We start from the raw sequence: 144179 nt of genomic DNA, 5'->3' as shown, positions 1-144179 counted from the left end.
TTCAGATGGTGTGGGTTTACTCTCCAACACAACCGGTGTGCCGAACTAGTAACGAATTGGCATGTTCTGTTTACGTGACAAACCTTACTAAATTTGCTGTGTCGGGTGGTGGCGGGTTTAATGACACATTTAAATTTACGCGATGCAACCCAAAAAAAACATCTACTATGGATATTAGTCGCAAAAGTCTACGTGTTCATAAAAATACGTGTTCAACGATCATGACGATGCTGATGAAGAGCCGTAGATATATCTGGCCTCTGGTCCACAGTGCGTGCCATTATTATTTGTGTTATAATTTTGTTCCATTATTTCTATTTCCACAGAGCTCTGTGTGCTGTGATGATTTTTGTTCCAGGTGCCAAATGGCTTGGGTGGGGAGGTGAGGGTGCAGGAGACGCGTCGCAGCTGGTGTGTCCCTCGCAGCACGGTGCCTTTCAATCCCCACGGCTCGCAGTTTGGGCTCTTTCCAATCCTCGCCACTCGCTCTGGCCCCATTTCTGCTGCGCGTGAATGTGACGTCTGTTCGAACGATGCCTCTGTACGTTTGTACATTCTTGCATCTCACTTTCTCTCTCTCTCTCGCTCTCTCTCTTCTTCAGCACACGCTGAAGGTTATTTATTGGATTTGGGCGATCCGTATGCCGTTTTACATTTTAAACTACCCGAAAAGGTAGGGTCGTCATTTTCGTTTTTAACAGCGTGGTTTTGCTTCAGAGAAATCATACCAGCCGCTAACGTATAAACTGCAATGGCACGCATTCTACAAGTCCTCCCAATAATAAATACAAATTACTGCGTTGAATCATTTGCCTCCACTCATGTACAGTATAATTAAAAGGCCATTTAGACCTCAGATGCGCTGCTCCATTGTTGAGTAATTAAAAACGCAGTAAATTATTTAGAGTTATTGCTTATTTACGTCACGCACCTACCTTGATTGTGTACCATCTATTTTAACACGCTCTATGGTTATTGGCTTGTGACCTGGAAAAGAATTCACGTTTTAGAAAATATGTAGCAGGAGGAAAATAGATCATCAATGACTACACACAAGCTTTCAAGTCACATAATGCCTCATGATGCCTCATATGGTCATTGGACACTGTTTTGTAGGGAAATATTGAGGTATAATATGCATACATTTCAATTCAAAAATCACTGTACTGTATTTAATCAAGTTAGTTGGCCCAAAATTTTTACTATTTTATCTTGCAAAGGGGACCTCAGGAAGTGTAGTTTTATATTTTTCTTGAGTTCATCCCATAATACATGTTGTTTATGTCGTTAATTGTGAAAATTCGGTCACAGTTCCTATGATCACTGTTTCATTGCTTTTATGGCTTTATTTTGGTGATTTTGAAAAGTTTTTCGGTTTGGCCATGTTTGTTTGTTGTAATACAGAGTTAGACTGATGGCCTTAATCTAAGTTGTCTTGTGGTTGTTGTTGTTTGACTTGCATCCCACTGGGATTTTGCACACAGTGTTGTTGTACGGTGCTTTTTCTGCAATATTTTGCTGTCTTTTCTTGGATTTTCTGTTCACACATAGTCACTTCAAGATGTTTTCTTGTTCATGTTATTTTTGTTTGTTGCGGTTGCACCCGATTCAAGAGCCGAATGGCTCACAGGACTATACCTAATAAATAAACTTGAAACTTGAAACTACAACAACAATGCCACGTGGCTTAGAAGGTGGCCTGCTCTTTCTCATGCTATTTACTCTCTTCAAAGTCCATTATGTAGGTAGATAGTTTTAGAAACTATTTGCAAGAATAATGACATGGTTTGAAGAACATACATAATTAAACTTTATGTAACTGCGACTCATAAATAGCCTATCCAGATACGTTGTTATGGTAACGAGCAGCAATCACTGTTATAATTTTTTCTACAGTAAATCAGCTTTGTTATTATTATGATTCTTACCCAAACCTGGTGTTTTAGGCAGGTGTCAACATGTTCCTCACAGTCTCGAAACACCATCCAATGCCAGGCTTGCAAAACTTGAAGAATGAAAAAAACCGTGCCTGAAGCAGCCATTCCAACTGCTGTCACACATTCTGGGGTCACGATGTCACCTCCTGTCACTTGACCCCGACCCAGAATTCTTTCAGTTGACGAGACTTTCAAAAATAACCAACTATTTAAACACAGAATTCCCACGACGCAATTCGCACCCGACTCTCCCGACGAGCCAATTCACCACCTTAAGCTCTCTGCGGGCTGTTTCGGGTTGTGAACATATATATACTGTATGTATAGTGTATGTATACTGTAAGTATACCGATGTTAACTTCTTCGCCTGGTATACAGGAGGTCGTCAGTTCGATCCAGACCCTGAGGCCTGCTGCTGTATATTTAGAGTTGTGTATGTCTCTCTCTCCCCGTGGTTGCGTGGATTTTTTTTGTTGAAATCTCGACCCTCCGGGGTCCCCCTCCACATTTAGAGTCAACATGCGTTTAGAGCAGTGGTCCTTCACCTTTACTGCTTGCACGAGTTTAGTTCTCAATCGTAAAACATATATAATGTCAATAAACACGTAGGTTTGATGAAACAAAATAGTTGTATTTTTGATTTAAAGCTTTCGTGACTGCAGGGATTCATATTCTTGGTTCTTTTGGTAAAGCCACGTGGATTTCACACCTGATGATGATTGCTTGTGTTGCAGTCGAAACGTCGTGAGAATTTTGTATCGTTTAATATTTTTATTATTTTATTATTTACCTTCTACGTGATTTTACCGAAAGAACCAATAATATAAAGTAGTTGTACTTACGTGGTAGTGCTTAATTAGTTTTTTTTTCTCCATTATTTACCTTCTAAAAAAAATCTGGCATGTCTCGAACCCCCAGAAAGGACATCTCGCACCCGCAGTAGGTGTGTGCACGCCAGGTTGAGAACCACTCGTTTAGAGTATTTATCTGCTACGAATGTCTACATGATAAGCCACTTCGTTGAGCTATCATTCTTGGCCAGGTAACTTCTGAAAAAGAGCTAAATGGCTCAGTGGGCCTTACCCTGGTAAGTACATTTTTTTTTAATCTTACACTTCTTTCCCACCCTATGTAGACAACCGTGAGAATCGTAGGTGCAGTGTAAGGGCAACCGTACAACTTGGTGTAGGATGGGAGTGGGAATGTGTAATACTGGCTACATTTCGCCACTTCAAGCCGTAGGGACTCCACCAGAGGGGGCCTCTATGAAACCCATGTGAACGCTATTTTATTCGCCTTCTCTTCCACGCTGGCACGTCGTCTTGCAAAGGTCAGAGAGCCCCGCAGTTTACTCCACCGCGCGCAACCCAACGATCGACGCCGTGATATCAGAATCTTTATTGTATCGGAATCTTTATTTAGACCGGAAGAATCCACAAGACGTCCAGTAGCCGATGAGGTAGATAACCAACGCAGTCGTTACCCACTACCTCTACTCCGCTTGATGTCTAGCGACCAATCTGACGTATTTTCTCTGTTCTTGGATTCGGTGAAGCAGGAGGGGAGGGAGCCAATGACCATTTCAGAAAACACGAAGCATTAACGAGTCTACTAACATCCCAAGGAATTTACACTTTCGAAAAACAACTTCGAACAAAAGAAAGTGACCCTGCACACAATGCAAAGTCTCGTGGTTGTAATGGATAACTTAGATTGGCCCATTGTCTAAGACCGTAGGAGTACATTGCACGGTGTTTGAGTAATGAAGAAAAAGACCTGTTCACTGACGATAATATATGTCACTGGCCAATTTAACTATGGAAGCGGAGTCATGACATTGCCCATCCGGCCTGTGAGCAATAACCAGTTGTCAATCTGGGCCACTTCAGTCCAGCGAAGCCGGCGGAGACGCGTCCAGCGTTTTGGAGAGGTAAAACCGCCCAAAAACAACCCTCAGATAACAATCAGGCGACAGCGGGCAGCAGCAGTCGCCAGATCACTGTGCACATGGCACGCAGACGGCCTCTGCACACGGCACGTCTATATATGCGCCTATCGGCCAGCGGCCTACGTTTGCCTAAGAAATGTAACGAAATCGTATGAAATAAGTTGGGGGTGGCTGAACGTGTTACTAGTGACATTGATTTAATGGTCTTCAATCCAACAATAGAGGTGATGTAGAGTCAGTTTAACACGTAGGCTTTTGCGACCAATAGTAACCATACTCGTTTTTTTGGGATTAGATGATGTAAATGTGTCGTTAAACCGACCACCGCCTGACACAGCCGATTGGTGAGGTTTGTCACGTAAACAAAACATGTCAATTCGTTTCTAGCTCCGCACAACGGTGTGTTGGAGAGTAAACCCCCAAACATTTACAATTCGAGTACGACGTTTCGCCAGTAATTACAACCAGCCTCATCAGGCGAGATCCACAACTGGGGAGAAATCCTCCCGTTTCGCCAGTCTTAAAGATGTGGATACAGTGCCATTAGAAAAATGACGTGACCTTCAGGAGAGGAGACATTGGCGTCATACTCCGAGACGTTTAAAAAATCAATTAGACGAGGAGCAAGATAATAATAATAATCGTGGCAATGACGATGACTATCCTGATTTCATTGGCATGAGACATTGCTTGGAATTTCAGTAGCTCACTTGAAAATTATTATATAAGGCTTATTAATAGCATGGCTTTGAAGATCTTGGAATTACACGTACTGCTCGCAAGTGTGTGTGTGTGTGCAGCGTGTGCACTTTTACTTGCACTGCCTGGGGGAATTATTTAATTTTAAATGTGGCTAATTTGTTCGAAGAAGACAAGTTTGGACGGTAAATCAAGTTACTGCAAAGGTGCTAAAGTGTTAATCCCTGAGGCCAATTCATTCGCAAACCATTTAATATTCTCTGGAACGTGAGCTTTAACAACACACTGTGGGGATATTTTTTAAATAATGTTTTAATTAACAATTGTAAGGCTTTCATGGAGTGTTCATTTGCAAATTATGAACCTCATTTTTTCTGATTTGCTTATTAATTTAATACAATGCTAAATGGCTCCCATATGCGTCATCCGACAAAGTAAATATTGTCCAATATTCCTCTGTTGAGATGCATAAATCTGTACGCACTTTATAGACGGCATTCCCTGCTGGTTGGCGCATTTGTCAAAAATGGGGTGGCAGATCGCTGGGGGTTGGAAGGTCAACTGCCACGTCTTCTCGGTAAAGCCACAGAATCTGTTCAAAGTCTGCTTTACGCCAATAAGCAAGCAATCATTTCCATATCACACTTTCCTCTGTCTAAATAAATCTATGCATGGTCTATGGGAAAATGTAATCAATTTGGCAATTATTCACAGTTAACTAAATTTATGATTGACAACCCCGCTTTGTATGCTTATCAAATTAAAGACGCTCTTATGCTAAACTACAAGGTCAACTTATTACAGGGCAACACTCAAAAATACGCATTCTATTGGATCATCATGAAGCAATTTAACACCAAATTTGTTACGTCAATAAAGACATTCCAAGTGGGGAACGCAACACAACCAAATTACGTCAATAAACGCAGCAACAGCAAACGTCGAAAGCATCGCCTTGATCGTGCACTTAAATGTCAATACTCACGCAACTAAACATCTTCAGCTGCATTCCCTGCAATCGATATTGAAACTCGGAAGAAATGACAGGCGTCATACTCGCTGTTAGGATGCTGCCCTGGTGTAATGCTCAGCGAACTGGACTTGCAATCCAGAGGTGGCCGGTTCGATCTCCCATTGAAACAATGGGACAGGTTTCTTAACCCCCCCCCCGCCCCTCTGCCTGCCACCCTCTGTCCAGTGAACAGTATAAATAAGTACACCTGGCAGTGTGTGGTGGGATAAAGGATGGGTAAGTGCAGGGCTGCACCGCCTTTACACCAACTATAGCCACAACAAGGACAATGATCCCCCGCATAGCCTTAACAGACTGTTGGGGCAAGTGGTGTTAGCGAGCACCTATCAAGGCCGGAACGGCACACGAGGGGGTTGGTGGCCAGCACTACGCCCGGCCGCCGTTGTATCCCCAGTGGCGATGTTTACACACCGCACCAGGTACTCATTTTAGGCTGGGCCGTCCTAGGGAAGGCCCAGGACCGATTAAAATAATCATCAGTGTGTTGCCCGTGAGCGGGAATCTAATCCGGATCGTAGGGTTCATAGGGCAGCGCGTTAACCGCTACGCTACCGCTCCCCCACCATAGCCGCACCATCGCTGTGAATGTTAAACAACTGTCGGTTCATCCAGACACTTGCAATTCTGTATTGAGAAACGCCTGCGGCTGTTCGCCCAGCAGCAGCAGGCGACAACGTGAGGTGTGCGATGCCATCGTGGTCGCTCGTAGCGTCAGCTCGTCCGTGTCGTGCTACCTGTGCCCGCACAGTGACAAGCGTGCCAGGTTAATTGTCGGGAGAAGAGAGAAAAACACCCCCACGTTATGCAGAAACAAGTTAATAATAGACAAAGTATTCATAGTTTTTTTTGAGCAGGTAAGGCCCACTGATAGGAATAGGAACTGTTCTTTAAAAAGTGTCGCTATACGTGTTTGGTGTTTTGGCAAGTGCCGAGATGGCGTACTGTCATATACTGGCCCATTTCCACCACGGCGTACTTGTATATACAAAGTCTCCCAGAGGGCCGTATTCATTTTACTGCACAGAAGTATGCTTAGTGAGCGCCTATTGAGAGGCTGGCATGGCACAGGGAGAGATGTCGTGACTCGTATCATGCCTGGTGATTGATTTATCTCCAGCACCGAAGGTAAAACGTGACAGAGTACAATGTACTGATTTAAGGCTAACTTAAGTGTACAATGTACAGGGCTTAAGTATGCGATGCACTTAACTGAGGCCAAAGCCAGGTAAAAAAAATCAAGTGGCCACTGGTGTCATGCAGCATGAGCAGAAATCGAACCCGGCTGAATGTGGCTTTAGTGTCGTGTGCTTGCCACAACACCACTTCCCCATGTGATGCACGCACACGCACACACGCTCACACATTCACACACAGTGGCACACACGCACTTATGTAAATCTCCCCCAGATATTGGAAGTGACCCAATATAAATGCAGCTGACCTGGCTTTCCTGCCACTCTACAGCTGCACAAAATTCATAAACTCTGCTGCCAGATGGAAGTTGGGCAATACGACCTTTCTGAACTTATCAAGGATGTTATGTACGGCATAATGAATATGTATTGCATCATTAAAATCCCTTGCCTCTGTCCACACAGCAGCGTAAATGGGAACACCAAAGTTAGTCGATCGGCAGGCCACGTCTCATGTGGTAAACCGTGGGTGCTCTTGCGTCTTCCAAGACGTCGTCTGGCCAGCATGCAAGAGTAGACCAGAAGAGGCCTTCAATTGCTTGCTCACGCTACTGCCGGGAAAAAGGGGCCTCTATGAGAGGGATCTTTTGAGAGCCGCTCTAGAGGGTATTTGGCCTACTCTTTCATGCTGACCAGACGTTGTAGCAAGTGGGAATGCACACACCTTACCCTCCTACCACGCACAACCTGTCCATTGGCTGCCCTGCACTTAGGAGCCTGGTTTATAATTTCCACCTGCCTAGATTAGCACTGACGTTTTACGTGATATGCCCCCTCAACATTCTTACAAAAGAGCTCATTTTAACCAATTGCCAAATTAGCAAGGGCACCTCTAGCGCGGATCCTATTATCCGCGGATAACACCGGGGATGATGGAATCTGGAGATATTTGTTGTCCATGTTATGACGGTTAGGAGGGGACTTCCTGCGTGTAAGTGCAAAACTAAGGGGCAGGGATGAAGCTTACCACCAAACATGGAACCTCTTAACCACCTCTCCTCCAGTGGGCATTGATTCTTAAGAGCATTCATTAGGCCATGTAAGCACTCCCCCCTTCCCTTTTTTCCCTTCTCCTACAGGGGAGCCAGAGCTTAGGGAGACACCAGGGTTGTTTGTAGAGGTTATGAAACATTGTATTGTAACATGCGGTTTAGACGGGTTTCCATTGCACTGTAATCCGTCATGTGTGTTGTGCTGGTGTCAACCCCCTTTCATGTCATCTGCGTGTACCTCAATCGTCTTGTGAATAAAAAAAAAGAGGAGTATTCCTGCACATGCGACGGTACTCACCCGCTGGACAACCGGCACCTTGTGTGCACGTTCATGGATTTCCGCAATTGCAAAACGGGAGTGCTGATGTCAAAAAAATTACGGTGAAGAAGCAAGCATGTGAAATTGCAGCTAATTTTAATATCGTGATATGAAACATATTTCCACGGCTCCTCGTATATATATGCACATGCATGCAATTAATTTAAACGCTGAACATTTAGACAGGTCGCCTTGCCCTATTTGCCACCTGTTCCTAACGCGGGCTTAGTTTGCTGAGTATGTACAGCTGCACACGACGTGAGCATTAATAGTAGGGTATGTGATACACCATGCGCCTTTGACAGTTTTAGAATTATCCTGGGGCTCTGAGCCTTCATTACTAAATGTGGTCTCGCTAATACCCAGAGCAACTGGACAAAGTGCACTCAAATGCAATTGACACATTAATACTGAAAGTTGTACCTCTCTGTCCCCACGGACAATACAAATCCACTAACCCCCTCTTGAATAGATCTGTGAAAATAGTGGAACTTATCGGAACAGAGTACGTAATTACAAAGTGAAGCTACAAATTTACTGTTCAATTTTCCTGATGACGACCGCTTGTGTTGTGATCGAAACGTCGTGGCTTTTTTTTCAGGCTACAGTCTACATTATAGATTGCCAGTACACTCACCGAGGTTAAGAACCAGGCTACAGTCTACATAAAAGACTGCCAGTACACTAACCCAGCTTAATAACCATTGCCACAGTCTACATTATAGACTGCCAGTACACTCACTCAGTTTAATAACCAGGCTACAGTCTACATTATAGACAGCCAGTACACTCACTCAGCTTAATAACCATTGCTACAGTTTACATTATAGACTGCCAGTACACTCACTCCAATTAAGAACCAGGTTACATTATTATTTTGTATTATTTTTATTCACTTTATTTTTATTTTTATATCTACGTGACTTTACCGAAAGAACCAAAGAATATATCCATTATTACTCTTACTCCGTTGTGATAAACGTCATGGAAAGCTACAGCCACAGCCATTGCTTGTCCACATGACTCTCTCGAGGGAGCTCCAGTTAGCCCCCTCTAGAGAGTAGTTTGCCTACTCTTCCACGCTGGCCGGACATCTTTGAAGTACCCACACTTTACCCCAGCATTCGCAACCTGCTGAGCAACCCAAGTATTACACACGTTGCTAATGCGCTATAATCGTTACACTGCTCTATTTTAAACATAGCTTTTACGCATCCATTACATAAAGGGACTTCGTGAAGTTCCTGTTGAACAAACATGCTGCAGCGTCCCCGTACTCATGTTTGTTGGCAGCCCTGAGAATCGTGGCGGAAAGTCCACATTACTACGGTACGGACAATCCTTACTATGCACAGAACAACTCTTCAAAGCCTCTGTGTATTTCAGATAAATCAAGAACTCCAAAAGCACACCGAAAATGTCCAACCCACCGAGGTACAACTTGCAACATTCACGCAATTTGTATTGCCAGCAGGCAGACCCAGTGGAATGACGTGGCCAGGCAATGGGGTCATCGACTTTGAACGCAGCGTCAGCACGCGTTTGAAGGTTATTACGGGTGCGAGGCAAATGCCTCCTCGACCCTTTCGCCCAACTCTGGCTCCACGGACAAGGGCCCACTTTGGAGGGCAGGCGCTCCAACGGGGTCCCTTTAAAAATAGCTGCGGGCTTCAAACCTGTTGGAGGGGGCGGTGGGGGGCGGGGGGGATCAAGGGATGTGAAATGAACAGAGCGCGCGCCTGTGATGCTCACGGCGCGACGGGCACAGTTCAGGCAAAGAGAGCAGTGGCCCGACTCCGCTGTTGAATTGCACGAACCGTGAGACGGTGCGTTGGTCCCCTTCTCCCTCCTGGCTCCAGACCCTCGCCACCCCCTCTCTGTGTTCCCAATGCAACGATGCCTCGTTACTTTTCAGCCCCCACCCCCCCCAACCAGCTTTCTGCCGCAGCCCAAATGACGATCGGGACCATCACCACCCCCTCCTTAACAATCCATCTTGTTTTTACTGCGTCAAAACAAGACCACCGCTTACAATAAACCCAATTTCTACATTTTAAATTGTTATCGTGCTATGTTGCAACCTTATAATTGCTGTAAAGCTCCTTGGTAAATGCGTTATATAAATCTCATTAAGATAAGATAAGAAGGCCAAATAACAAGAAGCTCACTAATACACACCTATCGGTGTATGCCGACTTGCAACTGTCCATTTTGCTCGTCTTGCGTGCGCCAGTGTGAAGCCAAGCACAAGACTCAAGATGCAATGCATTATTTTTGAGTACTTCATTAAAACACACACGCACGTGGATGTTGAAGATCCGGTGGAAAATTAAACCCTTTAATTTGCTGCCGTAAAATGTTACGTTTACGAACTGGTGATTTGATTTAAAAAAAAAGTTTTTCTAAATATCATCTTCATTTTGTTATCACATGCATGAGGCTGACAAAATCATCTGCTCTGTTTAACGGCATAATCAGCATATTAACTAACTGCGTGTTATTGCGATATTATTTCCTCGCACCTCCGATTAGCACAATTGGCTACGCACGGTTCGAAAGAAGTTCAGCATATATACACTTTATTTTAAACTTATTTTCAACATTGGAGCATTATCAGCCATTAATTGCTTCTCTAACCAAATTGTGCAGCTGCAATTCTGTCACATTCCCACACATGTTGTGAATTCTATTGCTTTCCATCATCATCATAGCCATGGTCTATCCACTGCCTGGATAAGGGCCTCACCACGCTGTCGACATCCCTCACGGTTCAGTGCAGCTACTGTCCATATCACGCCTGCAAATTATCTCATCGCTCCATCTCCACGGTAGTTGTCATCTCGAAGGAGTTCTTTCCTCTTGGCTGCCATTCCATCACCAGCCTCATCCATCAGCCATCATCCCGTCCAGAGATGTGTCCTGCCCATGCCCATTTACTTTGCTTAATTCTCAATAAGATGTCTCTCATTTAGCATTTGTTCCCTGTTTCACGTGTTACTTTTTCTGTCTCTCAGTGAAATTCTAAGCGTGCATCGTGCACAGCGGCATACGTTGCTCCCCTGTGCTTCTTTGTGCTCCTTTCAGCTTTTGTTCCCAATTCTCCCTTTCAGCGTCCGTGCTGGTGATCCATATGTCGACAACTGGTGGTACGCACCGATTGAAAACCTTAGTTTTCAGACACATTGATACGCTCCTTTTCATTGGCATGCTAAACTCTCCAGAGGCACCCAATCCTGCTATTGTTCTGCAACGCATTTCATCTTGATCCTGATCCTCATTCGATAACTACCCCAGGCACACAAGTTCTGTGCGCGACAGCACCCACGTGTCTTTTGTCAGTACGGAGTGATGTAGGGACAGTACGACTCCCCGTGGCCACGGTTACTAATTAACGTAACGGGAACAGACGTTAGGGTAATGTGAGACCTAAGTGATTGCTAACAATTATTGATACGACAAGCTTTGACAGGGTCGCGGGATGGGAAGCACTGGACCTAACGGTCGTAAATTGTAATAAGGGCAGAGACAGACAGGGCCAGGCGCGGTGAGAGAGGGTTCGGGAATAGGGGCGTGGCCCGGTCGGGAGGGGGATAAAAGCCGGAGCGAACCGGGGCTCTGGGCTGCTGTTGTGGGGGAACTGACGTCGCCGTTGTCACCTGGGAGCGGGTCGTCTTCATCATCCTGGAGTGGGCACCTTGTCGTCTTGGAAAGCTAGAGCTATGTTGTCTCAGAATAAAGTTATCTAAGTTACCCAAGTGGATATCGTCACTCACGGTTACTCGTTACGTTATCAGTGAGTCGGCGGACTTTATTCATGATACATATCCATATAACTGAACAAGACGGTGTCTCTGAGAGCTACATTACACAAACTACCGCAATCACAAATGGCAACGCAAATGATGCGCTGTATTTATGTTGAAGCACAAAATGAGGAGTTTATATATGTTTTATTATTTGTTATGTTGCGTCCCACTTGGCAATCGTCAGCTATAGAAGCAGCTGGGAAGTGGTGGCGTCATTTAGCATCTCATTGTGAATTCAAGCGCTCCGCGTGTGCCATGGAGTGTGCTCACATTAACTCATTATTGCTGTTCTCCTTTTGCGGCAAATTAATGGGGCACGCCAAACGTTGTGCTGCATTCAATTTGGCAGCCACTCGGGCTTGATAATGCGTCCATGTGAAACCAGTGAATGCAGGAGCATTGGCTTTCACTTGGCTATTGAGGGTCGTTTAATTAAGCAGACTTTTTATTTTGAAATTAAAATAATATTCCCTTTATATGGTGTGCACTAAACCATGTGCAAGAATGCGTGATCGCATGCAATTGTTTTCTCTTCAGTGATATGAATAGATTTTTTTACGTAAATAGGTTAACGGTAAATACTTATTTGTGAGGAGTGTGTGTGTGTGCTTTGATACATGTACAATACATTATGTAATGCACACTGCATACACCAAATGTTAATTAAACAAAAAAATCCTGGTCCTCTGAAAAATGCTGAAACGATTGTAGGAGCAATTGTTCCTTTGAAAGGTCTTTGCGTAATTGGGTCTTCATTTCATATGTTTTTACATTTTCACTTAGCATGTATGTCTTCAGCTCTTAAATTCATTTTTTTATAGAACAGTTTAATGGCCACCGCATTTACCAAAACTTACGCGGCATTTGACGACAATTGGCTTTAACCGATTCAACCGTATTATTCAAAAGTTCATCTACAGGCCAGGACATGAAAAAAAAATTCAAATGGCTTGATTTTTTTAAAATTCTATTTTGCACATTAATAGTAAAGTACTACAGTATGGTGCATTGCATTAACACCGTTACAATTACTAACTGAAGTTGTTTTGTTTGTTTCCATGTCGGCATGACGTGCTTGTCAAGGACATATGCAGCGTTAGTCTATCGCTTACTCAAATCACGTGCCCCACTGTGTGTTTATATACAGCAGGTATATATATAACTCAACGGCACAGATTTGGTTCTACTCATTAACACCAAAACAATTGGTAAATAGCTAAAGCAGTACAAGCCAATTACACATCCTTGTGCGCATTCGGGATGTGCCAGACGTTTGAATTTAAATAACGTAATTAAAACTATGTTTTCCAGCTCATTCCTCACCTCATAACCCTTGACGACAATGCATGCATAATGGATAGTTGACCTTACATCATACGGAAATTATATATTGCAGTGGTGGCTGGATGAGGAGTCTAGTAGGCGTGTTTCGAGCCAATGTTCACCACTTCTCCAGTTTCTTTCTTCGCATCAGAAATACTATGCAACGTACATTTGAGTACCTGTTAAAAGTGACATTTAACTTCAACATTTCCTATTGGCGTAGTCAACCAGGTGGCAGTCTTTTAAAATGAGCTGTCTTATTTCTGAAAAAAAAATCGATGACGGTAAATTATCCAATAGTTTAAGAGGAAGACAAACTTTTAATTTGAACACTTTGAGGCTCGTATCCTAATGATGTGACCCACGAAGTATCGCTTAAAATACATAGTGAAGATCTCCCAACTGTCCACTCACAGACAGAAGTAAAGCGTTTCAATGTAATCATTCGATCGGGGAATGTACACGCATTCATAACAAATCTGACGGCAATTTAAGCCTGTTGTGAAATATGGACGTTCTGTATTGAAGCATATTATTATTATTATTACTGCCAATAATCTTGCTTCAGGCTCTTTAAATTTGATATAAAAGCAACATACTGGACTTAAAGAACGCATCTATGTATATTCTTAGGTTTTTTTCGGTAAAGTCACGTAGGTAAAACATTAAAATTAATAAAAGTAAAATAAAATAAAAATCACGACGTTTCGGAGGCAACACATCTAATAATTCATAGGAACAAAATAATTTACAGCCCCTTGTCAATCCACTGCTGGATGGAAGCCCCCACTTGCCATGTAGATGTTGAAGGTTGTTTGACCATACATCACCACGCAGGCTGGTGAAGGGGGTGGCCCAAAACTGGGTCTGATATCACTCCCTACTGATGTTTCCCATGGTCGGGAATTGAACTGAGGTCGCCAGCTTCATCACATTGTGCGCTAACCACTGTGCCATTGCTCCACCCCCTATATGTTTTGTATCCTTAAAAAAATATATGTCTTGACATTTAACTTCAACATATTGACAATAGCGTGGCGTGAAATGCAATGCTGTTCAATTAAGTAAACCCATTTATAATGATACACAGTTTAAAAGATAGCAATAAAAAGAAAGAAAAAACCGGCTGCGTTGCTATAGCATTGTTATAGTGACAGCGTGCGTGGATAGATGATGTATGAAAGCTCGATTTAATGGACTAATGCATGAATGATTGTATAAATACGTTAATGGTTGAATTAATGTTTTTATACATTAATAGCTGCAATAATGGATTGATAAATATATGCATGAACGAATGCATGGATGCATAGATGAATGAACGCAGGTTCTGCTGTAGCGCGAGTGGATGGGTATGATAATCGGATGAATGGGGGAGTGGATAAGGGAAATATACCACTGACCAATTATCGCGTGGCGGATAAAAGGAGTTGTTGATAATAGGGCTGTGGATGAGCAGAGTTCGACTATATTTAGGTTAAGTAAGGAATGGAGTTCTGAGAATGCTTATGCACAAGCAAGGTCAATGCACTTGACACGTGCTTTGGAAATTAAATAGCAGTGTGTGGTTGTGCTCTTACGGGTTTTATTTAGTCATCTCCACGTAAGAACATCTCACTTTTTAACGCCCCATTACACGGAGTGTGTTTTCTCCCGAATGCTCAGCATTGACGGGCGCATTCGTTAAGCATACCTCAAAAGCTACCAACTCGTGTCGGTGTTGTACAAACGTTGACACGGCTACTGATGTCCTTCAGTACTGTCTGGTAATCAGCTGAGCAGTACTGAAGGACACATTTGTTTCTGTGCCCTTCAGTGCTGCATAGCAAATTGGCTGCCTTATTGGAAAACGTTTGAACGCATGAACGTGGCTACTCTTGCACAACACCTCTCGGTGTGTGCACTCATTCTCACCGTTGTCGCTTCTACTATCTAGGCACAGATTTCTCGCCCCCCCCCATCTCCCCACTGTCATATGAAACTTATGCAGCTTTCATAAAAATAATACAATCGTGTCCCCCGCCGCCCCAGGACCCCCAATTTCTATTGTCTCAGCTATCGGAAAATAACATCTAATGAATATGAGAACGATGATGTAATCTTGATGGTGAATCTCGACGTGGCTGCCAATGCGCGTGTTCAACAAACGGCGCTTTGTCGAGAGCCTGCAATGCGTGCGCCCCGGAGTGTGGCATTGCTAATTTATATCCAGCGTGCTGCATTTATTTAATATAGTAACAGATAGCAGTCGGGCAGAAATAGAAAGGGGCTTTGTGAGCGGGGCCATAAACTAAACTCACAAATTAAAAACTCCGCAGAGGATGCTGGATATAGCGATTACAACTCTCACGAATGCTTCGGTTGAAGGAAAAGGCCAGCTCACATTTATTTTTAGGGGGGGGGGAAGACATCATCTTTACATTGATTTTTGAAGTAAAAAAAAATCAAATCATGCCTGATAAAATAATGTAAACTACGTGCAGAAGCATTGAGAAACAATGATTCATGACAGCCATTGATGTGTACAACTCAAAGGGCTGTGTGAGAAGCTGTGTGTTGGAAGTCATTGGGCGTCAAATTGCCTTAAGCGACGTTAACACATGGGTCACACCGACCACAGAAGGAGCTTCTCAACGTCATGCAGTTTGTCCAGGGTTGCTATCTGTCATGGTTTCCCAGGATCATTCTTTATTTTAAGGTAGCTTGTAACGAGATGACCGTAATAATACACTAAACAAAGCAATTAACTTACATGTAGTTACCTCCTCTTCTGGTATTTTAAGATAGTCTTCTTCCTCCCATGGCATGTCACGGTTTTTGTATCTCAGTGGTGCCAACCTCATAAGTGTGTCACATGGTGTGTTACAGTTTTGGCCCACTTCCAGCATAAACTAAGCACAGACTACGAACATGTATACTGTACAGGCACAAATAGAACACAATTACTTTCTGATCAACGAGGTCAAATTGCCTTTTACAATTATAATAATCGCTGTTGGTATTTTTATTTTTAGCATTTTCACTCGTGTTTAAAACATGACGTTGATCATTTGGCGCTGTAGAGTCATCGAGCACCTCTTACATTCACCCCCAACAAACTTCCAACGAACTTTGAGTTTGACATCAATAACTTTCCAAGAATTGTCATCCCCCCCTCCTCCCCGCCTCCTCTGTGGCCTTGAAATGGAAATGCCCTCAATTCTCCTCTTAATCTCTCATCGCTTCCCACTAACACATTTTTTTTTATAAATGGTAACTTGTTGAAAAAATTCAAAGCCCGTGGCTGCGGCCCCTTTGTACTACCCCAAGCCTGATTGGCAGCCACGGAGTGATCCTTGAAGTTCATTCGTGCGAACTTCGGGATTCTTTTACATTGTAACCCCCCTGACACTCAAATGAGGTGAGGGTAGCATTATATTTCATTACGTGCAATGTGTGATCCTGTGTGAAGCCAACCCAAAACTGTTCCTCCTGCCAGATAGAAAACATTCATCCTCTTGGCATCGGAACGGTTTCATCGATGAAGAAAACCACACAGCAGGCCCCAATAATACCCGTGCTGTATCTACAATAACAAATGGACTCCATTCTTGCTAATCAAAAGCATGCATTCATCATTAAGCATTATGTACAGCGTGGTTTTACACACTCATTTAAGATATAATGCACACGGACAGTAGTTTTTATATTTTAAAAAAAGTCAAGAAAATGTGTCTGTTATAGTTACAAGTCAAAACTCAAAATTGCTCGCACATAACTACTTTAGCATCACTAGAGAGTTAGTACTGTATATATACACCATGCATGGTTACCCAGAATCCAGACTGACACGATATTTTTCACAAGCCTGACAGGTAAAGCATGTGGAATGTCATTGGCAAAACCTTGGAAGCCCCCAGGTGACATTTAGAAATCAGCATGTTTTGATCCATGTCAGTGGCCTGAAAACTGGTCACATGGTACTGCGTTTTCAACCACTGAGCATGAAAAAACTAGCCCCGTGTTCCTTCCTACAAGTTAACAACTCTGCATTTAACACAGCGCTGTATTCACTGGAGCGGTATTTCTCCAACTTTTCTCAGCCCGCAGATCAATCAGCCGATGCGAACATTTTAGCGGACCACCCAGCCCCCCACCCCTGGTGACAAAACGCATTCACTTCTCCACTTCTCTCTAAATACCAGTCATATAAAAAAATATTCATATTACTGGAATGTTTTTTTTTTAAACGCTGCTATAAGTTTTTTTTAGGGACGGCATTTAGATTTTAGGGTTATGGCAGTTTATTCAGGGTAGTGTACCTAACTTTTCAAAAATTAAATACCATGAGTTAAATATTAATTCGTGTCCGAAACAAATCGTATAAACGTTGTCATTATTTCCGGATCAACCTGTGTTTGCTTCACAGACCCGTGGACCACCTGGAGGACCGTCGCGAACCACCGGTGGTCCTGGGGACCGCACTCCGAGAAGCACTGCTCTAGAGCGACTGGCTGCGACTTTTTACATGGCTGCAAGCAAGCTGTTATAAACAGAAGCCGGTCATAGTGGTGACTGCAGAATGGAATGAGAGGGTTGCATGTAACATGATACATCTCCACCGAAAGGCCACCCAACCCACAGACTCCACCACACCACTGCAGTTTATTATGAGACGTTATAGAAATGCACTGCAGCAGAATCTCTCCTGCGAATGTGTTATAACACTACCTTCAGCGACAAACAAGACCTTGAGTTTGCGGAAGCATAATTTCCATAGAGAACGAGCATCGCATTGAAATTGCTCATTGCCATTGCTCCGTCGCCATGAATTCACACAACTTGAAGAATGCTCTTTGTTAAGCTGCTGTTGCTGCTGTTCAGGATTAGCATTTTAACTGCTCATTGAAAGGACATATGATGCTCAACCCAACAGTCAGCTCAGCAATGTAGCATGTTTTTAAGTCCATGTGCAAGAACAGAAACTAACTTTAGAGTTATTGTGTGGTAATGTCATCATTTCACAGAATACCGTATTGGGTGTGTTAAAAATTATAATATAGTAATAAGCTGTGCTGGATGTGTTCGTAAATTATCCACGTGACAAGGATATTGTGCAAATGTAGTCCTTGTCTTTATGTTGATTTGTGCCTGAAAAAATATTTCAGAATCACCAATAACACTTAACTCATCACAACTTGAGGATTACCTTTTGGAACATATTTGCAGTGACAAATATTTGCCAAAGATTCGTATAAATTCAGGTCCACTGAGCTATTATGATTTTTTCAGTAGCAAACTGTCCACAAACGATAGCTCAACCAAGTGGCTTATCACTTGGAAATGTATAAAAACAAAATACTCCAAACGCATGTTGATTCTAAATGTGGAGGGAAAATCCGGAAAACCCGAAGAAAATTCCATGCGGCCACGGGGAGAACACGCAAACTCCAAACATACAGGCGGGATCGAATCCAAAACCTGCTGTATAGCAGGCGGAGGTATTGAACATCTTGTCACCGTGGCGTCATAATTTTATCAACTCCAGAGCCATAAGCTGTGTTGACCTCCGGACATCGAGTTAACTACAAATCTGTACAACGTTCTGATTGTGAACGGACCACTTCTTTAAATGGCTTCGTACTATATTCAACAAGGGATGCCAAGTTAAGTGTTGAATTACTTTATTGTATTCTCTACACACGGCTGAAGAATGGCTAATGATGGTGCGATATGCTGTAATTCTGAGCAAAAGTCATAGATCTTCCCCATATTGAACAAAATAATTACTGTACAGAACTGTCCTGTGACTGTACTACTCATTTAATCGTTTACATTGGAGTCCTCTGAAGTTTAGTGTGCAAACGCATTGTGCTTGTAAAATAACGAGGAAGTTATCTTTAAACACGCACATATCAGCCCATAGGCTTAGCGGATAACATTACCACCAGCTTTGAAGGTCTGCATGTCAGACAGCTCCAGGAAACTGTTTAAAGCTGCATTTCGATTTCTAGATCTCTTATCGCCACCAGAAGTATTTATTTAATGGCAATATAAACTCAGGTACAAATAATAAACACGGATAGTTTACTGTCATTTTAACCTAGCCTACGTGAAATATATTATGCTCGTTTTGTCTTTAAGATACTTGCATTTCTGTAACACATAACCTATTACATTTCCTTGGAGTGTGCTTAAAATTAGCTAGTATTTTGCATTACCGGTAACCACATAAAAACCGGTAATACGCGTTTTCCGGTTTGCAGCACATTGCAATGTCTCGCGATAAAAACAACATGCTTGCCCCTATAGCTGAGAAAAGAAGGCAGCTAGCGATGAAAACAACATGCTTGCTCCTATAGCTGAGAAAAGAAGGCAGCTGGTGGAATGTCGAGCCCGCTGGAACTGCAATCCAGAGGTCGACGGGCCAGTCCTATCTCCCGGCACGGCAGATTAAACAATGGATAGCTTTTATGACATCTCGCCCTCCACCTCGAACTCGCTTTCTCAGCTCTATCTACTGGAGGTCCTTCTGCCAGCAGTGTCGTGAGCGAACAAGCAACCTGCAGGGATTGCACCTTTACCCTTTTAAAAGCTGAGGAATTAGAGCAAATACACCACACTCAATTAAACAGCTCAACGAAGTGGCTTATCACGTGGAAACGCATCGCAGCCAAATGCTCTAAACGCACGTTGTTTTTAAACGTGGAGGGAAACCTCGGAGGACCCGAAGAAAAATCCAAGCGACCACGAGGAAAACGTGCAAACTTCAAATATGCAGGATCGAATCCACGACCTCCTGCACACATTCGTGTGCGCGCCAATCAGTGCGTTCATTGGCGCTGCCACGAACGCTCCACTGGAAGAGATTGTCGGTTGTTCCCGACTTTCCGAACCAGCAAAACGATTCCGAAAACGGTTAACCGTTGTCATTTTAACAGCCCTAATTATTACCTTGGCAAGTGTGTGAACTCTGGGTACACTTGAACTGAAGAAAAACTCTATTAAAACCCACAAGTAGGTTTGGCACCCAGATTTGGCACTCGGCACTGCTGAGCGCAAGCGTGAATAGCCAAGTCACGCAAGTGTAAACCACATCCGGCAACTTTAAACAGCCACTTAGAGCTTCAGGGTGTGTGTCTGTGCGCGCGCGTGCTCACGTGCAAGCGAGTGTGATAAATAGTGATAAGTGTTTACCACACTGTGTTTTAAGCGTGGTTCATCAAGTACGTTTGCTGGCCATGGCTAATATCATTGGTGATGATCTGAACTGGCCCTAGGCCTCCACAAGGTGAGCTCAGCCTTAAATGATTGACTGGTGTGGTGTATACAAGTACTGGGGAGACAAAGGTAGCCAAGGTGCGCCGTGCCGGCCTTCGTATGTGCTAACAACACTTGCCCTGTTAAATATCTGGGATTTTTGTAAGTGTGTGGTAAGAGTAAGTGTGGATATTATGATTATTGTATTTTTATATACTGTAATAGAATTCACACAATCACATGGTAGGTTAGATTCCAAAATGAGAATATCAGAATTTGAACTCCTCTCATCAATTGCCCTATTACCTGCCACCCTTATCTGCCGGAGCAGTTGGGTGGCAGGTAAGCAGTCAGCAATAAACAGCAAAGACTAAAGCTGTGATAGATACGAGTTAATACGTGTCTTGAATTTGGTAAGCTTTATTCGTATTTGAGGATAGAGACCGGGGGAGGGGAGATATTTCAGAAGAGCAGCGAGAGAAAAAATTGCAGTTAATATTAAGATAAGGTAAGGCGACGTGGCAGTCAACATCAACCACATAGGGATGGCGCAACTCATTAACCCCAACTTGGAATGAACTGCAATCCGAGCCTCGTGTTAATGGGATGTTACCAATTTTAAGCAAATTACTACGGCTGCATGAAGTGCATGGGTGTTGCAGTCGTGAAACCGCGCAGCGTGCGGACCATAAAACCCTACACAGTCTGAGCAGCGCGGACTATGGCGTTACCACAGCGAGCTAATACAGTCCTGACTGGGGGGCCTCGTCATCTGTTCATCGTCGCCCATGAGACTGAATCACGGACTCGCTCGCAGCATGGCACCGTTCCCGTATATAACACGTGCGCGCGGTAAACGCACGTGGGCGCTACGCGTACATCCGGGTGCCCCGTGACGTCACGTAAACACGCGCTCTGCCCTTGTGGGGGAATCCATCTTGGAGCGGAGGCGCTCCAACCCCCCCAACCACGTGAGAGGGGTGGGGGGGTGGGGTTTGTGAAGCTTCAAAATTAATAAAATAATAAAATAAAGATCACGACGTTTCGGAGGCAACGTCGTGATCTTTATTTTATTTTATTATTTTATTAATAAAATAAAATAAAGATCACGACGTTTCGGAGGCAACGTCGTGATCTTTATTTTATTTTATTATTTTATTAATTTTGATGTTTTACCTACGTGACTTTACCGAAAACACCTAAGAATATGATTCCTTGCAGTCACGAAGGCTTCAAGTCTAGAAGTTTGTGAAGCTTTCAGCAGCGGTGGGTTTCGTCACTTGTAGGCGGGGTTTATCATCACGGTATGGGCGGGGTTTATCACGGTATGATTGATTTTTCATTGCTTTCATGGCTCTCTAATTCTAGATTTGAATTCTAGATTTGAAGCTTTCGTGACTGCAAGGATTCATATTCTTAGGTTTTTTTCGGTAAAGTCACGTAGTTAAAACATCAAAATAAATAAAAAAATAAATAAAATAAAACAATGGCTCTATTGTGTATTGGTTTAGCCATGTTTGTGTTGTTGTAGTACAGAGTTAGACTTAATCTAAGTTGTCTTGTGGTTGTTGTTGTTGTTTGACTTGCATCCCACTGGGATTTTTGCACACAGCGTTGGTGTACGGTGCTTTTCTGCAATATGTTGCTGTCTTTTCTTGGATTTTCTGTTTGCACTTAGTCACATATTCACTTTAAGATGTTTTTTGTTCATGTTTTTGTTTTTTTTTTGTTGCGGTTGCGCCCGATTCAAGAGCCGAATGGCTCACAGGGCTATACCTAATACATGAACTTGAACTTGTTAGTTCTGTGCGATGCGGGTTTTAGTGAGTCCGAGGGGGTTAATGAGTTACTTTGCGTGGTTTAGTGGAATTAAGGCCGGAGTTTAGGGGTTTATATAAAACAGGTCTCTGGTTTGGCAGAGTTTGGACAGGTTACGTTTAGTGTGGGCGGGTCGTTGTGATTTCAGGGGAGTGGGGTAGAGAGTGAGATAGCGATCCGGATGAGGGGCGGGGTTTAGGCAGTGGGGAGGGGGCGCGACTTGTATCGAGGGGCGTGGCTTAGTGGGCAATGTGGGCGTGGCTCAGTGATGTGGGCGTGGCTTAACGGGCAATGTGGGCGTGGCTCCGTGGTGTGGGCGTGGCCCAGTGGGCTATGTGGGCGTGGCCCAGTGGTGTAGGCGTGGCCCAGTGGGCAATGTGGGCGTGATCCAGTGATGTGGGCGTGGCCCAGTAGGCAATGTGGGCGTGGCCCAGTGGTGTGGGCGTGGTCCGGTGGTGTGGGCGTGGCTTTACGGGCAATGTGGGCGTGGCTCAGTGGTGTGGGCGTGGCTTTACGGGCAATGTGGGCGTGGCTCTGTGATGTGGGCGTGGCTTAACGGGCAATGTGGGCGTGGCTTAACGGGCAATGTGGTCGTGGCTCTGTGATGTGGGCGTGGCTTAACGGGCAATGTGGGCGTGGCTTAACGGGCAATGTGGGCGTGTCTCTGTGGTGTGGGCGTGGCTCTGTGATGTGGGCGTGGCTTAGCGGGCAATGTGGGCGTGTCTCTGTGGTGTGGGCGTGGCTCCGTGATGTGGGCGTGGCTTAGCGGGCAATGTGGGCGTGTCCCGGTGGGCGCCAGATCGCGTGAACAAAACAGACGAGGCGCCTCTCGCGCGCCAAGCCGCGTCCAGACCCCCGAAATAAACCGCGCCAACAACATCCCCCCCACCCCCGTGACGGCGAAAACATAGAAACAAGATTCACTTGAGTTTTATTTCATCATTTCACGCCGACGGCCCACTTGCCCGCGACAACAACACCACGCGCGTACGCTGTGCGGTAAATATATATGAACAATAAATAGTATTGTTGCTACTGTTGTTAGCGGAGTGGGGTAGTGGGGTGGGGGGCGGCGGTGATGGTAGTCGGTAGTAGTTAAGGTCTTAACATTGTAACATCACCAGCAGTGGACGGACGGGTCTCGAATGCCGAAGCATGGACGGGGAACAACAACAACAACATCAGAGAACAACCCAAGGCTGTGCAGCTACTCAGCCCCATTCACGGCGGCTGTAGCGGCAGCAGCAGCAGCACGAGACTCTGTAGAAGAAGAAGAAGAAGCAGTCGAGGAGTAACAATAGCGCGGCCCGGCGCGATGGCCTCGTCGTCGTCGTCCTCGTGGTGGCGGTCGTCTTCGTTGTCGAAGCCGTGGTTCGCGCTCGCCCTGCATCTCATCCCCATCGTCACGGGTGAGGAGGGTGAGGAGGAGGAGACGAGAGAGAGAGAGACAGGCCTGGTGCGGGATGCGGCCTGTGGCGTGTGCGGGACTCGGGTGGTAGAGAGAACGGATTCTCTAGCAAGAGATGTTTGAGACTGTGGCGATGTTGAACTACAGAGATGCGGAGGAGATGGACTGGGAATGTTGTGTACACAGAGACACGAGATAGACTGATTGTGAACTGTAGGAACTATGGGAATGTGATGTACAGAGACACGGAGATGGAGAGTTTATGGGAATGTTGTGTACAGAGACACGAGGTAGACTGGAAATGTGATATGCAGATGTAGAGTTTATGGGAATGTTGTGTACAGAGACACGAGATAGACTGATTGTGAACTGTAGAGTTTATGGGAATGTAGTGTACAGAGACACGAGATAGAATGGGATAGAGATCTACAGAGAAACAGATGTAGAGTTTATGGAATGTGATGTACAGAGACACGAGATAGAATGGATAGAGATCTACAGAGAAACAGATGTAGAGTTTATGCAATGTGATGTACAGAGAAACAGAGATGTAGAGTTTTTGGGAATGTTGTGTACAGATACACGAGATAGAATGGATAGGGATCTACAGAGACACGGAGATGTAGGGACTATGGGAATGTGGTGTACAGAGACACGAGATAAATTGGGAATGTGATATACAGAGACACAAGGATGTAGAGTTTATGGAGTGTGATGTACAGAGACACAAGATACATTGGGAATGTGATATACAAAAGAAACAGATGTAGAGTTCATGGGAATGTAGTGTACAGAGACACGATATGGATTGGGAATGTGATGTACAGAAATGTAGAGTTTATGAGAATGTGGTGTACAGAGATACGAGATAGAATGGGATAGAGATCTACAGAGAAACAGATGTAGAGTTTATGGAATGTGATGTACAGAGACACGGAGATGTAGAGTTTTTGGGAATGTTGTGTACAGAGACACGATATGGACTGGGAATGTGATGTACAGAGAAACAGCGATGTAGAGTTTATGGGAATGTGGTGTACAGATACACAAGATAGAATGGATAGAGATCTACAGAGACACGGAGATGTAGGGACTATGGGAATGTGGTGTACAGAGACACGAGATAAATTGGGAATGTGATATACAGAGAAACAGAGATGAAGAGTTTATGGGAATGTGATGTACAGAGACACGAGATATACTGATTGTGAACTGGAGAGTTTATGGGAATGTGGTGTACAGAGACACGAGATCGAATGGGATTGTTAACTAAAGAGCCATGGATATGTAGAGACGATATGATTGTGATGTACAGAGACACGAGATAGAATGGGGATTGTGATCTAGAGGCACTCTGAGGCGCAGTTTCACTGGGGATGTGAACTACAGAAACGGAGCTCCTAACAAAATATTAAAACATTCGCCAATAACACTGCATTAAAAGGAAAACAAATATATAATAATGCGACGTTTTGGGTAATAGACCTTTTTCATATGACAAAGATAATGTTGCCTGCGTCTAACAATAAAATACAATTTTTTTTATTGAAGGGATTGTCTTATCAAGGAACTACTGGGGTTATTCATATGCTATTTAAATAAACTTAATCAGGAATCATACAAAAATACGATAATTTAGTCAGACCCACGTGGTTAAGTGCAGTTGTATACACTCTTTAACTTTCTGGTCTCGCTTGCTCATGTGCCCTGAAGAAGGATCATTGCCCGAAACGGCCACCGATAATTTTTGCCCGTTGAGGCCCACGATGCGATTAACGAATGTGTAGAGGTTGTAGTTACCTGTGCACCACTTATCGACGCAGCATCACCAAATAATTTGAGATGTAAGGGAATGCTTTTATTTAACCCCCCCCCACTCTCCTCTGAACGTGTTCTGCTCGGCTAAACAACAACAAAAAATAATAATCGTTAGCTCTGCCGCAGAAAAAAAGTTGCGTTTCCCGTTCCCTGGATTTAGAGTCGCATCGCTTGGTGTTTGACCCCGGGAGACGGTCACCCCAAGCAAGTTCATTCGTATGAGTCCCCTCGTATATTACCTCGTGGTAATACACGCCAGGTGTGTTCTCCACTGCTAGAGGCTTTACACACCACCCCAAGTGTGTTCTCACTGCTAGAGTCTTTACACACCACACCCCAAGTGTGTTCTCCACTGCTAGTGTCTTTACACACCACCCCAAGTGTGTTCTCCACTGCTAGTGTCTTTACACACACACCACATGCCAGGTGTTCTCACTGCTCGAGTGTCTTTACACACACACCACACCCCAAGTGTGTTCTCACTGCTAGTGTCTTTACACACACACCACACCCCAAGTGTGTTCTCACTGCTAGTGTTTTTACACACCACCCCAAGGGTGTTCTCACTGCTAGAGTCTGTACACACACACCACACGCCAGGTGTTCTCCACTGTTAGTGTCTTTACACACCACACCATACGCCAGGTGTTCTCCACTGCTAGTGTCTTTACACACCACCCCAAGTGTGTTCTCCACTGCTAGAGTCTGTACACACACACCACACGCCAGGTGTTCTCCACTGCTAGTGTCTTTACACACCACCCCAAGTGTGTTCTCCACTGCTAGAGTCTTTACACACCACCCCAAGTGTGTTCTCCACTGCTAGAGTCTGTACACACACACCACACCCCAAGTGTGTTCTCACTGCTAGTGTCTTTACACACCACACCCCAAGTGTGTTCTCACTGCTAGAGTGTCTTTACACACACACCACACCCCAAGTGTGTTCTCACTGCTAGAGTGTCTTTACACGCCACCCCAAGTGTGTTCTCCACTGCTAGAGTGTGTCTGTACACACACACCACACACCAAGTGTGGCTGTGTTTCGGACAGCACCTTAGCCTTTAGCCTGCCACACGTGTTGTAGCTTAAACACACTGTACCTATTATTCGCCCTGCAATTGTAAATGAAGGTGAATAACGATTTTTTCATGCACATTTTTTTTTACAAAAGTAACTCGATGCTCTATTTAAATTTGTGATGTTAATATATATAGTAATGTTTTGTAATTATACATAATTGCATGAGTTGAAGTGATTGCAGTTGAGACTGGTAGCTTTGTCCGGGTCGCTTGTGTTGTAATATTATGCAATGTGATGCGATGTAATTGCATTTGATGTTGTGGGATCATCATAATTAGAAATGATCAGTCCACGGCTGGATGAAGTTCTCCCGAAGTAATTGCCAACTCATGATCTTGATGCATAATACAGGTTTTTTTTGGGTTAGTGCGCGTAAATATAAATGTCTTTAACCCCGCCACCACCCGACACAGCTAATTAGTAAGATTTGTCACGTAAACAGAACATGCCAAATCGTTACTAGTACAGCACACCGGTGTGTTGGAGAGGGAATCCACAACATTTTCAATGAGTATTATGGATGATATTGTTTGCGAAAGCCTCCGTGTTAAACTCAATCTTGACATGTAGTAACCCACCTAGCCTCTCGCACCTGCACACCAGCCGATTTCTTTGCTTAATCTCCTTGGAGGACATCCCCTCTGATGGGTTCCATTCCTGGTCTGCCACTGCAAATTAAAACAAATGTTAATTTACTTGTATTCACTCGCACGCTGTTAGCGAGTAATTTAATTGTTATAGTCAAACCGCGTGTTATTTAATTAGCATTGAATCTCTCTTGCACCCCCTCTCCCCACACCCTCGTTCTATTATTGAATTATATAATGTTAGTAAAACCCTGCTTGTACACTTTCTCGACGCAAGCAGTTTGGTGTTGGCATAACTGGCAGCACCAGTAGCACTGATTGCTTTTCCGGTCACTCGTTCTCACGAGAAGGCATTTTTTCTCTCTCACAGGAATCGTTCATATTGTGTCACAAAAGTGAAAAAAACGTTAGCCATTTGAAAATCCACGTTTTGCAGCCATTTTTCACAAAGGCTACCAATTCTATTTTTGCTAAATTAAATTGCCGAGTTGTCAATGAGCGTTCATTTAAGTGTCAATTTCTACATATATGAGCGCGCAGTAACTGTTTTTTTTCTTACAATTTGTACAACTTCTCAGATTGTTTGCATCACATCAGGACAATGTGATGAGAATATGTGGAAATTATGATTGTTATTGCACTATGTGGCCATACAGTTTCAGTGTCAGTTATATCATGCAGTTATAATTTAGTGGCCTTAAATTCTACCGAATAAGCCCCACAATAGGTAGCCACAGCTGAATCGACACGATGTGACAACGCGGGAAAGCCAAGTCAAGGATAATGGGGCTTCAGTTATCCCCATGGTGTACAGATCTCACGGGACTTAAATGGCACTGGATGAATGATCGGGTTAGGTGTAGGGCAAAAGCATGAACCTAGCTGGTTCCATACATTAAAGTGCTTGGGTGAAAGCTATTAAAAGGATAAACCATTGGCCTTGAACTATTAAACTCAGCCTCTTAAAATGGTAATTCCTGCTAACTTTCAATATAGATGGAAGACCGACTGGAGAAAATGTTGCCTTTGTCAACAGGACAAACAAGAAGAGCTAAAATATTTGCTAAGTTTCTACGGTGCAGAAAACATGGATAGAGAAACAGTGCAACAACTGTTCCTCTATTTCATGATATCAATGCTTTACTTTAAATCCTGGATCCAACCATATTAGATAAAGGTGGTGGTATAGAAGGCATGTTGATAAGGAATAAAGCAAAATAGCATAAAACCTTTGGACTAATGTTCAACAATACCAAGTTTATAACGGGCTCACAAAAGAGCATATACTGTTGATAGAGACACAGCTCCTAGCCACAGCAAAATATCGAGAACTAGTATTTCTCAATTGTCCAAAAGCTTTTTTGTCTGAGAAAGAGGCTTCAGAATCTGCATCGAGACGAGCAATGACGATGACACTCAATGGGGAGGCTACATTAATGTTCAAGGACTCTTAGCAATGAAAGGCCCTTGGCAAAACTCAGTGGCGGAGATGTTGTGGCACAGTAGCTGAAGTACCATTCTGTTTGCTTGGCAGTATTGTATAAAAGAGATAGAGCCTACATTTTTACTTAAAGCTTTTGTGACTGCAGGAATTCATATTCAACTCAAGTTGTCCTGATGACGACGGCTTGTGTTGCGATGGAAACGTCGTAGTTTTTTTGTTATTTTCTTTGAACCTATCTACGTGACTTTACCAAAAGACCCAAAGAATGGAGATGGAGCATACCTTAACCACGAGAAGAGTGAAAACTTGATTTTGAGCTTTAAGTAAAAACGAGAGGAGTGGTCGAGTATGCTAGTGGATAAACTTCCACTGGCATTTTCTGAACTCGTCACATACACCCGCAACTCCGATTAGCACAGTTGGCTACATATGGTGCGAAATTAATTCAACATACATACTATATAACAGCTTACATCTTGCAGTGAAGGTACCACTCCCACCATATTCAGAATTGCAGATTTAGCCAAACGATAAAGCAGCGACTTTGACAACTGGGGGTCGTTACCAGATGTGAACTCAACCAAGGTTAAAATATCAGTTATTCTCGCATATGCCAGAGAAAGAAAGCGATTTATTCCTTCCTTTCAAGAATTATGTTGGCTTGGTTCTCTCAAGATTCTGAGTACAGTGAAGTTACTAAAATAATTCAAAGACACATTCTTGATGACAAGTCTAAATTGGATGGAACTTTCCAAAAAAATGTTAAAGAAGCCATCCCATAACACTTCAATTTTGTGCATCTGAAACAGAAATATTTATCGTACAACTTCTTCATGACAACTGTTATGCAGGGTACAAAGAAGGAGTAGAAACACAGACTCCAAACATCGTGACGTTTTGTTCTCTGTTTACATAGGCATGCCTGTATTTGCATAGCAAAGGAAAAGGCAGCTTGTAGAAATGCTGCATGACAATGGAATCAGCATTTCCTACGACAGTGCTTGAAATTTCAGCATAATTTGGAGATGGCTGCAGTTGCCACAATATATGTAGCAAGTGGGGTACGGTGCCATTGAGAACATTGTTATTTACAGCATCTGCTATGAACAATATTGATCATAATCCCACTGCAACAACAGCACCCACATAATTTCATGGCATGAGCATTTCCATATTACAGCATCCAAGCTCAGACAATGAAAGTGAGATGCGTAAACCACTTCAAATCTAGAGAAGGACAGGTGAAGACAGGACAGAGCTCTTCTACTTCATTGTACACTATTACTCATGTATGGACCACAAACATGGAGATTGTCACAAAGGACGGAAAAGCCATCAGCAATCCAAACATCAGCCTGGACAATTTGGCTCCCTGTTGTCATGTCGAAGCAGATCCCAACATTTTTGTACAAACATGGAGGAATGGATGGCAACAAGGTCCTTATGATTAATGCAAAAAACATGTCGTAGCCCTTTGTTTTGCCTTCTCTGAAGAAGCTAGGCATTGAGGAACTGGATAGCTTTGGGTCAAATCTCAAATGGACTCCCCAATTATTTGTGGACTATAATATATATGAACTTTATTCAAACCCTGGGCTGCAAGGCCATAGTGAGGAAAGAACTGCAGAGCCTAAGAGGACTTTGAACTGCATAGACAGTGTGTTTTATTGTCGCTTTGTGACTGTTTTCGTACGTGTGCGTACGTGCGTGCCACGCGTGTGTGTGGTATGTGCACGTGTGATAGCGATGCAAAACGGCTGTTACTCCTTTGCAGTATGCTCTACTATCAGGGCATTTCATTTCTTATTATCGCACCCATATATAACTGGTGTATGTTGACACTGCAAAAATAATTCAGATTGTAAAGTAATCGTCTAAGAATAGCAAGTGAGCATGAATTTGTAGGGAAAAGCAATGAAATATTTACCCCACAGGAAAGATATGAAAAAGGAATCTGGATGTGTTTAGAACTCCCAGAGCTTTTCATGTACCTCATTTTCACTTGCAGTGTTTCTAATTCACCTTTTCACCTTATTACCCAAAAGACAATGTGCTGTGGAGTTTTTGTCTTTTCCTTAATTAATCTCACAATGCAAGTGGCGTCAGACGTGGTAACACAAGGGCTCTTGAGTATTTTATTTATATTGGTGTGGCCAAAGTGATATGTTTCTCATTAACGTACAGTTGTATATCAGATCATTATTGACCATGTCATAAGAGTGCCTTTACAACATTGAAAATGTGGATGAAAAAACCACTGCCTGGTGTGTTTGTGCCAAGGTGCTTTTATGGGATGTTCCGTTAATACACGTGAATGTAAATTGTATGGATACCTATGATTCAGTTGACTGTTGTGGCAGACACATCTGATGAGGGCAATCTGCCTCCAGGCTGCAGTTAGGAAAGGCCGATTTAGCTGCAGATTGTGGTGTCAAGTTTTAATCTGGACATTGGAACGGTGGCCACTGTATTACTGAATTTGATAGAGCTTTAATGTTTGCACCTGGAAATTAGTCTTTTAAGCATCATGGCTATCTGGCAACTGTAAATACTGTTATGCAAGGGGCATATATGTGATCCCAAGAAAACAATTATGCTTGATTATTGTGTTAACTATTTGTATAACAAGCCATTGACACCTTACTATGTATTGGAATTGACTTATCCATGGTGGGTTTTTTTGTAAAAAAAAAATTGAATGCCAATACAGCAATGGGCAGTAATCTAAAATTATAATAATACCATTTACCTATCCAGAAATGCATCCGTGAGTCTGAATACTTTTTAAGAGGGGTGCTGCTTTGGGATTTTGGCCAGAACGATAAAAAACCCAGATATTTGAGAAATAACATGGAAGCTTTTCATCTCGTGACCACATCATAGCCCCATGCCTATAACACTTGGCAAATGCTGGTGGCCACCCATCCAAGCAGTTAACCAGGCTTCATCATTTTTAGCTTATGAGACACATCTAGAGTTATTGGGTCACAGGCTATCTAAACTAAACTAAACTGTTTGGCAATGACTCTTATACGATTCTATGAAACCAAAATAAAGTATATATTACTTTTTGGCAACATCTATTTTAAAATAGTGTAATATGGGTTTCATATGGTCTTAATATTGAGACAGCCTGCGACAAAAGGATTAATGATCTCTGCACTATAAACTCAACGATCTGTTTGATTCTTACCCATGGCTAATACCACTGGCGAATGATATTTTAACGAGTCCAGGGCTCCCTCATTTTTCCAACCAGCGCTGACCAGTTTTGTAAGGTACGGTCAAACAAACCCAATGACCAAAAGGTGCTGGGATGCTTTTATCTCGCAGTGAAATTGACAGAAATATTCGTAAATGCATGCAATGATTCAAAGTGTTAACATTTTTTCATATAGATCTCTGGATATACGATAAATACACAGAGGCAAGAAAAGTACGTATTGAAATCATGATGGATGCTGCTGTGTCCATTGGCAGTCTGTACGACACCCATGCAGCGCATTTTGATTACACCATGGCAACGTGATCACTCGTGTATCTCCCTTGGAGTAAGGTTTCTACAATTCTTTCTCCATTCGTTCACTTTTCCTGTCATTCTAAAGGTGTGGCATCAAATGATTGCAGTAGGTGACGGTACAAAACACAGCAACATGAAAATGCCACTGCGTGTATGCCTTTCTCTGCGCTGCTAATTTTGACTGGAATTATCTTTACCCAAACACTCAAATCCAGATCAAACACTGTAAGTCAGTAATTTTAATATGTTAATGTTATGTCTTGTACACCTATGAAAACCTTGAAAACGAAGCAGGGTTGAGCCTAGATATCCCGTGGATGGGTGATCACCATGTATCCTGGGTTGTTATAGGTGGGTGCGGGGCTATATTTTGTGTTGCACAGGGCAGTGCAGTAAAATCTGTTGTGCTGTACATCTAGGCTCCCCATGTCTATGCTCGTCATCTACGCCAACCCACACTGACCGGTATAGTCAAGTTCAGTATCCTAAATTATTCCTCACGACCTTCATGGCATGGACAGGCTCTCATCCAGCAGTGGGTTGGCAAACGGGATGTAAATGTACGTGTGCAGTGTGCATTGCTTACTTGAATTTGTGTCAATCAGGAATAAGTTTAACACGTGTTTTTCGCAGCCAATATTGTGACATGTTTTTGGAGCAAACCCATGTGCATTTCAACAATAACAATACGGTAGTAAGTATCACATATGGTACAACCTTTCATCAGTCCACTGCTGGATGAAGGCTTCCCCATGCCATGTTGGTCATGGTGGGGGGTGGTCGTGTGACCATGCTTCACCATGCTGGTCAGTGAATCGCATCAGATATCACTCGCCACTGATGCTTGCCATGGCCAAAAATAAAACTCGGGTCGCTGGGTTCATAGTGTTGTGTACTAACCACAGCGTCAGCACTCCCCATGGATACAATGACCAATTTTATCTCGTCATAAAATGCGACTGCAACGACACACGTAGATGACACTCCATTGTGCATCATTAAATTAGCACAACATTCGTGTGAATAAAATACAAATACTGGCGTTATGGCGTAAACACTGCATTCTTAATGTTTTATAACTCAGGATCAACACACATCTGACCTGAAGCAGTGTGGACAAGTTGGCTTAACCCAGGCATTGAACAGGTGCAGTAATGTTGGCAGCAAAGTAAAGCCTTGTCGCAACTCACTACCTTTTTGTCGTGCAGGAAATTGAAGCCCTCTTTTGGACCTCTCTTTATAGTGCTGCAGTTCAAGCGTTGTGCAGAACTACCAAATGCATTTTTTGCTGACCTTTGAAAGGCTCTCAGTGACTCTGTAGCTAATGTTTGGTGAGGTATGTGTGTGGTGTTGGTTTTCTTTTGAAATAAGAAACTTTGGCATTTTTGGATTGGAGAAGCTGTTGGGGAAAATAAATGCAGTAATAATAACCCAAGTGTTTACTCCTAGAAACGGCTGGCATTACCATCTCATTTAGTTGTATTTATAGACAGCAAATTAATAAGAAATATAATGCAGGATGTAATGGTTAAACATCAGTCAGGTTTGGCCTGTGGTGAATGCATAATAAACATATGAAATTATGGAAAACATCAAGACAGACAGTTTTAACTTTTCATAATTTAACACCATTAATAACTTAATGTTATCGTGATGCAGATAACCCTTTGGACCCAACCATTGCTCGTGATTAACTACATATTTACTGACATGCTACTTTAAATAGCTGGGCAATTCAGTCCATGAAAGCAGCCTTTTTCAATCTCTGTTACTGTCATGTTGGTGTGCAGGTACAGGCAGGTAGTCTCATTTTCACACACACAGTTTTATCAAAAAATACATCATGTTATTCAGATTATAGTCGATGTTGTCACATCTTCAGGAGCTATTGTATATTTCTTTTGAGAGATTGGTTTAACTGTTGTGCATAACTTTAGACGATACATATTGTGTAGATACGAGGATCGAGATTTCCGATATAATCCTATAAGTACTGTCAAATACATGTATCAGTATCCTTTTTCAGTGGTTCTGTGTTAAGGCCAGCAAATAACACGAGGCGTGGTGGGGCGACACCCCACCGACTGCTGTTACCCTCGCGACATCGGTGTTTACACCCCCTGCGAGGCACTTGTGTTTTTTACCTAGGCGGTGTCGACCAAGGGGAGGATATACACCAGATACAAGGGCCAGTTGTTTGAACCCAGGTCACAGTGTTTACAGCGTAGTGCTCTACATGCAATGCACTGCTCGCAAGTGGTGACATTGCCTCGCGTCCATCTTTTCTTGCATGGGTTTATGGGTCGAATTGGGCGACGACCCTGATTAATACTGTGGGCAGGTGTATTATCTGTGAAAGTACGTGCCGTCTGTAGGCGTTAAAGATCTCGTGACGTTATTTGGAAGATGATGACACTGTGTTGCCAGCATCGTGGTCTAAAATGTCTAAATAAAAAAATTACCCCTAAATTACTCAATTTGAATATAAATAGCAGGACCCTCCTGAAAAGAGGCATGAGGCTTTATTTAATATAAAAATAAAATCATAAAATAACAGACATGCATGTGGTGTCATTGCAACAATCTCTTTCCAGGAGGCACATTGAAAACAAACTTGGGAGGAACGTTTGTAATGTGGGTGCTTAAAGAATGTGACCCTTGCAGAGCTTAAAGCTTGCGTATGAGCTTGCAATTGGTTATGTATTGTCCCACCCTGGCAGTGTGAGCATGAGGCTCTCTTTGCCCACGCTTTTAAAGTAACTCGTACTAAACCAAGTAAAGTGTCACATACAGCTTGCGAGCTTTTTTCAGTGTACAAAACTAAGTCTACCTTACTTTTCTCAGAATAAGTCCTAGTCAACCAGTTTGTGCCGAAATTATGTTTTTTTATGGAACCTGTTGAGCAGAAACTTTATCTTGTCTGTTGGTGTGTCTCGTTGGTATTTAACTACTGTATTGTCGGTGTGGGTAGGGCCTTCTCTGCCACGTTTTTTTTAGTGTGGTCACTAGCTGGAGTGCTTTTTTAAAAGCGATTTGACAGTTTCTTATTCACTGTGATTGAAGTAACGCAGTGATTAGTTGACAGATTAACAAAACCAGCAAATATGTTGGCATCAGTGTCACTTGCCTATGGTAGAGGATTTTTAAAAATAAATTTAATTGAGTTTATTTAAAATGCTTAACTCTGCCAGTAGATGGAATGGAAATGTTTGCTACATTTTTCATTTGAAGAGCTATTTGTCAGCCCAGAGTAAAGTTTTGTGCTGTGTATGTTTCTGTGATTTGAACACGTTCCATTTGGAACATTTTATTCCAAAAAACACATTTTAAATGAGCTCTTTCAGAAAAGGTCAGCGTTGCTGTGCACGGTGTACAACATGTTAAGTAAAGTATATTTCCAGCCAGAATTAGCCTTACGAGCGGCAATTTAAGTGTGGAGAATAGCTCGTTAAAAGCATACAGTTTCAAACTTGGTGCCTTATTTTTCAATGCAGCCACCACCATTGATACTCAATATATATAAGTTCAGGCCTCAAAATAAGACTTATTAAATGCATTCTTGATTTGAAGCTTTCATGACTGCAGGAATCCATACTCTTTGGTTCTTTCGGTAAAGTCACGTAGGTAGAAAATAAAATAAATCACGACGTTTCGGGCGCAACACAAGCGTACATCATCAGGTGGGAAAGCATGGTCTGCTGCTGAGGCAGACTTATTAAATGCATTTTTACGATTTCTAGTTTTTCACTTCTAAAACCTGTTGGCCATCTCTTTGCTGATAGCTGTAATGAGTTAATTCATACAAATTGCTTTAATCGTAATTTTAGTTACCTGTTTCAGTGGTAAAACGTTACTGGTAGGTAATCGCCGATTTGTGTTTCCGCGGCACTGATCATGGCAAAATTGCTGGAATGTTTTGTTGTGTAAAACCTGTACCACCACAGGCGCCAGCCTTGCCGAGACTCGTACTACCGAGTGCGAGTACTACAATGTGAACTGGAAGAAGGACAACACGAGTCGCTCCGGCATCGAGCGCTGTGAGGGTGACAAGAGGCAGCATTGCTTTGCGTCATGGATCAACAGCTCCTCGGGCAGTGTGGAGCTGGTACGCAAGGGCTGCTGGCTCGACGACTTCAACTGCTACGACAGGTGTGTGCTCAGTGTGGTGCAAGCATGGATCAATGTGGTGTGATACGGATCAGCGCGAGTGTTTTTTCAGCTCGACTAAACAATTTTTGTATTTTACCAGGTATGGCCCACAGATGTATAGCTCTTTTTCAGAAGCGACCTGGTCACAAAAACGATAGCTCAACGAAGTGGCTTGTGTGGAAATGTATAGCAGCCAAATATTCTTAAACGCGTCTTTCTAAATGGGGAGGGAAAACCCAGAGGACCTGGAGAATATTCCAAGCTCCAAAATATACAGCCGTCAAGGGTCGGGATCGAACTCACGACTTCTATACCAGGCGAGGTAGTTAACATCTTGCCGCAGTTTGCTACAAGTTCTGGGTTTTTAATCGGTAAAGCCACCCTGGTTAATACTGCGAGTGTATTAATCATAAAATATACACTGTCTACTTTGCTTTGGACGTTAACGATCCTGTGACCTTGACCAAAGAGGAATAGGTTATTGTTTGCCGGTGTCATGCTCCATATGTGTTAAGTTTCAAAAATGACTAGCAAATTGCTTAATTGGGAAACTAAAAGCAGACGTCGTCGTCCCCTACTGCGCTATCTTAGCAGATTCAGTGAGGCTCTGCTGGGTAAGCAAGTGGTAATAATAAACAATAATGTAGGCAGTTGAAATATTAATAAGAGTCCAATTACTGCATTGGATAGTTGAACTGTGCATTGTGTGCACGTGCGAGAAGCCTGGTTGTGTGGTGTTACACACAAGTGACGCGTGCCTTGGAGGAGTAGGTCACTGGTTTCAGCAGACTGATTACTATTTAATAACAAATCGGTGCTCGATTACGTTAGTTGGTTAAACACTCCAAATAATGCTGTTTATCCTTAGAAGGATTTAGTTTTTTACTGTGTGAAGTAAGTTAAATTAAAGGTAACCAATCAGGAACCATCAGTTTTATTCATCTTTAAGCTAAAATTATGTATTTTGTTAGAATTGATCACTATAATCGGTCTTTTAGTATTTTGCAAACATGTGGGTGTGATTAAATTACACTTGTTGCTAGTCACAGCCTTGCACGTGTTGATCACCCAATGCCCATTATACACAGTATACACAGTTCGCATGAATACAAACAAATGGACTCTGCAGTCTATTGACCATTTATTCGATTTCCTCGATGTATTTGGAAATTGAAAACCATCTTCATTAGTGACCTGTATAAACTCTGGTTTAGCAAGTGTAGTCGATTAAAGCCAAGGTGCACACGGTATTCCCAGTACAAACTGAAGTGCTCTGAGCTGTTCTGGCAAATCTGGGTTTATATGACGAAAGTCACATGAAAATCAAAATGCCCACATTTTTTTTCATCAGAGTTTGTTATGGCACTGGTTCAGAGTGCTCAACATTTCCACTATATTTCTTTCACCACCTATTTTGGCAGTTAAGCTTACAATTCACATTAATCAAGGTGTTTTTATATCCCTAAAGCTAACTTATGTCGTTGTACTCTTCACTGTACGTAGTACACGATAAAACTAGTCTCGGGCTTTCATATATTTTTATAATAAACACAAGATGTTCTTATTGGGTGACTTTCATCATTTGTGTTGTCTTTGTCACATGCCGCATTCCGTTATTAACGTGAGTTGCATACAAAACTATCATTGCTTCAGCGTTTGTATTCGTTGTGATATGAATTAAAAAAAAACTTGAGGCAGCACATGGGCTGAATTGTGGTGGAGATCACAGCAATAGTGCATTGGCCTTTCAGGGATTGCATCAACAAACCATTTTACCTCTTACATATTTAATGCTATGCTTTATTAACACAACCAGATTATTTCCTGGCAGTCATTGCAGCAAAATGTCATGTTTCGTTTCAACTCTCTGTGACCTGGGTGGTGTGCGCTTTGGTTTCATGTTTAAGTAAAGCAATTGAGGAACATCATACTGTTTTATACACCGATGGTGTTGAATATTAGCATTACATCTATACACGCACATACATTATTTGACAGCACACATTCATTATTACAATTGAGAACGTTGCATAACTCGGCATATAACATACGTTATGACAAAAGCATCAAATGTTGCAATGTTCATTCCACCATGTCATGGGTGGACTCGTGAGGTCTTTGAATGTTTTAGTCCAAACATACTGCACTACCTAGCTAATTTTGAACAATTGCATTCGTATCTTGATTAATCTGGTTAACAAATACTTGCGTGTAGCGGCAAAACATGGCCAGAGCAATCTTCGTGCATGTACAGGCTGTTTTCTGAAAACCATTGCAAAAGTCCATTGGCGACAATAAGCTGTGTAAGCGAATAATTATCATTAACCACGCACCATAACTAAATGGGATACATGAGTGTTGGTGTAGGATTTGGTTTAGAACAGCGCAGCTATGGTGGCTGTTACAATGCACGCCTACATATTTCATACTCGCCTTACTTGCACCAGCCAGCTTGTCATGGGTTCCCGTTCTGTATCTGCTTTGTCTGGTTTTGTTGGTTGAATCCCATGTGGTGTTGGGGATCAAAGGTCAGTGCATGGGGAGTGCAGGGATATTCATGGTGGATCTAAAACATGTAATGGTACCTTGAGAGGAAAGGCGTTCATTGTGCCTCGTTATCTCGCTACACAAGTTATGTTGACTTTCACCTGAGTAAATTTTGACATAAAATACCTCCAGAGCATTAATATTTTATCATTACAAGTTTGTTTCTGTGATTCATTTATAGCATATGTTTCATCCGTAACTTCGCATTGTACATTATTTCCTGAGTTATAATTTGTTTCTGGCCTCTTTACAGCCCATTTCATAAAAACATTGAATTATAATAGAGCCCATATTATGATTGAAAGCAACACATTTTGATTTATTCGTTTTATAGACCTTGTACATATTTGAATATTTTTGTAGGAACACGCCAATGCACTATTTGTTGAGGGCATGTAAGGAATGTTGCTGGCAATGTACTATTTTTGCCAACGTTCCCAAATGCTATTCCGTAGTAAGAAAAAACCCTAGAAGTTAAATGTTAATTGATAGGCATATCCTTAAACTCTCATCCTCAACCTTTGCCATGAAAAATGTATTTGGTGGGATTTCTTTTGTTTGCCGAGTGCAATGTTATTCATGCCGTCGTAGATACTTTAGGTTTTTTTTACGTCGTTGTTTATGGTTAGACGACGCACAATTAGATAACACTACTATTTAAAGTCTTAGACAGCTAAATCATACGTTTAGGCACCCACCATTGTGCACTTGCACGTTCACTGGAGGAGGCGCAAAACCGCTTTTTGTTCCCTTGCACTGAACTTGCAGAGCTGTGAAATGTTCTGTTGTCGCAAGATGCACATTTTCCTGTCAGAACTAATTATCCAGCTGCGATTTATTCACAGTTGACACGTTCAAGCCACGACACGAGTCTGCATTGTCTAGACAGATTTAATAATAAACATGTGTGTGTGTGCAATAAAGTGGATTGTATATTGAACTCGTAGTTAATCCTCTTTAATGCAAAAAAAAACATATGTTTATCAGTAAATAAGAAGCATTACCTGTGTTGTAACAATGAACTTGGTTTACATTTAATAAAATGCCTCCGCTTGTACAGTACAATGTCATTAAATCATTTTTACAGCCAGTTGCATCTTGTTGACGTTTAGTGTTGTTTCTTCCCCCCTTCCCACCCATCAGAGGGGATTGCATAGAGACGAAGGAAAATCCCCCTGTTTATTTCTGCTGCTGTGAAGGCAACTTCTGTAACAAGAAGTTGAATCATGTTCCGGTTGCACCTCCGGACGCAGAAGGTACGGCATCACATTTATCGCACAATGGTTTTATTCACCCAGATTAATTTGTGTGGCAAGGCGCTGCAGTTAGCAACATTTGTACCTCACGGCAAGAAGGGCCTGCGTTATGTTCAAAACTCGGGTGCCTTTCTGTGTGTAGTTTGTACTTTTTTTACCCCTGTTTTGGGTGGGGGGGTTTTCTGGTTTTTGCATGTAAATGTACTGTGTAAATGTGATTAGCATGTCAATGTAAGCTCGCAGCGCGCCGTCACATCGACGACTGCATGTAAACGTAAACTCTATACCATAGAGCTCGTATTTCCGACCATCACCACCTAGCCAGTGAACTGGAGCACGTACACCAAGCTGTCAAGAGGCATGGATATTCAGACTACATAATCTGTAAAGCTATCAACCCAATTGTGGGGACCATCTGAGGACCCAATCAAAACCATCACCTTGCCATACATAGCAGGGGTCACCAAAAAGATTTCCAAAATCGTGAGCAAACACAAGATCCAGGTCTGATTCAACACAGTACATATAATTCGTGATTTGATCCCATCTGTGAAGGATGCGATCCCCGACATGCAATACCCCGGTGTCTACAAACTAAGCTGTGTCTGCAGCAGCAGTCACATTGGGGAAAACTAAACGACATGTCTCGGACCAGGTCCGTGAACATAAGGCAGATCTGAAACACTGGTAGGACCAATACCTCAGCCATGGCTGATCCTTATTTTAACGCTGTGGGCACACGAAATAGATTTTGCCAAGACTAAGGCACTCTGCAAACCCACTGGCTATCAGCAAAGATTCGTTCATGAAGCCATCCAGATGTATAAACACAGACACAATTTTAACCGAGAAGATGGGTACAAACTGAAAAATCATTGGAAGGACGTTATGAACCAGTTTAGGTTATAACTGGTGGTGATGTTCCCTTCCTACCTGCCTATGTTAGCAGTTATTTGCGACTCTGAGTTAAATTCACTAACACAGCCGCCGTCGTTTGCTTGCTCCGATGTGGCTGTGGTTCTTTCCGAGCTTTTTCCTATCTTACATACTCCTCGATATGATGGTGCGTTGCGAGCTGACATTGACATGCTAATCACATTTACACAGTTTATTTACAGGCAAATTTCTCCAAGCTGACATTGACATGCTAATCACATTTACACAGTTTATTTACAGGCAAATTTCTCTGATCTTACGTTTACATGCAGTCCTAGATGTGACGGTGCGCTGCGAGCTTACATTGATTGATATGCTAATCACATTTACACAGAACATTTACGTGCAAAGTTCTCACTTCAACATCACTAGCCCCCCCTACTTCGTTTCTGACTCTGGGGCTACGCCCATCTCTAACCTTTAAAAGCAGCCGGCATCAGCAGCTTCCCTCTTTCTTCCGCCTGATGACGATTGCTTGCTTTGCGATCTACGTTACTTTACCGAAAGACCCAAAGAATATAAAAACATCCAAAGTTGAAGTTTATCTGCAAATTTCTCAATTGGAATTACATATCAGCATTGAGCCCGATTGCTAAAACTTGGCAGGACCCTCCTGAAAAGTAGTCTTTGCGATTCAGTGAGGCTTTTATGGGTAAACAAGCATAGTAATACATTATTTATAAACCATTTAACGAGTCTGTTTGGTGCATACAGATAGCAGAGGTGTGGGTGGAATTAGGTGGCCATGTGGTGGTCAGAACCCCTGCTATGGAATCACTTATCATAAAGTCAGTGCTTTGTTTTCCAGTCAGCAGCAGTGGCTGAAAGAAAATGCCGAAGCATTTTCCTTCTGTACTGCTCCATCATTATTTATATAATAATTGACAATTGGACTTTGATGTCATGTCCTGAAATCGTGGATTTCAAATATTATTTATACTGTAAATCGGTGATAACTGTCTCTGATGTAGAAAAAAGTATCACGAAATTAAATTATATAACTGCAGTCATCAAGTTCGTGCAGAATTTTTATGCAGATTTTGTGTGACTTACAAAGCCATGGAAAATCACAATTATTTCAGTTGCGTGAGTTTCAAATTCATTGTGGGCAAAATTGGCAAATCTGGCAGGCGTTGCAGGTAAATGTTTGTTTTCTTCGCCAAAGTTTCAAATCACAATTGGTGAATGGTGGTTTTGCACGAGGCCAATTCACTTATCCCGTGCATCGTGGTCCTTGGAATGCCTTCCTTATAAAGAGGCGCCCGCTTATTTATAGCTGTTGTTTGCCTTTACAACTCAGCCGTAGCTTTTACAAAACCCATAACGGTGATCCAAATTAAGATAATTTAATGCGAAATAAAGTAAAGTCGAGACATTTTTATGGAAGTGACCCTGCAAACTGCAGCTTAATAAACAGCTTAATAAATAGCTGTAGAAGCCAATTGCATAATGCATGTGTTATAAGCTGTGCATTAAATGTTATTCAAGAAATATTGCCTGCATTACAGTGTAGATTTGATGTTGCCTATGAGGTTAACTCTTATGTGTTTGCTGAATGTGAATGGGAGGATAGTGTACAATTCAGTGCAGACACATGTGCCCTCTTAATATAGAGTATACATTCAAACAAATGCAAATACTGGCACACGTAATTTATTGCTATTGTGTTTATTTTTTTTGTCCATCGCTTTCATTTCAGTTAACGGGCCACCACTTTAGCTGAGGATGTGTTGTTTTCACATTAATAATAGCATTTTACAATGGTAAGCAAACCATAGCCAGCCATCCATATAGGTCCAAAATGTACATTATTCCATCTCTTGCGGTCAGCACACAATGAAGAAATGGATTGGGGCAGTAGCAGTGATCTTGATACTATTTTCTACTATGCACAAGTAAAAAATGTCTCGAGATTAAATTGTGCAAATCTTTACTTATTAATTGAATTACAATCTGCAATTTGCATATTAAGCTGATGTTTTCTCAGGATATATAACAGACTTTCTGATAACATATGTCCATCAAATGGAAACCTCTGAAGCAGCTGCATAGGGATAGACTTGTAATTTCACTAGAAAACTAGCATTTTGTAGTTAATGAAATATTTTGTGACTAGTTTCATCACAGAAAGGCACTGCTGTTTGCTTCTTGTATGTAACTCCGAAGAAATATTTCAAGAGTGTTTGGAATTGATCTTATTAAAAAGGAAGCCGCATTCTTGGAAAAATGAAAACGGGCCAGAGGCAAATGATAGTTGATAAGAAACACACTTTCCTGATTAATAATACATAATATTCGAGCTTTTAACTGAAACCGAACCCATTTCTTTAAAATAAGATCACATTATTATATAATGCAGTATATTTTGAGGTTTAATGCACATTCTACAGAGTGAATACAGTTGTGGTGTGGTTTTGAATGTATCATGCCATTTATCAATTATAAAATCTATATTTTCATTGTGAGATGGCATTTTATGATGTTTAAATCAACTTCGCTGTCTGCCATTTTGCATTATTTATGTCGCAATGATGTGCGACATTAGGGATGGTAAAGGAAGCACTGGATTTGCAATCCACAAACATCTGGGTTCACATCCCTAATCACACAACTAACTCTCGCATCAAATCTCTTAGCCACCATAGAGAAGCCCAACGCTTGTGGTGAGCGGCATGCCAGGACACATTCCAAACGCCCACAATAAGGAGGAGCTCTCCATTTCCGTCATTCACAATTGCTCGAGCTCTTCTCGGTACTCTTTTAACCCCCCCCCCCCCCCCACGTTGCACCTGCACGTGCCGCAGCAGGTCGCGTGTGGGTCGACAATCGGTCGAGCACAATGAACACGGCCCTCTACTCGCTCGTGCCTGTACTGGCTGTGGGCCTCGCTGCCATTCTCCTCGTGTGGATGTACCACCAGCGCAAGGCTCCGTACGCTCACGTGGAGGCACCGTCCGAGGTACGTCCGTCTCCGCTCTCCTGCCTGCACCGTAGCGGTTGGTTTCACTGGTGTGTGTTCTATGCGGGGTTTGACTGAGCCCTTGGTCCTTCATCATCGCTCAATAAAAAAAGGAATTTTTCCACGAAATTGTGGAAGTTTCCACCACCGGCTCGTGGACAGCCAACTGAGACGAGAGATGCGTTACGTTGGTCATTTGAGCAGCGACACACTTTGAGATGCACTTTTATTAGGCCTGTAATAATTCTTATCCCATTGATTTGATGAATTGTTACTTTTGAGGCATGATAACATTCAAGGATATTTGGCTTCTGTACTGTCTCATTTGTATTGTTTTACGTTTCTCTTTTTTATATTTTAGTCTCTATTATCCTTAATGAAAAATTAGAACTTTCATAAATAAATAATTGATTCTCAGGCATGATTGATGCTTGTATTGTGAGTGTAAGGGTATATAATAATCAATTACATGCCTTAATGTGTTTATATTTCTATGAATCTCAGATGTCCAAACAACAGAGTAGATTTTGGAAAAAAGTTACACAATAATAATAGAACCAATGTAATCATATCCCAACATATCACAGTTATATTCATCCACATTTAAACTTAACAATGTAAAACAAGCATTACAATACGAGGTATAACCATCTTTGTTATGGTTCATGGTTGATATTTGGGTTCGGCAATGTAATTATTTGACCATATGTATGTATACACAGCCAATCAAATGAAATTGTCACGTGTAAAAGCATTTCACGCTCCAAATTCTTATCGTTTCAGCTCACCGGTAAATGCAATGCTCACAACCAAATTTGGTAATTAGAAAACAATGTTTCATTTGAGACTAAGTGGAACATCATCGGAACAAGATTCAGAAAGTCAGAATAACACTCTAGGAAGTCAGAATGTGGAGGATCTTAACGACGCACATTTTGTCAGATCGTTACATGACCTAGCCCAAAAATAAATTATGAGTTGTAACACTGGCTCTTAAATTAGTGGGATTGTTACTTTCATAATGTCTGCTGATAATGATATGGTGCTTGTCTAATTCTCAGGCACGGTAGTAATTTCTCTTTCTGGAAAGTAGGACTGTAACCCTGTGAAATACGGTTGCTCAGTCAAGTATGCTGTTGAAAGTGACTGATTCTGCATGGGCCACCTTTTTTCGGCTCCTTTGTGACCCATTATAATACACTTGATGCCCTCTAGTGGATTACATAATTATAGTGTATCGTGCAGCAAATGAAACCTCGAGACATTTTAAACTGTATAACGATGCATTTTGTGCAATTGAGGACCTTTTAGATTCACCTCTTAAATATAAAAAAACACAAAACGGCTATCTTCCTATCTGAGAAATCGCCCCCAATCATTTGCAGCATTAGGCATTTCAGAGTTTTTTAAGAATAATCCGCGTATGCGTGAACATTTTGTATGTATGTCCACATATACAATCCTTTTGTCATTCCAATGCTGGATGAGGGCCTTTCCACCTGTGCAAATCATGGAGGTTATTTAACCATAATTCAACATTATGGTCAGTGTGGGTTGGTGAAGGTGGGACGAATATTTGTGGAATCACAAGTAGAGTACAACATTTGCTTTTGCTGCACTGCCCTCTATTGCCCACCACATAGTTTCACAGCTCTATGATAACCAATTTTTCATGGTGGCCACCTGCCCAAGCACTATCCAGGCTCAGCTTCGATTAGCTTCTGAGATCTGTGAAGATTGGGTGCATTCCAGGTGATTTGATCAAGGGCAAAATGTTGTACATTTCCTTGCAAAGATATGCATTTAGTCAAGTGCTGTACATGTTGTATTACAGGTACTTTGTGAGACCGAATAAAAGCTGTGAATGTTTATTGGAGGAAAACAGTCCTAAGAATTTGCCATCCTTAATTGTTATACATTGCAGTGGGTGGCAGCACAGAGCTTTGTGACTGTCTTAATAATAATAATATTATTTTGTTAACCTCAGTAATCACGATTGATCCTCTATATATATGGGTCACATATATAGCCCACAGAGAGTATTGTACAAGTGTGTGAGTTAAATCTCTTTAAGCGGGGTAAAGCAATGTTCTCGATGTCCTTATCACCACAGTCATCAACATCAGGTGCAATATCGGCCACGCGATGATGATGTGGCCCAGTCTGTAGTCCTGGCGAGGTCCTGCCCGGTGTACAACTCCTACAGGAGCTCACAGACCAATAGATGATGACCCCATGTAGGAGACATGGAAAGGAGAAAAAAGCCTATCCAAATTAAAAAGTAGTAAAACTAAACAAAATTTTTTTTTACACGTGAGGCCCACTGAGCGATAAAGCTCTTTTTCAGAAACGAATTGGCCACAAATGATAGCTCAACAAAGTGGCCTATTACGTGGAAATTTTATAGCAGCCAAATACTCTAAATGCATGTTTCTAAATATGGAGGGAAGACCCGGAGAAAATCCATGGAGAAAAATCCACACGACCACTGGTAGAAGAAGCAAACTCCAAAATATACAGGTGTCGGGTTGGAATAAAACCCACAACCTTCTGCATGCCAGGCGAAGGCGTCAACATCTTGCCATCATGGTGCCCCTAATGTAGCATAATTAGCCAAAATAAAAAAAATTGGACCATTCACATTTCATAATTATTGATAAAATGTGTTGGTTGGGATTTGAAAAGCAATCTGCAGTTATTGTACAAAGTAACGAAGCAAATCAGCTTTATTAGTATATGAAATTCATAAGAACCAGACGGCATGTACAGTTAACAACTGACACAATAACAATAACAGCTGTTGGTAGATTGTGACAGATGGGTTGTAGTTATTGACACTGCCAGGCAGTCATTGGGACATTGCGTCACACGAGTATTTTTAATGCAGACATAGTGGGGACAGCGTTCGGTCTGTTTGTAACGGTTTCTCCTATTACCGTATAACACTGGGTTAATGAAGTCCAGCCGTGTAAAACTGAGTGCAATAAATAGGTCATGATAGCAATTTAGTGGAATATGTGACTACATGTGGACTGTCTGGACATAGCTTCATATTTTGCAATGAATAATTTACAGAGTGATGCTTGTAACAATGCAGTTAGTGTAAAGTTACGGTCTTTCGAGGTCTCATTAGATGATATGACTGGTCCTAATTGCAGAAGTAAAATTTTCCAGTTTAATGTAGTAATAACCATATGTAATTCGGTGTTTTAATTTCAGCTTTAGAAAAAACATACAAACCACATTTGTGACCTTGATAAAAAAAATATACAAATCATGTAAATCAATTTGTATGCATGTCGTTGTAAATTACTTTTGTTTATGCTTACAGGGCCCACAACTCCAGTGCAATGTTCAATTGTGGTGTAATCCAAGCAAGTAACATAGCTATTTTAAACCAGTGACGAGGGAGTAGCATGAATGCCGCACTGATTGCTAGCCAGACGTCGGTCTAGGTCTTTTCATTGTAATTACTGCCTCTAAATCACATCACTGCTACTGTGCATGCGTTTCTGATTAAAATAATGTACTTGGTCACACTGGGTGTAGAAACCACTTAATCCAAGCTTGCTCATTTGTAAAATCAGTGATATTTCATCATTGTTCAGAGCATGAAAGGCCAACAACTCTGGTCCTGTATTCTAGAAGCATTGGCTTCATTTTCTAGTCAATGCAATTGATAGTTTAACAAGTTGTTCTCTTAGCCATTGTGTATGTCTGCTGAGCAGAGTTGGTGGATAGCATGTGCAGATGTAAAAAAATATATATACATATCACAACCTCTTGTTTTTTTACATGTGGCCAATGTGTGCAAATGGGTTGTGCCTCTGAGAAGGGCCCTTTTGCCGAGAGTATGTGTCGGCAACCAATTTAAGAAGAAGAGCCTTTGTTTTCGAATTTGGAAAAAAACTCTCAATATTTAAAGAGTCGCAATGCATGTGAATACGAGAGACGGTGATACTTAATAAATAACGTCAAAAAGCGATCCTTATAAAGAGCTGCATGCAACTCCGGAGCCGCGGGTTGCTAACCCTTGGCCTCGAGTGACTCTCGCACCATTTGCACAATTGACCACACTGACCGAGGTGTACTTGGACAGTCGTCGGTCCTGTTGTGTGGGCAGCATTCCTTACTTGTTCTATTGTTCTGCTGCTGCTGCTCTCAATGCAAAAAGGAGGCCCAGCGGCTGGCATCACTGCCACCCCCTGAACTGAAGCCGGTGCAGCTGATGGAGGTGAAGGCGGTGGGGCGCTATGGCTCGGTGTGGAAGGCTCAGCTCTTCAGCGACTACGTGGCCGTCAAAGTGTTCACTCCTAAGGTGTTCGAGATAGCACTCCAAAGATATGCGCATCACATTAATTTGTCTGGCTTCAGAGTATAAGTTGAATTCTGCAATGGTCTTCGGATACATGTATTTTTCCTTGCGCGTGATAAATATTGGAAATGCATAGGCTTGTGCAACAACTTGGGACACTTAATATTGTCATAATTTCCACTTAGTTATTGTTGCATTTGTCAGATGTTAAAAGCCTGTTTTTTTTTCTCATTAATCAAACATTTTTATCGTAGATTTAGTTTGGATAACAATTAGCAACATGTTTCTTGTTTTAACATTACCTGGTCATTACACTAAAGCATGTGGCGCTTATTTTCATGCCGTTGTTACCATTTGCCTTATACGTTGTTAGGTAACTTAAAACGTTCTACATTTATCGTGAAACTTTATTCATTTTGTAGGCCATATGTGTAGCATATGATCATCAATTATATTTAAAGCTTAAATTTTATTTTGTCTGCAGGGAGGTATATCCATTAGATCGCATCAGCAAAACTCCCTTTATTTATATTATGCGGCCAGGAACATTTCTGACAAAACCAATCTTCACCATTGTCCAATTAGAAGAAAGAAAAAACTAATCTTGTTAAAACTGAATGTCACACTAGTCACAACATTTTATTAATTGCATTTATGTTGGTTTTTTTCCCGTCGTCCAGTACAGTGCGAAAAAGAAATAACGCAGTGAAGCCCTTTTAAGCGTAAATGCCATGTTGGCGGGTGTGCTTGTGACAGGACTTGCGCTCGTGGGAAAAGGAGGTTGACATTTACAGCTCGCCAGGGATCAAGCACGACAACCTGCTTCAGTTCATCGCCGCTGAGCAGCGAGTCAGCGGGCTGGACGTCGGAGTATTGGATCATCACAGCTTTCCACGAGAAGGTACAGAGTTGCACTTCAACCTGTTTTACAATTAACAGTTTTTCCTTCTTCATATGATAAAAAACTGGAGGTGTAGTCAAACACGGAATTAGGTGGCCTTTGTCTCCATTTGTGGCATTGATGTATTAACATACATTTTACATTCTCACTGGGTTGGCCAGTATATCCACTTTTCTTGACTTCACAAATTTCCACTCATTGTTTTCACCAATAATGGGCAGGGAACACTGGACGGTGAGACCTTTCCATCCGGAGGGACAGGGAGAAGATCTTTGTGGTGAATTCAGCTGATGACTTTGGAATCTATTATTTGCCATAATTTAGTATGAACAAATGGGGACAAAGAAAAAAGTGGGTAAAAAAGCAAAAGAAGAAGATGTACACTGACCATCTGAACTCTGAATTGGCCATAGTTTGCACCCCTGGCGGTATTCCCACGAGCACCACCAACCTTGCTGTAGGGAGTACATGAGCTGGACCTTGTACAGCAGTGTAATTTATATTTACTGCAAATATAACTGGTATTTATTTGCTATTAGCTTTTACTGTGATGTTCATGGGTTTATGGCAAGAAAAGTAAAAGTTTTTATTGCATTTCGCTCACCTTCTGAAGTTTTATGTTTCACACAAATATCCGTGTTTGTGCATTATGATGTTAATTAGGTAATCACTTTTCACAAGATTTTGGTGTGTTTCAAACTGAAATCTATTGCGTGTAATTAAAGCAACTGGATTTGTACAACCTCTGCAATGTAAGTTTGTATTTGTCATCAGGAAGGATTAGAACAAGGACATATCTTCAATATGTCCTTACAAATAAAATATTTCATCTAACCATTAAAATTCATATTCCGTCACTCTTCATATACACAAGAATATTGTAGTGGTATAAACAAAGATAATGTAATCTTAAGAGACTAACCATTTAGTCTAATTGGTAAGCCAAAGTGGCTTATTTTGGATTACTGATGTGCCATAAACATTTGTGCAGCAGATTGATTTTCTTATATTGATTCCCACTAGCGTCATTGCACTTAATATCAAACTAACATTTTTGCAATTGGTTCTTATTATAAAATGTTATAAAAAATGTGATTATAACATTTTTTTTAATGTCTGTCATTTTATAAAGAATGCATAAATACATGATTAATTTAATTGTGCGTAAACTACACATTTTTTTGTATGGTGCAATATCGCAATGGGTTTGACATTTGGAGTTTTTTTTCTGCATAAATCGAGGTATAGTGTTGCTTTTTTCTACGAGGCAGTATCCAATTAAATTTGAAAAGAAATCTTCCCTTCAGTCAAGATGCACAAGAAGGCAAGAGGGTTGGATGAGCTCTGTGTGTGTCTAACTCGTAGCACATGTTTGAATAGAAATGTAGCAATACATCTTATTAACGGATTCCCCTTGGCAGTGTAATACCAGTGTCGGAATCGAAGGTTTTCTGTTGCGGTTCACATGGCTTCTTTTAACTGTTAGTGGAGAATAAGCTTGGGCATATTGTCTTTACATCAAAAGGCCTTTGTTTCCTTGCTAGATTAAAACCCCGAGGGCTGTGATAGCAGTGTATGACAGTGTACCATTGATTAAGAGCCACATTGGTTAATATTTAAAGTTACTGTTTGTAATTGTCTTTTTTTATATTCCACATATTTCCACATCACTTAAATTAATGGTATTGTTTTAACCACTTGTGAAGAACAGAGCAGTCTAAATTAAGCCTGGGTGTATGTTGCATTTATTCCACCCAGCTTTTGATCATCACCTAACATTAAACAAGTTCAGGTTAAAGTTTTGTGCATCTGAATGCATGTATTTATGTTGTCGATATGTTTTTACTTATGGTCCTAATTTATTTAGTATTACATCAGTATAATTCTAGATTTGAAGCTTTCGTGACTGCAAGGATTCATATTCTTAGGTTTTTTTCGGTAAAGTCACGTAGGTAAAAAAATTAAAATTAATAAAAGTAAAATAAAATAAAAATCACGACGTTTCGGAGGCAACACAAGCTTTCGTCTTCAGGTGGAACCGTCACAGCCACGACAGCTGTATCAAGTAAATGAGAGATTAAAAGAGCTACCACACCATTATATATACGGAGTGGTAGCTCTTGTAATCTCTCATTTGCTTGATACAGCTGTCGTGGCTGTGACGGTTCCACCTGAAGACGGAAGCTTGTGTTCCTCCGAAACGTCGTGATTTTTATTTTATTTTACTTTTATTAATTTTTATGTTTTACCTATGTGACTTTACCGAAAAAACCTAAGAATATCAGTATAATTGCAGGTGTAACACAAAAGGGACATATTTGACTAATTTTGTGTCAAATCCTTGTCCAGTTAAGCAACTGTACAGGGAAAGATTAACAGCAGCCTTGGCCTGTGTGGAGATGTTGGAAGATGTGAACATGAAGAACATTGGATATTATAAGGCCAGAGGGCTGCTCACCACTTTATTTTATGATAAATTACCGGTGTATTTTATATTCCCAATGCTTGTTGGCACTCCGCAGAAGGTTTCATAATGTGCACAACGTTTTGATGTACTCTTTACTGCTTCACTACAGCTCGCACATGCACCACCACCCTCTTGCCTGCCTGCACTCATGCATCCTGTTAAGTTTGCTGGCTAAGCATCATCCTTTGCTTCGTTTCATGAGCACTTACGCAACAAATCAGGTGATTAATTAACTAGGAGATTAGATCAGCTTCACTAATAGACCTTCACATACTTGGAATGTTAATTGGCGCGGCTTTGTCCTCATTTGCAGCATGCAGTCAGGTGACATCGGGTTAAGGAGTTGTGTATTATTTATTTTAATTCCTGCTTGCAGAGTTCAGAAATATAAGATGTAGCTTTTTGTGGCTTCTGAGTAGGCTAATTTATATCCTCCACTGATGTGGGTTTTTGCACCAGGTGGTATGTTTCTCTTCTGCTAATTTTGGCGAGTAACAGGCTCTACAAAATTGCACCATGAAGCATTCCTTGCATTCTGCTATGGGCCCGACTTAAACACACGACTCCATTACCAACGTACATTATTCCATTAAGGAGCTGCTAGAGCCAAATGACTTTGACCTTGAATTTCACTTAACCATTAGAGTCACTGCCAAGTGGAAAAAAAAATCAGCTCGATGTTGTTGGCAGATACAGTATGTAATCCAATATCCAATGTGAAGTAAAGTAAGGGGCGAACAATGCTTTACTCACATGTTCAACAACATAATTGTAGTGTAATTTTCATTAATGCTCTACTGAGCTACGCAACAAGATTGACCATCGCTGTGGTTTACAAAAAAAAGTCCGAATGCGTTTTTTTTTACATCACAATTACCTTTTGTAATATGCACTGAGATTCACGGTGATTGACAATAGCTGGCCAATGTATCGAGATTAACATGAATATTTGGTGATACTGCATTGTCAGTGGTGCACAAATTACAAAAACCTCACTTTCGTCAATAATACTGCCTATAGGCAGTGGCCCTTCATAGCACATGGCCCTTCATGCCCTTTGAAGTGTTTTGACATAGTCAGCTGTATACTCCGAGGACCCATTTTGTAATGCGAGCATATGTGTGCCATATGTAGTTGTCCCAAACTGTAGACATCTCCCTGTTTGTTAATCTTACATCTGAACTGAATTGGGTTATATCGTACTCATTGTTGTTTTATGTGCTTGCATGATTGCCATTTGAGAAGCTGAGTGTATGAGAGATTGTATAAACAGTTTACTTTTGTCAGGGGGTGATAATAATGTCCTTGGTCTAACATGTGACCTAATAGACTAATTTATTTGTTTCGATAACATTTGTTGTTTGTGCTTTTTGTTTTGGTACCATTTCTTAATTTGTTTATACATGTTGTATTTAGCTTGGTAGTAGGGTTTTCTAATGCTTGGTAGTGGCTTCATATGGGATTTGGTCCTTAATGTACAGCATTATGGGATGCTATTAGCATGAATGGCACTATATAAAATGACAGTATTATTAACATAGAAACAGTGTAAATGTAAAGCTATAGACTTATCAATGACCCCTCATACAATGCAGATGCCTTGTGTCCATGTCCAAAAGTCACACAGGGTAAAGACGGGGTGGGGACTAAGAGACTTCTCTTGCAGGGCTCGCTCATGGAGTACCTCAAGGGGAACGTGCTCACGTGGAGGGAGCTGTGTTTGATCACCGAGACCATGTCGCGTGGGCTCGCCTACCTTCACGAGGACGCCATGGGCCCCAAAGGAGAGCTCCTCAAGCCGTCCATAGCGCACAGGTCGGTCGGCCTTGTAGCGGTGGCATCCTAATGCTGCCACGTCGTCGCCATCGTCTCAAAAGCTGTCAAAGCTTTTCACCTGATCACGTTTCAGCAGGCTGTGTCAGCATGTACAAGCCTTTACCTCGGACAAATGGGGTTTTTTGCGGGCTCAAGTTATACATTTTGCTTGGCAGCATTTAATTCGCCTTTGGAAGGTTGTGAATTCAAATTGACGGTCGGGGGACTCATCTCAGCACATACCTCCAAGATGCGTCAAATGTGTACCCTTTTGCCAGATGTAAATTGTGGTCCTATGGAGAGACTTGCTCTCATTCAGTTTAACATGCAGGCTTTCGTGACCAATATCCATGATAGAGGTTTTGGTTTAGATGTCAGAAAGTGGAATTGCCACCACAGGTCAGGGTAGACAAGTGTTGCCTCGTTTTGGCTTACATGTGGGATTGGTTTGTCAGCACTACTTTGTGGGAAATCGTCACTGATCCATCCTATACACAGTGACTGATCGCGGTCATGTGAATAATATAAAATTTGCAATGTGGGCTCAGGGCTGCAGACAGTCCTGCTTCATTGCTTGTTTGAGCTGGTCACATACTTTCTTGTTTGAAGTTAAATTAAAAATGGGACTACAGCCCTAAAACACAATGACCGACTTTTCTGCATGATGTCCCGTCTCTTAATGCCACTTCCAAAACATGTTTTCATAACATCAATGCAAAAGCTTTTCATTTAAGTAAACCTTTAAATATTGCAAATTGTGTCCAATTAACACGTTTACATTATATTTATCTTATAAGCATGATCATGATAATCATTAAAAATATATAACTAATATAATACAACAGGCATTCACATAAATACATTCATTTTTTTAGCAGCTGATTTCTTAGTGGTTAGTATGAGCTTCACATTGTTTGCATAGAGCCCACTAGCAGTGCTACCTTGTAATTTCAATAGAGGGTTTGTTGGAATATAATCCCTCCTGTAACGTGCACATTAAATACTTTCTCATTTCTCATAAGAGGAGGCCATGTGCTGGTGTTGTCATGCAAATTCGTTTATTTTTTTTCTAAAAAAAATGCTCAGTTAACTTAATTGTAGAAAATCACTTTTCAGCTAATTAATATGAGTTTAACAAAGTGCTTTAGATTTCGATTTAAAGCTTTCGTGACTGCAGGGATTAATCTTCTTGGTTCTTTCGGTAAAGTCACGTAGAAGGGAAGTAATAAAATAATAAAAATAAAACATAATAAAATAATTCTCACGACGTTTCGGCCACAGCGCAAGTGCTTTAGGTAACTGTTCACCCTTGCAAAAATCTTCATGCATCTCAACAAGCGATGCAGATTTTAACTTTTTCTTAATACGCTTTTTTGTTGAGTGGCAGAGATGAGATTGCTCATGGTGTGCTTCCTTTTAAGGGGTTAAATAGTCTTCAAGGAGTTGACGTGGGGAAGGAGCCAGATGGACCCAAGTCCCAGTTTGTTTGGGTTTTCTGTTTGTTTTAGCAAATGGCAAAGGCTGTTATTGCTGCCTGCATTGGCTGTACTTTAAAGCCTGCTGAGGCCCACTTGGATAAAGTGTGCCTTGTGTCAACCCTACTAACTTTAATTACTGCTTACATATTAGGCCAGGGTTTTGTATTTTTTTCCTTTTCTAGAATCCGTTTGCTATTAAACTGAATCCCACTGCTGTAAACTTTGTTTTTATTACCAGATTGGTTCTTGCTTAAAAGCTACTCATCTTCTTAGAAATATATCTGTAAGCATTATCACTTAACCTTCCATCCTCACCAGAAAACTAAAGCATTAAGTTTCACGTAGCAATAATGCTCATATAAATGAAGGTGATGTTGATTTTTATCGGGTTGAAGACACATTTTTATAACGGTGTATATAGAAGGTCTGCATCACTTTAATCGTACGTTGCTTTAAGCAGCAGACTGGATTAGCATTTGGTTGAGCAGAGTACATCTCATTTCCATCATTAATGTATTTCTGTGCAATCTTTTAAAATTAAATTGTAGACTCGCCTTCACTGTTTTTCTTGCATAAACACCTTTCATTACTGAGTGTGTGTGTGTGTTGTTTACGAACATTTGTTCTCACTGCCTGCCTTTCAACGTGCATTTTTCATTCTCATTGGCAGGGATATGAAGAGCCGGAATGTTTTGCTTAAGAGCGACCTGACAGCCTGCATTGCCGATTTTGGCCTAGCTGTGAGGTTTGAGCCAGGAAAACCACCAGGCGACACCCATGGCCAGGTGTGTACCCAAGCAATCGTGAATATTTATACACTTTTATAATCCTAGTTTGCAGAGCGTAGGGTAAAGCAGAGTAAAATGCCAACCTGACGGCAACACACTGCACTAATATAGGTGCAATAGAAAAAGTTAATCCGTTTATTGAATAGAGTAAGGTAATAAGAACTTGGAAACAAGACCATGGGAGGGAACTCCACAACGGTGGTGAGTGCTGTGAGGAAATATGCAGAAAGAGGAGGGGTGTTTTTGGCTTGCAGTGGTTGAACACCGTATGGATGACACAGAAAAGTCCAGTAGACTGAGTCTTCAACATCGGAGGAGGATGATGAGTCGACGATTGAAGTTCACGTGAACAGTGACCCATGGTAGTTGCGATAGAAGAGCAAAAAGGACTGCCAATGAGCGAGTGGCTGGACTGAATCGACGAGTACAAGCTCATCAATCAGCCCGACTGCTTTTTGTTGAATTTAACATCCAGGGTGTGGTCTTGTTGATGTGGGGGGTGGGGAAAACTATTTAAAATAACCACCCTGAAGACCCAATGTGGCAGGCGACTGCACTATCTTATTTTTTCAGCACTTCCATTAAATTACAAAGTATAGTTTTATCTCTCTGTACTGTAACATCCATTTGTGATGGCCAGAACATAATAGCGCATCATGGAAACTCTAATCTGGAAGTTTCAGCCAATAAAGAAAGGGAAGTGATATATAGCTTAAGTGCCCTTTAAGTGCAATGCAACAGCTTGTATTGAAGATAACTGGGGTTTAAAGGGATTGCCGTCTTGCTATTCATGTGCTATTCATTAAATAAGAAGCATGCCTTGTGAAATGCCGTGTTTGGAAATACAAAGCTCCTAAAACAACCATGAAGCAATGTCCTTTTAAAATACTTTACAGGAGGGTTTTTTGCCAAAGATAGCTGCGGTTGAAGGATTGCTGTTGTGCTCTCGGTTATGAATGTGCTTTGTGTATTTGTTTGCTTGCTTAGCTGTCGTTTGTTAAAAAGAAATCGTGGTGTTTGCCCTCAAATTTATCACTCGCCATGCCTGTTCGTCTTGCCACGTATGTGCAGGTGGGCACAATGAGGTACATGGCTCCAGAGGTGCTCGAAGGAGCCATTCATTTCCAGCGTGATGCCTTCCTCCGCATTGACATCTACGCCTTGGGCTTGGTGCTGTGGGAGCTCATCTCGCGCTGCACAGCCGTTGATGGTATGTACCGCGCACACCTTCCGCTAGTAGCTGTTGTGCCAATGCTTTTAGAGGTATGCTTGTGCACGTGTATAATAGAATACAGGTAAAGCACCCATTAGACCGCCTTTAAATGTCGTAATCGCCTTTTGTAGAAACATGCTCTTGTTAACCTTCTAAACACCTGTAATAATTTACTTGATGAATACTCCTAAGATCTGGAGGGATTGATAACATCTCTGCCTCTCCATGCACTTACTTTAGCTTAACAATGTAAAAAATGTTTTACTCTTTATGTAACTTTTTGTGAATATTTAATTTCTATTTAAAGTAAAAAAATTGTTCTTTATTTGATCATGTATAAAGCAGTGTGTTTAGGTTTTTTATTTATTTTGGATTGGTTCTGTCTGGTGATTTTTTTCTGCAAATTTTAAGTATAATTGATGCGCTGCTGCCATATAGCCTGGACCCTGTTGAAATTTAAATGTGAATCTGAAGGGTATATCCTGGCTAAATAAAGATTAAACAAAAAAAATAAACCCCTATAACCTCTAGATGCACCTCACCCACTCTATTCACGTAATTAATGTTGTATTTACAATGCCACACCCATCCTCTTGAGACTTCACGTATATATACTCTCACTGTCATAATATTTCTTGAAATGGGCAGTCCATAATGAAAACAAATTCTCGTTTTTATTTTGCTTGTTATGTATTTTTAAGCCGTTAGTGAGGGCCTATTTCAGCTGGCAAAACTCACCATTAACACTTCGAGTGGCATTGGCATCCCTATTGCTCACATAAACACACCTAAAATAGATACTAACTTGTAGCTAAGATCACCTTTTAGTTACAGTGAGCAAGGTTGTAGTAATAATTTAAAATGGTGTGCTTTGCCAGGAATAGTATACGTGCGGTTGGAATTAATGGTTGGAATTGTGTCGCAGTTAGGCTAAGGCTACCCACATGTACGGTAAAGAGAGACACGTTCAAACGTACACACAACACGTGCAAGAAAATCCATTGAGGTGACTAAGTAGTAGTACCTTTTGGTGACCATTGATATGTGATGGCCTGCTGGTTTGTTCGTGTCAAAGGGATGTTTATTTATTTCATGATGGATAAGTACAATTAAGATATTATATATGTATTTGTGCTTAAACGATGACTAGCTCTCGTAATATACAGCAGTTTTATTGCATATCTGGCAATGATATATATTAGGGAAATCTTAGCTGAGCCTCAGCTTTTTAAAAAGCGTTCTGCATTAAGATGTTAACTCAGTTTTGTTTTTTTACATAATTAATATGCAACGGCAGATACTCGAACACCTATAGAATACCACCCAGACATAATGAGAAGATGGAATTCCAAATCCACAGTTGGTCCACAACCCCATTTGCCATGTGCTTGCCACCCAGAACGCAGCACACGAAGCACCACACTGGTGTCACTGACGGCATATGCCAATTCCTGAGCCAAAGGATCACGCCATGTTAAACAGCCTATGTTCTAAACCAGCCCAGTAGTGGCCTGGGAAAATATATCAAAAGAGGCATTGCTGTCCCAATGAGTTTGGGTTATTTGGTGTTCTGCCCGAGTTTAAAATGCGGTGGAGCTCAGCAAAAAAATTGCATCAAGTTTGTTTAAAAGCCTGCCATGGTTTTTGGTTTGGCGTTGACAGATCAACTACGTACGCCTTGTTGCGGTCCGTAGCAAAATGTATTTCTGAAGCCAAAGCGTTTAGCGCACTGCTGACAGATTAGTGGTCACATTACAATTCAATTTGTCAAGTAAATATATGGAAACGTTGAACAATATTCCTTTGTTTTAGTTTGCATTTAATATAGATTTGGATGATCAAATAATTTCACACGTCGTTATTCATTTATATCGTACAATATCTAGCATTGTGTTCATAATCAACATTGTAGTTTAGTTCTAGATTTGAAGCTTTCGTGACTGCAAGGATTCATATTCTTAGGTTTTTTCGGTAAGTCACATATGTAAAAAATTTAAATTAATGAAAAATTCACGACGTTTCGGAAGCAACACAAGCCTCCGTCTTGTGTTGCTTCCGGAGGCTTGTGTTGCTTCCGAAACGTCGTGAATTTTTTATTTTGTTTTATTTTACTTTTATTAATTTAATTTTTTTACATACGTAACTTTACCGAAAAAACCTAAGAATATTGTAGTTTAGATCATCTACTTCTAGATATGTATCCAGCTTATGTTAAATTGTATACCTATGTTGGTTCAATGGGATTAATTAAATACGGTTGTCAATACTGTTATACCGAGGCACGGGTTGAGCTTTTTAAATTCCTTAATTTGTTCAAGCTGCTTAAAGGCTCACCGCTTTTCAGCTTTTTTCCTTGACAGTGTAGATGTTGTATATATGTTGAACTTCTTTTGCACCGTACGTAGCCAGCCATGCTAATCGGAGGTGCGGGGAAAAGACGACAAACTAAATACCGCCAAAAGGAACTACAGAAGTCGAGTGCCACGGGGCTACTGTAAACTGACCTTGTGTGTGCGTGTGGTAATGGTGCCCTCCACAGGTGACTCGCTGATAAACTGTCCCCACTGGCCAGCTGTGGTTTCTGTTATTTAGCCGCATGCACAAACAGCACAGCAGTGCAGTTATGGGTAGCGAGGTCTCCCAACATATTGCACCGTCATAGTGTATTCAATCAATCAGTCGGTAATTTGCTTAATCTTTAAACAGGTGAGATGCAGAGTCTCATGTGCACGCATATGCAGTGCTGTGCGATATAGGGGTCATCATTTATGTTTATACTATTAACATTGGGGACTTTGGCATCAGGACACTGTCCAATTTTAGAGAATAATAAATACTGTAATATTACAGGGTACAGAAAATGATGCTCCTTTAGTTCTCTGATGAAATGGCCAAAAGGTTTGAGTGTTAACAAGAGTAAACTGGATCAGTGGTGAGAATGCTGACGAGTCATTAATAGGTTATTCAGTGATGCAGCTCCGAATTTTAGATGATGAATTTACATCTCAAAGTGTGTCCCTGATCAGATGAGCCATGGACTTATCCCAGTTTACTGAGTACATTTGATATGCAAGCCCTTCACTCTGAAGTGGAAGAGCACTTAGCGTTATGTCGCACACCTACACCAGCCTTACTGTGTTGTTCTTCGTGCTGCTCAAGCACCCTCTAGCCATTGTTGCAGTCGATAAATGCTCTGGGCAGTTTGTAGGCACTGATGCCGTGGACCTCGTGTGGCTCTTCCCCAGGTCCTGTGGGCGATTACACGCTGCCGTTTGAGGAGGAGCTGGGTCGCCACGCCTCACTCGACGAGATCCAGGAACTGGTGGTGCAGAAGCGCATTCGGCCCGCCCTCAAGCCCTGCTGGAGGAAAAATGCCGTAAGCTCGTTAATAATTATGAAAGCAATATTGCTCGAGTTACTAGCAAAGCTCTCGGCTTTGTCTTGAGACTAATTTTTTTTAATTGCTGCTAGGATGTTTGGCTATTTCTCTCCTTGGTAATTTTGGTATTAAAAATAAACTTATAATTCACTGCCTCGTCAGGAACAGTGGTTCTTAACTCAGAGTGCTGCCTTATGGAAACAATCAGTGTGGCCGTGCTCATCTCTGTGGGTGGCATTGAGTTGTCATCATCAGCAATGATATTATATATCCACTGTTGGGCTTGTCCAAGCTGCCACCATCTCTGACAGTCCTGTGATTCAAGAATCCACCGAGCTCCTGCACAAGCTGATCTCATTGCTCCATCTCTCCGGCGGATAACATGGCAGGATGTTCCCTCCTTTTGGTGTCAAAATCTTCAGTGTGAATCGAGTGCTCTGACTTCAGTGCCACTGAGTTGTGATAGTTTATTTATACATATACATGGTTATTCATTCTGTTTTTTTTTTCTGTGCAATCCACATATAAGTTTATTATGCACTCTTAATTGTGGACACTGGGAAATCCGGGTTGGATTCATGAATGTTTGTGGTTAGAGATGAGTTCTTGCTGTGTAAATGTAATGAAGGTATCATGGGGTATGTGTGCACATAGACTCTCATCAGGATCAGAATATTTATACAGGAGGAATCCGATGAGCTACAAAGCTCTATTTCACAGATGTCCAGTTGGAGCGGGTGAGAACGTCATCACACTGCTATGTTTATTTTTTAGGGTGGTGACATTGGCCAGCGAGAAATTAATGAGCTACTTTCTGAAAAAAGTTCACCGGTTGAAACCGACAGGCCACCCTGGTGAATACTGCAGGTGGTATTAACTGTAAAATATGATCCGTCTGCTTCACAGTGGACGGTAAAGTTACTGCGGGAGTAGGCCATTCTAAAAGAGTAGCCCATTCTTTGCCGGCATCATAATCCAAATCTGACATACTTGGGAAATTACCTACAAATGTCTAAATTTGGATTAAACATATAAATATTGCTCCCTTCCATCTTACTGCAAATTATTTCTGTGAAACATCGTGCCGTTAAGAATAGCGCAAATATGAAATGCACTAAGTAATAATTATTCTGTCCCCAGGGCTTGGCTCTGCTATGTGAGACCATCGAAGAGTGCTGGGACCACGAGGCTGAGGCCCGCCTCTCCGCCGGCTGCGTGGAAGAGAGGGTTCAGCTGATGCGCAAGATGTGTTATAGTGGCAACAGCAACGGCAGCAGTAACCCTGGCGGCAACGGAACTTCCGTTGGAGAGAACACTACGGTGATCGTGGCCATTTCCTCATTGGCCGCCGGAGAAGCGCACGACACAGAGACTTGTGCCTTGTGAAACGACTTTAGTTGCTCCCCGTAAGGGGAAGTGAGAGCAAAACAAAGTGCAGAGATCCCGAACTATTGTGCTCCTGCGTTAGAGAGAAACCCGGAGGCAGCAAGTAGTGGCAGCATTGATGGTGTGAATACTAATAGCAGCGGAAGAACTGTGGCCACCTGCTGCAAGTGTCTTCGCAGTGGAGGCAGAGCTGACCCACAGTACCAAACACTGCGAGAGACAGCGAAGCCCTTAGTCGTGCTAACACCGTGGACAACAATAACACTGAGGATCCTCGCCATTAACAGAGTCAAAAGATGTTCGTCACAGAGACCATTACCTCGCTGGCCACAATGGAGGTGTGCTGTGCTTGGAGATTCGTTTGTGAATGAAGTCATATCTGAACGGATGAAGAAGGATGACAGCAGGGAGACCTGAACCCTCATTAAAGATGACAGCATCTACATCACCACCCTGCATTAACATTGGCACTGCTGGAATATCACGAGTAACCTTGGCCATTGCCACGGACACTGATCAACAAACAACTGTGAATTTTTACTTTCAAACTGACATAAGTGTAAAAGATGGTAGTTGATGGAAATTTGCCAAATTTAAGTTTTTGTTGCATCTCTTTTTTGAAGACTTAATACTTTTTCTTCATGGATTCGACTGTTTTGTTTTTCACTCTTAAGGAGTAGAATGTAATGGAATTCAGTTACAAAGGAAGGACGAATGGTTGAGTTTATTGGGGAGGCTCATGTGTTAAGATGGGATAATAAGTCCGCATTACTGGGTTCAAACCTTGAACAAACAAGACACTGCTAAAATGATATGCCTTGGGTCAGATTTAACATATAGTTGATAAATACAGTACAGAACAGTAGGATAAAATATTATATTGCTTTTCAATTGACTATTTCCCAAGAGTTTATAAAATCGGATTGTACATGCTTGTGTTGTAATACCAATCAAAAGATTGCGTTAAAAGTAAAATTAACACCAGAGCCTGTGTTAAGTCTCCCATTCAAAAAACTCTGCTGAATAGCATGTGCTCATTTGTAGCCCAAAAAAAGATCCATTCAGAAACATATTTTCCTTGGAGTTAAATATTCAATCCCAAAGCTACTGTTATGAAACATGTGTTAATTACATGGAATTCTGCATTATTCAGAATTAAATAGTTTAAAATTATAATGATTAAAAAACGTCGACAGTATCAGTATTTACAGTAGGATTTTTTGTTTTGTTTAGTTTCTTTGTGTGTGCATGGGCAATGAGAGCTGTTGGTATTCCCTCAAGAATGAACTTCATAGGCTGATATTTTACCACGCACATCACCGATATTGACAGTAGTGGTGAGGTAGGTGTAACAATCGTTGCTGTTCTCTTAATTTAACATCTATTGGTTATACATAATGAGATTATAGGTGAGAGTGCATGCGAGGAAGATTCAGAGACGATGGCTCATTATGATCACCTTAAAGAGACACAAGGGACATTAAAGGGTTGTTGATGACCTGCGTGCCACAACACTGCCACTGAAGAAGGAACCGTGGCAGCAACGCTTAACAGGGCAATCGTTGAAGGCCTCAATGGCGAATCGAGGGGCGTGAGATGTGTACCTACTGACTTCCTCCTTGGAGGGGGGAGCGTCACTTGTGTCTGCAACCTTCACGGGTTTGCGTCAGACCAAAGCTACAGTGGCATAGACTGACATAACATCCAGGACAAAACGTTGCTTTAAGAAATTAACATTAAGCACCGTTGTTGGATCATTTTAATGAGTTCCACGTTAAATTTTCAGTTTAAGAAGGCAAACTACTATCTTTGGATAATCATAACTTTATACCAATTATTGAACTGGATGCCAGTTTGATGGTGTTGTCGGGATTAGTTTTTTTTGCGAAATTAGTTTGTAGAAAAGATCTGATTTTTGAAGGCTGTACGTTAGATTTGTATTTGAAATATGATGCCTGTGCAAACTCGGCAACTTCAACAGCTCACCCGACGCAATTTCCTGTTAGTATTCTGAAGACGAGGCTTGCGGTGGTGCTCAGAAAAAAAATCAACTGCTTTGTTTTTTAAACCAACGATCAATCTTTTGTGATGTTTTTTATGTATCTGCAAAATCCAATCACAATGGAAAATACATTTTTTTTACAAAAAGGTCTAACATGGACACTTATGCAATAGATTTCAACAAGAGGAACTTTCAACGCAAGAAACACTCAAACCTGTTTTCTGTGCACCTGAATCCTATGCCAAAATGTAGCTGTCAGCACCGAGTGAAGAGCCATAATAACTGCACAAGATAACGTTTTTATCACTCGCTGCCGTCAGATGGGTTAGTGTGGAAGCATGCTGTGAAGTGTAAAAGTTGCACGTCATATCACTCCTCCCCATCCTTTCATCAACCAACTGTACCTCAGGACTTCTTTCAGCGGGAAGGACGACACTTATGGGCCAATGGTTTTTTTAGATTTTGAAACGGTGAATTCTCCTGAAAATGTGCAGTTTTACGTTAGATACATTAGAAATGCCAGATCTGCTGCCGCAATCCCAGAAAGTGAGTTCGCTGTTTTGAAAGTGCACGTGGATGACACCAACTGAGCCAGACTTGGGCCTTCCGACTAAAATATATCAATTGATACAATGTCTTCGTTGGTGTTGGACATAGGCAGCGATGCTAATGCACCACCCCATCTCATTTGTAGTTCATTGCTAAAGGCACTTGCCTTGTTGGTAGTTGCCCTTGCTTTACATTAAACAATAATAATAAAGACAATTCCTACAGTGCCGCAACATGGCAAGCCATATTGCAATGGTGCTGAACAAAAACAACAAATATTGCAGTCCATTGCAATGGGAAAGAGATGTAGTGGTACTTGTGGCTGTTTAGTTTTTTTAAAGCAGTGTCATCTTAAAATGCATTTTTAAATGTGTTAAGATGTGCATCTTAGGTAAGTAGGATATCTGCTAGCATTACGAGTTTTGACAACTGCGCATTTTAAAGATTTCCGCATGAATTAAAATGTCCCTTATCCTTTACATAAGATATGTAAGGTTCAGGGCAAAATAGCACCCCAGCATGTTCATCAATCCCATGAAATAGTTTGTTTTGCTTTTTAAAGATATATTTCTGAGAATTTAAATTACAGTGTGCTATCGGTATTAAATACTGAGACATCCATTTGGGAACTGCACAGAGCTGCACGCCACATGTTGGAAAATGGCCTGCTTGACAAAACTTTCACAGAACTTCTGAAAGTTCTTCCACTGGCCTCTTTAGCCTTGACTGCGCTTTCCTGTATCGTTTCTCAAATGAGATTATTGCATAACAACCGAACCGATATTTAATTGGCAGAGCAATTTTTTTTTGCCAAATTAAGTGAAAAACCAAAATGAACATGGTGGGTTGTTTTTTTCCCTCTGTTCAGTCATTGGTGGTTGAGTCCGTCCACTTGCTTCACTCAAGAACGTGGTTTATTCACAGGTGCCTGTTTAACACATAGGCTTTCACGACCAATATCCATAATATAGGTTTTTCGGTTAGATCGTGTAAATATATAAATGTGTCGTTAAACCCACCACCACTAGGGACAAATTGGCACGTTCTGTTTACGTGACAACCCTTACTCGTTGGCTGTGTCGGGTGGTGGCGGGTTTAACGACACATTTATATATTTACGCGATCTCACCCAAAAACTTATATTATGCATCACGGGTGCCTGCCAGGAATTTATTGGAGCTCTGTAACCTCTGAGCCACCAAGCGGCCATCTGTCGACGACATTTTAATACGGCCTTTATCCTGCTCGTAGCTTATTTATATATTGACGTGAAAAAAAACCATTGGCCCCTCGTTGTTGGTCTCTTTCCAAACAATACCGTTGACAGTGCTAAATGTGGGGTATATAACCTGCACTTCCAGCAGGGCAGCCAGTCTTTCAGCAGAAGGATTGTACAATATGCCCCCCCCCCCACCCTCAGAAACTGCTGGGTCCTGTCACTTTGGCCCGCAGCAATACGATTGTACACACGCTCTGGACACACGTTCAATGCCCGTTTTGAGTTTCGCGTTTTTCGAAAATAGACCGGATGCCTTAGTGGGGCACGCTACGGGACCTGACAATTCGGCTGGAAGTTACATACGAGTATCGACGTATAATGTGTGTGTCTACGCGTAGACTTACATGATATCACAATTGTCCCACCCGCCTGCGATGCCTTTTAGGTCATCCATATGAAGCGCTGTTGCTGATCAGAATTGAGTAGGGATTATGTAGGGTCTTCATTGGTGGCCTTGCCCCCATCATTCCTTTATTTATAAATATATGCCATGGCCAGACGGCGAAGTGAGCGGGGAACGATGGTTCATTCACGTCTCACCGTAGTAAAAAAAAGTAATGTGCATATAGCCGTTTAGGTTTCAGGTGTTAAAACTGAATTTTTGTATATACCGGACTTTGTACTTTCTTCAGCTGACAAGAAAACATCTGTTTACATACATTGTAAATACCCCTTCATACAGAAATTCTATAATTTGCAAGACTGTGTTACCAACATTGGAAACCTATATAATTTGTAAACCATCTAGCTTGGTCATTGGTTAATTAAAATTCATAGCGCTATGTGATCAAATGTGTAGATATAATGCTAATGAGCTGTGTAATGGTTTATTATAGCCTGTACTGTATTATAACAATGTGTATTTTAACTGTTTGTGAGGATTGTCAAATGGCTGCCTGAAGATGATTTGCCAGTGAGTTTCTTTTTTTCAAGTGCATTGTGTCCCTGTTGGCATATAGTGTGTAAATATGTTGGCTATATGAAGCAACATTCATCATAAAGCTAATTCTGCTGTATTGTAAATTTGTTCTATGCAAATAGACATCTTCTAAAAAAAAACACTGGCAAAGTTCTATACAATACAACATCGATTTAGCTCATGAGCAGTTTGACACTTTTGATGTACTACATACGGTACCAGTATTTGATTTATTTTTGTAATCCTCAGGTTGTTACATTTACAATGGTGCCATGATATTAATGCCTTCACGATATTCCCAGTGAAGTGAAATGTGAAGTTGGCGTGCCTCTCTTTCACCCACTGGGTTTGAACTAGAGTTAATTTCACGTATGCGTGTGTGAGGTTGTAGAAATTGAAATTCGTGCCCGTGCTTCCGCTTTGGTTCTAACACTAACCTAAATTGGAGTACATCTACGATCGTAGTGTTAAATCTGGCTGCACAACAGTCGTGTCGTTGATTTTTAAATAACAAGCAGCTTGTTGTGTGCACCCCTAGCGTATGCCTTGACACGCTGTATTACCTTAATTCTGGCTGTGTTTCACTTTGAGCCCTGTGCAGAATTCTAACATTTGGCTGTTTTCGGGCAGTATAGTAGTGCGTATGCATTTGCTCATTCAATCAAAATTAATCACAGGAAGTTATCACTGCTTTATTTTAAATTGATGAGCTTAAAAACATGTAGGCAACAGGAACTATTTCGTAAACAAAATTTTCAGTTTTCATTCATATAACTGATATGTTTTAAGGAAAACAGCTATTGTGAACCCGAGTGTAACAAATAGGAATTTAGCGATAATTAATCATTTAAAATGTGTTCATATATTCACTATACGTGACTGGAATTGTGCGAATAGGAATCTATTGTATACGAATAGTATATCTTGTAATTAGTTCACGTGACCCTCGCAGCCAGTATAGGTGCTGCATTTACCAAATTATTTCTTGAATTTAATATGATCCCCAACTCTTTACAGTTCATTAAATTGAACCGGGAGGGGGGGGGGATTGTTCCTCGCCTCGTAACAAGACCATCTCGTGATTAAACCAAGAGGACTTTAAGCGGGTTATGCTCAGAGCCAGACAACAGACATGTGTTGTCGCTTTGAGACGAAGGGTTCATATTCATTTGCCTTGTGAATAGTTGTTTACGTTTACTTGGTTAAAAACAGAAACCGTTTTTGTTTCTTCGAGAAAGTGAGTTAGTTGGTAGCAAGTCACATGCAACACAACACTTCGGGTACTTTTAAAATGTTGACACTGAATACATGCTGTGTGTACCAGAATAGTATATCATGTATATGTAATACAATTTTTTACAGTGGTTTACGGGTTTAAACGTGCAGGACGTATACCAAGAAACCACCTCATCCGTATGCAGTTACAATGGCAGGAATGTCCACATTGAGTACCTCTGATATCCTTGCTGTATTTTATATACATCGACAAACTCATGTGTTTGTTAATGTTCTCAAGTATGACACTACTGAATTTGTGCTTTGTTTTGTTCTCAGCTTTCATGTTCTGTTAAGATTTGCTTTAACTCCCAGTATGGCTGGCCAAGGGTTAATTTGGTTACATGTGGTAATTTTAAACATGTGTTGCCTCCTGCTTCTCTTTGCATTTCAAATGTTAAGCCGTTGTACATTTCTGGAACTTGTAAATATGATGTATTTGTGTTTATTGTTAAAGTGACTAGTAAAGTTGAATGTCGGACATTTATTACTCTCCTGGCTTAATGTGTTGATTATTTATCTCAATCAATTAACACACTTAATACAACAAAGTTTTAAGCCGTCATACGTGTACTTGTACGTTATCCAAATATGCATCAGAACTATAATCGGGCGCTAACACAAAGCCAAGATAAATGCTTTGAGAAACATTTTTGAAAGCTGATCAGTATAAACGAACACAAGCACAGTTCAACTCACCTTCACAAAATTAAAGCAACCCAAACATAACCAACGTCACTAAATTCCAAGTGACATGCCATTGGGGGATACCTATGACCCCAAACTCAAAGTCCACAGAGGTAGGTGCACGTGTAAATCTATCAAGGTGTAATGCGGGCGCGGGCGACCTCCCGGATGTGACGTCACGGAGAGGTGGAGTTAGGTGACGTGGGAGGAAAGGTTAAGGTTCTTAAGGGAGGAGACCGGAAGAGGAAGGCAGAACGAGTGGGACTGGACCAGAGTAAGGCCACGTGGGCAAAGCCAAGGGGTGGCAGCGGCGGCCAGCGGTGGCCAGCTAAGGGAGCAGCCAGCGGAGCTGCGAGAGAAGACAGCGGTGGGGCGGCTGGAGAGAAGGCGGACGAGGAGCTGCGGGGAACACAGCCGGCGAGGCTGTGTGTGAGGGAGAGGCTACGAGAGCGACGAGAGGAGAGAGAGGCTGAGAGAACGACGAGGGGAGAAACTGCAGGAGAGCAGTATCAGTGTCAGTATAGAGTCTTATAGAAGGACAGCCGTGCGGGTTAAGAGAGAAGAACCGAATAAAGGACACCAAGCCAGACATCGTGGTCGAGTCCTTTATTACATTGGTGTCGGAAGTGCAACGGCATGTCGAAACAAGTGAGAAAGAAAAATGTTCCAGCGCCGGCATCGGCTTCTTCGTCCGAAGACGAAGACTTCCCTCCAAACATGGATCCTGCCAGGGTGGTGGAGGAGAGCCCTGCTGAAACGAGTGCGGGGACGGGAGTGGAAGATGTAGCCACAGTGTCAGGGCCGCCGACACCATCAGACGCTGATCGGCGATGGCTGCAGGTGGCTGAGCAACTGGAGACTCTCAAGGACGCCCTGGGCCAATTGTGTCATCTCGTCACCCCAAGCACGGCGACGGAGAGAGCGGAGAGTGCTCCACAGGCCGCCACGGGTTCTTCACTCCCGGCGCCATGGGCCACGCGGCAGGAGGCCGCCATCTTGCGCGTGCCGCGGCGGGAATCCGCCATCTTGACCACGCCGCGATTCGACGCCATTTTGAATTTGCCTCCGGAGGAACCATCGGCGGAGGGCGGAGTGAAGCGAAGTCGGAGTCGCCATCTCACCACGGTCAAGGAATTCGCCATTGGGGGCGACTGGAGCGCTTTCGCCTGCAGATTTTTAGCGGCGGTCCGTTCTGCGAGATGGACCGATGCTGAGGCCTTGGAAGTGTTGCCGACTCTTCTGGACGACGAATCTGTTCGTTTTTTTCGCTCCATTAAGGCCGAGAAGAAGAGGACATTATATGGAGTTTTTCAAGAAATGGCCGACGCCTACGAGCCACCTGACGACGCGCATCGGCGATTCGCTCAACGACAACGAGCGCCCGAGGAGTCGCCTGTGGCGTACAGGGGTGCAGTGCTTGATTTGGCTATGGCCGCGTATCCAGATACAACACCTGACCTGCTCGAGCCTCTCATCTTGGGCAAGATGCTCGAGCTGTCGCGGGATCTTGGGATTCCCATGCCGGTGTGCGGGCATGAGAAGCTCACCTCCCGGGCGGCGGCGAAATGTCTGGATGCACAATTCAACCTACGACGATGGAAACAGGTCACGGCGTGGACAGGGGGGCCCGTCGCGGAGGGTGGCGCTCTGGGTTGGGACCCTACGAAGTCGGTATACGTGCCGGATGAGCGGGGCCCTCAGGAGCTGACGGCCGCCTCGGTGCCATGGTCAGGCCGCGGTGGACCGGCCTCTCGTGCTGCACCGCCGATACGCGGGCGGCGCGATGCAAGGCCTGCGCTTCGGCGCGACGACGCCGATTGCTTCCGCTGCGGACGGAAGGGCCACTACGCGAAGGACTGCTGGGCCCGCATCCCGGGTCCGCCACAACAGGAGGCCTCATTACCGGCCAAGCCGCCCAAGGATCCACCGAAACAGGCAAGTCGGCACGCACCAGACACCCGGCAAGGCTTTACACCTCACCCATCACCTTCGTTGTGCGGTCATAGTGTTGTTGTTAAAGAGGGACCTTCGACGGGGCCTTGTCGCTCTGTGACGCAGTGGCGCAAATTGGCACGGAGGGTTGTTGCGGCCGCTACGGGTTCGTCCACCGTGCCGGGGTCTATACAAGGGGTGGACGTGCGCATTTTGGTCGATTCCGGGGCGTCCGCGACTATTATTTCGGATGTCATTTTTCATCTGTTAGGCATCCCACCCGGGGCCGTGCGTCCGGTTTACGGGTCGTGCGTCGCTGCGAACGGGGGTAGTATGGGCATCGTGGGCCAGGTGGACGCTAAAATATCTATTGGGGATGTGTCGGCCTCGGGCGTTGTGTTGATTTCAAGATCCTTGGCAGTTCCCTGTTTATTGGGCACTGATTTTCTGGCTAAGATGCCTATTTTGATCAAAATTAATGAGAATTGTATTGAACTGCCGGGTGGCCGTCAAATTTCGTTTCTGCCGTCGCCCTGGGGGCGACCTGCTTCGGCCGTACAAGTGCAGGCGCTATCCGTGGCATCTGTTGATATTCCACCTGGTTCACAGATGCTTATTCCCCTGCGGTATCGGAAGCCCCTGCCTGGTCGGCTGGGAGCGGTTGGGATCTTGTTGTCACCTTCAGCCTCGATAACGGCCGGATCGGCGCTGGTCGGAGCGCAGACCATCGTCCGGCCAGATCAATTACCGTTTTTGCAGGTGCTCAATGCGGGTACGGAAAATGTCTGTGTCCCAGCCGGCACGGTTGTGGCACATGCCACCACGGCATTTACGGCTCACGATTGTTCGCATAGCCAGGGAGTGGTTGCTGGTGTTTCCGAGCCTGTGGCTTCGGATGACCGCTGGATTGCTAGCTTATGTGACGGAAATTCTTCCCTGTCTGTGGATCAACGGGGTGCGCTTCATAAATTGTTATTGACGTATTCCGATGTGTTCAGCTCCAATGATTTGGATTTGGGACGCACCTCATTGCTTCACCATCACATTGCTACAGGCGACGCTGCCCCTATTCGGTTGAATTCGCACCGAATGAGTCCGGCCGAGCGAGAACACGTTCGGGGGGCAGTGGAGGATATGTTGGCTGCGGATATTATATCGCCGTCGAACAGCCCATGGGGCGCGCCTGTGGTTTTGGTTAAGAAAAAGGATGGCAAATTGCGATTCTGTGTTGACTTTCGAAAATTGAATAAGATATCGGTGGCAGATGCGTATCCCCTGCCGCGTATGGACGACTCCCTCGACGCATTGTCGGGGGCTAAGTATTTCTCTACACTGGACCTCTCTTCGGGATTTTGGCAGCTTCCCCTTGACGAGCCCTCACGGGAGAAGACCGCATTCCGTACGCCGCAGGGGTTGTTTCAATTTAACTGCCTTCCGATGGGGCTGAATGCGGCCCCTGCCACATTTCAAAGGCTCATGGAACTCGTTTTGACGGGGTTGCAGTGGGAGACATGTCTCATATATTTGGACGATATCATCGTCTTCAGCCGCACATTTGATGAACATTTAAGGCGGCTGGAGACGGTGTTCGCGAGGATGCGCTCCGCGAACTTGAAATTTAAACCAAAGAAATGTCACCTACTGCAACGGTCCGTCCGTTATTTGGGGCACATCGTGAGTGCTGAGGGGGTGTCTACGGACCCGGAAAAAACGGCGTGCGTCCGAGATTGGCCGACTCCGGTCACCGTGGGGGATGTACGTCGCTTTCTGGGATTTGCCTCGTATTATCGAAGATTTGTACCGAATTTTGCGACCATCGCGAGGCCCTTGCACCTCCTTACGGGTAAGGGACGTAAGTTTGCGTGGGGACCGCCGGAAGAGGCGGCCTTTCAGAGTCTGCGTAATCTGTTGGCTACCGCCCCAACATTGGATTATCCGGATTTCAATCAACCGTTCATTCTTGATACGGATGCGAGCGACACAGGTATTGGCGCGGTGTTGTCTCAGTCTAAAGGGGGCGTAGAGCGCGTCGTTGCGTATGGTAGCCGGGTCCTGTCGCCCGCGGAAACACGCTACTGTGTCACTCGCAGGGAACTCTTAGCCGTTGTTTTTTTCCTACGTCAGTTTCGACCGTACCTGTACGGCCGTTCCTTTATCGTACGTACGGATCATGCGGCCTTGCAATATGCCCTTAAAATGGATCAACCTTCCGGCCAGCTGTCGCGTTGGTTGGACACGCTGCAAGAATTTTCATTTCAAATTCACCATCGTAAAGGGGTGCGCCATGCGAACGCAGACGCACTTTCTAGGTTGCCGCAGCGCTCCCCTTGCAAATGTGCGTCGGGGACGCAGAGATGTGCGCCCAGCCTACCCCCCCCTCAGCCGGTGGTATTGGCTGTGGAGAAGTCGGATGCTACTGTGGAACCGGGGCCGACTGATGGGGTTTTGAATCTGCCACGGTCTGTTTGGATAAGGGAGCAAATGATGGATGAGTCGTTAGTGTCCTTGCGGAAGCGATCCAAAGTGGAGGTTGGGGGTCCGGTTACGGAGGGTGCGCCGGAAACCGCGGTCCGAGATGGTCTGCTTATGTGGAGGGAAAGTCTCCAGGAACACTGGCGTCTAGTGGTGCCTGCGTCCCTCCGATACGAGTTGATTAGAACTCTCCATTGTGACACGCTATTACATCTGGGTGTGCAGAAGACCTTGTTGACGTTGCAACGTCATTATTTTTGGCACGGCATGTCGACGGATGTCGTGGGGCACGTCCGCGCGTGCCCTGACTGTGCCCGGCGTAAGCCTCCTAAACATCCTTATGTGCCACCCTTACAGTCAATTCGGGTGTCTCGGGTCAATGAATTGGTGGCACTGGACATTTTGGGACCTTTCCCACCTTCGGCGAGGGGTAATAAATATTTGCTGGTCGGGGTTGAGTACCTCTCCCGTTGGCCGATGGCCTGGCCGTTGCCCGATCAATCGGCCGCGGCCATTACCGACGCCTTTTTGTTCGGATATGTTATGGACAAGGGTGCGCCGGAGAGACTCCTTACGGATCAGGGCCGAAATTTTTCTTCGAAATTATTGGCGGAAGTATGCGCGGGCCTAGGGACTAAGAAGGTCCGGACATCCCCATACCATCCGCAAACGGATGGTATGGTTGAGCGGCTAAACCGGACATTGTCTGCCATGCTGTGCCACACGGTGAGTGAGCAACAATCGGATTGGGACCTGCACATCCCGGGGGTGCTTTCGGCGTACAGGATGACTCCTCATGCGGCTACGGGTTATTCGCCATTTTACCTTATGTATGGTCGGGAAAACGTGCCGCCAATGGATGTGCAGATGGGAACCGGTGTGAGGGGACCTTGTAAACCGCTTCCTGACTACATTCGGGACACTGTTCGCCGGGTCTCGGAGGCGCGGGAGAGTGCCCGTGTGGCTACGGCCAAAGCTCAGGCCCGAAATGAGAGGTACGCACGGCGTTCCAAAGGGGAGTGCCCCTGGAAGGTTGGGGACCTGGCCTGGCTCCATTGCCCGCAGGTGCGGCCGGGTACCTCTCCCAAATTTCACAAACCTTGGCGAGGGCCTGTCCGCCTCATTGAGGTTCCTAATCCTCAGTCGGCGCGTGTTCAAATTGGTTCTCGCCGCTGGTTTGTTCACACGTCGCGCTTGAAACCGTATGTTGCTCCCCTACATGATGCATCATCTCCCAATGTTGCCTTGCCGGGGTCTGTTGCTGCCGACTCTCCCCCGCCTGCGTCCATTGATCTTGCTAGAGCGCCTGTCGTACCTGTTCCAGGCAGGCCGGCCTTGACGCCGGAGGGGACGAGGCGCTCTGCTCGGAGGGTGCCTGCCAGATCTGCGGGTCCTTCGAGCCCTGCAGCCCTTCCGACCCCGCTGCAGACGCATCCGCGGGACAAGCCCAAGACTGATCCTTCAAGGACACGGGACGTTGGTGGACTTCCAACAGCGACAGGGGGATTTCACCCTGTCGCTCCTCAAACTCAATCACGTTCCCGTTCCGCGGATGGGCCGCCGACCGTCCGGGACGGGCCGGCGACCCGCACACGCTCTAAATCCCTTGTGTTTCGTTGATTGTTATGTTGTATTGTTCTTACTGTGTATTTATTGCCTGCTTCTGCTACGTTATTGATTGTTGAGTTGTGTTGATTGTTCTTACTGTTATATTGCATGCTTGGTGTCCTTTGGTGTGTTACGCTCGGGTTCGCCCGCATTACTGTTGGTGTTGTTCAGCCGAGGTCGGCTGGGTTTTTCTCCACGGGGGAGGGTGGTGTAATGCGGGCGCGGGCGACCTCCCGGATGTGACGTCACGGAGAGGTGGAGTTAGGTGACGTGGGAGGAAAGGTTAAGGTTCTTAAGGGAGGAGACCGGAAGAGGAAGGCAGAACGAGTGGGACTGGACCAGAGTAAGGCCACGTGGGCAAAGCCAAGGGGTGGCAGCGGCGGCCAGCGGTGGCCAGCTAAGGGAGCAGCCAGCGGAGCTGCGAGAGAAGACAGCGGTGGGGCGGCTGGAGAGAAGGCGGACGAGGAGCTGCGGGGAACACAGCCGGCGAGGCTGTGTGTGAGGGAGAGGCTACGAGAGCGACGAGAGGAGAGAGAGGCTGAGAGAACGACGAGGGGAGAAACTGCAGGAGAGCAGTATCAGTGTCAGTATAGAGTCTTATAGAAGGACAGCCGTGCGGGTTAAGAGAGAAGAACCGAATAAAGGACACCAAGCCAGACATCGTGGTCGAGTCCTTTATTACAAATGTATAATTTTGAGCGTGTTGAATGTTTTATCGGTATATTGTCCTCCCAAATAAATGTGTTAAGATTGAAGAACTCAGGTGACCTCTACTTTGAGTTTTGGTGAATCAATGTGTAAGTTGTGGTGGAAATTTAATTATAGCATGAAAGGGCTTTTGAGACAGTTGAGGACAGTTGTTCATTTATTGATCCAGGATTTTTAAAAGTGGTTTTGAAACATTGTTTTAAATAGTTTAAACATTGCTGCCATGTTTTAACCGTCAATTGAACATTATTAAAAATTTCCAAATCATTAATCTCTAGCTTTTAAAAAAAAATTGGGATTTTTTAATCATAAATATTAATATTGTTTTTTTTTGTCCTGATCCAACATCATCTTATCTGAAAAGATGACTCGCGAAAGTTCCACTCCAACGGGGACGTCATCGCTGTGTGCCAAGTGTTTTTCCAGCCATGGATTGGCTCATTGCCGTCTTCTACTGTTGAGCAGGATTGAGTCAGCTTTATTTTACATTGGCAAGTATTGAAATCCTCGTGGTGCAGTAAAGTCCTCCATTGTATGCACATTTAAACCTTTGAATGAACGTCTGTGCACAGTATTCAAGCCATGTAAACCACTTGTATTTTCCACGCATATTGTAATAACACTACCACACACTTCTATCCAGGATAAATACAGCATTAGAGGCGTGTAAACATAGATCCATTCTCCAAATAAAATATGATGCAGTATCCAGTGCAATTTAGATGTGTATAACATGTGCCACCTTATCTCATACACCTCCCATGAAGTAATCATCACTGCAAATGCATAAATATTAATGCCCTTTAAACTATTAGTTATAACCAAATGGGCAAGGCGAAGTATGCGCACTCAGACGCATAATGATATCACTCCAAAAGTATCTAGCACTTTTATTTATAAACTTTTGGCGCGTTATCGAAGAGTGCTCTGCACTGCATCCAAGAAAAGGCCGATATGTGATGTGCCATGACTTTTTACAAAAACTCGGCACTGTACTGTATCTCCAACAAGCATGTACATGTAGTGGAACTTGAGTGGCACTGTGAAATCCCACACGCTTGGACATGACATCATTTCATTGTTGCCAGAATGTGTCATTCGTCACCAGAGCTAAGTTTGTCTCCTTCCATTTATGGAATTGGAGAAGCGGATATTATTTGGTCTTGGGATTCTAAACACTGTACTGCTGTATAAACGCATGAGCTATTTAGATTAACACAATACACAGCCCGTGTATCAATCAGGGCCTTGCTCTTGTGTTGACCATACTTAACCCCCACCACACACACGCTAGTCCGTGTGGGTTAGTTAAGGCGGGGAGCATCGATGTGGATTTTAATCTTGACCTAAAGCTTTCGTGACTGCAGGAATTCATATTCTTTGGGTCTTTCGGTAAAGTCACTTAGATAAGTTTAAAGAAAATAACAAAAAATTACGACATTTCGATCTCAACACAAGTGCTCGTCATCAGGAAAAGGGGGTTAGCCTCTAAAGGCAAACTGATTATAAAGGTTTAAAACATTAACCCGTAAAAACAAAGTTTTTCACTATAAATCCTTTATATGCGTGGCGGCGAGAGTCCTCTCGTCCTCTGGCTTGAGATGGCTGCCACCTATGGGTCAGATGATTGCCTGCCACCATTATGCAACTGGTAATTAAATATAATTTATTTTTTCCTAAAAAGTGTACAATTTTTGAAAAAAAAATTCACGAACATTAATTGTCACGCACAACGAGTCTGTGTGCAAAATGTCAGCTCGATTGGATCACGGGAAGTGGGTTAAAAAACGACCGAAAGATTTTCACGGTCGTAAGCGCGCAAGCAAGTGAACTTAATATAAAGGATTAAACAAGTATAACCCGTAAAAACAAAGTTTTTCACTCTAAATCCTTTATATGCGTGGCGGCTAGAATCCTCTCGTCCTCTGGCTTGAGATGGCTGCCACCTATGGGTCAGATGATTGTCTGCCAGTATTAAACAATTGGTAATTAAATATTTAATTTGTTTTCCCTAAACAGTGTAAAATTTTGGAAAAAACTTTTCACGAACATTAATTGTCTCGCACAACGAGTCTGTGTGCAAAATGTCAGCTCGATTGGATCACGGGAAGTGGGTTAAAAAACGACCGAAAGATTTGCACGGTCGTAAGCAAGCAAGCAAGTGAACTTAATATAAAGGATAAAAAATTGTCGCAGCCCAAGTGTCAGCAACATGGGTGAGGTAGCTAATGTTAATGTAAGGGAAGTTGCTGCTGGAGGTGATGGGAGTTGTTGGTAGTGATGGTGCTGGTGGTGGGCTTCTACCAATAAAGGGAGTCCAGGTCTTAAATGGAAACATTACAGCCAGTTATGGGTTCAACTGGTTGATAACGTCCTTCCAGTGATTGCTGAGTTTGTACCCATCTTCTCAGTTGAAATTGTGTCTGTATATATGGATGGCTTCATGAATTAATATTTGTTGATAGCCAGTGGGTTTGCAAAGTACCTTCGTCTTAGAGAAATCAATTTCGTGTAAGCCAACCGCATTAAAACAATGATCAGCCACGGCCGATGTATTGGTCCTCCCGTGTTTCAGATCTGCCTTATGTTCACGAACACGGTCCGAGACATGTCGCTTAGTTTCCACAATGTAACGATTGCTGCAGACACAGCTTAGTTTGTAGATGCCGGTTATTACATGTCAAGGATCACATCCTTGAAACAATTTTGGTGACCCCTGCTATATATGGCAAGGTGATGGTTTTGATTGGGTCCTCAGATGGTTATTTTCAAACAGTTGGGGTGATAGCTTTAGGGATTGTGTAGTATGAATATCCATTCGTCTTGAGAGCTTGGTGTACATGTTCCAGTTCCACTGGCTAGGTGATGATGGTCGGAAATACATGGTTATAGGGCAAATGTTTTGGTCCGTTTTGTAAGATATATGCGTGCTATTTATTGTACGTATGCATTGTGTCCTGTAGCACATGCATGGGTTTGATGGCCTAGTTTAAATGTAATAAAGCCACTTGCAGTACTTCTACCACACCAGGTTACTGTGATACCTATAGCTGTCAACCCATACGGGTTACCCCCGTATTCTTGTACAGGGAAATTGAGTTTTCAGGTCAAATATGCGCTTCAAAACGGACACATGTGTTGTCTATTTGTGTTCTTTCCCTTGTGATTGAGACTTTGTAGGATGAACGTTGAGATGTATAAGGGCACGTGGTGACCAATAAGGTCTGAATTGGTCGGTAATAAGTTAGGCACTTATCAGGGGTTGACAGGTATTGATACCTAATATGTGATTATGAGATTTTAAATGGTTGTTCGCCTAACCCCGCACCTCTGATTAGCACTATTGGCTACGTATGGCGTACCAGTCCAACGTACGTTCACCCAACACTTCTACCAATCAGGCTTCATCGTTCACTGTATTAGTGAACAAAACGCTAATTGTATTATAATTTATGTTAATGCTACACTAAACAACGCCGCATAAATTATGCTAATCATATGCAAAGCTGCCATTTTGATCCCTTCGAACTTTTTTTTTCCCCTCCGCGATGAGGAACAACAACGACGTCGCCCATTGGCCCGCACCGCCGTCTCAGCCGTGACGTGCTCCGTAGCGCGCCTTCTGATTGGCTGTACGGGGGTCGTGAAGGTGGGGGGGGTGATTTCTTTGGGCGGTGATTTTGCCGGGATCCATCCGCGTCGCCGCTTTGCTTCTCTCCCGGCCTCGCCCCTCATCCGCCGCCGGGTCCGTGGTAGTTCCTCTCTCTCTCTCTCTCGCTGGCCCGTCAACTCAATTAGAACCCCCACACCTCCCGCAAAGCTTTCATTTAACTCTCCGACCCGCTTGTTTTGGCGGTCAACTAAGCCAACGTTTCACTCCTCTTGATTTTCCTTCGGTGGTGGCACTGGCTGGCTGAGGCCTTCTCTGTAAGGCCTTGCGGGGGGGGTGGTGGTGGTGGGCCGCAACACGGGGCCGGGTCCTTTGAGTTATAAACATCAAGTCACCGTCAACAGCAAACAGCAGCAGCAACATCATCATCATCTTCGGCGGAGAGTCAACGTTTAACAGCAGCCACGTACGAGCTGCTTGTTGTCGGCGTTGGCCAAGTGTGGGGTTGTGATTAAGACGAGAGTCGAGATGGCGGACCCCGCCGAGTGCAGCATCAAGGTGATGTGCCGCTTCCGCCCCCTCAGCGACGCCGAGCAGGGCCGAGGCGACAAGTTTCTACCAAAGTTCTCGGCGGAAGACAACGTGGTGTTGGGGGTAAGCGATGTCATTGTGGCCTTTTCGTTGGTTGGCGGCGGCGAACGCAAACAACAACAACACCACCACCACCACACCCCGCCATAGCGATGGAGGCGATGGCTCCCGGCCGTGGGAATGTGGAATGGCACCAGCGCTGCCAGCAGAGATGAGCGGCCGTGCCTTTGAGGTTTTGTTTGTTAAAGCCTGGTTGGTACAAGTGTTGGGTGAATATACGTACACGTTGGACTTCTTTCGCGCCGTACGTAGCCTATGGTGCTAATCGGAGGTGCGGGGTGATAGCGCGTATTAGGTAGTCCATACCTGTCAACCCTTTATAAGTGCCTACCCTATTACCAGACTATTCAGACCTTATTCTTTGGGTCTTTCGGTAAAGCCACGTAGATATGGTTGAAAGGAAATGACAAAAAAAACTACGACGTTAAGATCACAACACAAGCGATCGTCCTCCTGATGAGAATTCCTGCAGTCACGAAATCTTTAAGTCAAGATTTAATTCAGACCTTATTGGTCACCCCGTGCCCTTATAAACCTCAATAGTGGCACTTTGTACGGGTTGAAAGACTTTGTCATCAACAGCGGAATGTAGAATGTACACCGTTAAGTAGATAACAGGTAGATAGATACATGAGTGTCTGTCTCTAAGGTGGTCGACCTAGGTCGAGACTTGTCATCACTAGGTTAGGGGCTGCCCAAACGAGACGATTGCCGCATCGATGCGCTTTTCTCTGGATTTGATTCGAGTGCCACTTTGTCGAAAATCAATTGAGCATCCATTGGAAAGATTGGCCGCCGCTGTGGGAATGTGGAATGGCCACCACCTGCTCAGTGTCTGGATAAACGTGAGTGATGATTGGCCTATACTTGAGCCGCCAGTCGAGGCTGCTACCCACCATGGGAATGTGGTCATTTCACCACCAAATAAACCATCCTGGCGATCTCCGTAGGATGACCAACATGGACTTACCACATAAATGGTATTCACCTTATACATCCACGTAGCCAGTGGTGGAAATTCATCATTCCCATGACAGGCGATAGTTCGCATGAGATGTTAACTTGCTGATTTATAAAAAAAAAATGCCACTTGACAATGGCACCTCTGCTTAGCTGTGTAAAAATTAACCAAATTGCCACTTGGCCATCCACTGGCAATGGCTGAGAGACACGTTGCTACGTGTTTGAGTCAAATCTACAGAACAATTGTTTGAATGCATGGCATTTTTTTTATACTGTATCAAGTTATGCCACATTTCCAAAGTTATATTGAGTTAAACTTATTTTTAGCCACCTCTACTCCATTAAGACGCCAAGCAGACATGGCCCTGCTCACCGCTGGGTTCGAATCCAGCGGGCTGCCCTGGTTATTACTGCGAATGTAATAAACGTATTAACACACCCCGTCTGCTTTACAACGGACTTTAGACCCCTGGTGTATTTATTTCTTTAATTTAGGCCATTGTGTGGTGTTTTCATGTTATAAATTTAACAAGTTGGAAACAATAATGTGAATAATTGGCGTTATGCATAACAATCATCGGCCCCTGCTGTTTGACTCATGCACTCGGGTCACTCTGACAATTGAGACTGTCCTGGGTCTCTTCGCACCGCGTTAAACTAAATAATTTTGAAGAGGATGATTGAAATCTAGTTGTTTAGAAATGGATTATTAAAGCTTCTAGCCTATTATTTCTTAACACCAACTGGTTGGCTTTATACGCTTAAGTTGCTCTCTAACCCTACGCTTTTGTACATATTGTAGGTACTGCAGTGTAAATAAATCATTGTGTGCTGGGCACTTGAATAGCGCAGTCTGTTATTTCCTCAGTTTTGGAGTGCGGTGGCAAGAGGAGGTGGGTTTTTGTCACTGATTTGCAATTGCACCCAGCCGATTGTAAAGTGACACCACAGATTTGTGGAGTCGCTGCTAACAGTTATTCTAACGCGCCACGAGCATGCCCGTCACTATTGCGCAGTTGTGCAAGAATGCAGAATATGGCTTGCAGAAAATTCTGCATTGCAGCTGGTTGTAAGATTTGGCAAAGCATTACTAGCTTGGATCGACTGCATATCGGGGGGCTTAGGGACGTTGCATAATTAACGTGGAATTTATGGGATACTAAGTCTACATCACTGTACCGCAGTGCTGCTTGGTGTCCTCGTCCTGGACGCCTGTGCAGTGTCCACTCCCTCCCTGTGTGTGGTTTTGTGTGTGGTCACTGGAACTGGAAAGACTGCTCCACTCCTATTGGGGAATCTACTACCTTCATTGTCGTGCAGGGATTACAGAGGATTTCTTTTTAATGAAAGGGTTGTATAGGCCTGGTGCTCATGCAATTTTCTGCTCGAGATCTCCGCACATTTATCGTTTGTTGTGTATTTATAGACGGTTTGAAGAATTTACGAATGTATTTTCACTGAAAGAAGATTTTATTCATTTTAAAATTGTATTGAATATATTAAAGTGTTTCAACCCTTGATTCGTATTTGTTTTTTGGTTGAGCCGCATCCTAAATTCGTGTCATTAACCCTCCACCACCTGACAAGATTGTCATATTTATGTTTAATACACTTGATTTTCCTCTGCATGTCTGTGATGTGTTATCATCATTGCACAGTTTTTAAGATCACTATTAAGAGCATGATATTACATGTTTTTATCTTACTGGATTATGTTAAAGTAATGGTTAGAGTAGATGACTTGCAATTTGAAGCTTCTGAGTTCATATCACAATCCAGGTTTTACTCAGCCCGTCTGTCTAGGGTAGTGGTACCTAACCGTTTGCTTGTCATGTGCCTCCTACCAGTCCAATCAACTGTCACGTACCCCTACCAGCCCTATGATTTACACGCTCACCTCAACAGTTTATACGATACTGAAATGAATTAAGTAATTAAAATTCACACTATTTGCATTTACACACAATTAACACCTAGGATATTTAGTTAAAATTTCATTTATTAAGAATGAACTAAATGTTTGCAGTTTCGTATTTACATTTTATTTTCACTTAAAATTCACTTTTGTACTTTAAAATTTAATCTGAGTGACTTGGCATCACCAAGAAGTAGAGGAAAGGCTGAGTTTCACTGGGTGTGGAAGGCTAGATAGACTTGATGTTCTTGAATTCACTTTGGATTTGTAAAACAAATATAAATATGATAAAACAAAGGGCTAAGAGCACTAGCAGCACATAGGACCCTGGCGTCTAAGTGCATGGGTGCACCGAATTTCATACCACAGATAAATAAACCGTTTTAGAATTGCTAGTGCATCACTGCTTTGTAACCCTACATAACCATACCCCATGTGATCACCGCCATTCTGTGAATTATCTCTCACTTCCTAGAGACGGGGGGCATTTGTACCACTGCTCTGCGGTCAATAAAATAACCACCGGAGCACCTGGCCCCACCATAAAAATGTAACATTTCCATCACGGACTCATGGCCGTCAACAAAGATCACTGTTTTTGTTTAAGAGGGGGAGACGTTTTGGCTTTTGATGTCTAATCTGATTTTTGTTTTTCAGGGGAAACCATATATATTTGATCGAGTTTTTCCTACAAACACCACACAAGAGCAAGTATACAATTGTTGTGCAAGACAGATTGTCAAAGGTCAGTGAAAGCAAAATGCGTGACTGGTTGTAGTGCACGTTAATGTGTCACACGGAATAATATGCAAATGTCTGCAGTAAATCATAGAGGGCAAACTCTAACTTTACACCTTCCTAGTGATCCTAACTTTCCTAAAGAATGAACACAATCTCTTGTAAAATCCTGATGCTAATAAAAAATGTTCTATCCCAAAGTACAGTATGCTGCATTGTACTAACCATTTATCTCTGTTCATTACAGATGTGCTTGAAGGGTACAATGGCACAATTTTTGCATATGGCCAGACTGCATCTGGGAAAACGCATACAATGGAGGTTGGTAATCAACGCAGTACATGTGTACTGCACTTGTAACTCATTTACGTGACATTAAGTCGATGGTTGAATTGTTACTCTTTCATATAATAATATTATTTTGTTGGGAATTGATATTGGTAAAAAAAAACGCATCTTCAAATTATGTTTCAAGCTTTAAATAATAACAGTTAATATGTATGTGGGGGATACTTAGCATTTTTTTAATTATAGACGTGTGGACTCTTTTCATGATCGGTTACCTATTGAGATGGCCCAAATACTGTATTCAAACACTTAACACCACATACTTCAAAGATGTGAACATTTGACAGATCCTTAGCATGAGCACTGTTGTTGATCACAAAACAAAATGAGATGAGTTAAGCTCTACATACTGGCATTAAAAAGGCTAATGGGTTGTTATGATTGTCTGTTTATGCTAAGCTTGTTATAGTTGTTGCGGCAGCCAGAGGGATAGAGCACATTTCAAATCCTGCAATAGAAAACAAGTCGACTATATGTAATGGACAATGGAATATATGGAAAATGAATATTGCTGTGCTTGGCAAGGCAAACCTGTGTAATGTGCTTTTACTTGAGTTGTTTGGCAAATAGACATTTTAAAGAGGAGTCTCAAATAAACGAAATATTTCAAGGATGCTGTTTTCACTAACTTGCACTCAGAAACAACTCAATACCTCTTAAAGTTGGAATATACAGTAAAACCTTGGATTTAGAGCATAATTCGTTCCAGAAACGTGTTTATAATCCAAAGCACTCGTATATCAAAGCACTCATATCAGTTGTGATCACGTGATGCTCGGCAGACAAAACGTTTACGTACTACTCGTATTGCAAGACCTCGCTCGTTTATCAAATTAATATTTATTTAAAAAATTGCTCGTCTTGCAAAACACTCGCAGACCAAGTTACTCGCAATCCAAGGTTTTACTGTATATTGATAGCACAGCTTCGTAGTGTACATATACATTTGTTATTCAGCAGATTTAAATGTTTTCGTTGGAGGGAATCTTTGAGTAACTGAAAGGAGTTACCAACGCATGGCCTGGGGCAGCAAACATACTTCGAGTGTTTTCATATGTTTATAAATATATAGATTGATGACGGCACTAACCAATTGCACTTATTTCCCCTCCCCTTCTAGGGCAAGCTGCACGATTCGGAATACATGGGCATCATACCACGGATAATACAGGACATTTTCAACTACATCTATTCAATGGATGAGAACCTTGAATTTCACATCAAGGTACATCTCCTTCCTGAGCTGCAAATGCATGCTCTTGCTTGAATTTAATGAAGCGATTTCATCTTGCCATGTTGCCTCTGTATTGATGCTCAGCACATATTGTGTGAGGTAGTGTGTGTGTTGTGTGTGGACAGTGGTTGTGCAACGGTTAGCTCCCAGCGCTATGAACCCAGCAATCTGAGCTCGATTCCTGCTCACGGCCAACACCAGTGATGACCATCTGAATCGGTCCTCCCCTAGGTCGACTCGGCCTCAAATTTGTACCTTGTGCGATGTATAAACATTTCCACGAGGGAGACAGGAAGCCGGGCATGGTGCTGGCCTCTTTCCCCTCATGTGCCATACCGGCCTTCATAGGTGCTCGCAAACTGCACTTTTCCAAAAGGTCTCTTAGGCTATATGGAGGATCTTTGTGCATATTATTGCATAGTAGTGTGAAAAAATAAGCATGTTTTATTACACCACTACAAAATTGAAGCACAAATATTCACAGAGCTACAGAGCATTGTAAGTAGTGTGTGCGTTGCATTCCTATACACACCATCACAGCTGAGAAGAATTATAACCCCCAGTCGAATGCAAATACACCAAATCTGGTCAGGAGCCCAAGTGGACAAAAATGCCCTGGATTGGTTACAATGTTTGCGACACGACAGATTGAACATTAGCATTCAATGATGTCTTCATTTATAATAATGCTATTGAATTAAACAATATTGAGATTAAAAACGTGAAAATAAATGTTGATGCAAAAATGTTCGTCCACATCTTCCAATCTGTCCCTGTCTGATATGCATTAGAAAATGTATGTTTTTTGATGATATGTGAATCCCGTGTTGCATTTTATTTCGTTTAAGGTTTCCTACTTTGAAATCTACCTTGACAAAATTAGGGACCTTTTGGATGGTAAGAATTAGTCATTTCTATTTCTATTATTTATGTTAGTTTTAATGTTATGTATTTAAGAATTAAAGTTTATGCATGTTTTTTCTTGTCAAATTGAATGTTTTGCTTATAGATAAGTTTGTACTGTTATAAATGATCAAGTTGAAGTGCATTTTTAGGTCTTAAGATTTTAAATAAACCTGAAAATCTTGTAATTTCAGTCTCAAAGACCAACTTGGCTGTGCATGAAGATAAAAATAAAGTGCCTTACGTGAAGGTAAGATAATAGTAGTTTTATCCATTTCACTTGACAGTTAAACATTTTTTCATGGGGTTGGTTCTCTGTCTGGGTGTGATACAGGAGTCGAAAATAATTTGTATAGGGGCTATTTTCTGTTTAAAAGAGCTATGGAGGTTAATTTTACACAAATGGCAGTGCGTGCGTGTTTAACTTGGCAATTGTCTTTTTTGTCATCAGTGATTCTCTTACTGAGAAACTGGCCCCTTAGAGCTATGTAGAATTGTAGCCAGGGGCTGGTGCCACCAATGAAGGTGGTTGAGGAGAAAGATGGTTTGACTTCAGTTTCTATTTAATAGTTGGAAAATCAGGTTCTTAAAACATAATTTAAGAATATCACATTCAATAAACTTTGTTTAAAAGTGACTGGTTCTTGGATAGCATGCGTGATTTCCAATTCAATTGTATTATTGGGCATGCAGCAATGCCATCATGTTTTTGTATTGTTGTAATGCATTGTTTGTTGTAACTTTCTTACCCACCCCTACTGGAAAATGAGCTTCCGATTCCTCCAGTATAAATACATCTGATTCTGGTAGTACAACTTTTCTGTTTCCTTGCATTTGTATAGGGATGCACAGAGCGATTTGTGTCTAGCCCCGATGAAGTGATGGATGTCATTGATGAAGGAAAGTCCAACAGACATGTGGCTGTCACAAGTGAGTTGGCTCCCCGATGAGTCGTACCGAGCTGTTGCGAGTGATGAGATTTATCTTTTAACTTGTGATTTCAAATCCTTGACAAATATTTATGGATCCGTCTGATATTAACATTAAACCACCATCGTTGCTGCTGTATACATTGACAAGTGATCTAACGGATCAAGAGACAGTTTAATAAATTATCGTGTAACCACACTTAAAAACAGTTTCTTGCATTTTTTTCCATTATATACCAAGGAAATTAACTTTACTGTAACTTATTTCTTTACATATTCTTTGACACCCATATACATTGTCTGCAGGCTATACTTTGTGTCATTATTCAGTCTATTATAGGCAACGTGTTTAGTGTATCCACTGAAATTTAATTGATTATTTTTGAAACGCGTGTTCCTCATCCATGTTTCTAACTGCTGACAGGATTGTATTTAAGCATACATACATACATGCTGCCCTGGATAGCACACTAGCCATGCAATCCAGGGGTCCCAAAATCAATCTCCTGGCTCAGCAGTTCAAACAATAGGCAAGTTTCTTCATCCTCTTGCCTCTGTTCACCCCAGCAGGATAAATGGGTACACCACAGTCGATTGGCAGGTAGCATGTGGTGGGACAAAAGTTGGCATTCCCATCTTTGTGAATACATTTTGCCAGCATGGAAAAGTAGGCGAAAAACCCTCTAGAGGAGCTCTCTCTTGAGTTAGGGCTATAGTTTGACCATTTAATAAATTAAAATTTTGCTGGCTACTTTGCCATTACCTTTTACCATATTAAAACATTTCAGAGGTGCTGCTCTAAAACACAAGATATGGTTGCTGATATTTGCGAGTGTTGATCTGTAGACATGAACGAGCACAGCTCTAGAAGTCACAGCATCTTCTTGATCAACGTGAAGCAGGAGAACGTGGAGACGGAGCAGAAACTCAGCGGGAAGCTCTACCTTGTAGATTTGGCTGGCTCTGAGAAGGTAAAGATGTATTGCATTGCTTTTTACTCTCTTGCCTTATTTAAATCTAGCAGACTCAAATTATCCGTGCTAATGACGGGGAGGATGGCCACAGATAATTCAAAATCGCAGATAATACAAAAATATACATTTTCTGCGGATATCTGCGTGCTCAGCGATGAAACTTTCCTGCTCCTGCGCAGAAGAGTCCGCCCACTAAGTGGATAGCAGAGCCACGCCAATCAAAATCATACTTCTCACTGTTGTAAAGATATGAGAGTGCTGTACTGTAAAGGCGATCATGTGGATTTCGGATTAACCGGAGCACATATTTGTTCGGTTCAAGCAAATGACTTGTAATAAACATTTCCAAGAATAACCGTAGATTATTTATTTGGGCTCAAGGGAAAATCCATGAGTTGTTAATTTACGTCAAAATCTCATGTGCGCGGTTAATCTGCACATTGGATAAACCATACGCAGATAATCGAGAGACTACTGTAGTTTTATGCTATATATGGCGGTTAGAATGTTCCACTTGTAGTTGGAAATTACATTTTTTTTGGTCGAGTTTCTTCTCAGCCCATCATCTGTATGCGGGGATTAGCTCGAGTACCAATTGGGAAATCAACAGTGCTTGTCCTGCAGAGAGAGACTGCCATGGTGATGTGGAATATTCACCACTGGCTCAGGGGCCATCAATAAAGATGAGCACCGTCGCCATTTCTAATGTGAGCCAGTAGACACTGGCTTCTTTTCACATTAAGTCAAACTCAGGTGCTAAGCCAGTATGGCTGAAATTAATGGCTTTATTTCCATTGAGAACGCATTAGATTTGGCAGCATTACAACCCTTTGGGGCACATTTTAAAACGTGCCTATTTACTAAAGTCCTTTTTTGATGGCTCTGTAAAGTGCTTTGGGGCAAGTTGTAAATGAGAAAGTTGGAATGTAATTACAGAGATGGCGATTCCCCCCTTCCCCTTTGCGGTAATAGGTGAGCAAGACTGGTGCAGAGGGATCTGTGCTGGATGAGGCGAAGAACATTAACAAGTCTCTTTCGGCGCTGGGCAATGTCATCTCCGCACTGGCCGAGGGCACTGTAAGCCAACGCACTCGTATATGCGACCATCCATGATCCGAATCATTAATTGGTGTGCATTATTCATTGAATGTTGCGCGACACGTTTCTGTGTTGTTTTGAGTTGCGCTGCATCTCTCGTGTTCGAGATCAAATTTTACACTCCACCGCCTGCGGAGGTTGGCCAGGTTGTGGAATCTGAATTTTGAAGACATTTTATGCAATTAAACTAAACTGTGATTGTAAATGTGTAAACCTGTGATTTTAAATCGTTACATGAAGGAAAATATAAAGCAGTTTAAACTGTACATTTTTGGCTAATTGGAGTAAAGTTTTGTAAAAATGTAAGAGAGTGGTCCTTACATAAATTTCATGTCGCTTTACCCAAGCAGTCTCCTTTTAAAGGGCATTTCGGCTATTATTGGAATTTTCAGACAGATTTGAAGAGCTTGGCTAGTCACATTGTACCCTGCCTTTTACTAATTAGTGACCTGGAACCAAATCTTTTGACTTTTAGACATGATGAACATTTCACCGTATCAACTCATTTCATTATATATATCAATAAAAGTGAAGCTAGCATATTTGTGGATTCTTACCTTTTACCTTTTTGTGTTTATACAGAAAAGCCATGTGCCGTACCGAGACAGCAAAATGACGCGCATCCTTCAGGACTCGCTGGGTGGAAACTGTCGCACGACTATCGTTATCTGCTGCTCGCCTTCCTCCTACAATGAGGCCGAATCCAAGTCTACGCTCATGTTCGGACAAAGGTGCGGCACCACGTGACCTGAAGGGGAACTCTCAGAAGATGTCGCGGCCAGCTCGTAATATTATTTTCCGGTCTTGAAAGTTCAACGAATGGCTGGCATGCACTGTTGCTTAATATTTGCACTTGTTTGATGGATGGACAGAGCAAAGACGATCAAGAACACGGTAACGGTGAACCTGGAGCTGACGGCAGAGGAGTGGCGCAAGAAGTATGAGAAGGAGAAGGAGCGCAACAAGGGCCTTCGGAGCACCGTGCAGCGCCTGGAGCAGGAGCTCAACCGCTGGCGCAATGGTGAGGTCCCGTCTTTGCTGAACATCTGGGAAGCGCTGCACATTCGTTGCAAGAAGCACATTCCAACGCAAAGAGCTGTGTGATTTCCGTGACAAATGATCTTTGCCTACACTAGAAATATTACTAAAAGTTTTAACACGTACATTTGTCAGTCATCACAAAAATAAAATCACCGTTTTCATCACACTTCTTACTGCCCATCAGGATAACATATGTTCGGCTTATAGTTTGAGCAGTTGTCTTTCAGAGGGTACCCAGATGAGGGTTACATTAACTTTTGCGTAAATGTGGCTCATAATAAGTTTTTACGACATTAAGTCCAAATATAAGCCTGGTTTGTGTTTTTATCTCATGAAGCAGTGGTAATTATGAAGGTGCTGATGTTTGTTTTAGTTGTTTAAATGCCACTGCCAGTACAGTTAAAAAAATAATATTTAACTATCCCCCAACTGTCTCTTAAGTTAAAATGTACAGCAATATGCTGTGTCAAGAAGATCATTTATAGATGTCTTCAACTTTTTTTGAGATCGTCATCAAAGCAGCCAATTTTCTTATCGCCACATTGTTTCTAAGAGCCTTTTTATGGAGAACAAAATTTCCCACAAGTAGAGAGTTTTGTCCTAAAAATTAAAACAGTTACAGCCTTAGGTTCATAATTTCTTACAGTTCAATGGATTGGTTTATTGTGTAGGAGTCTAATTTTTTTGGAAGGTGAGACATTTTACTGGTATTGTAAGAAACGGGGTTTTGTGTAAATAAGTATATAGGGTGCGGTCTTACACTGTGCAAACAGATCTGAAAGGATGATCTCAGTTCAGTCAAAGGTTGCCACAAAGACATTTCTCGGTGTACTAACATTTGTAGTGCATTGTATATCAGCTGCCAGTGCACTTTGTCGAGTCCAAACCAGACTTTCCTTGCTTAAAGGAGCAATGAAGCAGCACTCATCTCTATTGATGGCCATGAGCTACTGATGGAAATTACACATTCTACTGGTATTCATATTCTTGGGTCTTTCGGTAAAGTCGCGTAGATAGGTTCAAAGGAAATATTCAAAAATAACAGAATACTACGACGCTTCGACCGATTGCGTTGCGATCGAAACGTCGTAGTTTTCTGTTATTTTAAATTATTTTCTTTGAACCTATCTACGTGACTTTACCGAAAGACCCAAGAATATGAATTCCTGCAGTCACGAAAGCTTTAAGTCAAGATGTATTCTACTGGGCGTTGCCAGTATATTTAGCGCAGTGCATTCTATGAATGCGGGTTAGTGATTATGCCTTTTTGGGTCGGCTTCATTATACAGGAAAGTTTTTGTTAATGTTTAAAAAAAATGTTTTAGCAATGTTTAAGGATTACTCAATGATGTTTAATGTAATCCAGGGGTGATAGTGCAGCACAGTCCTATATTAAACCTTTTAAATTGATAATTTTGCTTAACCCTCCCATGCATCATGTGCAATGTGGTGGACTGCAATAATGCATGTGACTGATATTAAATTAATTGAAACATTTGAACAAATTTGGTGTATTGATTCCAAAGAACGCATTCAGCCAAACACAATTTCTCTTCGAATAATTTACGCGTGAGAGTTATCTTTTATTTAACACAATTAAAATGGTTTAATTCACTTCTATTTGCCACTGTTCATATTTGTAATGGAGCTGCTGTTTTTGTTTTCATTGTAACTGGTAATTTTGTTACTCCAGAATTTTTTAAGGCCTCGTTGGGTTTTACACTGAAGAACAACATTTAGTGTGTGGCTTTGTTAACTCACTGCTGGTGACTTGCTGCTATCTCTGTTTAATTGCTTTATAAATGTATTATGCTTTCACGACTCATGGTATTAGAGGGCTACTTGTGATTGTTGTGGTTAACATCTGTGCCATGTTATCGTGTCTTTCTCAGCAGACCCTAACCATAACTTATGCTTCTCTAGTAAGTGTGTGATCACTTGCTTAGAAATAGAATTTCCAAAGTCCTAGGTCAATCTAAATGTCAATCCAACATATTAAGGATTGCACATAGCTTTTTATTGCATGTCCTGCATGCATTTTACCTCCATGTGTAAATGATTTTATTTCCCAGCCATGTGAATAGTAAGTTCATGGTCTTGCACGATGTCATCCTTCCCTGTTTGCGACGATGGATTTTTTTCTCTCCTTGTTTTGCATGTGGTTTATCTTAAGTGTGAAAGCAACTGATCCCTTCCTCAAGTAGAGTGCAAACAGTGTAGTACTTCATCCTTTGTCCACTAAAATAGACATTTTAAATATGAAGCAATGCAATAAATTTGATGATGAAATTGAAAATGTATTCTTCTTTAGTTCATAGTCACTTACTATTTATGTGGATGTGAAATTTGAAGTAACCATTTTTCAAAGTGAACATATTCGATACAAAAAAAAATCGAAAAATAGGATAAGCATAACACTTTTAACTCATCATGGCCAAAAGGCATTCAATGCGTCTTCCTGCTCAAACAAGTATGGACTGGTGCTCAGCTTAGTTTGTGGCTCTGAGCCACTTGTCGGAAAAGAGATGGAGTCACTTGTGGAACCATTTTCATGGTGAGAAGCAATCTGACTTGCCACCTAGTGGTGCTCCAATTTTTGATGCCAGAACGATGATGAGTTGAGTTTCCCCCCCTTACCATCTGATTGCGAGTTTTGCACTCTGTGAGTTGAGCACTCAACCATAGTAGTTATGAATCAAAATTCTCTGAATTCACTGAAATTGCTTTTCAAGTAAACATTTTGAGGTTGCTTTCACATGAGAGACATTTATATGAGAAGTTGCTTGAGATATTGAGTCAACCCTATGATTGGTGAGTAGTTGCCCGCCTTGATGTTCCTGTGCATGCGTGCGTGGGCCAGGCGAGACGGTGCCGGATGATGAGCGCTTTGACATGAAGGACCGCCGGAGCCTGGAGGCTCCGTCTTCCGATAGCTTAGTCTCCCTTCCCTCTATCGCCGCTTCCGTGTTGGACAGCATTGCCTTGCCCACCAGCAAGATGTCTGCTGACGACAAAGTCAAGTACGACCAGGAGGTGGTCAAGCTCTACAAGCAGCTCGATGACAAGGTGCAGATGAAGTGGGGAGATTACGGCAGCAGGGGTAGTATTAATAAACTCTTGATATCAACGTAAAAAGTCTGTTTTTATAGCCATATGCACCCATTGGTTTCCCTGAGACAGAGCTGGAATTTCACATTACCATGATGAAGGCTGTTCTTGCTGTTAGGATGACGACTTAGAATGATGACTGTTGTCAAAATTACCCATTTTCCATTCATGGACGACACAATAATTCCCACTTTGTAGGAAATGACCCAAAATGAATAAGGAGTCTATTGACTCCCAACCTGCATATGAACTTGGGAATTGCATTTTGTGAATCGAGCACTCTCTAACCACAGCCAAAATAGGCTGGATTTTTGGTCGCGAATAATTTCCAAATAATATTTTTAAGCAAATATGTATGTTGTTGTTAACCTCGTTTTTGTGTTATCTTTTCAGGATGATGAGATCAACCAACAGAGTCAGCTGGCAGAAAAGCTCAAGCAGCAGATGCTGGATCAGGAAGAGGTTTGTGGTGGATCCTTGTTGTTGAGATATGTACCCATTACCAAGGGAACGCAGAGCAATGCACACTATGTAAAGCTCGGCTCTCCCTACAAAACGCTAAACCACAATGACCTGTCACATTTTCTTTAGACTTTTTTTTCAATTGAGAAGCAGCAAAGCCATTTATATTGTATACCTTTTGGTAATGTTTGTTTAACATGTGTACAAAGTGCAAAATAATGGGTTCATGTATAATTCAGCTACAGCTCCTGTGACACCTTTTTACTACTCAGTCATTTGTGGTAAAGTAGTTTAGTTACACTTGTCACATGCATAAAACATGCCAATGCTGTATACTATATTAATTTTACGCTAAAACCACCATAACCTTGCGCTGAAGAGCTTTCCATGTTCACACACTGGCAAACAATAGAATCAAATCTCATGTTACCTTCTTATGGTGGAGTAATATTCAGTGTTGCTTAAGGGCTTAAATCTATCCACATTGCCGAGTCGGTGCTTGTTGATACAAGCTGATGTGGGGAATGTGCTGTGCAGTGGGGTTTTACAAGTAGCTGAGAGAGCTTAACATAATTCACCTATATCTCAGCCTTGTGTTTAGACATGGGTCAGACCTTAAAATCACTCTTTATTTAAAACCAGACAGTGAGCAAGCCAGACATTGACTCATGCAAAACAGATATGAATAGTATTAACTGCATGCTAAATTAATTTGCTACTGCCATATCGCATTACTGCTTATTGACCTTGCCAGTCAAACAAAGGACCTTTAAAAAACAATGCATGATAGTTGTATTGACCTGCATTAATGTAATTTATGGCAACGATTAAGTAACTCCTGGGGGAGAACATCTTGCAGAAGGACAACGTGGATAATTAAAATAATTTGATCATATTGATAATGACGCAGTACAAAGTGTAATTTTCTTCCAAATTGTGTTGCAGATATATTAATCTCTCCATTACAAGAGGGTACAATGCATAAGTACCTTTTGAACAGAAGTTGTAATTTTATCATCAAACACCCAGAATGTTTAGGCTCATTGGTGAGACTGCTGACCGCTGGGCTGCCCTTTACTTCTCTTTGCAGCTCCTGGCATCATCACGGCGGGATTATGAGTTTGTGCAGGAGGAATTATCAAGGCTGCAGACTGAGAATGAGGCAGCAAAGGAGGAGGTGAAGGAGGTGCTCCAGGCACTGGAGGAGCTTGCTGTCAACTATGACCAGAAGTCTCAAGAAGCAGAGGACAAGACCAAGGAGAATGAGACCATCTCCGAAGAGCTGCAGCAGAAGACGGTGGGTGCTTGAAAAACGCACTGTGAACAACCTGACCTGTTGCCAAATCTAAATCACCAGTCGAATGTTAACTGTTTCTCTACACTTAGCCACTTCCCCAGTTCATCCTGGTATGACATTGTATGTCTGTTGAACTTCTTTCGTGCACTATATGTAGCCAACCGTCGGTGCGCTAATTTGAGGTGCGGGGGAAGGACAACAAACTCGTGCAACAATTCCATTGTTTGCCATTGTAGGCCATCCATGATATCACAGATGAGTTCATCATCATCATCATTACACGTTTAGGGTTATAAAAATGAGACACCTTTGCCAGTACCAAGTTATTGAATAATAAAAAGGCTTTACCCCTTTTGGTACCAGAATGGGTAAAGGATTTTTATCATTTTATCATTTGATTGCTTAGGGTCGTTTGCAGTTTTTCCTATTACAATTCATCATGATCACTAAAGTCCCGTAATTATAACGATCAGAGCTACACTGAAAATATTTCTGTCCTGACTGCACCTGTAAGTAAAACTTCAATGCATAGAACATATAGCAGTTTCCGTGTTGTGCAACAATTACATTTTATTAAGTCTGTTATTTGATACAACTATTCAGCTGTTATATGACTGGGTATTTTACATCCCATTTATTGAGTGACTTAAAATAGACTCCAGTAACTATTGGACTCCTCACACACTGGTTGCTCTTGAGGTTTATAAAATCATCATGTCATCATGATAGAAATACGTTGATATATTTGCAGCTCTAAAGAATAACAAAACAAATAATTCCGGTTTAGTTCCAGTACAGGTCTGCCAAATGGAAATGGGCCAGTGCTTTTAATATGCTTCATTAAACCTGGAGGATTATTTTAAGAAGCACTGGTAAGCTGTGGTGCCATCAGATTCGTTGGTTGTTGTAACTTGTAAAATAGACTAGAATTAAACACCTTTTTGAAGAGCACTCTCATCTGCTTCTAAGCGCTTTGTGCCGTGTCACTTGGGGCCCCTAGACGTTTCTGTCGAACAAGGAATCGGAGCTGCAGCGACTGCAGGAGGTGACGTCACACCAAAAGCGTCGCGTGGCCGAGATGTTGACGCTGCTCATGAAGGACCTGGGGGAGATGGGAACTGCCATCGGCAACAATGACATTAAGGTGACACATTTCTTCTAATGTATATTGCAAAAATCCTCGGCAACTTTGCCATATTAACCACTTTGAAATACTTTAATACAATGCATTTCATATTAATTTCAACTTCGTGTAATTTTTAAGTTACCAACGTATGTCCCATCTTTGTACAGTACCGGCTTGGTGATGCAGCTTGATGGGATGTGATAGCAACACAACGATTGGCTATGACGACGCCATGCAAACTACGGTTAGCCAAGCCTGTACGTGTCCCTCTTGAGACACGCGCCACTATGTGGAGCATCGTAGCTATGCGTGCCGGCTTGGCCTACGCACTTTGTATGCAGTTGTCTTCAAGAGACGTTGGCAAAGTTCCAAATGTATTCTGTTTTCCAACTAAAATTAAAATATATGAAAATTCATGAAACCAAGATGCTTTTTAGGGTTCAGCTTATGTGCAGTGTTTATTTTCATTTCACTTTAACATTTGTTATACAGGTGGAAAATATAGGATCCCTCACTCATAGATTGTGAGAAGATTACACGATTTGAGTGGGCACTGATCGTGTACATTGTTCTGATGTCTATATGATTTTGGCAGCAATGCAAATTACATATATTTTATGGGAAGTCGAAAGTGACTGCAGAATTTGAACCACTGACTTAGGGCCACTGCCACCAGTGCAGATCAGTACTGCCTCTTGCTAATGTGAGCAATAATTAACATTTATTAATGAAGTCTGTAAAAAGATAACCTTCCACTTTGTAAGGGCAGACACCTTACATTTTTAAAGAAACTGCTAGGGTTATTTTCCTAGCCAATATTAACATTTACAATTAATGATAATCATTTTGCATCGGCTACTGACACACATACCCACTCGCTTCATAAATTAGTGAACTGTTGTACCTTTTATTGTCGTTGAAAATAATGTGGCTTACCTTTCTGACGTGTCTGACCCAAGGTGAAAAGGTTGACCAAATGCTTGGAGAAGGCCGGTTCTGCATATATTGTCGTGAATGCCTTTAGTTCAACGCAGACCTATGGCTTTCCACTTGCAGCCCCTGGAGCTGAGTGGCATGCCAGACGAGGAGTTCACTGTAGCTCGTCTCTACGTGAGCAAGCTCAAGTCCGAGGTAAAGACGCTGGTGAAGCGCACCAAAGTGCTGGAGAGCTCGCAGGGAGACACCAACAAGAAGATGGAGGAGAACGAGCATGAACTGTCCTCCTGCCAGCTGCTCATCTCACAGGTAACCACACAGGCTATTCGCCACCACCACTTTTATTGACAGCAGCACCACTGCCTATGAAACCTCCAGCAATGCGCCCGTAAATGTGAATTAACAAGTTAACTTCTTGTAGCATAACGGACGTCATGATACCAAGAGTAATTTTATTTTGGAATGGGCCCTAAACCTGTGAGGATCGGCTGCATTGGTTCCTTGCAGCACGAGGCAAAGATTAAGTCTCTGAGCGAGTACATCCACAACATGGAGCAGAAGAAGCGGCAGCTGGAGGAGACGTTTGACAGCGTGAGCGAGGAGCTGGCAAAGTTGCGTGCACAGGGTGAGTTGCCCACAGGCCCCCTCCATATTGCAGGTGTGCCATCTTTTGCGGTTTGAGGACACAAAGCATCTCTAAAATATATTTTTGTGATCGTTTTTCACATACAAATTTGCAATGTGTTGTTAAAGCTGTTTGTCCACAGAGGTACCTAACCAGCTTTCCTAAATTTTAATAATATTGGGGAGTGATTAAAATGTTGAAAGATACTTGCCCGATGTGATTGCATGGAGAACAAAGGTGTAAATGTTTATTCGACATGTAAACTCGGAGATGCTGTTGTACGTGTCAGGTGTTCCTTCTGATTATTATTATTAGACGGAGTTTTTTATATTTTGCACCCTGGAGCCCTAGAATTCAAAAGATATTTAATCACTTTCATCCCACGATCTATAAAATGTAAAAGGATTGTGCGAGCCTTTGTAATGTAATTTAGTATCATGACCAGGTTATCTCATTCCAAAGAGCAATTATCTCACAAGGTGGTGAGGTCTTCCCAGGTTAAGGGTGACTTGGCCAATTGGCATTTGATTACCAGTAAACTGCATGCTGTCAGTTGGGAAGTGACCAGTGGTTCTGCTGCAGATTGATCCTGGCTGTACAAATATGGAAATTCCGCCATGTTCTTCTTCCACTAATTACTACTGCCCATTACTAAAACGTCTATGGGGACACATTTTGATATAGTTCTAGCCCGTTAATACATTGTTGTATGCTTTTCTTAGTGAAACGTAACAGTCGTAGTGCATTTTATCTTCAGGCCAGCGGACTCCTTTGCTGTATACCATAAATAACGGGTGAGTCTCTTTATGAATATAATTAATCTGGGAGAATCCCAGGTTACTGGTGTGTATGTGTGTGTATAGGTGCTGATGAAATTGTCTTGTGCGTATAAATTGACCCGTATGCTGCTGTGTTAATCCTTGCACAGAGAAAATGCACGAAATGAGTTTAGAGGACAAAGAGAAGGAGCATCTCGACAAGTTGCAAAATGCCAACGAAATGCAGGCAAGTCTTTTGTGGTTTGAAGGTGCCTTCTCAATGATGCTGTTTTATTTTTAGATGAATACAAACCGAAATATGAACACTGCTTTACTGCCACTAACTGAAATGAGTACCACCCAACTGTTCTTTTAGCAATCTTGGTTTTACTAAATGTTAGCTATATGCACTAGACCTGGGTAGTTATCACACTTCCTAGCCTGGATTGTTGTTCTTCTTTCTTTCGGTTAAGTCACGTCTAAAGATAAAATAATAAATTAAATTATCTTTAGACGTGACTTAACCGAAAGAACCAAAGAATAATTCCTGCAGTCACGAAAGCTCCAAAATTAAGAATGGATTGTTGTTCCTTTCTGGGATTATAATGTCTCGTGAGCTTGTGGGGACTGTGCGATTGTGGTGGGGGCTGGGCGGTATGAATCCCAGCAGGGGAGTCGGGGTAGAAGGTAGGGCCCAAGGGGCCTGCAGGGCATAGTGGAGGCCGGCCTAGGCATGGTCCTTACCCGTGACCATGCACTGCTGGGATGCACGGAGCAGCTAATTTTATAGCCAATGCTATTTATACATGCAGCTGCCCCATGTATATGCAAGGCTCTGAGTTACTCCTTGTATAGTCTAGGCCAGCCAGGCACCATGGTCTCCTCCCTTCTTGTCTTACCGCACGCCAGAATTGAGGTGGGATTGGTCCTATTCTTTACTCATTTGGCATTGACCATATATATTTACCAGCTGGCTGATTTTAACGTTGCAATTGCCCATACAATCATGAATTCTGCAGGTGTTATCCAGAGTGGGATCGGAAATATCAAATATGATTCCTGTTCTAATGCACGTACATTTTGGGCAGATTCTATTTGTAGCTTTTTTAATGGATTCAATGTAGCAATGGAACAGCCGTGTGCTGATTCACAAACTTGAACAACCTGAACCAGTTCCTAATCTTTACCAACAATATTTTTCCTTGATGACAATGAGCTGAAGAATTCACAAACATGCATTTCCTTCTGCCCCGATGTGTAGAAGGAGCTGGAGCAGCAGATGTCTGTGCACCGCGAGGCACACCAGAAGCAGCTGTCACGCCTGCGGGATGAGATCGATGACAAGCAGAAGGTCATTGACGAACTCAAAGAGTGAGCAAATCCCATGCTGTGCCATCCCTGCATTTCACTCTACTTGTTTGACCAGAGGATGTTTTCTGCTGCAGGCAGGACTCTGTGAGCAGACATACCATGCTAAGCTCCATCAGTTTTACCCTGCTCCAGTAATTCCAGTGGAATTATATGGTAGTTGTGTGAAAGGTTTGTAAAAAGAGTTAGGGTTGTTGGTTGCAATGGTATATACTTATCATTTGCTGTTATGGAACAGCACCAAGGAAAGGATTACAAGCCTGTCTCACAAAATGGCTTCGGACATTTCTCCCACGACTTTTTAGGATCCTAGATAAAAAAATAAAATCATTCTTTTGGGTTGTTAGAGCCTAAGACAGGGTTCGGCAGCCCGCAGCTCTGGAGCCGCGTGCGGTTCTTCAAGAACCTTATCGTATTCGCAGGCATTGCGGCTCTTGAAATATTGAGTTTTTTTATCGAATAAAAAAATGTCTCGTTATTTTGGTTGCGGGACCCCTGGCCAAAGGCATTTACTTACAATGTCATTAGAACCTTCAATAAGGTCCGGTTTGATCTAGGCAATGTGCAGTGACCCACAGTTCTTAAAAACACTTATTGTGAATGTATTTTTTTTTCTAAAAGTAGCAATTGAACTTCTTTTGCACCGTACGTAGCCAACCGTACATACTATTACCATTTGTATTGTGTTTGCATGCGCACGTGCAGGCTCTGCTCGGTCCATCTCATGCTGATCACTCTGCGAACCAACATTGTGTTGCTGTCCTATGACAGTAAAACCACAAACTTTAAATGTGAATTTTGTAATAATAACATGTCCTCTCAATTTGAATATATTATTCCGCAATGCATTTATGTATCTCCCTGCGGGAGAAAGAAATCACGGTTTATTTTTACCTTGTGTGCGAATTTATAATGTTTTTTGTCCTTATTGTTGGTGTTGGCTGGTTATTTACAAGATGGTATGCCGAGATCTGGAAAATTATAGAAGAGTAGGTTATGGATCATTGGCACCTGTAAATGTTCCCGTGGAAAGAGCAATGCACATTTGTCTGGACCATCGGACATCTATTTTCAGTGTTGTCGGCAAGCTAATGAGCCTTGAAACCTGCCTTTTAATTAAACCCCGAAGGGTCATCTTTGTTACGTGAGGACAGATTGATATTGACATATGTAAGGTCACAGAAATAGCTTTTTCGGATTCCTGGAATTGCCGATGATTGTATTGGTGACCAAATGGAGTGAGCAAACCCTCATGGCCCTACATGATTCACCATCGCTTGGAGTGAAAAAATGTTACCTCCTCCCCCCATGTAAGCTACGTCCCCTACTTTACGCTCCAATTTTAATCAATGATGCAATGCAAATCAATGCATACTGATTAAACTCCCCTTTGTTTTGGTACATTTGGTAACTGGAAGGTTGCCTGGTTATCAATAAATGTTTGTGATGCATAAAAATTGGGAGGAAAATAATCTGCTAAACAGACCGGGGACTGTACATTTTGCAACAAATAAGGCAAGTGGATTGTTAAAGAATGGTATATGTTTATATTTTACCATAAACCGAAGCACAATTGGAACTGAAACTTACATTTTATGACCAGTGTAATGTGAAAACATAGTGACATAACTGCGACTAATAGTTGACTTGACTTAAATTGATAAAAGTTGCATTGCAATGCTGATTTGTCTTAAAATATGCTCAAATAGAGCCACATTAGCACTGGACAAATGACCAGTGCTGGATTAAACAATTGCAAATACACTGGCACAATGATGGCAATTGTGGAATTTAGCCTGAAACTAGAATAAGTACTGTCTTGAATGAAATGCTGTGGACCAGTGTGCAGGGAGGCCACTGACTTACATGTGCTTTGCATTTGCAGCACCAACCAGCGCTACATGCTGGAGCAGGAGCGCCTGGGTAAAGACTACGATCGGCTCAAAGCTGACGAACAGGAGAAGAGCCGCAAGCTGCACGAACTCACGTGAGTAAAACCATCCATCGTGCCACTGAACCCCTCGCGGCAAAGTGTATGGGAGTCATGAACAGGGCCCTATTAACCCATTGGTAATCTGCCCGTGAAAGGCATAATTAAATTTTGAAATAGTTTGGTTTGTTTTATGCATCTCTATCATGTCTTTCTACCCACAAGTCAGATCACTCTATATTGAACCGTCATTGTTTACATATTTGTAGGTTGTGTCCCTGGTACTAGGCACCATAATCTGGTTCTGAACATGAAGTATCTGTACAAGTCTTGCTTATCGACGTTCTGTTATATGACCAGCAACATTTTGGGAAACGTCTTTTCTTCATAGCACATGATGAGGGACCATTGGCCGAAAAGTCAGCCAATGCTTTGCCACCAAAATATTTGTTTATGTCAATCAGATGTTCAACCTCTTTCATCCGTACAGGATCATGCACGACCGACGTGAGCAAGCCAAGCAGGACCTCAAAGGCCTCGAGGAGACAGTGGTATGTGGTGCTCTAATTATCGAGAGGTTTGATAAAAGTTGCAATATGTTTGCCATACTGTGCTTTTACTGTGTGACGTCATAGCTAGCTAAGATGTGACAAGAGTGATGCGTGCCGGTTTGGTTGATGCAATTTGCATGGCATTGTCTTTGAGAGTTTTTTCTTAATTGCTTATGTATTCACAATTCCAAACACATGAAAATCTATTGAGCCAAGATATTTATTAGACTTTAGCTTATTGATAAAAGGTAAAATTATAATTTATTTAGTTAAGGAATTCTGCAGTGTCATTTCATTTTGGATTAAAGTGTTTTCCATATCAAGTATGAAAATACAGATTCCCCACACATGTTGTCATGAGGCTTCACTACACAGTTTTTTTTAATATATCCCTTGTCACCGAACTTTATAATAATCCATTCAGATGCATTGAATATGAACCGTAAGCTTCATGCAATGTTAATGATCTCTGAAAGTAAGACATCAAACGGCATCACTGCAACCCCATCTATAATAATGTTTTGTGTGTTCCCAGGCCAAGGAGCTGCAGACCTTGCACAACCTGCGGAAGTTGTTTGTTATGGACCTTGCGACCAGGGTCAAGCGGGTGAGTTGCATGAAGCAGTACAAGCTGCGAGTTGAGAGGCCACTGTAAAATGTTACAAATCCTATGTAAATTTAGTTTTTTTTATGTATCACAGTTTACCTTGTATTACAGAGATTGTAATAAAATACCATTCGTTTAATGTCTACTTTTTATGTTTCGCCCAATCTAATTGTGTAAAAAGAATCATAGTAATAGTTCTATACCTATTTTATATCCATTAACAGTTATGCTGTATATAATCTTGTCATGGCCATAGGAATGTGGTATTTAAATTTGTTGGGTTTCCAATGCAGATGCAAATTTTGAGCTTGGAGATAATTCATACTTGTTTTAGCTATAACACAAATTGCAATGGTTTATTTCGGTCTCAAACAGGTGCAAAATCGAAACCCAGTAAACTGGCACTGGCAACCTGTGGGACTGAAAGGCACTATTTATAAAATAGGAAAGGCAATATCACCTATGAACAACATCTACACATCTCATTTGTTTAATGGCAGAGCACCACTCAAGCCAAAATGAAAGGTGTAAACTGTTAAAACACTCATTAATGTCGTTGGCCAAAGATCCCAAGATTATTGTTGGCACTGGTTTGGGCTGCCTTCTTGCTTTCTGTTGTTTTCTGTTCAGCTGAATCATTGTATTTCTTTGAGAGGGAACAAAACTGTTTGCCTTACAAAACACGTTCCTTCGGAGTGGGCAGGTAGGAACTTGGTTGGACAGCGCATTCGTGCACAACAGACAAATATGCACGACAGACAGACAAATAATCCCTGGTGGGCAGTGTGGAACCTGTTGTTCCTACCTCTGTTATAATCATTCTTGAGAGTGGCAGATCTCTTTTACGATGCTCTGGCAAAAAAAAAGGGACCAGCTTGGCATGTGTTAATGCAGTGTGTGAATCCTAGCTTCTTTGAAAGGAAAGATTTGGTACATCCAGGGTTGTGGTCATTAATAGAATGAATTACACCCACAGTAACTACTCATGTTTTGTGACTGGAGTTGTTGTTCATTTTCAGAATGCTGACATTGATGTGGATGATGCTGGGGGAAGTGCTGCACAGAAGCAGAAGATCTCTTTTCTTGAGAACAACCTCGACCAACTCACCAAAGTGCACAAGCAGGTAAGGCTTTACTTTGGTGTACGATTTGCCATTTGGCCCTATGGTAAATTTTAAGAAATCCTTGCCAGCAATAATCACTCGCAGAACATAGACCATGAGTGACTATATCAACTTGGCGGACGGCAGAACGGATTGAGTCATTCCTCTATGCTGTTGCCCACTCAGTTACTCAGTCAATCGGTCTATACATAATATGTTTCACGTGGGCAATATATGGAGGTGAAACATCTTATTCTTTGGTTACTTCGGTAAAGTCACGTAGATAGAAAAAATAATAAAAAATCAAGTGATTAAAAATATCACGACGTTTCAATCGCAGCAACACAACAAGCGGTCGTCATCAGGGACAGGGAGGTTAGACTCTGAGGGTAGGCTGTTTATAAAGGTTTAGAGATGGGCGGGGCAGCAAATGTTAATGAAGGAGAAAGCTCCGACACCGGCAGTAGGTCTACACCAATAAAAGAGCTGTTTATAAAGGTTCAGAGATTGGCTGCCCGCCCATCTTTAAACCTTTATAAACAGCTTGCCCTCAGAGTCTAACCTCCCTCTTCCTGATGACGACCGTTTGTGTTGCGATCGAAACGTCGTGATGTTTTAATCGCTTAATTTTCATGTTTTCTATCTACGTGACTTTACCGAAAGAACCATAGAATATGAATTCCTGCAGTCAGGAACGTTTTAAGTCAAAGTGAAACATCTTGTTTGAAAGGGTTTAAGCTTAGCTTACCAGAAAAGTAGAAAAATGAAAAGGCTTGTTCTATCACCTGTCCAGATTCCACTCATGTACTGACTTGAAGCTGCCATCTCTCAAATGAAGAGAACTTGAAGTCAGGCAGCCATGTGATCTCTCTAATATGATTGGAAGTTGCTGTCCCTGTTGCCCCATACGTGGAGCTGTGGTCAGATTAGATTCAAGAAACAATATTTGTCCATAAGGGGAAAGGCTTTGACAACTATTGCTGGTGATAATTGTCAATGGCCCTGACTCAAAAATTCCTCTTTGGATTGCGACGTTTAACGTCTCACTTAGGTGGAGATATCAGAGAATAAAGTCAATAATACGCAACCTTCTTAAACTCTGCAGTGGTCATTTAAGGCTATTGCTTTATATTTAAGTGTCTGTTTTTAAGTTAAAATAGACGTTTTAAACCATGGTAGCCCATCATCCCCTATTCCTCGGAAAATTTGATAAAGCATCAGTTTATGGAACTGCAGGTAAATCTTTCTTGGCATATAATATTAAATGTTTTGCAGACAGGAATGTCAGTAACAGCAAGCTGGGAGGGTTTGTTAGGCGTTTGTTTGTAAAAGTGGGTAAATGTGGTACTCCAGTGAGTTGTCTTTAAGCAGAGTTTATTTTGAGTCGTAAATGCCTTTGGCCAAACTACAGCTTATAGCACAAAGGTTGCCAAGTATTTTTAATGAGTTCCTATTCGAAAATCCAGGTGCTAAAGAGTACACTAAAGTGTGCATTAATCGTCTTGCCATTCAACCCCAATATTTGCCCCTTTTGAGACGCATGAAACTGCATTGCACAAGTCTGCAGTTACACATATAGCTGCTGCAGATGGCAGTGTTTGCATTATTCTAAGGTTGTACAAGTTACCTTGGTGTTGGACAGACCAAGGTGGAATTGCATTTCACTCGGGGAATTAATAACAACTGGCCAACAAGGGGCATTTCACAGATGGTGCAAAACTAATGAAATTTCAAATGTCAATCCCAGCCATAGTCAACATCAAGCTGTGACCTCTCTTTGTAATCTCGCTTGGCTTTAGAAAGAGCTGTGCACTTAAAGGTTCCACAGCAACATAATGAAACTATTCCTGGCCATTTATTTTATTACTTACTTTAAAGAATCAACTTGAGCCGATGCGTGAAATACATTGTTATTCATTTTATGGTGATGATTTTTCCACCCAAACGTTTCATGTTATACAAGGTGTTTTGAAAATCTGGAGAATTAACCTTGGATATTGTGGATTTCTCCTATGTTGTTGATAACAGAGAGTGGCCATTGATGTTGATGTAGACATAATGGAAATGTTGTCAAATTCAACATAGTGAGGGACATGTCTTGTATTTTTTCTCATATCTTCTTACTATTCAGTGGCCATTAAAATGCATCCCAGCAACTTCCCATTGCTGATAAAAACAGTGGCTGTTTCAAAAGATATCGGCATGCAGTCCAACTCTTTTGGGAATCTCTGGAAATTGTTCAATATTGTTGTTTTCATTCTAACGGCTACATTATTCCTGACCAGCACACAGTATTACATATTTTAAGATGACCACAAGGACTATATACAAACAGAATATTTAATCGTATCATTTTGGGTTTTGAGGTTGTGTTTACCAACAAAGCTGTCTCAGCATGGCATCTATTCTATCCAACTAACTTAAACCATGCATCGGATTAACATTTATCCATGCAAAATATTCATAGCATCTTTTGTTTGGAATGAACTCCATTTCCTAACTGCTAGCTGCTCTATTATTTACTGCTTTTTGTTCTATTTAGCTTTTGACCGCACATCCATCAGTTTCTAACGTGGGGAATTACCCTCTCATCATATATCTGCGCGTTTTCAATGTTATTCTCTACGATCCCCACGTGCATCAGATGTCATTATGGCGTAACAAGGTACTCAGTGGTGTGCCCTTTTCACGGAACTGCTTGGACGCATGCCATGCAGTCTCTCGCCATCCATTGCCAGCATGGCTCTCCAGCCTCTGTCATGTTGATGGTTTAAAAGGTGCAACAGGGTTCACGCCAGCCAGGAGTTTAGCGGTGGATGTCTGATGTTATGGAGCAGGACCTTTCCTAGTAAATTTCAGACTGAGTACTCAAAACGTTGATGTGGTGGTGTGACTGAACAACACGTAGTTTTTAGTCTCAGCTTTGCACGTAAACTAGGATGTTTATTTTTGTTTGGATTGAAAACAGATGTGCAAAGGTGCCTTTTTCTCAAAATGCTTATGGCGTGAAAACTGGTGCAGGTTTAAATCACCTGTGCTGAGGGCATGCATGGGTTTGTTGAAGTCTTTGTTTTATGATGATGGGCTGCAGTGAATAACATTTCGGTGAAATATATCCTGCTCACATTTTACAGTTCCTGGAGATTTGTAATATTGTATCTTGATTTGAAGACGTGACTATTTCAGAGTTATGTTTTGTCAGCCAGTTATTGGGTAGATTTCTGTCACTGCTTCCAGAGTTCTTTAACATTTTACGAGTCACATCTGTGTCGTGTGTTTTCATCATTTAGAATCAAAACGTAAAAATGTAATGCAAATGGATGTCCCGTTAAATGAACATTTCATTCCTAGATAACTTAATGGGCATCTTGTTCTGTATTCACCAAATCGACATTCACAAATGACTATGAGAAATGTGAGGTTTCGTTGAGAATATAGTTCAATATTAATAATTTATATATTCATCAGTGACCATGTTAAGACCAAAAAATACTCTAACTGAGCGCAACCCTGTACTCTAAGCCATAGCTGGTGGCTTCTTAAACGTAGAATTTGAACCTTTCGCATAGCAACCATCGCCCCCAACTGGTACATTTTGGCAGGACCCTCGTGAAGAAAGAGTCATGCTGCAGCTTTTCTGTGTAAACGACCATAATAATAATCTTGATTTTGAAGCTTTCGTGACTGCAAGGAATCCATACTCTTTGGTTCTTTCGGTAAAGTCACGTAGGTATAAAATGAAATACCTACGTGACTTTACCATAATAATAATCTCCTAAAGAAGCGCAACAGTTCTGTGATGTTAATCTTTGTGAACAGCCTGGGCACTTAACAGGTTAAGTTATAAACATTCACAACAGTATAATCCACATTTGTTTAATTTTCCTTTAGTTTCCGAGTAACTCGATCCGTCTCTAGTGCCATATCAATGGATGCGGCTTTAAATTTCATTTCTCACGGCTAATTCTCGTTTTCAGGCAGTGTTTGGGTACTGACGGCGTTTGAGCAGTTAGTGCGAGTGTAGCTGGCAACATATATTTCGCTAAGTTCGCCCGCCACCTGACCATGCCAGGCCACCATCCACCCCCTGCCCCTTCCATCCTCTGTTCCCCAGCTGGTGCGCGACAACGCCGATCTGCGCTGCGAGCTGCCAAAGCTTGAGAAGCGCCTGCGCGCCACAGCGGAGCGCGTCAAGGCTCTGGAGACGGCGCTCAAGGAGGCCAAGGAGAATGCCATGAAGGATCGCCGGCGCTACCAGAACGAAGTCGACCGCATCAAGGAGGCCGTGCGCAACCGCAACAACGTCCGCCGTGGACACACCCCACAGATCGGTGCGTACGTCCCACGTGCGTGGGGGAAGCAAAGTGTCATGCTTTTTTCTTCTTGGTTCTTTCGGTATAGTCACGTAGAAGGAAATAATAAAATAATAAAAATAAAACATAATAAAATAATTCTCACGATGTTTCGGCCACAACGCAAGTAGCCGTCCTCAGGTGAAGACGCTGTCTTCTCGACAGACCTGTTTCTTCACCTGAGGACGGCTACTTGCGTTGTGGCCGAAACGTCGTGAGAATTATTTTATTATGTTTTATTTTTATTATTTTATTATTTCCTTCTACGGGACTATACCGAAAGAACCAAGAAGATGAATCCCTGCAGTCACGAAAGCTTTAAATCGAAATTTGTCATACTTTTGTTTTGCTGCTGTCTTACCCGTTCGTGTCTTTTGCACTTTCACAAGTGTTTTTTTTTTCTTCCCACTCCTGCTTTGCAACTTTAAAGTTCATATTCAGAATGTGCGGTGAGTGTGCTGCAGTGTCGTATTTTTCCGCTAAGTTAGTGATGAAAATCTTCGTCATTTGTTTTATTTCGGTCACTGGCGACTGGGGTGGATCAAAATAATCGAGCTTGACGATGACTAACCACCAAAGACCGAAGCGTGACTATGAAGAGACGAATTTAACTGGTCGGAATGAAGGGTGTGGAATGCACATCATGGTAGTGGTGGGGGAAAGGGGGTGGGTTGGTGGGAGGTTGGGGGAGGAACCAACGCATCATGGACCAACCGATGGGACAACTAGAGGTGCAGTGCCTAGAATAAACTACTTCAGTTCTATATTTGCAGAGAAGAGATTACATTTGAATAACAGTGGTTATAACATATTTTTACTGTCCATTGAAAAAAATATTGGCTTATTTATATATTTTATATTACAAAGAAGCATACTGTGTGCTTTCGGTTTGACAAAAATAGGAAATTTGGCGAATGGAAAGTCTATTTTAACCTGTTTTCATAACCTCAAATAGCTGCATTATGCTCTTGCCCTCCTACGACAAATAAGTTGCACTTTGTATCTGTAACAATGTTGAACGTCACCCATTTTTGAAGTTATGATATTGTGATGGTTTTAAATTAAGATAAGAAGGAATAGGATGCTATGAACTGAAGGAATATACAACGAGAGTAAGGAAACTCAGTTATAAGTGCACACGGGGTAATTCTGCAGAAGGTAAATTAAACAATAAATTAACTCTTTAATTGTATAACTGACCTTGACACTTTCGGGACTTAAACTTGACCATACTAACTCATCCAACATTTAATATCTCAGAGTGGATTCCATTTTTATTGCTTTCTGTGATGATTCTAATTTACATCCACAGACCAAGACTTGACTAAAGTTCTGCATTTTGTTGTTGTTCAGCCTAAGACTTTAAAAATAAAACTAATTCCAGGAGGGTGTGAAGGGGGGGACAGAGTGGTCTTTGATTGTGGAGGTGCCATACCAAACCAGGTTGAGAACCATTGGCAATGCTGACTGCCACAACACTGCTGGTCTGTGAACCCGTGTGGTGTTTAGTAACGGTCTGTGGTTCTTTCAGCCAAGCCAATCCGCCCTGGGCAGCAGTCGGTGTCATCTCCGACCCACCAGACAGCCATCCGGGGAGGTGGAGGGCCTGCCTTTCCTATTAATCAGCCCGTGGGTATCCGAGGAGGTGGACAGTCTTCTGCCCGTCAGGAGAATGCATAAGTATGTCACTCATCTCTTCTGTATTTTGTTTCTTGTAGCCTAATAATAACCTAGGTGGACCAACTCCTGCTGCTTCTCAAGACTTGCTTATATAGTGAGGCATCCTGGTGGCAACAAATTATAGAGAGGCTTAAATAACTCTTACACATATTTACGTGCACCATCCCTCACAATCTCAACTTTGAATATAACCCAGCATTTTAGACAATTACCTACAAACCACCAATGCAATTAAAGCTGCTGTAATGGTGTATTCCACATGGTAGTAATGTTTTGTCATGCGTGTTGTCTAATATGTATGCTTTGTGCGTGTTTCTATTGTTGTGCAGTGTGTTCCCAAGGAAGTGCTACTGAATATTTGGAGCTTGAAAAGCTGTATGCATTGAGACTACACTACCATTCCTCGGGAGTTTAGGGCAGATGTGTTTTTCAACTCTGAAGTGTGCCTGTTTATTTTGTTATATTGGTTATAGCGCGCCAATTATGTGCCCAAACTCAACAGGTATCATTTGGCTCAGTCCAGTTAATCTTTGTAAAATAGTCCCCCCCCCCGGCTCTGTAGCCAAGATACTTTCTTGTCAATGAACTGAGTTTCTGGATTTTTCAACGGTTGTTCTCCTGTGCGTGGTTTATTTTGAAATTGTCTTTCATTTGTATAGATTTTCCTCATGTTTTCTTTTTGTTTTGGTTTGTGAATGTGTGGAAGTTTGTGGAAACATATGATGCTTTAAACTCACTCTTTTTGTCTCCTAAATGGCATATTTTGGGATTGGCTAAGCTCACTGTTGCTGTATAGCATGCAGGCTGCATTTTAAAGCACATTATACATACACTATCGCCACTATTAATTAAACTCGTTTAAACGATTATAATGTAATACTTAATTCTTAATGTATGTGTTAATTCCCTCAGTTGTAAAGGTGCAAACTTGAAACGGGCCATTTAAAATGACTAAAGAAACAACATCACTTAATACATGATGGTTACTATATAAGCTAAATATAGTACATTTAATGTGTATATGCGTATATTTATAATTACAAACACGAATGCTTTACATTTTGTCAATTAAAACAACAAAGTGCAACAAGATCTGCTCTTTGGTGACCTGCATTTAAATCACTTTAAATAAATTCCTAACCAATGGTTATGTCTTTCATACAATAACAATAATTAAAATAACGGGTTTTTATACCATGCCTAGACAGGAAGATATATCCACGTTTTGGTTGACCGGCTGTCTTGGGGAAAATATTGAGTTTTACAGAGAGGCTTTATCTTGGTAGGAGAAGTTTGGTCCGGGGTGGTGGGCATCAGATAAGACGCACTGGGGTCCGATGACTCATCAGCATTGATTGTTTTGGTATGCATTCAAGAAGTTAATATGCAGATTGACTGATTTGTAATGTGTCTTCACTTTGGACATCCTTGTCGTGGGCCAAATGTGATTGTTTAAACAGAATTAGTAATCTTTTAAAGACCACAAAGCCTGCATTGCAAGTATACCCTGTGTTCCTACGTGCTTGCCATGGGGCTGTGGAATGCTAATTATTGAAATGTTTTTCGGATAAGTATACTTACATGGGTCATGAAACCACACACATGTTTGACAGCAGCACGTGTTTAACACCCATGCATGGATTGATTATTGTTTTACACAAAACCTCTGTTCTTCTTTAAAGCCATAAACTATTCAGCTAGCGGAGGTCCAGTCTTGCATTGAGATCCCAATGCGTTTAGTTTCCGAGCCTCAATGAGTCTTGCCTCCTCTGTATTCAGTCACTTCCGTCTGCCAAGCCACATAGTAACTTATAGAATACGTTTTAATAAAAATTCACCCCACTGAGTACCGTTTGATACCAGTCAACCTTGCCTAACAAAATTAAGACTTCAAGCCTCATTCCTGAAGAAGGCACATTGGGTAGCATGTCAATATTTTCCTGTGACGGTGTTAAAAGCTGTTATTTTTATTTAGTGTTATATGTATAAGTTTACTGAAGAAGCAACGTCAACCTATGTATTCATGCTCGTATATTGCTCTTGTTTCAGATGCAGCCATTGGCTGCTCGCCCAGATGTGTATCACTGAGCTTTAGCATTTTTATCACCCCTAAGATAATAGAATGAACTAACTGGCACATACGGGTGGCATTTTAGCTTTCTCTACTCTTTGTGGTTCTCAAAAACATGATTTGCACCCTTTTCTCAATGATATATGTTCATGAAAACCTATCAACATCCTCTTCTAGTGTGCGTTGTGTAATTGACATCTGAGTGGACATTTCATAAGCATGGAAAACTTGCAACGACACAAGGAATGACACTTGAGAACTACTGAAGTTGCATAAAACCTCTTGTTAATATTTGTATAAATATGGGAAACGGTGTGAATCTTGATGTGTGATACGATTATTTCTCATGCTAACCTGTGCAGGTGCAAAGGTACTCATTCTGCTGCCAAATTTGGTTCATTACTCAACACTCCACTCGCTCTCCTGAACATGTGTACGCAAAGACATGTTTAGTTTGTCACTGACAATTTTACAAACCTATTTGGGCTGGAAATTGTTGAAGTTGGATTGCACATGGCTGCACTTGCTAATGTCGCAGTTGTGTTCTATTTTCCATGACCCAATTTCTGAAGCGACACCTGCAAGTCTTGGGAGTTGTTGCCCCATGGCCAGGCATCGACGTACGTGCTGATGACTGTCTGTTATCCACTTGGTGGCCCCCAGTCATGTTCTACATCAATAGATTGGTCAAGAGCTGTGTGTGGAACAGGATGATTGTAGATGATGGCTTAAGTGTGCCTGCGTTTTGGCAAATTTATATTTCTGTAACCCATCGTGGCTTATGTTGATTTACAGTATGCGTTATGAAGCAGCAAGGTGTGCCAATAGCACTAGGTCTTAATAATACACTTATTTCAGAGTGAAACATACCATTTTGGCTTGTGCATGCTTTTGTTTATTATGATGCGTTTAACTTTACACTTTTTGGTTTGCTAATTTAGTCACTGAAATTCAAGCTACTCGTTAACAATAAAGTACTTTTCTGGCCAGTAGTGCCAATTCATGATGTAACGGATCCCATCGGAATGGTTTGCAGTGACTGAAGACGATGTCTCGTTCCCCATGTTAATGAGTTTGTGTACATTTCATTTGTTTAGTATTTTTGAGATGAAGTATATATGTTAAGATTAAGAAAACAATTTCTTTCGAATCCGGTTAAAGGTTTCACTCTTGACATGTCACGGGGTTTTCATGTTGATCAGTTGGTAAGACGAGGGTTGCACAACCATGTAGGCCACCTGGAATAATTGAAAACGTATCGGGCGGTGTGCACTTGCGAACTCTTCCCAGAGCAAGATTGTGGGTCAAAACACTCCTGTGTAACTGCATTATTGAAAATCTGACAATCCGTATGCCTGCCATAGAGATCATTACGATGATTTACATTGCGTGGCCTGTTGGACGATGCATGTGCTCGGAATGAAAGTGCTCTGAACATGCCTCCATGCGACTGCTGACAGCTGTAAACACTTGCGTTTCTGGAACTTGAATAAAGGTGATCGATAGATGATTTTGTGGCTTACTTTTCTCTCCCACTGTGTTAAGGGTTACCAAGTCAGTTTCGTCCTCGGTCAAATGGATGGGGCAGTACACACTCCCTTCAGTTGTAGGTGGAAATTCCACATTCCTTTATTGTGGACCAGAGTGATGCCGTTGATCAGTGATTCAAATCTCGGTTTATTTTGCATAGAACTTGTTTATAAAAAAAAAATTGAATCCAATTAAACAGGGAACTGCATAAATACTGGACAATTTGCTTGTACTTGTGTGTTGTCATTGAATTCATAAGCAAACAAACTCGTCCCATGATCAAATCACGCGCACCAATATATTATTAAGATGTGTGGAGCTCAGCAGTAGTTGATCGTGGACAAGTGATTGGTGACCACCATGTGTCACAGGTGTTATCGACTCGGAGCCTCGAGGTGGGCAGCAGAGGGCAGTGCAGCAAAACCAAATGAGGCTTTGGTCAAATTCCCACCCACGGCGTGGAGGGGAGCCATCATCCAGCAGTGAAATGACCCAATTGCTAAAAATGTGAGATGTGTAAAATGACGTCATGGCACGATAGCCACTGCCATCGCCGTGCAGTCAGTTGAGTAAGTGACGTCATGCCAGTCGTATATAGATTACGTGACGTCAAATCCCGCGTTTCCAAGTTGCGTGTAGCCGGCTCCAGTGGAAGAGTCCCCTGCACCCACCGCTCATGACGTCACCGCCTTTTTTTCTATCGTGTCGCTGTAACCTTTGCGATGACGTCATCGGCGTCTGTCTGTTACATTTTAATGACGTAAAACCTGCCGTTGTATCGTTCACGATGACGTCATCGGCGTGTGTGTTACATCTAAATGACGTAAAACCTGCCGTTGTATCGTTCGCGATGACGTCATCGGCGTGTGTGTTACATCTTAATGACGTAAACCTGCCGCTGTATCGTTCGCGATGACGTCATCGGCGTGTCTGTTACATCTTAATGACGTAAACCTGCCGCTGTATCGTTCGCGATGACGTCATCGGCGTGTGTGTAACATCTTAATGACGTAAACCTGCCGTTGTATCGTTCGCGATGACGTCATCGACCGGCCTTTGAAGTTCGAAACCGGGTTCGCTCCCAGGTGCTCTGTGCGTGTTGACGCCTCTCGCTCTGTGCGTGTGTCCGTGTGAGGGGGGGCACGGTAGGGGGCACTGGGGGTTCATCGGCCAGTCAACGCAGACAGACGACCCATGGGTGCACCCACGCAAGCGGGCGTTCGACGCTTCACGTGGCCTCAACGTGCACGCAGCCTGGCACAAGCGCCGTGGTTTAGTGGCGAATGGCGGTGGTTGTCGTGTTCAACACCGGCGCGGCTTTCTCTGTTACGTGTGTGTCGGAGTCGGTGTGGTGTGGGGGGGGCGAACATCTGGGCCTTCCTCCTCAGGTTGATTCGGCCTCAAGCGAGTGCCTTGCCGCTTGTAGCGTCGTGGGGAAGACAAAGGCGGCCGGGCGTGATGCCGGCCACCCCCTTCCCTCGTGTACCGTGCCGGCCTTCACAGGTTACCGATCGCTCACGACAGCACTTGGCTTCCGCCGACAACGGGGATGGCGGGGGTGGTGGTAATCGTTGTGTTTGTTTGTGTTGTTGACCTCTTGTTTGTGTTGTTGACCTCTTGTTTGTGTTGACCTCTTGTTTGTGTTGACCTCTTGTTTGTGTTGACCTCTTGTTTGTGTTGTTGACCTCTTGTTTGTGTTGACCTCTTGTTTGTGTTGACCTCTTGTTTGTGTTGACCTCTTGTTTGTGTTGTTGACCTCTTGTTTGTGTGTTGACCTCTTGTTTGTGTTGTTGACCTCTTGTTTGTGTTGTTGACCTCTTGTTTGTGTTGACCTCTTGTTTGTGTTGACCTCTTGTTTGTGTTGACCTCTTGTTTGTGTTGACCTCTTGTTTGTGTTGTTGACCTCTTGTTTGTGTTGTTGACCTCTTGTTTGTGTTGACCTCTTGTTTGTGTTGTTGACCTCTTGTTTGTGTTGTTGACCTCTTGTTTGTGTTGTTGACCTCTTGTTTGTGTTGTTGACCTCTTGTTTGTGTTGACCTCTTGTTTGTGTTGTTGACCTCTTGTTTGTGTTGTTGACCTCTTGTTTGTGTTGACCTCTTGTTTGTGTTGACCTCTTGTTTGTGTTGTTGACCTCTTGTTTGTGTTGTTGACCTCTTGTTTGTGTTGACCTCTTGTTTGTGTTGTTGACCTCTTGTTTGTGTTGACCTCTTGTTTGTGTTGACCTCTTGTTTGTGTTGACCTCTTGTTTGTGTTGACCTCTTGTTTGTGTTGTTGACCTCTTGTTTGTGTTGTTGACCTCTTGTTTGTGTTGTTGACCTCTTGTTTGTGTTGACCTCTTGTTTGTGTTGACCTCTTGTTGTGTTGACCTCTTGTTGTGTTGACCTCTTGTTTGTGTTGTTGACCTCTTGTTTGTGTTGTTGACCTCTTGTTTGTGTTGTTGACCTCTTGTTTGTGTTGTTGACCTCTTGTTTGTGTTGTTGACCTCTTGTTTGTGTTGTTGACCTCTTGTCTTTGTCAGATTGGTCAAAACTTCCTTCGCGCCGTACGTAGCCAACACCTTCCCCCTGCCGCTGTTGTTGTTGTTGTTTGCTAGGAGCCATGCGCTGGCTGCTGGCCGCGGGGCTGCTGGCCGCGTGCGCCGCGGGGCTCGGGGCCGAGGCCGCCGCCGAGGAGGAGGAGGATGAGGGCGGCGCGGCTCTCGCGTTCACTGCCGGGGGCGCCGCCGCTCAGCCCGTGCCGGTGGCGCGGGCTCGCAGGTTAACGCGTTACCCAGCGCCGTTACCCAGCGCCGTTACCTACCACCGTTACCTAGCGCCGTTACTTATTACGTTGCTATCACACGTCATCTGTCACGTTACCACCGCTTTATCTATCTCATTACCACCACGTTACTACCACGTTACCTATCACAGTTACCACGTTACCACCTCGTTACCTACCACGTTACCACCCCGTTACCTAGCACCGTTACTTACTGCGTTACCACGTTATCTATCACAGTTACCACGTTACCCACTACGTTACCCACCACGTTACCTACCACGTTACCACCACGTTACCACCACGTTACCCACCACGTTACTGCGGCACACTATGGGCCCTGTACTCCAGTTGCGCAGGGCCTGCAGAGGTCTACTCCAAGTTACCACGTCGTCCTGTTGCTGCGTTACCCTATGAACTCCGCTCCCCACTAACTTGTGAGTGTCCTCATCCCGCCTGCAGCTACCCTCGTTACCCCACGAACCTTGACGCATTCTCAGATAATCTGCAGCTACGGTAACGGTTACTCCGTTACCTTGTTATCTCTGTACCCTGTGAGCCCTACACCTCACTGACTCTGGGCCCATAGGTCTCGACGTTAATGCGTTACCTCCTTACCCCGTGAAGTCGACACCCCTCTACTTGTTATCCCGTTACCTTGTTACCATGTTACCCCATTAACCATAACCCACGAAACCATAGCCCACTAAACCTGGAAACGTCTCCATTATGAACCAATTTGGGTATATCTCCATTATGATGCGTTTTAACGGTGTTGTGAAGATGTGATATGCCCCAAAGTGTATGCATTTTTACTCCATACTTGCTCTTGGTTTGCTGGAGTATTGTAATTTGGGAACCTGTCAACTAAAATCGGTGTAAGGCCTTTTATCAGATGAACTGGTTCACGTACATGGTAACTTTCACAACCGTAGGATGCAGTATGGTTTATAGTATTTCAAAGTGAAACTTGATTAGCCAAATTAAATTTCCTGTCCTGCATTCGAGAAAAAGCATGCAGAATATGATATAGTTAGTTTCTTCCGCACTGTGTTGCCAATCACACATAAAACAAACAAAATTGGATTACACATTGCACGAAGTTGCAGGAAAATAATGTCTTGTCCTTTAATTTTTAAATGTACTTTAATGGCATTATTATTCAGTGGCAGGGACATATTGTAGAACATTTGTGCTAGCTTTGCCTTGGCTGTGCAGCCAAAAAAACAATCCTGATAATGTCATTAATGGGTGTTTGCAGTGGTTTACATATCAACAGGGTGATCCTGCAGAGAGACTGGCCTCTGCCATGGGAAACCAAAATATCCGCCACCGAAGGATGCACACCACACCATCGTTTGAGCATGAAGACAAGTCAGACTTGGCGCCACGAATATTCGTGTAAGTCATTCGACAGCCATGAAAACTAAAGCCGCGAATGTCCCCCGAACGCGCAGGTATCTTCTGTACGACGTGAACCCTGGCGAGGGCTTCAACCTCCGGCGGGACGTGTACATGCGTGTGGCGACACTTCTGCAAAAGCTGGGTAAGGCCGAGCCGTGGGTTCTGGTGCTGCCGCCGTGGGGCCGCATGTACCACTGGCAGAGCCGCTCGCTCAGTCAGCAGCAGCAGCAGCGCATCCCCTGGTCCGCCTTCTTCAACACGCCCAGCCTGGCCGCCTACGTACCGGTCATCGAATACGAGGAGTACCTCAAAGGTCAGCGATCGGTCACGCCAGCACCGAAGGCTTCTGTAACCGTCATGCTTTGAATCGTGTTACGTGCTCAATATGTTTTGACAGTTGGATGGCCTGGAGGATGTTCCACTCCAGGTTGTACAGAGTCTGTGTGGCTTGAATCTAGCATCTGACTGGTAAATTGCAACAGTCATTCATAAATGATCAAATTCTACAGTCTCAGTGATTGACTAAAAACTGCAAAATGATCGAATTGCATACAATACAATTTTTAAAAGATTTTTGGTTATACGTGGGTGATAGCGTCAATACTTTATCAAGTCAAAACTTTATCAAGGATGTAAATTTGTTACATATAATAATCTGTTTTTATTATGGAATAGGCACTTGGGATTCAAGCAGTTTGCTGGTGTTTGAGCAGTAAGTTTTAGCTCATTAAACATTGCCTGATTTATTATCTCTAGGTTATTCTGAGTCATTATCTCTAGGTGATTCTGACCTTTTATCACTTTTTTTTCCCCGTGTTGAGGCTCACCTCTTCAAATAAAATGACAGCCACCTGGCAATGTCCTGTGAGAACACGGCCTATTAATTGAAATTTCTACTCGGTGTAAATGGATGGAATTGAGCCAATTCCATCAATAACTAAAACGGGGTGTTTTGTGTTGGCGTAATAGTTACATTTGGATAGCTTACCTGCATTTTCATTATCATGATCATCCATTACTGTATGGAGAGTTGTTTTTCTTCCCCATGCTGTCATCGCCTCCACAGTGTGGGTCTTGCGATGCCACAGTCCATCTCGCGACCGTATGGCATATAGTAAACCACTGTCATTTGTTCTCCTTCAATGGAGGAATAGAAAAACGACACAAAATTTCTTCAGCATTGGCATTTACCTTCTGAACATATTGCCATACGCAAGAATAGATTACATCATCGAAATGTATCAATGGTTTTTGAATATATTCTTGCCTGGTATCAACACACCCGTTCCATCCAAGCAGAGTTTGATTGACGCAATGGAACTCATTTTCCTGTAGCATCATGCCACCATTGATTATTTCCTAGCTATTATTTTTTATATAGCTCAAGACATGCGTTTGCTGTCTTTTTCTCTGATTGTAAAAGACAGGTGGGCATGCCTAATGGTGTATCACATTTGTCACCTCATTTATGTCAAGTGCTTCAGAGGTCTCGAGAAAATGATCTACTTGGAAAATTTTTAACTCATCCAGAGAACACAAATATATTGTGAAGCAACCTAGTGCAGATTTACTTATATTCCTGTTTACAGCTGATAAAGTGTGTTGGTGTACAACACGTTATTTTAGACCAAAACTGGAACTTGCATAATATGGTTATGATCATGTATATTTATTACACTACCATTTACAGTAGGAAGACCGTAATTTAGACAGTGTTCTTGGAAATAAAAACAATTTCTAACTTAAACGTCATAATTTACTTTGACACATTAAATGTAATAATGAAGTTCTTTACCCAGTAATGCCTCATTGCATCTACATATTTTTTTTTTCAGAACGCTTCTGCATTTTGATATTTGGCCAATTTCATTTATAAGTGTTTTGCATGTCGGACATAACCAAAGTGCTTGGGTTAAACCACTGCATAAGAGGTAATACAACTTTAAAACGTTCCACATATTGTCTCAATAATCCATTGCTGTACTCTGACCATCCCCTGACCCACCCCGCAGCCTAATCCTCCATTACTTAGAATCCCATGACAGTCTCTCAGAACAAGTATTAACCATGCCTAAAAACTGCTGCGCTTACAAAAAATGACAAATATGGGTGAATTCAGGATGAGTTGATCGTAGGCATATTTTTTTTGCTGTAGAATTCGGAGCATTAGCCATTTTTATGGCATGGTAACCTAGTCATCTACCTATAAAACACAAATACGCTTAACATTTTTCGAATATTTGTTTCATAACTGCTCGTTCTTGTGTTCCATCCACCAGCACATATGGTGACATAGATTCTTAAGTGAACGTGATTTATCATGTGTCTTCGCCAGAGAATGGAGGGCCGTTCATTGAGCAGGTGTACTACCTGCAGTCCTATGCGGAGGGCTGGACGGAAGGCAAGTGGGAGGAGAAAGTGGACGTGCGACCGTGCGTTGAGAAGCCAGTCTATCGTCTTGACGAGCACGGCTATTACAGGTACACCTGCAGCTATTGACAGCGCCATAGACATAATGAGCGCTAGCTGATGGCTCATCTCCGGCCCGTTTACGGGTGCACCATTATTCACTCTATGCCTATGTGTGTACCCTGTATCCGTGTGTGTCTGTGGGGATCAGTGCTCTGCGCTGTGGTTTTGGAAACCTCGGTTAAATTCCTGGTTAAACCCTGGTTAAATTGTACACATCAGTAGCAATCGCTGTATCTCTTGGACTTCTAGGTTTACTTAGGCTGAAATTAGTACTTGGTGCCATTTGGTCATCATCAGTCCTATACGTATGCATATGCTGTATCAGGGGCGGTTGTACAAATTATGAAAACGTTAACAATATCGCATTGGTTTGATGTTATGCTGATAAAAAAATAAATGCATTTTGTCTTAGGTGTATTGCACCACAAAATATAGAAAATAAACTACTAAATAAATAAGTGTGATCAGCATACTTTTAATAGGCCTTTTTTACAATGATTCTGATGCCCTGAAATTCATATTGAGGGAGACTGCTTATATACTTAATCATATAGTTTCTTAATTATTATGCCAATAAAAAAAAACTTCCCTTCTGAAGACATGCACATAGAAGCAAACAATGCTCTCGTGTAGAGATAGGCCCATGCTAACAGTCACGTATTGTCTACTTACAGAGGCTGGTTCTGGGGCTACCCAGAGACAAGAGCCAAAAATGTCACGTGCTTGTCTGTACAGGGCATGGCCTCCATCATGGTGCCTCTGTTGCTGCGAAACACCTCTGCCAGGTTAGTTGAGTGCTATGAGATGTATAAACACGGCCGGGACCAGTGGCTACGCTTCCTTTGGGCTTTATAAAAAGGCAAAGACGTTTTCGGTAGCACTGCAATATTATTGTGCAGACAACCCATGCGTTAAAGCCATCAAGTTGTGTACTTTTTTATATTTTTTAGTTCATTTGTTTTGCTGTCATGAACATGCAAATACTGCGTGCAACATGTATTTTATTGCATCAAAGTAGATATTAATTTACTTGGTTATAATGTGCCTTATTATTGGAAGGTTACAAATGAAAATTGTGATAGGGAGTCCACTTGAACCAATTATCTCTGGGGTTAATAAAGTAAATGCCACTTAGGGGGAAGTTAACAGTGGTCATACATAGTTAATGAGGCTTCTGCTGTGTTAAAATAAATAGTAAAATTAAATTGCCAGGATCATTTTTCACTTGGCTAGACATTCAGATGGAAAATATTCTGAAATATGCATTCCTATACAAAGATATGGATTATTCTGGATGTTCTATACAACTTATGAAATCTTGACTTAAAGCTTTCGTGACTGCAGGAATTCATATTCTTTGGGTCTTTCGGTAAAGTCACATAGATAGGTTCAAATAAACCTATCGACTAACTTATGAAATGTAAGCCCTATCACTCTTTGTGCTCGGTGTGGTTTTGTATTAACTGCAGGTCTGTGATGTTGGATAGAGCTGAAAACCTTCTGCATGATGAGTATGGACAGAAAACCTACTGGGATGTAAGACACCCATTTCCAACACCACATGCAATGTTCCTCTGTGGGACAGACCTAAGAATCACAAACTTTCAATTAAATTTCGATTTAAAGCTGTCGTGACTGCAGGGATTCATCTTCTTGGTTCTTTCGGTAAAGTCACGTAGAAGGGAAGTAATAAAATAATAAAAATAAAATATAATAAAAACAATTCTCACGACAATTGGTTCTTTACCCTTCTATCTGGCAACAAAACTGACACCTTTTTACAAGGAGTCATGTTTGCATAGACCGCAATACCTGCAGTCATGAATACAAACAAAAGACATAACTCTGATAATGTGCACTGTCCTTGAAGTTGATTGGTCCACACCCGAGACAGCTTTCCTTCGAGCCTAGTCTCACATGGGTTGGACCAGAAGACGCCAAAAGGCGCACAACTCAAAGACAATGCACCATCAGAGTATGAGAGCTCGGGGCAAACATCTACACTATGGGGACCTCATTTGCCAGTAAAAATATGATAATTGGTTCTTTACCCTTCTATCTGGCAACAAAACTGACACCTTTTTACAAGAGAGCTTCATACTCTGATGGTGCATTGTCTTTGAGTTGTGCGCCTTTTGGCGTCTTCTGGTCCAACCCATGTGAGACTAGGCTCGAAGGAAAGCTGTCTCGGGTGTGGACCAATCAACTTCAAGGACAGTGCACATTATCAGAGTTATGTCTTTTGTTTGTATTCATGAATGCAGGTATTGCGGTCTATGCAAACATGACTCCTTGTAAAAAGGTGTCAGTTTTGTTGCCAGATAGAAGGGTAAAGAACCAATTATATTTTTACTGGCAAATGAGGTCCCCATAGTGTAGAAATTCTCACGACGTTTCGGCCACAACGCAAGCAGCCGTCCTCAGGTGAAAACCAGGTCTGTCGAGGCGACAGCGTCGGACTTCTACGTGACTTTACCGAAAGAACCAAGAAGATAAACTTTCAATTAATTTACTGAACGTTGGATCAGGCCTCGAAGCATTGCATTCTTTGCCGTCACCATTCTTCCATCAACCCCTCTTCTACATTTGAACAGTGAAATTTTTTTAATTTTCGACGTAACAATAAGTTGACATTTGTGAAATGGCCAGAGAGAAACATTGAAGAACGATTTTTCCCCCTTCCACCAGACTGTCATGAGATTCAATAATAAAGTAATAGATGGAATCTAAAGTCAAAGTCACGTCCATGACACCCACCTGCTCGTTCTAGCGGTATTTAATTAAAAAGTGAGTGTGTTGTGTGCACAGGATTGTGGCAGGCCAAGAAGGACACTTCAATACAGTGCACATCCTGTCCCTGCACTTTTATCCTTTACCAATTTAACCTTATGTCTGCCAATCAAGAAATGTTTTCTCTCTAATGATTCAATTTAAATTTTACGCGCAACCTTTGGAAAGCAGATACAGGCACCAATTGGATCTGCCTTGTACAAACATGTGCCGCGATGATTTATCTTTTAAATAAAATAATTCCACATAGCATCTTCTTGTTTGTTTATCAATAATGAATGAACATGGACATTACTTGTATTATAATAGCGTAGCTATTAAATGTCTACTAAAGCAATCATGACCGATGGCCGTGTTTGACTAAGGTTTATGCTTCTAAGACTGTGCTAATGACATAAAATAAGGTAGGACAATATTACCACCTTCATTGTAAAGTAAAAAGCCAAAAAACTTCCTTTTTCAGCTTGGCATCAAAATGTATTTTACACTTTGTATTATTTTTGATGGCTTCTTGTTATGAGTTTTTTTTACTTGAAGGTTTTATTCATCATAAAATACAAGTATACTGAGTATGAGCCTGTGGTGGTATAACAGTTGGCACACTGGACTTGCAATTCAGAGGTTGCCTTTTTGAATTCCCAGTCCGGCAGTTGAAACAACGGACAGATGTATTTAATCCACTGCCTCTGTCCATCCGGCAGTTCTAACTGAAGGAATGTATTCAATATTTACAATTGTTGGCCAGGCTAGGCGAAGCATGGTGTTTGCACGGCCTCTCCGAGCCTGGGCTGATGAATTCCGGGCGGAGCACCTCAACTCCACAGACGCTACTGACAAGACCTTCTTCCAGGAGGACTGGAGAAAAATGAGGGTGTGTAAGAAAACGCTTCGTTAAGCCGTCATTAGCGAGTGCCTTTTCTAGATTCAGACAACGGTGGCAGTGAGCATCCCTTCCAGGAAGAGGTACACACTTCTACGAGACGTTCGACGACTATTGAGTTGTGGCATAGTCAACACGCTGTGTTGCATAGTTTCAACTAGGCTCGATTATTGCAACTCGCTGCTCTACGGGACATCTGGCAAAAACATCACCAAGCTACAGCGTGTGTACAAAATGATTTGGAACGTGTTGTGAAGGGTACTGCAAAATCCAACATAAGGTCGCACTAATTGCACGTAAAGTGCTTGCCACAAATGAACCACATTACCTTGCTGATCTCGTCAAGGAGCATAAACCATCATGAAAACTCCGGTCATCCTCGAAGCTGCTTTTGGCTGGCCATTGAACAAAGACGGTCACTGCATCCCGCACTTTCAGATGCGCTTCTGCGGCCGTCTGGAACGCTCTTGATATTAGGAAGCCATTGATGCTATGCACTTTAAAATCTATATTGAAAACAAATTTCTTTAGAACTGCTTTTTGTGTCTAGTTTGTTGTCCTTCCCTGCACCTTCGATTAGCAAGGTTGGCTACGTACGGTGTTAAATAAGTTCAACATACACTATGAGCCTCGCTAGAGCTCTGCAGCATCACTCTTGGACCCGTGACAAGCAATGGGCTAATTTGTGTGCACTCAGCAGGACCTATATCCGTAGGTCAGTGTTTGTCAACATTGTGACCCACAATTAGGAAATTGTCCCTCCTGGAATGCTTATCATTGTCGAGATACATCTGCCAAGCTATGTTATACCAATGGTAGAATGCTACCTTTGGAAATACTACAGGGCAGTGTCGGTAAAACATTCATTATAAACCAAAATCAGCCGTTTGTCTATCCATGCTAACACCTCCCAGTATAATCACGTGATTCTGCAATCCATCTCACCCCTGTGAATGAACCAATCTCGTTGCTACATCTGTGGGTAAATTTTCTAGTTTAGGTGCCTTTCCATTTCAAGTCTTGTCCATCAGCCATCATCATACAGCACTAAGTTGTGTAGCTTAATATTGAGATTCCTAAATACCATACCCTATATAGCGTGGGTTAGATATATATTGATTGATACGCTGGGATAAGGCCTTCTGTCTCTTGAGCTATGGCTTTTCCCATTTTAGTAGTGATTCATTGAATATTATTCAGCTCGTCAGTATAAGCAACAGAGATGACAACATTCGTAAAATGTAAGACAAATATATCTGAACAAAAGATAAGACATTTTTTTGTACTGTGGAGTACATTGAAATGTGGTTACCATGCGATAAGATGTATTTATTTTTTCCTGGGTACAGGTTAAGGTGGGAACGGCTATAGGTGGACCATACCTCGCTGCTCATTTGCGGCGGAAGGACTTCCTGTATGGTCACTCGGGGGACGTGCCCAGCCTGGAGGCAGCGGCTAACACCCTCCACCGCCTCATGAAACAGCTGAAGCTTCCCCGCGTGTTCATCGCAACCGATGCTGACCAAGACGGTGAGAAGGGAGAGCTGTACGCACGCGTTGTGTATTTACGTGTGTGCGCAGGTCTCCTTAACAGACATTGCGAACGTTCGAACGCGACTCGGGAAGCCCGGAGCCTGACTCCGGAGCTCTTGGGAAAGCTCAAGATGCTCGTCAAGTGCACCTCTCTCATTTTTCTTAGGTTTTTTCCGGTAAAGTCACGTAGGTAAAAAATTTAAATTAATAAAAGTAAAATTCAAATAGTATAAAAATCACCACGTTTCGGAAGCAACACAAGCTTCCGTCTTCAGGTGGAACAGTCACAGCACGATAGCCGTTTTCAGGTGGAACAGTCATAGCACGATAGCTGTATCACAGCTGTATCACAGCTATCGTGCTGTGACTGTTCCACCTGAAGACGGAAGCTTGTGTTGCCTCCGAAACGTCGTGATTTTTATTTTATTTTAATTTTACTTTTATTAATTACATTTTTTTACCTACGTGACTTTACCGAAAAAACCTAAGAATATGAATCCTTGCAGTCACGAAAGCTTCAAATCTAGAATCAAGTGCACCTCTCTCTTCGTTTGCTTCCTGAAGCTGGAAGGGAGGACTGGATGGTGCTGCGTATGTCAAGGGAAGGGGAGCGTTCCAGATAGCGGGAGCTGCTGCAGAGAGTCGTCGATGACCGGCTATAACAGTCGTTGATTTGTGGACTACTAACAGGTTGAGGGACAAGCTGCACCACAGAATGTGATGATTTTCATCGGGTGGTGTGAGTAGTAATGCTCAGTATGATGGGAGGCCAATGCAAAGAGCACGGTGATATGGGACTGTGAAATAATACCAGCACCGCAGAAGAACCTGTATGACTGCCCGGTTGTTGTGTAGTCTTTATCATTTGCTGATGCCGTTGGCTGATGGCCTAGTGAGTAGGAAATTGGAATAACTGAGATGGGAACCTACGATACAGCAGGCGAGGGTGATTGCTAAAGCAGTTGAGAGCTTTGGATGGATGTGAGAGCTTTGAAATGCTGATTGCATGGTAATGATCAATCTGTTGAAAGAGAGCATGCCCATCCGCCATGCGGGCTGTGACACTTATTTCACCATACATCACCACCTTGGGCTGTGCGGGTTGGTGAAGGACAATAGATTCCACTGCACTGGCCTCTACCGCTGACAACACCTACACATGTTACTGTGCATGGTGGTCACCCATCCAAGCACTAACCAGACTGAACCCTTGGCTTCCAAGGTCTGATGGGATCGGGCACATTCCTGGTGATTTGGTCCTGGTGATTTGTCTATGTTATCCACTCATAATGGGCACGGTGACACTCTTGGTTAGGGTATGTGGTTTGTAGTCGGTTAAAATCCCAATCACGTGTGAATTTGAATCTTCATCCATCTGTAGGAGATGAAATGTGTCCTTAGTTTGAAAGGTCCAAAGTTGTTATCTGATGTGGCAGCTGCCCACTGTCAAAAATGCTTAATTTACACCACTGGCTGAAGGCCTTAAAGTGAGTTTGTGTACATACATGTGGTCTCCTTCATCAATTCATCAGCTGGAATGTGATATCTGGCAATAATATTCGATTTAACTATAGTCTGATACACAAACTCTGCCACTTACACTACTGTTGACATAACAGCGCTCTAAGAATGATTTCGAGCAGAGGCTTTATTGTAAATAACGAACCCAGAACTGGGAAGCAAGTTAACTGCCTGCTGTACTACCCATCTATCTTGAGCGGCAGGGTGGTGCAGTGTTAACACTTGCACTTCACAGCAAGAAGAACTTAGTTTAAATTCCCATCCCAAAAATGGAAATTACCCACATTACTAAATTGGAATTGTATGTACATTTTAACACGTAGGCTTTCGCGACCAATATTATTGATAATCAACCATTCTGGCGAATTGCCCGATGATGCTGGATGCAATTACCAGCGAAACGTACTCAAAAATTGTAAATGTTGTGGTTTCACGCTTCAACACACCGGTGGGCTAAAGCAGTGAACTATTTGTCTTTTGTCAACGTGACACTTTTTACTGATTGGCCGTGTCGGGTGGTGAAGGGTTACGACACATTTATAAATAACGCGATCTAAACCCAAAAACGTTGATTATGTATGTACATTGCACTTATTTTGCACCGTACAACAAACTAAACTAAGGAAATTTGTTTTCAATATTACACAGCAACATTGCCCCATAATGCAAAAAACTTGGCAGGACCCTTCTGAAAAATAGTTGAGACTCACTCAGTGAGCCTTTCCTGGCTAAACAAGCCTCACCATGAAAATAATAACATGCAATGTATACCAGAGAAATTATAATACTCCGATTGATGCTCCTGCTGTTGTGGAGTGACTCATGCAGCCAGCTATGGCTGCAGGGTTTTGGTAGTACATGTTTATGCCATTTATTGTGAAAATTCCGTCACAGTTCCTATGATCACTGTTTCATTGCTTTCATGGCTTTATTTTGGTGATTTCGAAAAGTGTATTGGTTTAGCCATGTTTGTTTGTTGTAGTACATAGTTAGACTGATGGCCTTAATCTAAGTTGTCTTGTGGTTGTTGTTGGTTGTTTGACTTGCATCCCACTGGGATTTTTGCACACAGCGTTGGTGTACGGTGTTTTTTCTGCAATATTTTGCTGTCTTTTCTTGTATTTTCTGTTTGCACTTAGTCACATAGTCACTTTAAGATGTTTTTTTGTTTGTGTTTTTGTTTTTTGTTTGTTGTGGTTGCACCCGATTCAAGAGCCGAATGGCTCACAGGGCTATACCTAATAAATGAACTTGAACGCATTTTTGGGTGAGACGGTGCAACTGTGTGTGGTTGTTTGGTGCAGAGGTACGCGAGCTCCGGACGCTGCTTCCACAGATGGTTCACTTGGAGCCGACTCAGGCGGAACTGCACAGGTTCCTGGACGGGGGCATCGCCATCATTGATCAGTGGATCTGTGCTCATGCCAGGTGCGTTGCCATTTGATTTATTTGGCCGGAGGAGAGGCTGTTTGAGGTTCATTAGCGTCTCTCTTAGGAGCGAGACCTTGGGAGATTTCGGGAAAATGTCGTCAAATGTTTAAGTGCATTGGTTGAAGATGAGAGATGTTCTTGTCTGGAGAGAGAATGTGTGGCTTGAGGCAGATAATGTTGAAGGTGCAATAGAATCTGACTGATGATTATGGTCAAGGCGACCAGAAAAATGGCCTTGGTCGAAATTGTAATTACAGATTGTAGGGTATATCTTATCACGAAGCATAGACTCTACCTTAATGTATTTGCCGAGATTTTTCGAAAATAGTGTTACATAGATGACTACGTTTTAACCTATTGTATTTATTCGTATGTATTATCCGGTCATGTATACGTTATCTTATTTTATAAATTCCACTTACCCTTTCTAATAATTGGAAGTGTTCTGTGGTGAAAATTAGATAGGTGAACTGTTAAAATAGGTGTCATTTCTGTAACACTTTTTTAAACTGACGTGTGCCTGTGTACAGCTGCGCACACTTGTAATGCTGGACATTTGCTTTCATTTGATGTAAAAATTAGACCACGGACTACAGACCGAATGCAAAGTGCCAGACGGTAATTGTTGAAGACTGAAACTATTTGACAATGGAAGGAGGTTAGTCAGTTTAACACATAGGCTTTCGCGACCAATATTATTCATAATATCGGGTTTTGTGTCAGATCGCGTTATTTATAAATATGTCGTAAGTGAATTATTTTGTCCTTTGAAAAACGTGACACATTTTTTACTGTTTGGCCGTGTCGGGTGGTGGAGGGTTACGACACCTTTATAAATAACGCGATCTGACCCAAAAACCTATATTATGAATGGAAGGAGATTGACATTCAATTTGTGGCTGTGCACTGACAACGCTGCTTTGACAGTTGGGTACGAGTGGCTTGGTTGTACAGCTCTCACCCATAGCCTTTCCACAGTATTCCACCGGAGTGGGTCCTCATATTGATATACAATGGAGCATGACTTAGGTGCGTGTGTCCGCTGTAGCTTTGATTCGCCGGCCAGGCTTTACCGTGTATTTGTGGCTGCGTTACAGCCGAATGTGGGGCTCACATCCTGTAACCCACTGCCATTTTTTCGTTATTCTCTGGCCCTAATGAGTCTTGATTGGCTTAAGGTGCAGATTCAGCAGAGTGCCTTTTAGATAGCGTTATTGGATAAAGGACTTGTACACCCAAAGGCACTACCTTGTATACACACGTTTGTATTTCAGTATTTAGAAATGTCAGTGTTCTGACAACTGGGGTGTAAAATGTGAGCCACTTGCCGTGCTTCAGTCATTATATGCACTTCAATTTGTGCTCTGTACGCTCCCTGACGGTCAATGCATATGTAAGGTCTGGTGCCTTAGAGTTGCATTATAGTCATTACAAAAGGATGTAATGTTACAATTTCAATGTGTATGGTATCTATGATAAAAAAAAAAATCTCCCATTGATAAAGATTGTTGATCTTGAATCCTGCAACGACTGTTTTCTTTTTCCACCTTTGCTGTCTCCAGTGATACCAGTGGGACAAAGATTCACAGTAGAATACCTGCAGAATCTGCACAATTAGCCAAAACATTAACATGTTAAAAACCAAACCTTTAAGCGAACCGAAAATTCACTGTCCAAATAGCAATTTAAACACCACAGTTGATATTATCACGTAACCCCTTTTATGTGTAGCAAGGTACTTTATATTTAAGTACTGATTCTAATATTTAACTGAAAATATATTTTAATATTTAATATTGAACAAATCTCTTTGACTTGTATTTATTTTTAGCCTTCGTCATAAAACTGAAAATCGTGACATTTCAGACAGTCCACCTGAGCGTAAACGCAGGGCTCATTGCCCACGTGCGCACATTTATAGTGCCACTAAAGTTCACAAACAAAGCGAATTCGATTGTGTGCGCCTCATGCACGGGCAGAGTGATTGCTAACGTAAGCTGCCTAAATAACCAAAAGACATCGTTGCATAGAGCGTCCACGAATGGGTCATTTCAGTGTCAGCATTGAACGTGGAGTTCTTTATTGTTTACCAAGTCAAAGACTGGCATACGTTTTCAGTAAGCACCGGTAATTTTTTTTACTCGAGGAAATGTTTTATTTTAAGAGGTATATACATCATATTCAATATGTCGTTTGTATGTTTACATAAAAATAAACAACCAGTCCCATTTACTCTTCGACTGTGTGGGCACAAGTTGTACCTTGTTTGGTCAGAGTGATGAACGTAACACGCAGCACCAGGCACAATTAACCCTTGATTCGGTGTTCTTTTGCGAACTAAGAACATTGAACATTATATCTGGCAAAACTGTGAATTAGGGAATGCTATTTCTTGTCATGAAAACATTATTCTCTAATTCTCTTTCTCACTGTCACTATTTCTCTCATCCCCTGCATATCCATAGCTTCTCGATTACTCCATACCTCCTCTGTCCACTTCTCCGATGCCATACTTCTCCTGTGCTGTGCGCTACTCTCACTCCAAATATTTGTGGAGTGTGTCCACTTCCCACTCCAAGCATCTCCATCCGCTCATGTATCACAAGTCCCCCATACTGCATCGGCTCTGCTTCCATCCATGTGGCCGAATGCTCAGTAATGATGAGTGCTCTGGATGGTTCTGGTTCTATTATGCTCGTGCGTCAAAGCACACATCATTAATGAGCGTCGAGTCACATGGAGTGGGATGTGTGCAAGCAGAGGAAGGGATGCGTAGCATGAGAAGCGGGACATTTATAGATTGAAAGGAGGGAGATATTTGGGGGGAGAGGCGGGAGATTAATGGAGTGAAAGAATGGAGATGTGCAGAGTGAGATTGGGAGATGTTGTGGGGTGAAAGATGGGCGATACGTAGAGTAAGATGCTAGATTTACAGAGTGAGAGGTCGTGGATGCATGAAGTGAGATGTGTGGAGCAATTTAAATGGTAAATATCCTGGAAAGTTAACAAAGCTAATTTACCAGAGAGACGAGTCCACGCCATGTGAATGTGGAGTTTCCTCCACTCGCTCGAAGCCACCAACAAAGATGTGCACCTCTCATTTTCTTGCTTTTTTTAGTACGTTTTTACTAACATTGTCAGGTTAGTAAACTTTAGACATGGTTTCTGTAAGCCATTTCAGTGTTCAGCTGTTTTACTAATCGATAATTATCGAGGTCAACCAGTGTCCCTTACCACTAAAACGCACAACGCTCCGTCATTGCTTCTCATTCCAGGTACTTTATTGGGACGTCGGTGTCAACGTTTTCGTTCCGGATTCACGAAGAGAGGGAGATCCTCGGATTCGACCCTGCGCAGCACGTACAATCGCTTCTGCGGGGACGCAGAGGACAACTGCGAGCAGCCCACGCGCTGGAAGGTCATCTACTGAGCCAAAGGCGGCAGCACCGCACTTGTTCCACGCGGTTTCGGTGGGTTCTTAGAATTAGCTGAAAGTGCCCTTTATTCAGAATAGGGAATGACTGCGTGCGCTCTATTGAAGGCGACTTGTGGCCCCTTTGAGTTATTAGGGGTGGTGAATGTAAGGCATGTTGTACTGCAGTGATAAGAGAGATGTTAAGTGTCTGTTTTCCTGGTCTGATTGTGTACTTGAACAGAGTTGCCTTTGACATTAGTAGAGGGTTTATGATGCTTCCCTTTGCCAATCAAGTACGGGTCTCCTGTATCTAACCAGTCATTTTCTTATGAAGTTATTGTTTAGAAATAAATAACATCACACTAACGTACTAACTGTTGATACTGTACACGTGGATACTTTTGAAGCTAATGGTGTCATAACTATCTGGGATTGATTTTCTAAGTATAACTAAAAAATAGATGGAATGAAATATACAAGTTAACATCTAAGCGAAGTTCTACTTTCATGAACAAGAAAATAGTTCACTCTAAATCAGTGTTAAAGTGAACCTTGATGGATTTTAAAATTATCTTTTGTTAATTATAAAACTTGCTTTTAATCCAGAATACCAATATTAACCCCAATGTTTACTGAAAAACCTTGACATAACTCTTGAGGCCTAATGTCAACTATATATCCTATTCCTTAATCTGATTGAAATCTACTCCTGTCTGGAGCATTAATGCTCTTCTTGTTTCACACTTTGTTTTATTACAACTAAAATGCATAACATTTCCCTCATGATCACATCTTAACGAATTGAAATAATATATTTTTAATCGTGTCCAATTTAACGAAACTCAACTTGGTTGAATTTAAAAGAGGCATCACATTTATACTTGTTCTCTGTTATTATATACACAGGTTCAAAACTACACTAGTCACACCACAGAGACCGGTCTCATGTGTCACGTGGCGTGTGTGACATTACCAATTCCACGATAACTACTTTGTCGGCATGATAGGTAAACTGATATGAACCCACGAATTCGAGTGGCTGTGTAATGTGGGTTTATCTTCTTGGTTCTTTCGGTAAAGTCACGTAGAAGGGAAGTAATAAAATAATAAAAATAAAACATAATAAAATAAAAGAATATAATATTTTATGACTTCCCTTCTACGTGACTTTACCGAAAGAACCAAGAAGATTAATCCCTGCAGTCACGAAAGCTTTAAATCGAAATTCAATGTGGGTTTGTTATTTTCAAATGCTGTTTGAAATTGTACAGATCACTAATGGCAGGTGACAGATATTTTGTATGTTTTGGACATTTACCTGTTTACAGTTCGTGAACTTTGTTGCAGTGACAATTTCACAGACCTCTATCGATACTCGGTGCTTAGCTGTCTACTCATTGCAAACTCCAGTGATGGTATTAATCTCAGCACTACCTTGATCGCACCTGACTTGTATGTAAACATTGCTATGTATTTGCTGTAATGTGAGACTTTCGTGATATTTTTAAAGACTTGGAATTTACTCTACAATTGTTTGAATATGAATGAAAATAAAATAAAGAATTCTAGACATTTTACTGCTTTGTGTGTGCAATGAGGTGGGTTTTGTGTATTTTATGGTTTCCTCCCACAGTTAAAATAATACACACATTGCACCTGGTATTGGCAAAATATCCCAATGTTGAAAATGTACCTGCAAATTACTCAGTTGAGCTTACACAGCAACAGTCACTCCCTACTTCGAAAACAGGACCCTTCCAAAGAAGAGTCATCACACATTTGTTTCACATCGCTATTTTAGAATAGCGTCATCTATCGTGAACAGAGCGACGTGATCAAAATGTGGCCCAGGTAGGCCATCATTCAGAGGGCCGAAAATCTCAAATGGAAAGAGCTGGCCAGATTTTGGCTGTGCCGTGGATGGGACAGCAAAGGCAAATGAAACTGCGGTGGCCTCTGACGTGTTGCAGGCTCTTGTGTGTGCATGTGGTCAGGTGTTGGTCCTGTTGGAGGACAACTGGCATCTGGATCCATTTTCCGAGTAAGGACATTGATTTATTTTATTCAGTGTCAATACAATTTAACATTTTAGAAGGAGCAATACAACGTTATTGGGCTGTTCCTCGTATATACAACTCCAATGCGTGTTTTTGAGCCTCGGTTTTGTGGTGCATATATCCTCTGCACAAACAGGCATTAAACCCTACTTACAGAGTAAATCCAGTTAGCCAATGGCAATTATGAACTTCCATTAAAATCAGTGTCTTCCTGCCCAAGTGGGCAGTGGCGCTGTCTCTGTTGGCAGCCTGTCCACTGTCGGTGGAAACTACGCTGCCATGCAGAGGGCCCGTCTGCCAAAGTAATGACCAGTCGTGACTTTTGAAAATTATCATCGGCCATGAAGGCAATCTCCACATGCTGTCGCATGCTGTCGCATTCCGTCCTGCTGCCACTCTTTGGTTCGTCTTGCCCTCCGGCCATAGGTCTTTCAAGCGACTTCCTGCACAAGCCCAACTTTTCTTAACATTCATTATGATGCCTATAACTTGCATAGGTTTTCTGATCCCTGTCCCTCTTTGTCTTTCTCAGTCTAATGCAAAGCGTTCATTTTTGCAGCACTTTTTTTTGCATCCTTTTCAGATTTATTATTCCAATTGTCCTTGTCTGTGCCAAAGTTTCGAAATGTACCTCACCAAGTTTCGAAACTTGGCGAGGTATTTACCATCTCCTAGCCACCGTGGCGAGATGGTATATATCAATACCATATACCACCGTACTATATATATGCCTTCACGGGTTTTAACATATAAAGGACAATTTGCTGCCTTAAAAGCAAGTGTGACGCCAATGGGCGGATGTGTATCGGGCCGTGCAATGAACGCCTCGTCCAGCATCACACGCATCACGTGCAACTGTGAGTAATTCCCTGTGACGATGTGCTTTTCCATACCAGTTAAGTCCCTGTTTTCACGTGGATTAAAACAACTGTTTGTTTAAAATTTTACGTAAGTGATATTTAAAACAGGCTTTGTGGACACAGGGTAATTTGATTGGAAATAGGAAGATATATTTTTTTAAACGCATTCAGTGTGTGTGCATATATATTTTTTCATCAATTCATCCTCTGATAATTTGTAATAGAATGTATAAACATTTTGGAACATGACATTTTCTGTTGAAACTTTCCTCTGTCCTTGTTTAGTGGACATGTCAAAAATAATTTCATAGCGTATCGGATTCCCCCAGTATAACTAAATATTAAATTTAAAAAACGGTTGATGCATTTTTAAGGATTCCTAACATTGTACATCTTTGCTCGAGCTCTATATACCATGCTCCCAGGTTTGACGGGATCAAACTTTTCATAATTACATCAATATTAGCAGCTTTTAATTAAAGTTGACTTTATATATAAATTAATATAATAATTGTACAGACATTACCATATTCACAAGTAACATTCACTACATACATATATATTTGAAGCGGATTAACATCTCACGACTAATTTAGAAAGTTACATATTTTCCATTGCGTGCATTATATATGCTGGGTTATGCTGAGTTGAATAAACTTAAAGAAATATTGTTCAGTGTGCAGTTTTTATGGGTTTCTATTTTACTCGTCCTATTTAGCAGATGCATCCAAATTGACGATAACTTCCGATTCGAGATCCCATCTGTCCTCACCTGATTGTCATTGATGTTTTCACTTTTAGATAATACTTTATTAGATTGGGTATGTGTGAAAGAGAAGCAAAGGCATTACAACGCAATAAATTGTCAATATCGATATCGTCCAAATGCCACCGCAATTTTAGATGATTCACACAGCTTAAAACTAAACACCGTGTTAAAAACCAAAAACTTAATAATTCTCTATGAAAACAATCAACAAAATCTAACCAACAAGAACTGTTTTAATACAACCAACTTTTTACAACCCGACATAGAACCCTTGAATAAGTCGGAATTGTTTATCTGAAACGTAAAACGCAAAGTTAACGACCTCTGAATGCATAAGACATATTCGCGTTGCGCGCAGAGGCACGTCAAGTACACATTCAAAGCGCATTACACGCGTATCATGTCTGGGGGGGGGGGCACCGCAAACACAAGTCGATGAAAAAGGCTCCCATTTCAACCGCTAATGCATAGGAAATATACCGACCCGGGCAATCCGTGGCAGCGAAACCCGCCCGAGACGCTTCCTCGCGCCGGGCAAACAGCCTCCAAGGCCCCTTTGGCAGCCGCCAACCAAACCCCCCCCCACCACCACCCCTCTCCACCTCGCACGGGTTGGACGCAAAATGAACGATGAATAAAATAACGCTTCAGTGGTCCATGCTTAATAGAGTCGAGCGACGTTGGTAAACACCGTCGTGGTGCGCGCCTAAGTAACCTGGCGCCGTGCTGCTGCTGCTGAGTGAGGAGGGGAGGGGGGCTCTGGGTCGTGTGGAGCGCCGTTCGTGCGCTGCGTGGCGGCGTCTCTCGCTCTCGTGGCTGTCGTTCGCGTATAAAAGGGCGCTGTCCGGGGCTGATGGGGAGCAGACTGCAAGGAGCGCAGGACCGCGGACCGCTCACTTCCTCGCCACTTCTCCCAACATACACCGAGGGTAAGGCGCTGCTGCAACGGGGTAAAGCGACAATTGTTACTTCTTGGTAACATTTACTGCCAATATGGAACACCCAAGGTATTTGTATGATTTAGGATGTCGGTCTTTGTTGGAAATTAGAACTTTAGAAACTTTTAAAAGATGAGGTTTTTTTTAAACGTTAGCATGTTTTGTTTATTGGTAAATATTTTTGCATTTCTTGCAAAATGTCTGAATTCGCTTTGAACACGGCGTGTTTTGGCCAAATCTCAGTGGTATAAAACGTCGGTCTTTACCGAAAGAACCAAGAATATAATATAAGTGCTCAATCGACGGGAGATTCTCAGGTCACGGGGCTCCCATCATCGAAGTTAACAGCATTATCAATACTAATAGGGTTTTTCCCCTTTTTTCTGGCAACAAAACTGATACCTTTTGCAAGGAATCATGCTTACATTAACCACAATACTTGCAGTCAAATGCAAATAAAAACAATACTCTGATAATTTATGCATTGTCCTTGAAACTGATTGGTCCACACCAGAGACAGCTATCTTTAGAGCCTAGTCTCATGGTGTTCGATCAGATGACGCCAAAAGGCATTTGACTGCAAGTATTGTAGTTAATGTAAGCATGATTCCTTGCAAAAGGTATCAGTTTTGTTGCCAGAAAAAAGGGGAAAACCCCAATAACCTGTGTGCGTGCGTGTGTTTGCTTAACTTGAATGTGTAAGAGGTATAATTCGCTGCAGCTGAAAGTGGTTCATCGTGGCTTAATGGGACCAACTACGTCCATTCACGATAGCCCTTGAATGGCTTGAGCAATCCTGCTAGATAAACCAATGGCCTCCACACATCCTTGTAGCATTGCATTCTATGTTGACTTTTGCAGTTGGGGTCACGAAGAGTGGAGGGCATGTATCAAAGAACTATGAAGAGACACTATGGGCTTCTCGATGGTCAAATATGACATTTTCATTTTTAATATTTGAAATTTCAGAACGGCTCCCACAACATTTGAAAATGAAATTGGGGTCTTCAGCCTTTGAAATCCAAAGCATTGGCAGGATTGTTATTCGCACTTTTTGTTTTATCTTGCTTTGAAATAATTCTCATCGTATCATGAATGTGCAATCCATCGAGAAGGAGCCATTCATTCAGAGTCAACCTGCTGATATGTGGTGAGCAGCCAGAATTTGTGAACATGGAAATAGACAGACTTTGGAGCTCACTCAGCTCTGACTCCCGGAGCATGTGTTCGATTCCTAGTCGTGCACGACCGTACAACATGGTGTCTCACCCTATCAATGGGTCTACCTTAAGTCTATTCTAACTTAAATGAGTGCCTGATTTCGAGCGTGAATATCAACAATGTGGATACACAGGTGGTTGGGCGCAGCGCTGGTCACATATCCTCCTTATGTGTCATGCTGACCTTGATAGATACTCGCTAACAGCACTTGCTAATGTATTATTTTAGCCTAAATGAGGATTGTCATCTTTGTTTGTGTATATATTTACATGCAAATTATGATGCCTATATTACATGGTGCTCATCGTGATATTATTAAACTAACCACATTTCAGTGTAAGCACAGCATTTACAGTCGGGCAGTGCAGATATTTGAGAGTGCAAGAACGCGTGTGCGTGTGTGCTCACACGCAAGTGTGTGTGAGCACCCACTTACGTGTGTGTGTGTCTGTCCACGCGAGCAGATTCCGGAGTGGGTGCGCGGTGGTTAACGCACTGCGCTAAGAACCTGGTGACCCGAGCTTGATTCCCGCTCGCGGCCAACAACAGTGACAATTATCATAACGGGTCCTGGGCCTCCCCTTGGTTGGCTCAGCCTCAAATAAGTACCTGGTGCGGTGTGTAAATATCCCCCCGCTCCCCCCACCTCGGGAGACAAAGGCGGCCGGGCGCGGTGCTGGCCACCCACCCCTCGTGTGCCGTTCCGACCTTGCTAAGTGCTCCTCGCTCTACGGCACTTTCCCCACGAGTATGTTAAGGCTATATGGGGGGGGGGACGTATTTGTCTCTGTGTGCGTGCGAGCAGATGCCGGTCCGCTGCTCCATGTTTGTGCTGCTGGTGGTGTGCACGGTGCTGTGTGCCGGCGCTCTGGCCACCGCCATGCCCCCCAAGCCGGACAACCCCTCCCCAGACGCCTCCCCCGAGGAGCTGTCCAAGTACATGTCGGCTGTGCGCAACTACATCAACCTCATCACCCGCCAGAGGTGCACAAAACGAACCCAAAAAACACAACCAACGAGGTCCCCCCTATGTAGGTAGCCTTAACTGGATGTTGGGGAAAGCGCTGGTAGCGAGCGCCTTAGAAGTGCCGAGAAGTGCCCACGAGGTGCGTAAGAGTTGCCTAAGAGGTGCCTAAGAGGTGCCTAAAAGGTGCCTTAGAAGTGCCGAGAAGTGCCTAAGAGTTGCCTAAAAGGTGCCTTAGAAGTGCCGAGAGTTGCCTAAGAGGTGCCTAAGAGTTGCCTAAGAGATGCCTAAGAGTTGCCTAAGAGGTGCCTAAGAGTTGCCTAAGAGTTGCCTAAGAGGTGCGTAAGAGTTGCCTAAGAGTTGCCTAAGAGTTGCCTAAGAGGTGCCTAAGAGTTGCCTAAGAGGTGCGTAAGAGTTGCCTAAGAGGTGCCTAAGAGTTGCCTAAGAGGTGCCTAAGAGTTACCTAAGAGTTGCCTAAGAGTTGCCTAAGAGTTGCCTAAGAGGTGCCTAAGAGTTGCCTAAGAGGTGCGTAAGAGTTGCCTAAGAGGTGCCTTAGAAGTGCCGAGAAGTGCCTAAGAGGTGCCTAAGAGGTGCCTAAGAGTTGCCTAAGAGGTGCCTAAGAGTTGCCTAAGAGGTGCCGAGAGGTTCGCTCGCACTGCCATCCCCGTCCCTGTGTTCAGACACTCCTTGCTGGGTGATCTTCATCACCCAGCATTCACACGAAGATGTATCCGCGCCTCTGATTAGCCGCGGTCGGCTACGTACGGTGCGAAAGCAGTTCAACATCCACCACATTGTCAATTTTTGGATTAGTAAAAAAAGAAAAAATAGGCCGACGTGCAGGTTATCGATCCGTTTATTTGACACCACATGAAGTGGCATCACTTTTGTGCTTTATCCTTCCAGCGTATCGTTACGTGACGTCACTTTTACAATTAAATCCTGAAAAGAAAAGAAAAATATTCACCATGAAATATTTTTTTTTACTTATGGAGCTTAATGTTGAAACTTGTATTCATGTAGGTAATTTAGAAATGAATTTTCATCTATTATCCGTTTATTGGATAAACAATAACGTTTTTTTACGTTTAGTACATTTCCATTCGAATAAAAAAAAATTCTTAATTTGGGCCTTGAAATATTATGAATCCAGACCCTCGAACATGAAATCCAGAACTCATCGCTGCTGTCGGTACAATACTTACATTTGTTAACAACGCCGCTGCGCTGATAACACTATGTAACACGATTTTTGTCCGTGGGTAGTAAGCGTTATTTTTTATTGCTTATGCCTAAAAAGTATAGAAAATGGCTATTATTCCCCACACACCCATTGTAATACAAAAATATTACGTTTAGAGAATTCAATGGGGGGGAGGGGGGGGGAGATAGAGGGGTCCCAAGACATCTGGACCACCCTGCACCCGCTGTATTGCTTCCTGCATGCCACCTCCGAGCAGGGTTGATGATGGGGGCAGCGATGTGGCCAAGCGGTTGCACGTTCGCCGCTTGTTGCAGAGGTTCGTGGCTGGAATCTGGCAGGCTGCCCTAGTTATTACTTCGGGTGTATTGACCGTAGAAGAAATTCGTGGGCCGCGCGCGTCACGTAGGATGTTCATCATCCCGTGGCATGATTCGCAACGAGCAGGTCATTCGTGTGCTGGCGTCATGATCGAAATTGCGATTACAGTACACATAGCACCATCAGCAGATGAAATCCATCTGTGAAACACTGATCCACTGTTCCTCCGCGATAGCCCCGAAAATACAATTATGGCGTGAATAAATGGACTCAATTATTATTACCGGTTTGTCTCAGTGGGGTCCATCAGCCCGACATTGAGTCCACGAGATTATGCCAAGTGGAAGGTGAAAGTGGATGAAACAGACCGTGGCACAAGTCTAGGTAATTGTGTCATGGTGTTTGAAAAGCAAATGTACACAAGTAAACACCCCTCTGTGACCACTGACCTCCGAGCATTCATTGTGATTCCCAGTGGACTCTCACCTGCTTTAACATTGCGCGGAATGTGACATACTGTGAAATGTGCATGCAATTGAATATACAATGTGTCTATAATAGGGCCTGATGTTGAGGCTGTGTGTCGGTGGTCTCGTAGGTATGGAAAGCGAACCGTGTCAGAGCCGATGCTGCCCGCTTGGCTCTTTGAAGACGCAGCCGAGGACAGACTTGCATACAGGTGGCCTGAAAGACAATCCCATATTTACTTGTGCATTTTACAACTTAAATTCACTCATTTTGAACGAACATTGTTAAGGGCAACAATCCCTGTCACGGGTTGCCACAGTTCAGCTCACAATCATATGACTGCGAGTTCAAATCTTGCTTGGGGGGGTTGACTTAACCCATCATCACCCAGGGGGTCAATAAAGTAGGTAATATTTTGTAAAAATGAAACAGTAGTTTTCTTAATTGGGACTGGCCCCCACCATGGTAATGTGGAATTTCCACCACTGGCTCAAGACCACCAACAGAGATGAGCGTAGATTCACTTTACGTTCCAAGTTAAAGCTCACTAAAAATTTTTAAAAAATGTAATTGAAAATGAACATCACTGTTAAATGCTGGTTAATGGCATAACCACCTGTAAATTACGCAATTTTGGGTATGTGAACATTTTAATCGTTAAAAGTTCTGAAAAATCTCTTGATTTAGAAAATTACTTGCGATGAACTTTTACTTTGGTCCTGAGGCTGTCATGTGTATGAGTTATAATGGCATGTTCTTAGCCGTATACTGTTCATGTTAAGTTGTCCTCGTATCCACCAACTTTTAATGAATAGACTTGTCGGCAGCATCCTGCTTGGACGTTGAGTCGTGTAATGGTCAGTTTGACTCCATCTCCCGATGTGGCAGTTGCAACAAAGGAACAAGTTTCTTAAATGCTTCCCGCCCCTATCCACTAAGCAGCACAACACCGTCGATCGACAGGTCATAATGTGGTGGGGTAAACTGCGGGTACTTAGCCCTCTTCTAAGATGGCAATGGAAGATTGGCCAACTGCCCTTGAAGAGCTGCTCTCTTGAGCACCATCCAAGTAGGGGCCCTTCCACCAGCAGTGCGTGTGAGCCAGGACTTGCAGGGCTGCATCTTGACCTAGCTTGCACGTGACCAGGGGCCTGCTTTGTGCCGCGATTTATTGAGAACCACCACTGTCTTCTTGGTTCTTTCGGTAAAGTCACGTAGAAGGGAAATAATAAAGTAATAAAAATAAAACATAATAAAATATCAATGTTTTATTTGTATTATTTTATTATTTCCCTTCTACGTGACTAAATAATAAAATAAATAAATAGAGCTTTATAACATTATTATGTTTTATTTGTATAATTTTATTATTTCCCTTCTACGTGACTTTACCGAAAGAACCAAGAAGATGAATCCCTGCAGCCACGAAAGCTTTAAATCGAAATTTGACCACCACTGTCTCGTACTCACAACGTGCATTGTGGCTCTTGAAACATCGATTTGTTTTTTTAACCGAATTCGAAAAGAAAAAAACTGGCTGTTATTGTTAGTTTGGTTGCCAACCCCTGAACCTGACTGTTGTTTTCTGCTTCACAGTTAAACAAGATGCCATTCGCAGGGTCTAGTGAGAAGGCACTCCCCTGCAAGAGGACACACCTTTCGAAGACTTCAGACGCTTGGAAACAGCTCCACACATGCCTCACACACACACGGGCAGACTTTTGGATAGAGTTATTTGTTAGCAGCTTATATGTTAATCTGTTTCAAATTTCATATCAGGCTTAATTGTGTCAATAAATGCTTGTGGAAAATCTCATTGCACTACATCGAAGACAATGCTTGCCTTTAACGCAAAGTCTGCTAAGCATGCAAACACAATAACACGCATGCATAGGTAAAGCATTAACATATGTAGTGTATTTCTGTCATCATGATCGGATAATCCTGAGCGAGATACATTTCAGATCTATATACTACAAATCGCAATAACATCACCTAACGCCATATGTTCGGAGACAGTCTGGCCTATTTGAGCATGCATTATGAACAATCATCACCAGGTCTATTCGTTGTTTGTCACCATCAAACTATGGACCGTACACCATTGGAACCTCCTTTGCAGTAGCAAAATATGATAATTGGGTTTTTACCCTTTTATCTGGCAACAAAACTGACACCTTTTTTTATAAGGAGTCATGCGCCTTTTAGCCAGCATCTGGTCCAACACCATGTGAGACTAGGCTCTAAGAAAAGCTGTCTCGGGTGTGGACCAATCAATTTCAAGGACAGTGCATACATTATCAGAGTTGTGTTTTTGTTTGCATTCCGACCGCAGGTATTGTGGTCAATGCAAACATGACTCCTTGTAAAAAAGGTGTCAGTTTTGTTGCCAGATAAAAGGGTAGAAACCCAATTTTCATATGGACCGTATAGTAAAAAACCACTCTGACCTGGAGGAATAGAAACACTACACGAACTCTTTCTCCTGAAGCCCCTGGCGTGGCTACATTGGCATGTAACTCCTGGACATATTGCTGCCATGGGCAAGAACATACTAGAATTAGTAGATAATGGTGTGCTGCGCTGTTTCAATGTACACATTAGCTGTGCTTTTACACACACATAGTGCAACACACAATACAACACCTCGATTCGCAATGCATCATCTCCCATCTCGGTCCGAATCTCTACCCCTTGCCGCTGACGATTGTCTTTTAATGTATTTAATCTTTACTTTAACATAATCTATACTTTACCATAATCTATACTTTAACATAATCTGTATAATAATACCTAGAAGTTACAGTTCTCCTGCACATGAATGTCCTATGGTCTCCTGAGATGTGACGTTGGTTTAATTGAGAGACGACTACCAGCCTGAGCTGTGATGAAACCACACTGGATGGAATCGTTTAATCTTGCCTGGTGTCGGACACTGTTCATTGTTTCACAGTAAATATTCTCCAAAGATTTTGCAATACACGCCTGTTTAAAGTCTGGCCTCTGCTTTGTTTAAAATGTGTCCAAAGAAACGTACAACCTCACGACAACGGTACAAATAGAAGAAACCGGGTGGTGTTAATGGGCATGACTTGCCAGGTGTGAACAGAAATTGTTATTTGTTAGTCTGAATTAAATAGTCACTCAGCATCACCGCATTTAATTTGAAGTCTGCCCTTGTTAAAGTTCCCCGCTTCTAATGCGGTGGTTTTCCATCCCCCAATACGAACCCGCCTGATCAGGTTTATCAATTTATAAACTTGCCGAGCAATGTGAATGTCATTTGAGCCGATGGAAGTTGCTATACTTGATAAGTGAGTCCGAGTCGTTCGCATCTCCCAGTCGCATAGACACGCCCGGTTGATATTGCCATTCAGCGGAGCTTTCAATGGAGTATATTTGATAATTCACATAGGTATGGTGAAATTGGTATGGGTCAGATATGAATTCTTCTACTTGGTATATACAGCTTATATCTTCTACATGTGTAAATTTGACCACTTTTTGGCAGATATAATCAGAGCAATAACAACAATCTGGGTCTAATGTTATAACCGGGTTCGAACTCATCGTGGCGAAAGCGATATTTTTTCAAGCGATGGAAATACACTACGATATATTATATGGAGAGTAAATACGATACAGGATCGAAAACATGTCATAGTCACTCACGTTAAACAACATTCCAATTGGAAACAAAAAATGCTGAAGGAAAACAAATTAAAGTGTGTAATTATACGTGTATAAACAATTCAAAGCCAACATGGAAAATGTAGTGCTCATGTAATGCAGCTTACAAGTGTAACAAAATAACAATGCAACCGAAAATAGCTATCAATTTAACACGCAGCTACATGTTAAGAACGCAGTTCATTAACATAACTTGCATTCATATTGTCAAGAGTATTGACATTGTTTTGACGCCGCAGCGCTTCTTAAACATAAAGCCAACGCTGCTGAGTGTTCAACAAGCGGGTGCTCAATCGGTGTAAATATCCACCCGATAGAGAGCATCATCTAAGCCACGTTTCAGAGCCGATGGTATAAATTAAAGTGAGAAGCCTCCAGCGTTGATCTTT

The 144179-nt window shown here is 42.3% G+C and overlaps 3 protein-coding genes and 1 pseudogene across 3 annotated transcripts; all 4 read left to right on the top strand.

Annotated features, from left to right (window-relative positions):
• Positions 1 to 23126: 23126 nt before the first annotated feature.
• On the top strand, positions 23127 to 68343 carry LOC133344611 (activin receptor type-2B-like; annotated as a pseudogene).
• Positions 68344 to 78884: 10541 nt separating this feature from the next.
• LOC133344609 (kinesin heavy chain-like) lies at positions 78885 to 113073 on the top strand. The gene is made up of 26 exons (XM_061554621.1): positions 78885 to 79451; positions 82984 to 83071; positions 83312 to 83385; positions 84533 to 84637; positions 85495 to 85543; positions 85744 to 85799; positions 86392 to 86479; positions 87325 to 87449; positions 88425 to 88529; positions 89133 to 89281; positions 89423 to 89571; positions 92452 to 92657; positions 93093 to 93161; positions 94252 to 94458; positions 95459 to 95602; positions 96641 to 96829; positions 97028 to 97145; positions 98074 to 98150; positions 99165 to 99274; positions 101157 to 101258; positions 101692 to 101752; positions 102288 to 102359; positions 103379 to 103483; positions 107577 to 107793; positions 109346 to 109494; positions 109824 to 113073. Exons 1-25 carry the CDS (start codon positions 79326 to 79328, stop codon positions 109492 to 109494), a joined length of 2940 nt encoding a protein of 979 aa, XP_061410605.1. The 5' UTR covers positions 78885 to 79325; the 3' UTR covers positions 109824 to 113073.
• A 1043-nt stretch (positions 113074 to 114116) lies between these two features.
• Positions 114117 to 132878, top strand: POFUT2 (protein O-fucosyltransferase 2). The gene is given in 11 exon segments (XM_061554622.1): positions 114117 to 114180; positions 115689 to 115851; positions 117313 to 117572; positions 119595 to 119739; positions 120406 to 120516; positions 121201 to 121267; positions 123267 to 123392; positions 124751 to 124931; positions 127760 to 127883; positions 131162 to 131237; positions 131239 to 132878. Coding segments are annotated over 10 exon segments (1326 nt in total). The 5' UTR covers positions 114117 to 114180; positions 115689 to 115693; the 3' UTR covers positions 131317 to 132878.
• Positions 132879 to 135833: 2955 nt separating this feature from the next.
• Positions 135834 to 143099, top strand: LOC133344464 (peptide YY-like). Its single transcript, XM_061554440.1, has 4 exons — positions 135834 to 135916; positions 137952 to 138130; positions 140231 to 140311; positions 141697 to 143099. The coding sequence occupies exons 2-4, from the start codon at positions 137952 to 137954 to the stop codon at positions 141698 to 141700; spliced, it is 264 nt and encodes an 87-aa protein (XP_061410424.1). The 5' UTR covers positions 135834 to 135916; the 3' UTR covers positions 141701 to 143099.
• The last annotated feature ends 1080 nt before the right edge of the window (positions 143100 to 144179 follow it).

The sequence above is a fragment of the Lethenteron reissneri genome, chromosome 20, assembly GCF_015708825.2.
Source record: "Lethenteron reissneri isolate LAM-NWPU_2019-01 chromosome 20, ASM1570882v1, whole genome shotgun sequence".
Taxonomy (NCBI): Eukaryota; Metazoa; Chordata; class Hyperoartia; order Petromyzontiformes; family Petromyzontidae; genus Lethenteron; species Lethenteron reissneri.
The sequence above is the reverse complement of the archived record's forward strand: the minus strand, read 5'-3'. Positions and strand labels throughout refer to the sequence as shown.

What these genes read in the sequence shown, in the direction of transcription:
- LOC133344464 (XM_061554440.1), top strand. Translation starts at nt 137,952, where the DNA reads ATGCCGGTCCGCTGCTCCATGTTTGTGCTGCTGGTGGTGTGCACGGTG. An exon ending in AACCTCATCACCCGCCAGAG is followed by an intron (nt 138,131 to 140,230) that starts GTGCACAAAACG and finishes GTGGTCTCGTAG; the next exon opens with GTATGGAAAGCGAACCGTGT.
- LOC133344609 (XM_061554621.1), top strand. Translation starts at nt 79,326, where the DNA reads ATGGCGGACCCCGCCGAGTGCAGCATCAAGGTGATGTGCCGCTTCCGC. An exon ending in TGCAAGACAGATTGTCAAAG is followed by an intron (nt 83,072 to 83,311) that starts GTCAGTGAAAGC and finishes TGTTCATTACAG; the next exon opens with ATGTGCTTGAAGGGTACAAT. An exon ending in AATTAGGGACCTTTTGGATG is followed by an intron (nt 85,544 to 85,743) that starts GTAAGAATTAGT and finishes TTGTAATTTCAG; the next exon opens with TCTCAAAGACCAACTTGGCT.